At 42.8% G+C, this 126954-nt stretch overlaps 4 protein-coding genes across 6 annotated transcripts; 1 reads left to right on the top strand and 3 right to left on the bottom strand.

Moving 5' to 3' along the window:
- Nucleotides 1-22630: 22630 nt before the first annotated feature.
- On the bottom strand, nucleotides 22631-58147 carry LOC311128096 (rab-like protein 6). Of its 2 annotated transcripts, none has more exons than XM_084160068.1 (16): nucleotides 58007-58147; nucleotides 56176-56649; nucleotides 54996-55130; nucleotides 53121-53168; nucleotides 51167-51219; nucleotides 50028-50119; nucleotides 47692-47832; nucleotides 47128-47233; nucleotides 41476-41579; nucleotides 40714-41165; nucleotides 33792-33927; nucleotides 29534-29737; nucleotides 28332-28593; nucleotides 24061-24199; nucleotides 23845-23903; nucleotides 22631-23771 (listed from the first exon to the last, which is right to left on the bottom strand). In XM_084160068.1, exons 2-16 carry the CDS (start codon nucleotides 56303-56305, stop codon nucleotides 23598-23600), a joined length of 2235 nt encoding a protein of 744 aa, XP_084016194.1. In that variant the 5' UTR covers nucleotides 56306-56649; nucleotides 58007-58147; the 3' UTR covers nucleotides 22631-23597. The 2 variants fall into 2 exon arrangements, with proteins under 2 accessions (XP_084016194.1, XP_084016193.1); XM_084160067.1 differs by having other exon boundaries at nucleotides 51167-51223; nucleotides 53122-53168; nucleotides 58007-58137.
- Nucleotides 58148-58440: 293 nt separating this feature from the next.
- aldh7a1 (aldehyde dehydrogenase 7 family, member A1) lies at nucleotides 58441-65734 on the bottom strand. The gene is made up of 18 exons (XM_084160069.1): nucleotides 65470-65734; nucleotides 64398-64451; nucleotides 63854-63919; nucleotides 63672-63752; nucleotides 63338-63461; nucleotides 62820-62952; nucleotides 62538-62582; nucleotides 62228-62305; nucleotides 61966-62063; nucleotides 61809-61850; nucleotides 61443-61537; nucleotides 60785-60869; nucleotides 60541-60647; nucleotides 60079-60195; nucleotides 59782-59879; nucleotides 59436-59509; nucleotides 59268-59343; nucleotides 58441-58954 (listed from the first exon to the last, which is right to left on the bottom strand). Exons 1-18 carry the CDS (start codon nucleotides 65662-65664, stop codon nucleotides 58900-58902), a joined length of 1623 nt encoding a protein of 540 aa, XP_084016195.1. The 5' UTR covers nucleotides 65665-65734; the 3' UTR covers nucleotides 58441-58899.
- A 13137-nt stretch (nucleotides 65735-78871) lies between these two features.
- phax (phosphorylated adaptor for RNA export) lies at nucleotides 78872-82894 on the top strand. Of its 2 annotated transcripts, XM_084158904.1 has the most exons (6): nucleotides 78872-79030; nucleotides 79144-79258; nucleotides 80739-81376; nucleotides 81552-81672; nucleotides 81909-81992; nucleotides 82149-82894. In XM_084158904.1, the coding sequence occupies exons 1-6, from the start codon at nucleotides 78942-78944 to the stop codon at nucleotides 82440-82442; spliced, it is 1341 nt and encodes a 446-aa protein (XP_084015030.1). In that variant the 5' UTR covers nucleotides 78872-78941; the 3' UTR covers nucleotides 82443-82894. The 2 variants fall into 2 exon arrangements, with proteins under 2 accessions (XP_084015030.1, XP_084015029.1); XM_084158903.1 differs by lacking the exon at nucleotides 78872-79030 and having other exon boundaries at nucleotides 79074-79258.
- A 1805-nt stretch (nucleotides 82895-84699) lies between these two features.
- Nucleotides 84700-86501, bottom strand: LOC311127532 (la-related protein 6-like; the record flags this gene model as incomplete). Its single annotated transcript, XM_084159352.1, has 3 exons — nucleotides 84700-85746; nucleotides 85897-86134; nucleotides 86476-86501. The coding sequence occupies 3 exons, from the start codon at nucleotides 86499-86501 to the stop codon at nucleotides 84700-84702; spliced, it is 1311 nt and encodes a 436-aa protein (XP_084015478.1).
- Nucleotides 86502-126954: the final 40453 nt, after the last annotated feature.

The raw sequence follows: 126954 nt of genomic DNA, 5'->3' as shown, positions 1-126954 counted from the left end.
TGCCTCCTCCATCCCCTCCTGCACCCTCCTGCCCCATCCAGCCCCATCCAGCCTCCTCCAGCCCGAACCAAGTGGCTTCTGGTTTTGACTGTAATCCAATGATGACCAGGACACACAGGTTCCAAGAGAGCCAAGAGAAAGCAGGCTGCTCTCTGGTTGGCACTGATAGGGCCTCTGGGATCAAAGCCAGCCAGGCAGCTGCAGTCTGCAGCTGGAGCTCTGTCCCACGGGCGGACTGGGTGTTTGGCTGCAGCTGCTCCCAGGAACCGGGATGCTCCAGATAGGAGTGAGCTGAGCTGCCCCAAGGGCTACTTACATTAACATGAACTGCATCTCTCTCTCCCTCTCTCTCTCTTTACTTTCTTCCTTACTCTCTATTTTCTCCCAGCCTTTCTCCTTTATTTCACTCTCTCTCTCTCTCTCTCTCTCTCTCTCTCTCGCTCTCGCTCTCGCTCTCGCTCTCTCTCTCTCTCTCTCTCTCTCTCTCCTCTCTCTCTCTCTCTTCTTCTCTCCATCATTCTCCCTCTCTCTCTCTCTCTCTCTCTCTCTCTCTCTCCCTCTTTCTCTCTCTCCCTCTCCCTCTCTCTCTCTCTCTCTCTCTCTTTCTCTCTCTCCCTCTTTCTCTCCATCATTCTCCCTCTCTCTCTTCCTCTCCCTTTCTCTCCCCCCCCTCTCTCTCTCTCTCTTTCTCTCTCTCTCTCTCTCTATCTCTCTCTCTCTCTCCCCCTCCCTCTCTCTCTCCCTCCATTCTCTAATTAAGTACCCAGTGGATATTATCCTAAAACCTTAGAGTTTTGGCTTAATCATAAATTGGACATAGAAGGACTGCACTTGTCTCATGATTAGTAGACAAATGGAGTACTCCCATTGTCACCCCACTTTCCATAAGAGCCATAAAAATGCCATTCTAAATGCCACATGTTGACATTTAGTCTTAGAAAAAAAGGTGCTATCTAGAACCTAAAAGAGTTATTCGGCTGTCCCCATAGGAGAACCCTTTGTAGAACCCTTTTTGGTACTAGGTACCAAACCCTTTCCATAGAAGGTTCTGCATGGAACCCGAAAGGGTTCTACCTAGAACCAAAAAGGTTCTACCTGGATGGGGAACCCTTTTGGAACCCTTTTTTCTAAGAATGTAGGCATCCGCATAGACTTTTGTCACTCCTCCTCCCACATTAGAGGATATTGTGTTATCATAGCGGGATCATCCATTCTCCCACTCCGCCGTCTCCGTGACTCATCACAATCCCTTCTTGCCTCCCTCTGTCTGTGGAGCTGAAAGCAGCTGCCATTACTCACTTAGCCATGGCACTGTTTACCTTTCCATCCCTGTTCTCTTTCTCCCTCCCTCTGCTACGCGTCTGTCGCTGACTCATTAGTGGTGTCTCTCTCTTTCTCTCCCCCTCCTTCCCTCTCCCTCTCCATCCCACTCTCTTACCGCTACATGTTTATCGCTTCCTCATTAGTGGGTGTCTCCTTTCTCTCTCTCATTCTGTTTCTCTCTCCCCCTCTCTCTCCCTATATCTCTCTCTTTCTCTGTCTCTGTCTCTCTCTCCCCCTCTATCTCCCTCTATCTCTCTCTTTCTCTGTCTCTGTCTCTCTCCTCCCTCCCTCTCTCCCTCTATCTCTCTCTTTCTCTGTCTCTGTCTCTCTCTCCCCCTCTCTCTTCCTCTATCTCTCTCTCTTTCTCTGTCCTCTGTTTCTCTCTCCCCCTCTCACTCTCTCTATCTCTCTTCTCTCTCTCTCTCTCTCCCCCTCTCACTCCCTCTATCTCTCTCTCTCATTCTGTCTCTCTCCCCTCTCACAATCTCTATCGCTCTCTTTCTCTGTCTCTGCATCTCTCCCCCCTCTCTCCCTCTATCTCTCTCTTTCTCTGTCTCTGTCTCTCTCTCCCCCTCTCTCCCTCTATCTCTCTCTTTCTCTGTCTCTGTCTCTGTCTCTCTCTCCCCCTCTCTCCCTCTATCTCTCTCTTTCTCTGTCTCTGTCTCTCTCCCCCTCTCACTCCCTCTATCTCTCTTTCTCTATCTCTCTTTCTCTGTCTCTGTCTCTGTCTCTGTCTCTGTCTCTCTCTCTCTCTCTCTCTCTCTCTCTCTCTCTCTCTCCTCTCTCTCTCTCTCTCTCTCTCTCTCTCTCTCTCTCTCTCTCTCTCTCTCTCTCTCTCTCTCTCACTCTATCTCTCTCTTTCCCCTCTCACTCCCTCTCTCTCTCTCTCTCTCTCTCTCTCTCTCCCTCTCACTCCCTCTATCTCTCTCTCATTCTGTCTCTCTCTCCCCCTCTCACACTCTCTATCTCTCTCTTTCTCTGTCTCTGTATATGTCTCCCCCTCACTCTCTCTATCTCTCTCTCTCTCTCATTCTGTCTCTCTCTCCCCCTCTCACTCCCTCTATCTCTCTCTTTCTCTGTCTCTGTCTCTCTCTCCCCCCTCTCACTCTCTCTATCTCTCTCTCTCTCTCTCTCTCTCATTCTGTCTCTCTCTCCCCCTCTCACTCTCTCTATCTCTCTCTTTCTCTGTCTCTGTCTCTGTCTCTCTCTCCCCCCTCTCACTCTCTCTCTCTCTCATTCTGTCTCTCTCTCCCCCTCTCACTCCCTCTATCTCTCTCTTTCTCTGTCTCTGTTTCTCTCTCTCCCCCTCTCACTCCCTCTATCTCTCTCTTTCTCTGTCTCTCTCTCTCTCTCTCTCTCTCTCTCTCTCGCTCTCTCGCTCTCTCTCTCTCTCTTCCTGTTTTACATTCATCGCAATACTCGTTAGGGATGGTTTGAAATTTACAGAATGGGTACCTGGAGGAAAATGGGGAAGGGTCATGCTTTTTAAATTTTAGTCAAGGGGAGGGTTTAGAATGTTTTAAAATCTAGTCCAGGGGAGGGTCATGTAATTTGTAATTGATTACATGTCAATATTTCTCAGTGTTTTAGAATTAGTTGCTTATTAGACTATACACTGAGTGTACAAAACATTAAGAACACCTGCTCTTTCCATGACATAGACTGACCAGGTGAATCCAGGTGAAAGCTATGATCCCTTATTGATGTCACTTGTTAAATCCACTTCAATCAGTGTAGATGAACGGGAGGAGACAGGTTAATGAAGGATTTGTAAGCCTTAGAGACAATTGAGACATGGATTACGTTTGTACCATTACAGTTTTTTTGGATTGCTTACACACTAAAATTAAAAGTAGTACACTATTAGCAAAACCTTACACTCAAGAAGCAAAACATCAGCCCATATTTGCACAACTATAAGCACGTTGTCAACCTTACACTTGTTGCAAAACTCTACACACAGTGATTTGCAAAACACTAAACACACTTAACATACATTACACACAAAAATCTATCATGAAGTCACGTCCTTGCAATACCAAAGCACTGACTGTCAAATTACCACACCGTCCAACCAATTGGTTCAACACAGTCATCAGGTGTGCAAACACTCGTTTGCTTAATTGTAGACACACCAATCAGGTGTATAAGCACTATAAAAAGCAGCAGGTGAGTTCATCGGTCTTCAAGCACAATGGAAAGAGTCAGAGAAAGAGTAAGACGAGGAGGAGGAGGAGGAGGAGGAGGAGGACGACGAGGAGAACGAGGAGGAGGACGAGGAGAACGAGGAGGAGAACGAGGAGAACGAGGAGGACGAGGAGAACGAGGAGGACGAGGAGGAGGACGAGGACGAGGAGGAGGAGGAAGGGGAGGAAGAGGAAGAGGAAGACAAGAAGGTGCTCAAAGAGGACCGAATCTGACAAATGAGATCCGCGCAACACTGGTTGACCACATTGTCAACCACGGCCTGACGCTGAGGGAGGCTGGACTGCGAGTACAGCCAAATCTAAGCCGATATACAGTGGCAAGTGTGATGAGAACATTTCGACTGGAAAATAGGTATTGTAAAAATATCATCATATCAAAAACATCTGCACGGTTTCAGTAACTGCTTACAGTACTATATTCTATGCACTATCAGCACTTCTGTTACCTTTTCCTGTGAAATTACTGTACTATTGTATACTGTTTTTTTTTCTACATAGGATTGAGGGTCAGGGACGACAAGGGGGAAGGCCTCCTATGTTCACAGAACAGCAAGAGAGGGAGATAGTAAACATGGTTTTGGCCAACAATGCTATAACACTCAAGCAGCTCCAAGCTAACATTGTCAATAACCACGCCATTTTCAACGATATCCATCAGGTCTCAACATCAACACTGGCACGCATCCTAAAAAAAAAACATATTCAAATGAAGCAAATTTATCGAGTGCCTTTCGAGCGCAATTCCGAAAGGGTGAAACGACTGCGGCATGATTATGCAGAGGTATGTATTCACTTTAGCAGTGTGATCTTGCATACTGTCTCATAATCTTTTACTGTACTGTAATATGTATACTAGATCTACACTGAACTACACAATTTTGCCTGACACTGTTTTTCAGAGAGTTTTACGAATGGATGGAGAGGAGATCCAGCATGAGTTCATTTACGTAGATGAGGCTGGGTTCAACCTGACGAGAACACGAAGGAGGGGAAGAAACATCATTGGCCACAGGGCTATAGTCAATGTCCCAGGGCAACGTGGGGGTAATATAACACTCTGTGCAGCCATTACACAGAATGGGGTCCTCCACCGCCATGCCCATATGGGCCCTTACAACACAGCACTCATACTTACATTATTGGACCAATTGCACAACATAACAGCAGCAAATCAAATCGATCATATGCAATACATTGTTGTCTGGGACAATGTGTCTTTCCACCGCTCTGCTCTGGTTCAGAACTGGTTTCAGCAACATCCACATTTCACCGTCCTATATCTTCCACCATACTCTCCATTCCTCAACCCTATAGAAGAGTTTTTCTCGGCATGGCGGTGGAAGGTATATGATCTCCGTCTCCAGGCTGAGGTACCCCTCATCCAAGCCATGGAGGAGGCCTGTGACCAGATGGAGGTAGCAGCAATGCAAGGATGGATTCGTCATTCAAGACGTTTCTTTCCAAGGTGTCTTGCTAATGACAACATTGCCTGCGATGTTGATGAAATTCTCTGGCCAGATCCAGCTAGGCGAAGAGACAATGTCTAGTTATTTTTTTATATATTTTTTAAACTTACAATACGTAAAGTGACGTTTGGTTACAGTATTATGAATCTCCATGTCAACATTTTGGGCGTGTTGAGAAATAAATGAGTTTCTTCAGTCTGCAACATTGGTCTTGTGTAGTGTTTGGTGAATTTACATTATATTTGTACTTTGTTGATAGTAGCCTACTCTAATCATTGAAGTAGAAGTGCTAAAAGTGTTTTGGTTTATCACAGCAGAGTGTAACTCGTGCAAACAGAGTATAGTAATGTGAAACGTGTGTGTTTCATATGGTAACAAAGTGTGGTTTTTAAAAAGAAGTGTATAGTTTTTACAAGAGTGTTTAATTTTGCAAAGGATCTGTAGTGTTTTGCTAATTGGGTGTGTGGTTGTGCTAATTGTGTGTAGTGTTTTGAAAACACGGGCCCTGTTTTGAAAATCGTGCTTAAGCAATCAAAAAAAACTGTAAGAGGGTGAATGGGCAAGACCAAAAATGTAACTGCCTTTGAACGGGGTATGACAGTAGATGCCAGGCACACCGGTTTGTGTCAAGAACTGCGACGCTTCTGGGTTTTTCACAATCAACAGTTTCCAGTGTGTATCAAGAATGGTCCACCACCTAAAGGACATCCAGCCAACTTGACACAACTGTGGGAAGCATTGGAGTCAACATGGGACAGCATCCCTGTGGAATGCATTCGATACCTTTTAGAGTCCATGCCCTGATGAATTGAGGCTGTTCTGAGGGCAAGGGGGGGGGGGGGGGTCCTCCAGTACCCCCAACAGTACACCGTTTCGTTATAGCCCTGGACAAGCACACCTGATTCAGCTCATTGAGGGCTTGATGATTAGTTGACAAGTTGAATCAGGTGTGCTTGTCCAGGGTTACAATAAATAAATAAAAATGGTACTGTTGGGGGAACTCGAGGACCAGGGTTGGGAAACACTGGGCTATTTAGAGTGGTCTCAATCAAATGATCCATAGCCTATAGGCTATGAAGTGCATGCTCGGAGAAGCATAGAGCAAAGTTATATTTCTAAGATAGCTGATGGTGTAAGTAAAACTAGGCTGCATTACACACTGCAATGGATATTCATTCCAACCCTGAGCCCTGGCCTGCTCTGCTCTTGCTGATCAAAAACGTTTTTGTGTGCTTCCTAATCAATTGCTGTGCTGTGTAGGCCTATGGTGGCAGTTCAGGAGGAGAGTCAAAAGCTTCTTCCGAATTTTTGTTGTTGATTAGGCCTAGTCCAAAGAATACATGCGGACTAGCCTATAGCCTATGTTCTGTTCACTTTGAGAAGGAGAGGGCGAAGATGAGGAGGTCAACTTTGACAGCTTGCTATTACTATAAATGATTTTATTAAAAACAATATGTTTCTTGCCCATGATGTAGTTATCAGAGTTACTGACCTCACAATAAGCCAGATTCAAGTAATTTACATTGTGGGGCTGAAACTTGAATGAGCAGCCGTGACACAATCAATCGGAAATGGACAGCTCATGGTGCTGAAAGTAGGCAAATTCGAGTAAGCCTAATTCATTTCAACCATCTTCATTTTAACTAGACTTTACTAACAACAATAGGGCTTTGTGTTGGAGCCTATTTCTTCCTATTTAAGAATTAAGAGGTTGGCCTACCTGTTTGACAGACGAAATTAGGCAATTTCTCCACCTACATGCACTCTTTAAATAGCCTACCTCCTTGTCCAAGCTGCCTTGTCAGTGAAGGGCTGTTAAGTTAATACCAAGACTCGAATTGAGGGCGTATGAGAAGCTATGCCATACACCTAACTTTTTTGTTGTTGTTGTTTAATTCAAAAAGCACTTGTTAGCTTAAGATTTTGAAGAAAGTAAAACCGATCCAATTACATAAAGTGATATATAACAGCGCTTTGGTCCGTGATGCTCTATGCTAGAAACAAGCGGTAAAATACCCGGTAAAGACGTGACTCCGATGCATGTGGGGATATCATTGATTTGCTTCTTTGACATTCAGAGGCGGAGCTATAGCCGAGGAGACAAACAAATGACTTTGCTTGGGAAGTAATACAATTCTGTCACTATCAATTGATTAAGCTATTCACTTTCTGTACAATAGAAGATGTTTAAACCCAGACAGCTTTTAGGGAAACACTTGTGACCTTCTCTCGTTGGGTTAAGCCATGGAAAAAGAGAAGCCAGCAGTTAAAGCTTTACATTTTCTGCCTACTATGTCTGGGGTGGAAAGGTAGGCCTAACTTTTTAAAGTACCATGCTCAGATTCCTAATGATGTCTCAGATTTAATTATTTTGAAACAGGGACAGTTTCGTTGCAAACAAGACACACTGATTTGGCATTGGAGAATGATATGATAAGATGAACACAGAGGCCTATCTGTCTGTCTATTCTTAGTCTGTCATTTCAGTAATTTGTGTGGTATTTAAAAATATTCTGCTAATATGTAAAATGACGTAGAATTGCATGACATTTTTATAAAAGCCTATTTTTTCTCAGACCTGGAATGCTTTTACTATAAAGAAGCTCTTTCCACCCCACTCTTGTCCACAGTGGTCTGCGAACCACTGTTGACATGGCACAGTGGTTCAGTGAGGGTTTAGGTAAAATATATTTTACTGAAGGGAGGGCCATCCATTTTCATTTCAGTGAGGTCCGATTTTCTCCATGTAACCCTTATTATAAATAACGTTCACTCCCTTAGTGTGAGCTTTCTCTCCCTCCCCCTATAATGTAAATGTCTATCGCTTACTCGTCAGTGGTCGCTCTCCCTCTCCTAATATATCTCTCTCCTCTCCTGTGGAAGCAAAAGCTGTCAGGCAAGCTGCCTTTGATGGTTCCTTTATTCCCATGCCTAAGATGTAAAGCTGTGAAATGCTAATTTTTTTCAGAGTAATGAGTAGACTTGGCTGCATGCCAAAGTTTCTGTTGATGAAAATAATTACTGTCTGTTGGTGGCTGAATGCGAGATGGGAGATGGTGGGGGGGATAGAAGGGGGGGGGGGGATAAGACTGCAACCTTGTTATATCCCCTGATTATGCAATATGGGGAAGCTTCAGTCTCAAAGCACTGTCAGTAATTGGCGGTGGTTGCACGGGGTATTTTCCCATATCGCACCGTCATGAGTTATTATTGTGTTTGTGTCTGTACCATGACCAGGTAGTGACAGGACCATCTGTTGCCATGCTGTTGAAGAGTCTTCATAGACCACGTCTTAATAGGACCTGACACACTTACACGCGTGTGGATATTAGCATATGTATGACGTAAGCTCAGAAACACACAGAAGTCACCTACAGTAGACTCCTGAATACATAACAGCATCCACAAATAGGCCTACACATTCGCAGATATACAGTACCAGTCAAAGGTTTGGACACACCTACTCATTACAGGGTTTTTCTTTATTTTTACTATTTTCTACATTGTAGAATAATAGTGAAGACATCAAAACTATGAAATAACACATGGAATCATGTAGTAACAAAAAAAGTGTTAAATAAATCAAAATATATTTGAGATTTTAGATTCTTCAAAGCAGCCACCCTTTGCCTTGATGACAGCATTGCACACTCTTGGCATTCTCTCAACCAGCTTCATGAGGTAGTCACCTGGAATGCATTTCCGTTAACAGGTGTGCATTGTTAAAAGTTGATTTGTGGAATTTCTTTCCTTCTTAATGCGTTTGAGCCAATCAGTTGTGTTGTGACAAGGTAGGGGTGGTATACAGAAGATAGCCCTATTTGGTAAAAGACCTAGTCCATATTATGGAAAGAACAGCTCAAATAAGCAAAGAGAAATTACAGTCCATCATTACTTTATGACATGAAGGTCAGTCAATGCGGAAAATCTAAAGAACTTTGAAAGTTTCTTCAAGTGCGGTCGCAAAAACCATCAACCGCTATGATGAAACTGGCTCTCATGAGGACCACCACAGGAATGGAAGACCCAGAGTTACCTTTGCTGCAGAGGATAAGTCATTAGAGTTAACAGCCTCAGAAATTGCAGCCCAAATAAATGCTTCACAGAGTTCAAGTAACAGACATAACTAAACAACAACTATTCAGAGGAGACTGTGTGAATCGGGCCTTCATGGTAGAATTACTGCAAAGAAACCACTACTAAAGGACACCAATAAGAAGAAGAGACTTGCTTGGGCCAAGAAACACGAGCAATGGACATTAGACCGGTGGAAATTTCTTCTTTGGTCTGATGAGTCCAAATTTGAGATTTTTGGTTCCAACCGCCGTGTCTTTGTGAGACGCAGAGTAGGTGAACGGATTATCTCCGCATGTGTGGTTCCCACCGTGAAGCATGGAGGAGGAGGTGTGATGGTGTGGGGGGGCTTTGCTGGTGACACTGTGAGTGATTTATTTAGAATTCAAGGCACACTTAACCAGCATAGCTACCACAGCATTCTGCAGCAATATGCCATCCCATCTGGTTTGCGCTTAGTGGGACTATCATTTCTTTTTCAACAGGACAATGAGCCAGAAGACACCTCCAGTCTGTGTAAGGGCTATTTAACCAAGAAGGAGAGTGATGGAGTGCTACATCAGATGACTTGGCCTCCAAAATCTGACCTGACCATCTCAACCCAATTGAGATGGTTTGGGATGAGTTGGACCGCAGAGTGAAGGAAAAGCAGCCAACAAGTGCTCAGCATATGTGGGAACTCATTCAAGACTGTTGGAAAAGCATTCCAGGTGACTACCTCATGAAGCTGGTTAAGAGAATGCAAAGCTGTCATCAAGGCAAAGGGTGGCTACTTTGAAGAATATAAAATCTAAAATATATTTAGATTTGTTTAACACTTTTTTGGTTACTAAATGATTCCATATGTGTTATTTTATAGTTTTGATGTCTTCACTATTATTCTACAATGTAGAAAATAGTAAAAATAAAGAAAAACCTTGAATGAGTAGGTGTGTCCAAACTTTTGACTGGTAGTGTATGTATTGTTTTCTTCTGCTCTCCAGAAACTTCTGGTTTCAGGTCTAAAATATCTACATTGATTCAGAAAACCAAACAATACATTACACACCGTTGAAGGGACAGTTCAGCAGAATTTGTACATTTTTATTAACTATCCCTTTTAAGATCTATTGCTCTCAAAATGGTACGTTTTCTCTGCAGCCACGGGGTGGGGGGGGCGGGGGCGGGGGGGGGGGGGGGGGGCGCAATGTGATAAAATAGATTTATGTTGCGACAGTCGTTCACCTCAAGACCCAGTGTGTGAAATACACTAGCGCAGGGGTGCATTAGGTTTCATAGAGCACTTGATTTCATAGGCAGCAAAGTGCAGTGAGATGAATATAGTAACTGTCAATGACAAATGACTCGCATTAAAGAGAATGTAACTTTCAAACTTTTTTGCAAGTCAAGTGGAGAGACCAGTTGGTTTGATAATTGGTAGTTCAGATATCTATACATTTACTGTGTCCATGTATTGCTCGTTGAGAAGTTGCTTTGCCTATGAAGGTTTTCAGTTGTTTTTCTGTGAAGCTCATAGTTACTTACTTAGCAACAGGGTTGGGGTCAATTCCATTTAAATTCCAGTCAATTCAGAAAGTAAACCAAATTCCAATTCCAAACCTTCCTCATTGAAATGCATTGAAGAGAATTGGAATTGGAATTTCAATGTACTTCCTGAATTGACTGGAATTGAAATGGAATTGACCTCAACCCTGCTTTGCACCACTTCACAGCAAAACTCCATTATTTTCTGTCAACGTATTGTTGCACTATTATCTCCAGCCAGTGTAGTCAATAGGCTGGACAGTCCATTCTGGATATCTGGATGTGAATGATAGTCTTTGCAGTAGAGGGATGTATGGCAGTGCTAGCAATAACTTTTTAAATACATTTGTCAGTTGTTAGAAGTGTTTTGACTAGCTCACACACCGTCTGCGTTCACACAGGCAGACCAATTCTCATCTTTTTTTCTCACTAATAGATATTTTGACCAATCAGCTCTGAAAAATATCTCATGTGAAAAGATCTGATGTGATTGGTCAAAATACCAGATGTGATTGGTCAAAAGACCAGATGTGATTGGTCAAAATACCAATTAGTGGGAAAAAGATCAGAATCGGGCTGCCTGTGTAAAAACAGCCTAATTAACCTACCACTGATGTAATCCCATCATCACAAGTTAGTGGGTATGTCCCCCTGATAGATCCCTCTTGATTAGAATTGGTATAAGGAAAGCATCTTTTGTACTTCTTAGTGATAATATTTCATTCTCTCTATGTAGTTGTCTTTTTGATCCGACATGTATGGATTGTGCAAGGGCTTGTAAGTAAGCATTTCATGGTATTCGGCGCATGTGACAAATACATTTTGATTTGATTTGATTTGATTTGAAGAGTCTGTTAAAAATGGGTTTCAGCAATTCTGCCGAATCACATGGGACTAACATTGCATTGCAATTCATTTTTATAATTGTATGGCTTTCACGCAAACCTCTGAAATCCATTCTCTGTTATTCTAAGATGATTCGTTGATAAAATCTGCAATGAAGTAAACTAGATTATTTGTATGCTTGTGACAGGCGATATGATGCGAAAAATATATGGTGCATAAAGCCATACAATATAAAATGTCATTGAGAATTATAAAGTCGATTTTCTTATGGTAATGGCAGTCGTTTTCTATATGTCAAATGCAAGACATGGCTTAAAATGTGTTAAAACTCATGAACACTCTGTATACATGACTCCCAGTTTAATCTCTAACTAGTACATTTCTCAGAGTGGATATTTACAGTTTTTCTCAGTCGCTTTGGTGCATTTCTTAGATCAAAAGTGCAATTCTTGATACTACTTGTACAAATTCCAAATCATCTAGTCACTTGTGCACATCATTAAAGCAATTTCTTATTCCTTTGAACAAATTGCAATTGCTTTTGTACATATTGCAATTGATAATGTACAAGTGTCAGCTTTTTTCCACATTTTCAATTGCTCATGTCATGTTGATCAAAATATAGTAGATGGTTCTCTGTTGAATAGTCTTACCCCTCAAAACATCTAGGCATTAGTTCCTTGCATAAGCCATTACATGCAAAATTGTTGAACTATTTGTCATAAACTGTCAAGCATAGTTTTACACATTTCTATTAGACCTTTTGTACAAAAACGTAAATTGCTGAATCGTGCAGGTGAAATTAACCCTCACTCATGAAGGAATGTAAAGTGTTAGTTCAACCAACAATCAACCAGTTGTCTAAATTGCTCAAAGGTGCATCTCATGAAGAATCAATTGGCAAGCATATATAGACAGACCACAACACAGAGTTGCAATTTTCCAATAATGGATGGACCAGGAAACGAACAGGGTCAACAGCCAAGAGGAGGAAGAAGAGGAGCAAGGATGCGTGGTGGAAGGCAAAACAGAGGAAGAGGCAGAAGAGGACATAGGCGCATATCTGATGACATAAGGGCCACTATTGTAGACCATGTTGTCAATCATGGCCTTACAATGGCTGAGGCGGGTCGAAGGGTGCAGCCGAATATTGGGAGATCAACCGTGTCCTCAATAGTACAAACGTTTCGAAGAGAGAACAGGTATGTCCACCAATGTACAGTGCACTGTTACTGTATATAAGCAGTATACTGTATACTTCCTACAATGCTTCATATTACAGTAGTCCACTTGTATTTCACAGCATACAGAAATATACTCTATACAGATACATACTGCACCTTACATGCACCCACCTGTATGTTTTACAGTAAAATGTGTGTTCGCATAGTTTTTGTCTATGTGAAAGTGTGCGATGCATCACTGCATTTTTCCACACATAGGACTGCAAGATTACCTCAAACCGGTGGCAGAGGACGCCTTTTCACACCTCAACAGGAGGAGGCTATTTGCACCATGGTCCGAGCAAACAATGCCATGAGACTCAGGGAAATACAAAGGACCATTATAGAAGACAACGATGTCTTTGAAAACATCCATACGGTTAGCATCTCAACCATCGACAGGGTGCTGCATAGAAACCAGATGAGTATGAAACAGCTGTACCGTGTACCATTCCAAAGGAATGAGGACAGAGTTAAGGAGCTACGGTACCAGTATGTACAGGTAAAACATATATCTATGTAACTACTTTACAGCAACATTTTATAGTGTTACATAGTACAGTAAGCATAAACTGCACACATTTCCATTGCTGTGGAAGGAACATGCAATATATGTACATTTTATGTCACTCTTCCTTACCAAAACAAATTCAACTGTGTGTTCTGGGATATAGCGTATAATGGAGTTGGAATCAAGTGAACCCTCTCACAACTTTGTATACGTGGATGAGGCTGGCTTCAACCTGACCAAATGCAGAAGGCGGGGTCGGAATATCATCGGTCACAGAGCTACTGTGGATTTGCCAGGCCAACGGGGAGGAAATATCACCATGTGTGCTGCTATTTCGGAGCATGGTGTCCTAACCCATATCCCCCTTTTAGGGCCATACAACACCCAGCATCTACTCAACTTTTTAGAGACTCTCTACAGGGCTCTCATCCCTGATGATGAGAGGGGTCTGTTTAGAGAGGATTTGCCAAAGTATGTGGTCATTTGTGATAATGTGAGTTTCCATCGATCAAACATCATAAGGCAATGGTTTGTGACCCACCCGAGGATGCTCATAGAATTCCTCCCACCTTATTCACCATTCCTTAACCCAATTGAGGAGTTCTTTTCAGCATGGAGGTGGAAGGTGTACGATCGTCAGCCACACACACAGATGACCCTGCTGGCTGCAATGGATGCAGCATGTGAGGACACCACAGTAGACGCCTGCAGAGGATGAATAAGGCATTCCAAAATATTATTTCCACGTTGCATTGGAAGGGAAAATATCCGGTGTGATGTGGATGAGAATATGTGGGCTGACAGACAGGAACGTCTGGATGTGTAGAGACAGCACTAGAACAGTGCTGTGGGCAAAGTTGTGCCTTAGGGGTGGTTTCCTGTGTTTCTTTCTAATTTAGTTTTTTTTCCTTTGTGCCCCTTGGGTTGTCCAGTCTCTTTCAATCAATAACCCACATACAGTAATATGTAAATAGTACTGTTGAAATTGATATATGCCATAGAAGTGCAGCCTTGTGCATTTTCAATACAGTAACTGTCATCCAAACTGTAGCCTAAGTTTACATCAGGTAATACTGTCAAAGTACACAGTTCCATTGACAACATGCCTAAACATTTTGACAACCTTGTTCGTGAACAATGACTCAATGACTTATCATTCTGATGACACTGACATGATCATTGGCATGAATATTTACTTTTGAGAGATGTACTAAGGATTTTTAGTGACTGACTAGCTTTAGAAACATATCTATTGTATATTGCAGTTTGTACAAATTGTTCTGAGAAATGCACTTATTATTTTGCACATGTTAGGGATGATGTGAAAAATGCACCAAAGCGACTGAGAAAAACTGTAATGGTTTCATGGTTTTTATCTTCATTGTCATGCAGTGTATGCTGTTTTCACAGTGACAGGATTATACATGGTCAGACCTGACAGAGCCACACATGCAGCAATTAAGAACCTGTCAGTTCATAATGTACTTCTCTGAGAACTCCCTACAAAGCTTTGTCTGTCTCTCATGCTCTCTCTCTCCCTCCCGCTCTTGTATTGCCCTTTCGTTGGCCTGAGTTTTATTTTTAGCACAATTATTTTTTGCACAAGGGAACCAATTATTGGAATGACACTCTGGATACATGACATTGATTTTCATTCAACGCAGAGATACAAAAATGATTCAGTGGAGTGGTCGCTTTTGTTTACGTCACATCTTTGAACACTGTTATTTATATAAGCCCCTATCATAATGTGGACTTCAGGACTTTTGTTTAATTAAAAGAAGGAACCGTCCGCACAGACCTGGGTACTCTTCTTTAATGCTTTCTAGAGGAAGTGAATACCTTATTCTGAGTTCCCTGCTGCACTCCCAGGAGGACGAATACATTACTCCAAAAATAAAAGAATCATTTGCAGTGTGATGGTGCATACCCCTCACAGCAGCATCCATTTATGACACTGCTATGGTCCCATATTCTGCAAGTGCATCCTGACTCCATCCAATTGGCTGTTGAGGTTGGTTGCCCAGGAGACAGACAGTGTCCTGATAGGCAGTTGAGAGAGCCAGCGCTGTCTGATTGTGAGTGATGTTCTCTCTTGGTTAACTCCTTTTCACATCAAGGAAAATGGCAATGTTCCCCTCAGTTGATCAATAATACAATGTTGTTGAAATTCCCTGTATAGCCTACATGGCAATGCTAGAATGGATTATGTACGTGATTTTATCACTCTTTAATTTCTAATTAAAGCATCTTTGTGAATTAATTTGATCAGTATTACTTAGTATACCAAGTATACACCCCTTCAGAAGAACGACTTAGAATTACTTTCAGAAGTGCTAAACATTCCTATATTCTTCTTCCAATAACTACAGTTCTGTCACACCCTGATCTGTTTCACCTGTCTTGTGATTGTCTCCAACCCCCACCAGGTGTCTCCCAATACCTCATGTGTATTTATACCTGCGTTTTCTGTTTGTCTGTTGCCAGTTCGTCTTGTCCCGTCAAGTCCAACCAGCGTGTTCCCGTGTTTCCTGTGCTCTGGTTTTTGCTTTTTCTAGTCTTCCCTGTTCTGACCTTTCTGCCTGTCCTGACCCTGATCCTGCCTGCCGTCCTGTACCTGCCTGACTCTGATTTGCTCTACATGCTCTACAACATTCGGAGAGTACGACCCTGCCTTACACAGGAAGCGGCACAGGTCCTAATCCAGGCACTTGTCATCTCCCGTCTGGATTACTGCAACTCGCTGTTGGCTGGGCTCCCTGCCTGTGCCATTAAACCCCTACAACTCATCCAGAATGCCGCAGCCCGTCTGGTGTTCAACCTTCCCAAGTTCTCTCACGTCACCCCGCTCCTCCGCACACTCCACTGGCTTCCAGTTGAAGCTCGCATCTGTTACAAGACCATGGTGCTTGCCTATGGAGCTGTGAGGGGAACGGCACCTCTGTACCTTCAGGCTCTGATCAGTCCCTACACCCAAACGAGGGCATTGCGTTCATCCACCTCTGGCCTGCTGGCTCCCCTTCCTCTGCGGAAGCATAGTTCCCGCTCAGCCCAGTCAAAACTGTTCGCTGCTCTGGCACCCCAATGGTGGAACAAGCTCCCTCACGACGCCAGGACAGCGGAGTCACTCACCTCCTTCCGGAGACATTTGAAACCCCACCTCTTTAAGGAATACCTGGGATAGGATAAAGTAATCCTTCTACCCCCCCGCCCCTAAAAAAAAAATAAAAAAAAATAAAGAAAAACAAAACAAAACAAAAATTGTAAAGTGGTTATCCCACTGGCTATAGGGTGAATGCACCAATTTGTAAGTCGCTCTGGATAAGAGCGTCTGCTAAATGACGTAAATGTAAATGTAAATGTAAATTTGGATTACGACTCTTTGCCTGCCTTGACCTACCGATTGCCTGCCCCTTATACGGTAATAAACTCAGACTCGTACTATCCGCCTCCTGTGTCTGCATCTGGGTCTTAGCCTGAGCCGTGATAAGTTCGGAGGTCTATGTCACAACATATCTTATCTAGAAATGTGGTTGTTGACCTAAATTTATAGAGCCTGTGCAGCTCTTATGAATGGCCTGTTATAAATCATCCACTAACGTGGTACAGCATTAGTTCAACTGAGACATTAATAAAATAAACGTAGTTGTTTGACCCTGCAAGTTAATAAAATAAACGTAGATGTTTGACCCTGCACTTGATTGCACCACCCTATTCTGTAGTTTAGGATCAGCGACAACATCCTCAGATTCAATTTAACAGGCTTATACGAGGGTATGAAAATATCACTTTATTGTGGTTCAACAGAGATGTAAATGAGAGTATGAAAAGCTAATATCCAAACCAGCACAGTTTGGATCGGGTCAGCGGGACAGTGTATAAAGGGCATTGGAAACCACCATCCTGACAAACAGACAACTCTCAGACACAGATGTTAAGACTAATTGACCTATTGTATCAACAGATATTGGTATTGAACCAAAGTTTTTGACCCAGAAGCAGGCTTTATTTTTTCCTATGTGGAAATGGATGTTGCTATTAGATCACTTTTCTAATAACATTATCACCATTATAATCCCCAGAGGCTGTTTCCCTCACATGAACTCCAGATCACAACCCTCCCCTATCCAACAAGGTCTAAAGAGGGTGCTGTGAATTAATGTATATGTATAATGTATATAATTCAAGGTATATTCTTCAAAGTAGCCACCCTGTACATTGATGACAGCTTTGCACACTCTTGGCATTCTCTCAACCAGCTTCATGAGGAATGCTTTTCCAACAGTCTTGAAGGAGTTCCCACATATGCTGAGCACTTGTTGGCTGCTTTTCCTTCACTCTGCGGTCCAACTCATCCCAAACCATCTCAATTGGGTTAAGGTTGGGTGATTTTGGAGGCCAGGTTATCTGATGCAGCACTCCATCACGCTCCTTCTTGGTCAAATAGCCTTTACACAGCCTGGAGGTGTGTTGGGTCATTGTCCTGTTGAAAAACAAATGATAGTCCCACTAAGCGCAAACCAGATGGGATGGCATATCGCTGCAGAATGCTGTGGTAGCCATGCTGGTTACCACAGACAGTGTCACCAGCAAAGCACCCCCACACCATCACACCTCCTCCATGCTTCACGGTGGGAATCACACATGCGGAGATCAACCATTCACCTACTCTGCGTCTCACAAAGACATGGCGGTTGGAACCAAAAATCTCAAATTTGGACTCATCAGACCAATGGACAGATTTCCACCGGTCTAATGTCCATTGCTCGTGTTTCTTGACCCAAGCAAGTCTCTTCTTATTGGTGTCCTTTAGTAGTGGTTTCTTTGCAGCAATTCAACCATGAAGGCCTGATTCACACAGTCTCCTCTGAACAGTTGATGTTGAGATGTGTTTGTTACTTGAACTCTGTGAAGCATTGATTTTCCGCATTGACTGACCTTCATGTCTTAAAGCAATGATGGACTGTCGTTTCTCTTTGCTTATTTGAGCTGTTCTTGCCATAATATGGACTTGGGTCTTTTACCAAATAGGGCTATCTTCTGTATACCACCCCTACCTTGTCACAACACAACTGATTGGCTCAAACGCATTAAAAAGGAAAGGAATGCCACAAATTAACTTTTTACAAGGCACACATGTTGAATGAATGAATTATTTTTATTTTAGTGTCAAATCGCCAATTGGCAACCCATCCCTATGGGATTAATTGACACAAACATTACAATCATTCACTGTGATAATTCAATGATAATTCTTCTGTTAATTGAAAAGCATTCCAGAGAATGCCAAGCGTGTGAAAAGCTGTCATCAAGGCAAAGGGTGGCTACTTTGAAGAATCTTAAATATAAAATATATTTTGAAATGTTTAACACTTTTTTTGGTTACTACATGATTCCATATGTGTTATTTCATAGTTTTGATGTCTTCACTATTATTCTACAATGTAGAAAATAGTAAAAATAAAGAAAACCCCTGTAATGAGTAGGTGTGTCCAAACTTTTGACTGGTACTGTATATATTTCTATTTGAAAAGATATCCCACTTTACATTTAGGTGTCACAAAAATAATGGACTGTATTTACAACCGTTGTTACATCGTTCTTACAACTGATATACAGTGGGGAAAAAAAGTATTTAGTCAGCCACCAATTGTGCAAGTTGTCCCACTTAAAAAGATGAGAGAGGCCTGTAATTTTCATCATAGGTACACGTCAACTATGACAGACAAATTGAGGAAAAAAATTCCAGAAAATCACACTGTAGGATTTTTTATGAATTTATTTGCAAATTATGGTGGAAAATAAGTATTTGGTCACCTACAAACAAGCAAGATTTCTGGCTCTCACAGACCTGTAACTTCTTCTTTAAGAGGCTCCTCTGTCCTCCACTCGTTACCTGTATTAATGGCACCTGTTTGAACTTGTTATCAGTATAAAAGACACCTGTCCACAACCTCAAACAGTCACACTCCAAACTCCACTATGGCCAAGACCAAAGAGCTGTCAAAGGACACCAGAAACAAAATTGTAGACCTGCACCAGGCTGGGAAGACTGAATCTGCAATAGGTAAGCAGCTTGGTTTGAAGAAATCAACTGTGGGAGCAATTATTAGGAAATGGAAGATACAAGACCACTGATAATCTCCCTCGATCTGGGGCTCCACGCAAGATCTCACCCCGTGGGATCAAAATGATCACAAGAACGGTGAGCAAAAATCCCAGAACCACACGGGGGGACCTAGTGAATGACCTGCAGAGAGCTGGGACCAAAGTAACAAAGCCTACCATCAGTAACACACTACGCCGCCAGGGACTCAAATCCTGCAGTGCCAGACGTGTCCCCCTGCTTAAGCCAGTACATGTCCAGGCCCGTCTGAAGTTTGCTAGAGTGCATTTGGATGATCCAGAAGAGGATTGGGAGAATGTCATATGGTCAGATGAAACCAAAATAGAACTTTTTGGTAAAAACTCAACTCGTCGTGTTTGGAGGACAAAGAATGCTGAGTTGCATCCAAAGAACACCATACCTACTGTGAAGCATGGGGGTGGAAACATCATGCTTTGGGGCTGTTTTTCTGCAAAGGGACCAGGACGACTGATCCGTGTAAAGGAAAGAATGAATGGGGCCATGTATCATGAGATTTTGAGTGAAAACCTCCTTCCATCAGCAAGGGCATTGAAGATGAAACGTGGCTGGGTCTTTCAGCATGACAATGATCCCAAACACACCGCCCGGGCAACGAAGGAGTGGCTTCGTAAGAAGCATTTCAAGGTCCTGGAGTGGCCTAGCCAGTCTCCAGATCTCAACCCCATAGAAAATCTTTGGAGGGAGTTGAAAGTCCGTGTTGCCCAGCGACAGCCCCAAAACATCACTGCTCTAGAGGAGATCTGCATGGAGGAATGGGCCAAAATACCAGCAACAGTGTGTGAAAACCTTGTGAAGACTTACAGAAAACGTTTGACCTGTGTCATTGCCAACAAAGGGTATATAACAAAGTATTGAGAAACTTTTGTTATTGACCAAATACTTATTTTCCACCATAATTTGCAAATAAATTCATTAAAAATCCTACAATGTGATTTTCTGGAAAAAAAAATCTCATTTTGTCTGTCATAGTTGACGTGTACCTATGATGAAAATTACAGGCCTCTCTCATCTTTTTAAGTGGGAGAACATGCACAATTGGTGGCTGACTAAATACTTTTTTTCCCCACTGTACCTGTTTCTGTCTTTCCGTTTGTTTTATCACAAGACTAATGGAACAGACTACATTCTGTAAAATAAAGATTTAGAAAACAACTCTGGTCATTACAAACATGAACTTCAGTGCAAAAAAATGAAAGTATTTTTGCATTTATTAGACAATTTGATCACTTACAGTGTGTAGATTGAAGCATACGAGGAATGTCAAAATAATCTTACTTTTTTCCCCCAGTTACCCACCATCTCTCAATATATTCAGTTGCATACATATAAACAGACCAAAATATAAACAGTTCAACCAAATATACACACAATAACCTCAACAAAGACAATATGCAGGGAGCAAGATGAAGACAATGCACAATGGAGATTACATGTTTAAAATCGAGAGGATTTTATGGAAGATATAACCAAGAGGTAATAGCAATCTCAAGTTTGCTTGTTGCCACCCTTCACTGGCAGTTTGCATGATTTGAATGATTCCTGTTTTAACTTCACCCATAAGACATCACACCACAGAAAAAGCAGTAAACAAAAAGTTGCATTGGTTTGATCTACATAAATCAAAATAAAATTCCTTTACACATCATTGAACAAAAAGCAGAATAATGGAATGAAACAAAATCCACCCCCCAAAGCAGGTCGTAGGACTGGGTTATATTACATAAACACAGAAGTAGATTAACTAGAACAGACACTATCCCTCCATAATGTATGCACTAAAAACACTGTTCTACAAATTCTAATTCTACGGTGGTACAGCCAGGTGTGTTGCTGTTTCTCACAGTGACACGCTCATGCAGAAGGACTATTTGACGAGTTGACATGGCTCGCTTGGGGTGAATCCTAACTTCCACTTAAGCAAAATGTTCACTTAGTCACGCATTAATGTCAACAGGACACCAACTGACATTATTCGGCTCAAGCGGAAGTTAGGATTTGCTCCATAGTGAGCGATAGTGGCTGGGTGCCTTGGCCTAGCCTGACAGGCAGATAGCTGCCTGGGGGGAAACACTGGGGATGACCCATGGTCAACCTCGCCACATTGGGTTTGTGAAGCTGAGTTCCCTGCTGTCAAGCCAGCTGGGGGGGGTTTAGGCTACAGCACCAATGACATCACTCCCTAGGGTGAGGAAGAGGACCAACCCAGAAGAGGGGGATGAGGTGTGAGGGGACCCCGGTGTCCCCAGAGTATACCTCCTTCAACCAGAGAGGACCAAGGATATCCGAGCAGTCAGGGAAAGACAGAGCTATAGGTCTACCTGATTCAACGAACGAACGCTCGCAGAGCAGTCTCCAGGGACAGTTCTATTGATGTAAGTAACAGTTCTATTGATGTAGCAGTTCTATTGTGTAAGTAAGAGTTCTATTGATGTAAGTAAGAGGTCTATTGATGTGAGTAACAGTTCTATTGATGTAAGTAAGAGGTCTATTGATGTGAGTAACAGTTCTATTGATGTAACAGTTCTATTGTGTAAGTAAGAGTTCTATTGATGTAAGTAACAGTTCCATTAATGTACAGTAGGTTCCGATACACAGTCTGGAAATGTTGCATGTTCTCCCTGATGATATACAGTGAGGCAGTGGTCAGGATACCTAACTAGCAGTCAACTGCAGTCACGGTCCATAAATGGCTGGGTGGAATTGGATATGTAGTGTTTCTTTTAAAGACAGTCCAAAATACCAATTTTACACACAACGAAGAGGAGCAAGGTAAACACACACACATACAGAAATATGCAGTACAAATGCATGAATAAATGTTTGTGCATATACCTTTCTATAATGGATATATTAACACGGGATTTGTTCAATGTCCAAAAATATTTTCTTAATATTTCAAAATAAATATGGAATGGTAACAATACATACATTTATATATGTATGATATTAATCTAAATACATTCCTGATATTTTGTCAGTTCTTTCTAAGGGGACTTAAGGTGGAATGAATAGCTTGAGGCCATTTACTTTGTTGTAAACATCCCCTGGATCGTAGTGTAGATAGATAGTAGTGTGTAGTTATGGCTGACTAACACACTTCCACACTCCACTATAGTAAAGTAAACAAGTTCAGTAAGTGCTATGTTCCATTATGAGATATCACTACACACCAAAACCATCCTACATGGTACTCAGCAACATCAAGAAATAGGACCCAAGCAAACTAGTGTAACAGAATGTAAAAGTTACAGGTAACCATGGACATTTTAAAACATGTCTTCAAGAAACACATCAATCGGTTAATGGAAGAACGTTAAATTACATTGGTTATTAGAAAAACTTTAAATGATATTGCACAACTGCCACATAGTAAAAACAACAACACATGCCTTAACAGTACAGCAGCTTGGAAAAATGACATTGTATCTGGGCTTCCCTTGCATTGTGTTTTGCCAGAATGATGGCATCACTCAACAATCAGATCTCTACTACTAAAAGGCATCCATATCGCCACTTTCGGAGTTAAAAGTAAAGCTTTCCAGTGTTAAAGTAAAGCTTTCCTTAAGGCATTGACGTCAAAACAAAACGATCAGTGTAATTTGCTGAATTATTTCAGAGAAACTCCCAAAATGTCTTGTTTGGTAAAGACTCACAAAATCATACTGTACCGAGACATAGTTCGAAAATCTGACACCAGACAAACATAAATAGCATTTATATCGCTGCTGAAGCAATGTTCAACATAATTCATAACAATGAATGCACACACACGTCCCCCGACTCCTGAACACTGGTCAGTGTAAAGGAGAGCGCTCCCATATAGAAATAGCCACAACTCTGTACTAGGGTCAGTTCTAAAGCCTTTTTCCGAAAGCAGGCCCAATGGGAAAAGACAATGGAATAGCAAAGACATTGTAGTGAATGTACTCTATTAGACTGTGGAAACATCATAAAGTAATGGTGGTTGAACATTTGTCCTCTGAGTGTAAACTCAAAACCTGGATATACCAGCTACAGTTTTGCAGTAGTGTTGCTGTATGACGGTAATGTGCAGTAAAAGGGTAAGCAAAACAAACAATGTCAACCACAAATTATCAAAATCAAACCGTAGAGGCACCACAACGCCAGGAAGTGGGAAATAAGAATCACCCAATGAGAATCGCAGTCTTCGATCACTCAGCCAGTCAGTCGACGCATTCTTTCGTCGTCATGGCTACATCCTGACCCTAGAATGCTGAAGCAGAACGTAGTCCTGATTGGAAGCTGGGGGGAGTTCTACATCTCCTCATAGTCTTCGTCTCCGGCGAGGAAAGACTCAAGGTCGTCCACCACACCTCCGGCCTTCTTGGTCGACTTTGACTTATTTTTCTTCTTCTCCTTCTCGTCCCCGCTCCCTGACTCCTCCTTTTTCTTCTGTTTGTGTCGTTTCTTGCTGCTTTTGTCATCCTCCTATAAGGAGCAGACGTGTTCCACAGTTACTATTACCTAAGGGTGACACATCACCTTTCACCTTTCACCTTACCTCTTTACTCTTCTTCTTCTTCTTCTTCTTGTCCTTTGTTGAGGATCTACTTTCTCGGTCTGCAAGACAAGTAAGCAAAATTTAGACAGTTCTGCATTTTTTTTACCGATACATATACCCAAACTGTGAAAGTATGAAACACACAGACACACTAGTCCAGAATAGTGATCATGACTCCAATGATTTTCAATGACTTTGCTTCGGAACCTTGCTCACCATCTTGGTCCTCACTGCTCTCCTTGCTCTTGGGCGCCACCTCCTGGAATCCCAGTCCAAACAGGTCCAGGTTGTCGCTCTTGATGGGGAGGACAGAGGGCTTGACCGGCTCCAGGTACTCCAGTACAACCGAAGGCTCCTTGGTAAAGGGGAGACAGGAAGGGAGGGGAGAGAGAGAAAGAAAGAGAGCGCCAGAGTGAGTGAGTAGGGGACAAAGAGAGATGGAAAGACAGAAAGAAGGGGAGAGATTAAGTAGGAGAAAGAGGTTGGCACAATAGATGGGCCTTTTCTATTTCAGATTCAGTCTAATTCAGCATTTCTAAACCCAGTCAAATATACGGGCCCTGAGGACAAGGTTGAGAAAGGTAAATTCTCCTTCTGTTATTCACTGAGTACGGTTACATGCACACAATAATCTGATTGTTGTGGCTAATCAGATTAATATAATAGTTCGATTAAAACGTTTACATGCTTTGCAAGAAGAACAATTTCTCTAATAATCCTGTTTACATGGACACATCTGAAATCAGGCTACCTGATGGCACGCTGATAAATGTCTAAAGTCGACAATTGAAATAAACGTTCTACCACAGCGACCATGTTATTTGTGGTAAGCATATTTGATTCTGAGTTCAGACATAGTTTGTATGTGAAAACTACTTCTAAGACGCATACATTCAGTTGTTCCGAACTCACTTGACTTGCGCAAAAGAAGAAGGCTCGCTCCTCAATGAGGAGATCAAATACACAGCTGATTAAGGTATTCACATGTCCTTATAATCTAGAAAAAGATTGCTCAGAAAACTAGGTGTTTTAATCGGCGGATGCTTACTTCGATTTTGACCTTTCACCCATTAAAATAAGTAGAGTTAGGTGTTTACTAATCTGCCTTTAGTCGTGGTCAAACGTTTTGAGAATGACACAAGTATTGGTCTTCACAAAGTTTGCTGCTTCAGTGTTTTTAGATATTTTTGTTAGATGTTACTATGGTATACTGAAGTATAATTACAAGCATTCCATAAGTGTCAAAGGCTTTTTATTGACAATTACATTAAGTTTATGAAAAATAGTCAATATTTGCAGTGTCGACCCTTCTTTTTCAAGACCTCTGCAATCCGCCCTGGCATGCTGTCAATTAACTTCTGGGCCACATCCTGACTGATGGCAGCCCATTCTTGCATAATCAATGCTTGGAGTTAGTCAGAATTTGTGGGTTTTTGTTTGTCCACCCGCCTCTTGAGGATCGACCACAAGTTCTCAATGGGATTAAGGTATGGGGAGTTTCCTGGCCATGGACCCAAAATGTTGATGTTTTGTTCCCCGAGCCACTTAGTTATCACTTTTGCCTTATGGCAAGGTGCTCCGTCATGCTGGAAAAGGCATTGTTCGTCACCAAACTGTTCTTGGATGGTTGGGAGAAGTTGCTCTCGGAGGATGTGTTGGTACCATTCTTTATTCATGGCTGTGTTCTTAGGCAAAATTGTGAGTGAGCCCACTCCCTTGGCTGAGAACCAACCCCACACATGAATGGTCTCAGGATGCTTTACTGTTGGCATGACACAGCACTGATGGTAGCGCTCACCTTGTCTTCTCCGGACAAGCTTTTTTCCGGATGCCCCAAACAATCGAAAAGGGGATTCATCAGAGAAAATGACTTTACCCCAGTTCTCAGCAGTCCAATCCCTGTACCTTTGGCAGAATATCAGTATGTCCCTGATGTTTTTCCTGGAGAGAAGTGGCTTCCTCGCTGCCCTTCTTGACACCAGGCCATCCTCCAAAAGTCTTCGCCTCACTGTGCGTGCAGATGCACTCACACATGCCTGCTGCCATTCCTGAGGAAGCTCTGCACTGGTGGTGCCCCGATCCCGCAGCTGAATCAACTTTAGGAGACGGTCCTGGCGCTTGCTGGACTTTCTTGGGCGCCCTGAAGCCTTCTTCACAACAATTGAACCTCTCTCCTTGAAGTTCTTGATGATCCGATAAATGGTTGATTTACAGTGCCTTGCAAAAGTATTCATCCCCCTTGGCATTTTTCCTATTTTGTTGCATTACAACCTATAATTTAAATTGATTTTTATTTGGATTTCATGCAATGGACATACACAAAATAGTCCAAATTGGTGAAGTGAAATGAAAAAAAGTACTTGTTTCAAAAACTTCTAAAAAATAAATAACGGAAAAATGGTGCATGCATATGTATTCACCCCCTTTGCTATGAAGCCCCTAAATAAGATCTGGTGCAACCAATTACCTTCAGAAGTCACATAATTAGTTAAATAAAGTCCACCTGTGTGCAATCTAAGTGTCACATGATCTCAGTATATATACACACCTGTTCTGAAAGGCCCCAGAGTCTGCAACACCACTAAGCAAGGGGGCACCACCAAGCAAGCGGCACCATGAAGACCAAGGAGCTCTCCAAACAGGTCAGGGACAAAGTTGTGGAGAAGTACAGATCAGGGTTGGGTTATAAAAAAATATCCGAAACTTTGAACATGCCACGGAGCACCATTAAATTCATTATAAAAAAATTGAAAGAATATGGCGCCAAGACAGGGCAGCCCACCAAAACTCACGGACCAGGTAAGGAGGGCATTAATAAGAGAGGCAATAAAGAGACCAAAGATAACCCTGAAGGAGCTGCAAAGCTCCACAGCGGAGATTGGAGTATCTGTCCATAGGACCACTTTAAGCCGTACAATCCACAGAGCTGGGCTTTACGGAAGAGTGGCCAGAAAAAAGCCATTGCTTCAAGAAATAAATAAGAAAACACGTTTGGTGTTCGCCAAAAGGCATGTGGGAGACTCCCCAAACATATGGAAGAAGGTACTCTGGTCAGATGAGACTAAAATTGATTTTTTTGGCCATCAAGGAAAACACTATGTCTGGCGCAAACCCAACACCTCTCATCATCCCGAGAACACCATCCCCAGAGTGAAGCATGGTGGTGGCAGCATCATGCTGTGGGGATGTTTTTCCATCGGCAGGGACTGGGAAATTGGTCAGAATTGAAGGAATGATGGATGGCGCTAAATAAAGGGTAATTCTTGAGGGAAACCAGTTTCAGTCTTCCAGAGATTTGAGACTGGGACGGAGGTTCACCTTCCAGCAGGACAATGACCTTAAGCATACTTCTAAAGCAACACTCAAGTGTTTTAAGGGGAAACATTTAAATGTCTTGGAATGGCCTAGTCAAAGCCCAGACCTCAATCCAATTGAGAATCTATGTTATGACTTAAAGATTGCTGTACACCAGCGGAACCAATCCAACTTGAAGGAGCTGGAGCAGTTTTGCCTTGAAGAATGGGCAAAAATCCCAGTGGCTAGATCTGCCAAGCTTATAGAGACATACCCCAAGAGTCTTGCAGCTGTAATTGCTGCAAAAGGTGGCTCTACAAAGTATTGACTTTGGGGTGCCACTTGTTTCACAAGAAAAAATATTTTGAATCTTCAAAGTGGTAAGCATGTTGTGTAAATCAAATGATACAAACCCCCCAAAAATCTATTTTAATTCCAGGTTGTAAGGCAACAAAATAAGAAAAATGCCAAGGGGGGTGAATACTTTCGCAAGCCACTGTAGGTGCAATCTTACTAGCAGCAATATCCTTGCCTGTGAAGCCCTTTTTGTACAAAGCAATGATAACGGCACGTGTTTCCTTGCAGGTAACCATGGTTAACTGAGGAAGAACAATGATTTCAAGCACCACCATCCTTTTAAAGCTTCCAGTCTGTTATTCTAACTCAATCAGCATGACAGAGTGATCTCCAGCCTTGTCCTCGTCAACACTCTCACCTGTGTTAATGAGAGAATCACTGACATAATGTCAGCTGGTCCTTTTGTGGCAGGGCTGAAATGCAGTGGAAATGTTTCTTTGGGATTAAGCTCATTTTCATGGCAGAGGGACTTTGCAATTAATTGCAATTCATCTGATCACTCTTCATAACATTGTGGAGTATATAAAAATTGCCATCATAAAAACAGAGGCAGCAGACTGTGAAAATTAATGTGTTATTCTCAAAACTTTTGACCATGACTGTACTGCTATATTCAGTTTAATATCTAATTATTAGTGTGCATGTAAACGTGCTCACTGTAGCAATACCACAACATCTCTACCTACCACTATCACATATATGAGAAAACAGTCAACGAGAACAGAAGGCCCTGTGTCTGGAAAGTAATGGACACCTTCTTCTACATTTCAAATTGACCCAATAGAAGGGGATGAGAGGACTGAGCAGCAATGTTGAGCAGTCTACTGTAAATGCACCTTCTTTTTCTTGGGCTTCTCAAACTCCTTGTCCTCACAGTCTGGTTCGTCCATGACGAAGGATAGCATCTGATTGGCCACTGGGGCTTCTTGGCCTGAGTGGGAGGATTCATCCCCTCCCTTCTTCTTGCCTGCCCGCATGGACTGCACTGGGGCTGGTGTCGGGTTCAGGAATGAGACAGGCTCAGACGACATCTTTAAGGCGGCTGGTTTCTTGGCTTCTCCGGTCTTGTTTTGAGTCTTCAAAGCATTGGAGGAGGATCTGATCAGAAAGCACAATACAGATCAAAATATTTAAAGATGCATGATAATATCAATAAGTTAACCCTGACCTGTTCACCAGACGTGCTACCTTGCCCTGGACATGCTGTTTCGACACTCTCTCTCCCTCCCTCGCTCTACCGTACCTGCTGTCTCGACCTCTGAATGCTTGGCTATGAAAAATCAACTGACATTTACTCCTGATGTGCTGACCTGTTGCACCCTCTATAACCACTAATTATTATTTGACCCTGCTGGTCATCTATGAACGTTTGAATATCTTGAAGAACAATCTGGCCTTAATGGCCATGTACTCTTATAATCTCCACCCGGCACAGCCAGAAGGGGACTGGCCACCCCTCAGAGCCTGGTTCCTCTCTAGGTTTCTTCAAAGGTTCCTGCCTTTCAAGGGAGTTTTTCCTAACCACAATGCTTCGACATCTTCATTGCTTGCTCTCTACGTTTTGGTGTTCTAGGCTGGGTTTCTGTATAGCACTTTTTGACAACTGCTGATGTAAAAAGGGCTTTATAAATACATTTGATTGATTGAGGTAGGTACCCCTGCTGCGTAGTTATCATTGTTGTTCCAACAGGTTACAATCTCTATCGCCCAATGACTACATCAATCTCTATCACCCAATGACTACATCAATCTCTATCGACCAATGGCTACATCAATCTCTATCGACCAATGGCTACATAAATCTTTATCGCACAATGACAACATCAATCTCTATCGACCAATGACTACGTCAATCTCTATTGCCCAATGACTACATCAATCTCTATCGCCCAATGACTACATCAATCTCTATCGCACAATGACTACATCAATCTCTATCGCACAATGACTACATCAATCTCTATCCACATAGTGTATAATACTAGCATCTTAAGAAAAACCTGAGGTCATGCAATTCCTGTTCTCTTCCCACTCATACCTCCTTCTGTCCGATCCACCGTCCTGGATGACATTAAGTGCCTTCGTCCCCTCGTCCTCTTCATCGCTGGTCAAGGTGATGCCCATGCTGGGGACGGCGGCTGCCTTGGGCACAGACTTGGGCACAGACTGGCACAGCTCATCTGGGGCAAAATCGTCCTGGAACCCTGACACCATGGGGTTCCCCCCTCGGCCCTCACCGTCACTGTAAAACATGGACAGAGAGAGAAGTGGTAAGTTCTGATGTCCTGATGTAAGAATAACCAACACAATCACACAAACCAGTCAAAACCAGGGCCAGGTCGGGTCAGTCATTTTCAGCGGATTGTGGTATCCCGAGTAGCGCAGTGGTCTAAGGCACTGCATCTCAGTGCTTGAGGCGTCACTACAGACCCCCTGGTTCGATTCCAGGCTGTATCACAACCGGCTGTGATTGGGAGTCCCATAGGGCGGCGCACAATTGGCCCAGCGTCGTCCGGGTTTGGCCGGTGTAGGCCGTCATTGTAAATAAGAATTTGTTCTTAACTGACTTGGCTAGTTAAATAAAGGTACAATTTTAAAAAACATGAAACTACGTGTGGAAAAGTTACGCTATTTGAGCAATATGATTGGCCGTTTTATCAAGCACCACAAAACATTTAAATAACTTACATTTAAAAAACAAATCGGTACGCGTTTGAGTAATGATACCCCACTAAGCAACACCTGGTGGAAATGTCCAACCATTTGAAATGTATTTACAAATGCAGGACTTTGAAGCTATTCTTGTTTAGTCTGATGTCGTAACCATAAAAAAAAAAAAAAAAATTATTAATGTTGTTTGTGACACCTGTAGAATTGTCCTTTTGACCTTCAGTTAGAATTGTGTTAACGAATGTAGCATATGAGCTAAATAACATGTAGACCTTTAACATGGTTAACATCGGTAACGTTGCTAATGTGAGTATTTCATCAGCGCTAGGACAGAAGGTTCAACTATAGGCTCCCCACTACTATCGCTTTGGTTCCATTACTTAAATCAACAGTGACTAAATCATGACTTTATTGCATTATCTGTTCATTTCAATTATTATTACATCATCCAGTTCTAGCCTACTGGGATGTCATCGAAAAGTCATTACATTAACGATAACTTATTTCACCATTATCTACACACTTACTTCATTATCTGATGCTACGCTCCATTAAAATCTTCACCAGAGTGATAGTTGAAGAAGGCAGCCCTGAAGACTGATTCAGTGAAAGAGAGTTGGTTTTTTATTAGCAATAAGCTATTGTGTGGCTGTGTGTGTGTGTGTGTGTGTGTGTGTGGGGCTCACATCCACTCTTCACTTCTCCTTTTAAGTTAACCTTCTAAGTTCACCATTTTAAGTTTAAAGTACATCAAAGAACTTCAAGCCTCATTTCCCATTTTCCAAAATGGCAGACGGCCCTTGTAGGACAATTCTCTCCTTCAAATTCAAGCTCAAGTTGATTCCCTTCATTATACAACGCAGGAATCTGACAGATTCTTTATCATTAGCTCTCTTCACATTTCTATAATGTAAGACTGTATTAAGGGGCAATCCGCAGTTTAGATGTACATTAACAAAGCGTTTTTCCCGCCACTGTTTCAGTAATAAGCTGAGGGATGGGGCTAGAGAAATGTAAACACTCTCAAATTCATAGACAGAGCTATGCATCCAAGGACTGACCATGCTATCAAAATCATAGTGTCAACCATGTTTTGAAGCTATACAGTGTTTGTTTACATTTACTTTGTTTACAAACATTGGAGGAAAACAAGCTTATATTTTGGGTTCTGATGGTGTATGAATGTTGAACTAAGGTGATGAGGCATTTATAAGGTAACATTCTTCAAGAATCAATGGGTACATATCATTATTTTATGTAGCAACTGCAGATTGCCCCTTTAAGTCTTATCCAATAAAAGGAAGTGCCTTCTCTCTCCCCATCCCGCTTTCTCTCTCTCTAGCAAATGAGTGATGAATGACCTGGATTCTGAGCAGAGGAGACCTGACGGAATAAAACCCTCACCTCTCAGCCCTCTCTCCTCCCCTCATCCTCCACCCACCAAGCACATTCAAGGAAAATGTCTCAATTTTTCTACATAATTTTCATCATCTGCAGCACCACCCCAACATCAACTTACAGTGGGGAAAAAAAGTATTTAGTCAGCCACCAATTGTGCAAGTTATCCCACTTAAAAAGATGAGAGAGGCCTGTAATTTTCATCATAGGTACACGTCAACTATGACAGACAAAATGAGAAAAAAAAATCCAGAAAATCACATTGTAGGATTTTTAATGAATTTATTTGCAAATTATGGTGGAAAATAAGTATTTGGTCAATAATAAAAGTTTCTCAATACTTTGTTGGCAATGACACAGGTCAAACGTTTTCTGTAAGTCTTCACAAGGTTTTCACACACTGTTGCTGGTATTTTGGCCCATTCCTCCATGCAGATCTCCTCTAGAGCAGTGATGTTTTGGGGCTGTCGCTGGGCAACACGGACTTTCAACTCCCTCCAAAGATTTTCTATGGGGTTGAGATCTGGAGACTGGCTAGGCCACTCCAGGACCTTGAAATGCTTCTTACGAAACCACTCCTCCGTTGCCCGGGCAGTGTGTTTGGGATCATTGTCATGCTGAAAGACCCAGCCACGTTTCATCTTCAATGCCCTTGCTGATGGAAGGAGGTTTTCACTCAAAATCTCACGATACATGGCCCCATTCATTCTTTCCTTTACACAGATCAGTCGTCCTGGTCCCTTTGCAGAAAAACAGCCCCAAAGCATGATGTTTCCACCCCCATGCTTCACAGTAGGTATGGTGTTCTTTGGATGCAACTCAGCATTCTTTGTCCTCCAAACACAACGAGTTGAGTTTTTACAAAAAAGTTATATTTTGGTTTCATCTGACATTCTCCCAATCCTCTTCTGGATCAACCAAATGCACTCTAGCAAACTTCAGACGGGCCTGGACATGTACTGGCTTAAGCAGGGGGACACGTCTGGCACTGCAGGATTTGAGTCCCTGGCGGCGTAGTGTGTTACTGATGGTAGGCTTTGTTACTTTGGTCCCAGCTCTCTGCAGGTCATTCACTAGGTCCCCCTGTGTGGTTCTGGGATTTTTGCTCACCGTTCTTGTGATCATTTTGACCCCACGGGGTGAGATCTTGTGTGGAGCCCCAGATCGAGGGAGATTATCAGTGGTCTTGTATGTCTTCCATTTCCTAATAATTGCTCCCACAGTTGATTTCTTCAAACCAAGCTGCTTACCTATTGCAGATTCAGTCTTCCCAGCCTGGTGCAGGTCTACAATTTTGTTTCTGGTGTCCTTTGACAGCTCTTTGGTCTTGGCCATAGTGGAGTTTGGAGTGTGACTGTTTGAGGTTGTGGACAGGTGTATTTTATACTGATAACCAGTTCAAACAGGTGCCATTAATACAGGTAACGAGTGGAGGACAGAGGAGCCTCTTAAAGAAGAAGTTACAGGTCTGTGAGAGCCAGAAATCTTGCTTGTTTGTAGGTGAGCAAATACTTATTTTCCACCATAATTTGCTAATAAATTCATTAAAAATCCTACAATGTGATTTTCTGGAGAAAAAAAATCTCAATTTGTCTGTCATAGTTGACATGTACCTATGATGAAAATTACAGGCCTCTCTCATCTTTTTAAGCGGGAGAACTTGCACAATTGGTGGCTGACTAAATACTTTTTTTCCCCACTGTATGTGAAAAAGGTGCGTTTCTATGTTTCCAATGTCACCATCAACCAATTAGTAGACAATTACTAATAATTGGTTAAAATCACATGATGCAACCATTATCTTCCTCTATCTTTTCTTTACTACAAAACATAGAAACGCGCAATTTTCACATATGTTGATGTTGGGGTGGTGCTAGAGACGATGAAGTTGACATTGAAATGTCCCTTTTAAATAGAGCTGAAACACAAATACATTCACCTCCACTATATTGAAGAACATATTGACTGTGGGTGTCTGAACTGCACAGCAGCGGTAGATCTTCACTAAACAACGATCATTGGAAACGTGTTCTAGTGCACAGGGAGAGTTATGCATGATCTTGTTCCAGTTGCTCTCCAGGTGGAGGGTTGGCCATCCTATCAAAATAGTCTAAATATTGAAAAAGTCACTATTTCCACACTTACCTGCATACCTATCCAAAGCCACAAGCCTCGGACATAGGTCATAGAAGACAATGGAGATGATTGGGGTGTGAGGACCAACCTACCTGTCACTGTCCATGTTGCCTGCTTTTCGAGCTTTCTCCTTGGCTTTGGCAGCGGCCCCCTCCTCCAGGAAGCTACGGCCCATGCCCACGTCGGGCACAAAGTCATCCACATTCCGCACCTTCTCGCCTGGGCCATCTGAGGAGAGAAGAGTGGGAGAGGAAGGATGATAATGGGTGGTACGGATACCAGAACTGGCTTCAAACAGTATTTGTTTTCTTTCAAAACGCTTGATTGGCATAGTGCTAGTTTGTGATGTGAATGAGAATTCAATGAAAAACCATTTACTTTTACTCTTGCTGCTGTCTCTTTATTTCAAACCTGTCATTTTCAATTACTGCAATAAACAGAAATGGAAATGAAAAAGATCATCCTCTATCCCGAAGGATTTCACGTCGGTTAATGTGTATGACTGTGGATTCAATCACATTATGCCAAAGAGATCACTTTTGAAATGGCTTCCTACTACCTTTGGTCGGCGTGATTCATTAGGAGGCTGGTTGCTATTTTGAGTTTATAGACATTAACCAGGTTTCCATCCAGTGAAGTACACGACAGGCCTGATGGAAACAGCAAATTTGTCTGTAAACTTTCCAAATGTCGACAAAACAAATTACGCTAGACAAGGTGGGATGTTCTTGTGTCAGTAAAATGAAATTGTGCGAGAAATGGAGGTGGAAACGCTTTTATGCGCAAATATTGATATAATAACCATCATGCCAAAATAAACTTAAGAGTCACGCGATGACATGGTGTGTGGTCCTCCCACTACGACTTGGCAAATGATGCAATCTATTATGCTACAGATTAAATACATTATGAACCACAGGGTGGTGAAAGTGCACGGTGATGAGCTTGATGCTCCTTTCCAATAAATATCGAGGGTCTTACTCTGGTGACAAGATGTTCAATGCTTGGATGCCGTTTGACAAAAAAAAATAATATCGCTCTTTTGTCCATAACAATCTCATCATGTAGGTAGGCTAGTGCCGCGTTCACATGCTATCGGAGTTATCTGAAGCTCCTAGTTCCCAGTGGGAATGTCACTTGAATGACCCTCCAAGTCATAATTACAAGTGGGAAACTCAGAGAAAATGTTTTTGCCCGAGTTGTGACGTTTCACCACTGACCTTTTCAACCAAAAGATTTAAACAAATAAATGTTTTATAATTACAACCTTATCAATATGGATAATGTAGCTAGTCTAACCATTTGTCATTGTTAAGCAAGCTAACTAACTTTATTACTAGCAATGTTTGCACACTTATCAAGCTATCTAAAATCGTACTGGTTGAAGAATTGTTCCGACTTCACAATCATGTCAGACTTACCACTTCCTAGGTCCCAGTTTCCTATTTCCCACGAGCACGTGAAGCCAGCATATACCCGCACTGTATCTGCAAGCTGTTGGCTAAAGCGCACATGCCAATACCAGAGTGGGCACATTCGCTATATAAACGCAACAAATGTTACAAAACCATCAGTAGAGTTGAAAATGCAATGGAAACCAATTTAACTTGTATTTTTTATTCGGTACATGGGAATTTAAAAGTTATTTTTATGTGCACTACGTCATGCACAGCCTTTTATCCGCAACAAGTCAATTTGATGGAAACATCTCTGGCGGGAAAATGCGCAGATTGTTTTTATGCAGATTTTAGAATAGTCACCAATTGGATAGAAACCTAGCTAGTGATGGAAACCTAGTTAGTGATGGAAACCTAGCTAGTGATGGAAACCTAGTTAGTGATGGAAAAAACATTAAGAAAACATTTTCCTGAACTGGCAATTCAGCCTGAATGTATGTACAGTGAGGGAAAAAAGTATTTGATCCCCTGCTGATTTTGTACGTTTGCCCACTGACAAAGACATGATCAGTCTATAAGTTTAATGGTAGGCTTATTTGAACAGTGAGAGACAGAATAACAACAAAAAAATCCAGAAAAACGCATGTCAAAAATGTTATAAATTGATTTGCATTTTAATGAGCGAAATAAGTATTTGACCCCTCTGCAAAACATGACTTAGTACTTAGTACTGCAAAACCCTTGTTGGCAATCACAGAGGTCAGACGTTTCTTGTAGTTGGCCACCAGGGTTGCACACATCTCAGGAGGGATTTTGTCCCACTCCTCTTTGCAGATCTTCTCCAAGTCATTAAGGTTTCGAGGCTGACGTTTGGCAACTCAAACCTTCAGCTCCCTCCACATATTTTCTATGGGATTAAGGTCTGGAGACTGGCTAGGCCACTCCAGGACCTTAATGTGCTTCCTCTTGAGCCACTCCTTTGTTGCCTTGGCCGTGTGTTTTGGGTCATTGTCATGCTGGAATACCCATTTACGACCCATTTTCAATGCCCTGGCTGAGGGAAGGAGGTTCTCACCCAAGATTTGACGGTACATGGCCCCGTCCATCGTCCCTTTGATACGGTGAAGTTGTCCTGTCCCCTTAGCAGAAAAACACCCCCAAAGCATAATGTTTCCACCTCCATGTTTGATGTTGGGATGGTGCCAGTCTCCCGAGTGGCGCAGTGGTCTAAGGCACTGCATCGCAGTGCTAGCTGTGCCACTAGAGATCCTGGTTTGAATCCAGGCTCTGTCGTAGCCGGACGTGACCGGGAGACCCATGGGGCGGCGCACAATTGGCCCAGCGTCGTCCAAGGTAGGGGAGGGAATGGCCGGCAGGGATGTAGCTCAGTTGGTAGAGCATGGCGTTTGCAAAGCCAGGGTTGTGGGTTCGATTCCCACGGGGGGCCAGTATGAAAAAAAAATATATATATAATAATCATGTATGCACTCACTAAATGTAAGTCGCTCTGGATAAGAGCGTCTGCTAAATGACGTAAATGTAAAATGTAATGTGTTCTTGGGGTCATAGGCAGCATTCCTCCTCCTCCAAACACGGCGAGTTGAGTTGATGCCAAAGAGCTTGATTTTGGTCTTATCTGACCACAACACTTTCACCCAGTTCTCCTCTAAATCATTCAGATGTTCATTGGCAAACTTCAGACGGGCCTGTATATGTGCTTTCTTGAGCAGGGGGACCTTGCGGGCACTGCAGGATTTCAGTCCTTCCCGGCGTAGTGTGTTACCAGTTGTTTTCTTGGTGACTATGGTCCAAGCTGCCTTGAGATCATTGACAAGATCCTCCTGTGTAGTTCTAGGCTGATTCCTCACCGTTCTCATGATCATTGCAACTCCACGAGGTGAGATCTTGCATAGAGCCCCAGGCCGAGGGAGATTGACAGTTATTTTGTGTTTCTTCCATTTGCGAATAATCGCACCAACTGTTGTCACCTTCTCACCAAGCTGCTTGGCGATGGTCTTGTAGCCCATTCCAGCCTTGTGTAGGTCTACAATCTTGTCCCTGACATCCTTGGAGAGCTCTTTGGTCTTGGCCATGGTGGAGAGTTTGGAATCTGATTGATTGATTGCTTCTGTGGACAGGTGTCTTTTGTACAGGTAACAAACTGAGATTAGGAGCACTCCCTTTAAGAGTGTGCTCCTAATCTCAGCCCGTTACCTGTATAAAAGACACCTGGGAGACAGAAATCTTTCTGATTGAGAGGGGGTTAAATACTTATTTCCCTCATTAAAATGCAAATAAATTTATAACATTTTTTACATGCGTTTTTCTGGATTTTTTTGTTGTTATTCTGTCTCTCACTGTTCAAATAAACCTACCATTAAATATATAGATTGATCATTTCTTTGTCAGTGGGCAAACGTACAAAATCAGCAGGGGATCAAATACTTTAGATTTTCCCATGATGTCAAGCAAAGAGGCACTGAGTTTGAAGGTAGGCCTTGAGATCCATCCACAGGTACACCTCCAATTGACTCAAATGATGTCAATTAGCCTATCAGAAGCTTCTAAAGCCATGACATCATTTTCTGGAATTTTCCAAGCTGTTTAAAGGCACAGTCAACTTAGTGTATGTAAACTTCTGACCCACTGGAATTGTGATTACTTGTGTCATGCACAAAATTACGTGTGTCATGCACAAAGTAGATTTCCTAGCCGACTTGCCAAAATTATAGTTTGTTAACAAGAAATGTGTGGAGTGGTTGAAAAAAGAGTTTTAATGACTCCAACCTAAGTGTAAGTAAACTTCCGACTTCAACTGTACGTCTAAATGCGTCTGACTGACCGTGTGCATATTTTGTATGTGTGTTTAATGTGTGTCTGTGTGCTGCCAACCACAGCTGGAGGGGGGCAGAGCCAACCACAGCAGGAGGGGGGCAGAGCCAACCACAGCTGGAGGGGGGCAGAGCCAACCACAGCAGGAGGGGGGCAGAGGCAACCACAGCTGGAGGGGGGCAGAGCCAACCACAGCAGGAGGGGGGCAGAGGCAACCACAGCTGGAGGGGGGCAGAGCCAACCACAGCAGGAGGGGGGCAGAGGCAACCACAGCTGGAGGGGGGCAGAGCCAACCACAGCAGGAGGGGGGCAGAGGCAACCACAGCAGGAGGGGAGCAGAGCCAACCACAGCAGGAGGGGGGCAGAGGCAACCACAGCTGGAGGGGGGCAGAGCCAACCACAGCAGGAGGGGGGCAGAGGCAACCACAGCTGGAGGGGGGCAGAGCCAACCACAGCAGGAGGGGGGCAGAGGCAACCACAGCTGGAGGGAGGCAGAGCCAACCACAGCAGGAGGGAGGCAGAGCCAACCACAGCAGGAGGAGTGCAGAGGCAACCACAGCAGGAGGGAGGCAGAGGCAACCACAGCAGGAGGAGTGCAGAGGCAACCACAGCAGGAGGAGTGCAGAGCCAACCACAGCAGGAGGGGTGCAGAGCCAACCACAGCAGGAGGGAGGCAGAGCCAACCACAGCAGGAGGGAGGCAGAGGCAACCACAGCAGGAGGGAGGCAGAGGCAACCACAGCAGGAGGGAGGCAGAGGCAACCACAGCAGGAGGAGTGCAGAGCCAACCACAGCAGGAGGAGTGCAGAGCCAACCACAGCAGGAGGGAGGCAGAGGCAACCACAGCAGGAGGGTTGCAGAGGCAACCACAGCAGGAGGGGGGCAGAGGCAACCACAGCAGGAGGGAGGCAGAGCCAACCACAGCAGGAGGAGTGCAGAGCCAACCACAGCAGGAGGGGTGCAGAGCCAACCACAGCAGGAGGAGTGCAGAGGCAACCACAGCAGGAGGAGTGCAGAGCCAACCACAGCAGGAGGAGTGAAGAGCCAACCACAGCAGGAGGGGTGCAGAGCCAACCACAGCAGGAGGAGTGCAGAGGCAACCACAGCAGGAGGGGGGCAGAGGCAACCACAGCAGGAGGAGTGCAGAGGCAACCACAGCAGGAGGGTTGCAGAGGCAACCACAGCAGGAGGAGGGCAGAGGCAACCACAGCAGGAGGGTTGCAGAGGCAACCACAGCAGGAGGACTGCAGAGCCAACCACAGCAGGAGGAGTGCAGAGCCAACCACAGCAGGAGGAGTGCAGAGCCAACCACAGCAGGAGGGTTGCAGAGGCAACCACAGCAGGAGGTTTCCATCACTAGCTAGGTTTCTATCCAATTTCTATATGCACAAAAAGCTTATATCTCTCAAATGTTGTGCACAGATTTGTTTACATCCCTGTTAGTGAGCATTTCTCCTTTACCAAGATAATCCATCCACTTGACAGCTGTGGCATATCAACAAGCTGATTAAACAGCATGATCATTAAACAGGTGCACCTTGTGCTGGGGAAAATAAAAGGCCACTCTAAAATGTGCAGTTTTATCACAACACAATACCACAGATGTCTCAAGTTGAGGCAGTGTGCAATTGGCATGATGACTGCAGGAATTTCCACCAGAGCTGTTGCCAGAGAATGTAATGTTAATTTCTCTACCATAAGCCGCCTCCAACGTCGTTTTAGAGAATTTAGCAGTACGTCCAACCGGCCTCACAACCGCAGACCACATGTAACCACGCCAGCCCAGGACCTCCACATCCGGCTTCTTCACCTGCGGGATCGTCTGAGACCAGCCACCCGGACAACTGATGAAACTGTCAGAAACCGTCTCAGGGAAGCTCATCTGCGTGCTCGTCGTCCTCACCTGGGTCTTGATCTGACTACAGTTCAGCTTCGTAACCGCTTTCAGTGGGCAAATGCTCACCTTCGATGCCTACTGGCATGCTGGAGAAGTGTGCTCTTCACGGATGAATCCCGGTTTCAACTGTACCGGGCAGATGGCAGACAGCATGTATGGTGTCGTCTGGGCGAGCGGTTTGCTGATGTCAACGTTGTGAACAGAGTGCCCCATGGTGGCGGTGGGGTTATGGTATGGGCAGGCATAAGCTTCGGACAACGAACACAATTGCATTTTATCGATGGCAGTTTGAACACACAGAGGTACAATGACGAGATCCTGAGGCCCATTGTCGTGCCATTCATCCACCGCCATCACCTCATGTTTCAGCATGATAATGCACAGCCCCATGTCGCAAGGATCTGTACACAATTCCCAGAAGCTGAAAATGTCCCATGTCCCTTCCATGGTCTGCACACTCACCAGACTTGTCACCCATTGAGCATAGTTGGGATGCTCTGGATCGACGTGTAAGACAGCGTGTTCCAGTTCCCGCCAATATCCAGCAACTTCGCACAGCCATTGAAGAGGACTGGGACAACATTCCACAGGCCACAATCAACAGCCTGATCAACTCTATGTGAAGGAGATGTGTCGCGCTGCATGAGGCAAATGGTGGTCACACCAGATACTGACTGGTTTTCTGATCCACGCCCCTACTTTTTCTTTTAAGGTATCTGTGACCAACAGATGCATATCTATATTCCCAGTCATGTGAAATCCATAGATTAGGGCCTAATGAATTTATTTCAATTGACTGATTTCCTTATATGAACTGTAACTCAGTAAAATCTTTGAAATTGTTGCATGTTGCGTTTATATTTCTGTTCAGTATAGTTCCAACACTCACCAGCGGGAGTCTCAGGGGTGGCTGATCCAAAGAGGCGTGACATGAATCCTCTCTTCTGGGCAGGGGGGTCCTGGGCGACACTGGGTGACTGGGGGGTCGGGACAGGTGTGGCTCCCCCATGGTGGGGCCCCTGGGGGTTTGGGGGCTGCTGTGGGTAACCTGGACCCCTAGGGAGTGCTGTGTTCTGGAGAGGGGGACAGGGGTTAAGGATAGGGTTGGTGTAGGAGGGGGGGCCCTGAACTGGTCTGGGGGTGGGGTTGGAGATAGTTAGGGGCTGGGGTGGGAGAGGGGGTTGCTGGGGGGTGCAGGGGCTGGGGCAGGCCCCAGGGGTGGAGGGCCCGCTCTGGGGGACGATGGGGGACTGGGAGCCTGAGGAGGGGCTCTGGCCGTTGGAAGGACCACCCGGGGAGCTGAAGCCAGCTTTGTTTCTGGCTTCCATCATCTCCAGGAAACTGGGGAGGTCAAAACGGTGGATCTGATCATGAATACTAACACATCATTGAAATAAACATTTTCACGATAAAGTATTTACAAGGAAATACACAGTGATTTGAATGATCATAATCATCTTTAATATGCTCTTATACATATGCAGTAGCTGATCGCGAGAAACAGATGGGTTATTGGTGTCTGTGTGTGTACTGTATGTGCACCTGCGTTTGTCTGTGTGTGCAACGTCTTCTTGCGTGTGTGTGTGTGTGTGTGTGTGTATGTGTGTGTGTGTAAGCCTGCCTGCCTGCATACACGTTAGCAAATACCCACATCCCATAGTTCTGGTCCTCAGTCTCCTGCTGAACATTGAGCTCCTCCAGAGTAGCGTCTATGTCCAGCTGGTTGGTCTCCAGTTGTCTCAGCAGGGTCTCCCTCTGAGAAAGAGATAGAGGCAAGTCTATCAGTCAAGGAAAGCTGTGGACAGTTAATCAATATAAAACAAAACAGCACCAACAATAACCAACCAATCCAAATGAGCGATGCTCAACCATTTACCACAGACACCACAAAACCAATGGTTTAGCAGAGGGGTGGCCAACCCTCCTACCGGGTCTGCTGGTTTTTGATCCAGCCCTGCTAGAACACACCTGAAGAAACTAAATATCTATTTGAATTGCATAAAGGCCTAAAGAAGGTTTATGTGAATGTACTGTAAATTCTGGATTGTGACTTTATTGTCCTCAAAAGCACCAAATAAATTATGCAAATGTCATATAATTATAGTCATTAATTTGGCCCAGGCATTTGATAGAATGCAGCAAGCTGATGCAACATGTCTTCCTCTATTTCTGTGGTTCTGGACGCATCAACTAACTCTTCTGGACGCATCAACTAACTCTTCTGGACACATCAACTAACTCTTCTGGACGCATCAACTAACTCTTCTGGACACATCAACTAACTCTTCTGGACGCATCAACTAGCTCTTCTGGACGCATCAACTAGCTCTTCTGGACACATCAACTAACTCTTCTGGACGCATCAACTAGCTCTTCTGGACGCATCAACTAGCTCTTCTGGACGCATCAACTAGCTCTTCTGGACGCATCAACTAGCTCTTCTGGACGCATCAACTAGCTCTTCTGGACACATCAACTAACTCTTCTGGACACATCAACTAACTCTTCTGGACACATCAACTAGCTCTCCAGTGTTTTCCACTAGCGCCTACTTTATCCACTTAAATTAAAGGTGCACTATGCAGAAATCGCTTCACCATTTCCTGGTTGCTAAAATTCTAATTGTTCACCTAATTTCTGTTTATGTGCCAAAATAAGCAAGTATAGTGTAGAGAATCATAGTACCATCGAAACTGCTGCAAAATATATTTTCCATAACAAACAATATTGTATTTTCAACTGTTTGAAGCTAGTGTACAAAGCCGAAAGTAAGACCAGGAAGCATAGAAATAGCAGACATAGAACAACAGATTTACCGCTTCTTAGACATGCTTTCAAAAAGAATGACAGATCTATAACTCATATTTCTATGTGAATTTGGTTGGGTCGCTTAAAAGTTACATATTGCAGCTTTAACTAGGCTACTTTTCAATTCGCTAGTCAGAAAAAGTCTGCATAGTCCTCTTCTAGCGATCTATTGATAGGACCGGCGCCTGTCAGTCACAAAGCGAGTGATGACAGGGAAACACTGCTGGTTTGACAGTCTGCTGTCTGTCCTGCCTCTCGGTACCTGTGGGCAGCGTGATTTGTGTGCGCTGTGGTTGGTTGCAGTCAATCACGTTGCAGTCAAACCAACCGTGTGAGTGAATTTCAGGGCTCTACAGTGCGACCATTTCACTCGCATAAACGCCTAAAAATAGATGTGTGCGAACTGGAAAACGTAAGAATGAGCACATGTAATTCTGCCATTTTGTTTCATAGCTGGTAGCTAATCACACAAAGAACCATAGAAATAAGAATTATTTATTATTTCTATGCAAAGAACTACGTAGAGTTCCATATATCCCACCTTGCGCGCAGCAACAGTGCCTGGACCGCAGCAACAGTTCCTGGGGTGCTGTGCGCAATGTGAGTGAAGTGCTGAAAGATTCATTTTTAGAAGCACACAAGCATAGAAGTTGGTCTAATTTACCCAAAAGTCTACGAATGTGTGACTTTGTCCTCGTGTTTCTTGGCTATTTACATCGTTTTGTTCACACACTAGATTGTTGTTCACTGTTAGTTTGAGTTTGCTCAACTGCTACTAGCAAAGGGTTGTCAGAGAATCTCATCTCTCAAACAGACATGGGAATCCCACCTCAACCACGGTAAACGCCCGCCGCTTAAAGGGGCAGCTGAACATTTTATTTTATTGAGCATGGAACACCCCAAAAACCTTTAATTTATGAACTTTTAGTAATTTCTTATCGCAAAAACTCTTCCTCAAATACTTACTTTGTGATCCTTGTAAAAATGTTTATCGTAGAGCCCTGAATTTGCACGTCCCATGTAATGTACCTAAGTGGTAACGATGAGTCAAAATCCACTTAAGTCTTATTCTTGTTTTCCTGCACATTCATTTATTTTATTTTGCGTGTTTCATATAGCAGCCACATTTCATTTATTTTATTTTGCGTGTTTCATATAGCAGCCACATTTCATTTATTTTATTTTGCGTGTTTCATAAAGCAGCCACATTTCATTTATTTTATTTTGCGTGTTTCATATAGCAGCCACATTTCATTTATTTTATTTTGCGTGTTTCATATAGCAGCCACATTTCATTAATTTTTCAAGATGATGTGGGCCATGGGCTATTTAAAATACATAACTTGAAGAACAAACATCATTGTGGCAATTCATATCTTGCAGTAAACCTGTAAATAAGACTTTAATCTCAAGAGAAGACAGGTTAAATGTTAAAAAAGGTTTAATATTCATTTACTTAGAAAATAGTCCTGATCATATAAGCCTAGACAATATGCAAAACAACTAACAATACACTGAATTCATCCATTTTCATCCATATAAATTGTAAAGTCATGTCCTTCTACACAATACCACAACTACTTTTTCCAATTTGATAGGTAAATTAATTTTGCTGTGTATTTCGGATGGAATCAAGGCATTAGAATGTACCAGAGACAACCAAAATGTAGGTCGTTCGGCAAATGTTTTCGAACCCAAGGCGACAAGCCCGGTGAGGCCAGGCTGGCTACATTTTCTATTAGGCTGGCTACTCCAGGTACTTGTGGAAAACACGGAAAGGCTTTCATGTCAGCGAAACCTCAAACCACTGTCGTGGGACATGGCATTTATCAGGGATGTGTAGTTTTGTGGGAAATGAAGCAGAGAGGCACTCAAGCTCTTAAGAGTTTCCATCCGGAAGGGTTTCACACAGCAATATCTGAGCTAGGCCTATATCTGTAGTTAGCTATTAAGAAATGAAATCCCTTGAGAGAAAGATAGAAATTTCTAAAACAACATTTGAAGTTTTGATGTATGCAAGAGATCTGTAGATAATGGAACAACATTTTATTTCCGTGCAGTCTGGTTTTCCTGTAACGGTGAGATGTAGCATTGTTCTACGCTAGTTTAGGCAATTACCTGAGTTCTTCAAAAGTCATGAGGCAACCTTTCCCTTCCATCCTCCTATCCCTTCATCCTACGCTCTTCCCTTTTCTCTCTGATTCCCTCATCCTCCACTCCAGTCTCTCTTTTGCTTCCACCTCCCTCTGAACTTACGGAGAAATAGATCCGTGAAGAAGGGAGCGAGAAGCCATACTACCCTGCACTGAAACATTCATGAGATTCAGCCCAGGTGCTCAACCATGCATTTCAGATAGAACAAGACAGGAAGGAAAAGGCTAAAGATGTCAGGTTATCGAGGAAACGTTTGTCCATGTCTATACTAAATTGTGCCTTCCTGTATTATACTTATGCTAATATATTATATTCTACTGAGCCATTTACTTTGTGTTCGTATTGTTTTATTATTTATTACTGTAGTTGCATTGAGAAGGAACCTGCAAGTAAGCATTCGTTTGGACAGTGTATAACACATGTATCCTGTACATACGACTAATACAACTTGAACGTTCCTTTTCAGCCATAATTAAAACGACAGAAGACGAGAGGATACAGGACTCTGTGCCCCATTGTCAATCTCGCCTTGAATAATGTAACACCACTGAATGAACAATGACTCTGTAAATGTTTAACACCAACCGTGGACAAGGCAGCGTTCGTAAGAGTAAAGTTACAGCGTTGAACCTTACAGCAAGCCAGGGTGTGCAGCATATTTATACCCTACTCTCAAGACATCGATGCACAACACCGAAGCAGAGTCTACAATAGCCAAGTCTGATCATCTCTGACACATACTGGGGTGGTAGTTCATCATTCACTTAAAAAGAGTATCGGCTTCTCTTTCCCTGTGTTACTTATTGATGAAGTCAGCATGAATAGAGAGAGGGCTCATGGGTAGAGGGGATGCCATATATGACCAATTGGGCCTCGATGGCGGCCATTTTGTTTTGACTAAACTGCATCTGTAGGAAGCTCGAGGTAGAAGTTGCAGGTCTAAGATTAGACAACCCTTCCCTTCACCTATCCGTAACCATTAAGGTGCTGAATTTTTTTCTTTCTTACATTTTACTCATTTAGCAGACGCTCTTATCCAGAGTGACTTACAGTAGAGAGTGAATACATTTTCATACTTTTTTCCCCCGTGGGAATCGAACCCACAACCCTGGCGTTGCAAGCGCCATGCTCTACCAACTGAGCCAAACGGGACAATCTGACCCTGTATCAGTAATTAGGGGCAACTCGTATATATACAGCTCGAAGGACCAATCTAGGAGAAAAAGGGGGACTTTTCCACATATTCCATAGGAATGTTGAAGCGGCCAATTTGTTTGGACTGACCTGCTGCTGTAAGAAGGGGATGTTGAAGAAGCAGCCATTTTGTTTGGACTGACCTGCAGCTGTAAGAAGGGGATGTTGAAGAAGCAGCCATTTTGTTTGGACTGACCTGAAGCTGTAAGAAGGGGATGTTGAAGAAGCAGCCATTTTGTTTGGACTGACCTGTAGCTGTAAGAAGGGGATGTTGAAGAAGCAGCCATTTTGTTTGGACTGACATGAAGCTGTAACAAGGGGATGTTGAAGAAGTAGCCATTTAGTTTGGACTGACCTGCAGCTGTAAGAAGGGGATGTTGAAGAAGCAGCCATTTTGTTTGGACTGACCTGTAGCTGTAAGAAGGGGATGTTGAAGAAGTAGCCATTTTGTTTGGACTGACCTGTAGCTGTAAGAAGGGGATGTTGAAGAAGCAGCCGTTTTGTTTGGACTGACCTGTAGCTGTAAGAAGGGGATGTTGAAGAAGCAGCCATTTTGTTTGGACTGACCTGTAACTGTAAGAACGGGGTGTTGAAGAAGCAGCCATTTTGTTTGGACTGACCTGAAGCTGTAAGAAGGGGATGTTGAAGAAGCAGTCATTTTGTTTGGACTGACCTGAAGCTGTAAGAAGGGGATGTTGAAGAAGCAGCCATTTTGTTTGGACTGACCTGTAGCTGTAAGAAGGGGATGTTGAAGAAGTAGCCATTTTGTTTGGACTGACCTGTAGCTGTAAGAAGGGGATGTTGAAGAAGCAGCCATTTTGTTTGGACTGACCTGTAACTGTAAGAACGGGGTGTTGAAGAAGCAGCCATTTTGTTTGGACTGACCTGAAGCTGTAAGAAGGGGATGTTGAAGAAGCTGTCATTTTGTTTGGACTGACCTGAAGCTGTAAGAAGGGGATGTTGAAGAAGCAGCCATTTTGTTTGGACTGACCTGGAGCTGTAAGGGGATGTTGAAGAAGCAGCCATTTTGTTTGGACTGACCTGAAGCTGTAACAAGGGGATGTTGAAGAAGCAGCCATTTTGTTTGGACTGACCTGAAGCTGTAAGAAGGGGATGTTGAAGAAGCAGCCATTTTGTTTGGACTGACCTGAAGCTGTAAGAAGGGGATGTTGAAGAAGCGGTGCAGGTACTTGAGGCCAAAGCCGTTCTTCATGGAAGATTCAGCGTAGTGGATGTAAGAAGAACCTGGAGGCCTGAAACACAAAGCAGGTAGAGGACATATCAGGACCAGTGGTGTAGCGGAGGGTAAACACAAGTAACAAAGCTCACACACCTTTTGCAGAAAAATGCATTGAAAGTATAGGGAGCCAGTTTACCCACCAATTTTTTCACCACTACATCGCTGATCAGGACTGTGTTTCATGAAGACTATTGACAAAGACTAACAAAGCTAGAGATTTCAACATGCTTAGTTCAGGAGTTACAGTGCAAAACTCCCTTAAAAGTGGCCCTTCGAGACAGATATTTCTGCATGTGAGTGATGTAGCACCCTGTAGATAGTGGAGGGTAGAGAGTTTTGCACACTTTTACCATTGGAGAAGAAAACACTAGGAAGTGGTACATTCCTGCAAAGCATTGACCATCACAACTCCTTGAGAGTAACAGAATGGGTCAACTGAATGTACCCCGCGGCCGTAGTGGCGCCCCCTACCTGTTGAGTTGACAGAGGAACTCTCGGGTGTCGTCGGGCAGGATGACCCGGTGTTCGCCCATGTCCCTCTGGTTGCCCAGCACACAGATGGGCACGTGGGTGGGCACTTTGGGCAGCTCCCGCACGATGTAGTCAAATGTCCTGTGAAATAGACCCATGACTTGAGCGCAAAATATAAGCTAGAGGGAAGAATGAAAGGGTATTGTAGTAGGTTAATTGTTAATAAATATACAAATTAAGGAGAGATTCAAAAACACTCAGACTTTAGATTTTTTTTAAATGCATAGGAAGAGGGTGATCGTGTCTCAATAACTGACTAACTATAATGTCAATCTTGTGTGGTTCTTCAATATACAAATTATATTAGTAAAGGTGGGATATCTACAGATGCAAAACTGGGAACCTTTTATTTTTCTCATCAAGAGCAAAAAAGTAAATTAGTGAACTGAAATACGATATCTCGTCAAACCACTGACAGCTAGCTGCACAATAACTCCTAAAACAAGCCTTGGTCGAAGTAATTCACAAAGACTCAACTGGAGGTGGGTTATCAAGTTCTGGCTCTTCAAACAGACACTCCTAATAATCGGAGATACTTTTTTTCCAGATCTGTGCACGTCTTTGTGACCTGGGTCAGATAGTCGTACCACTGGCTTTCACACACTGACCTGGGTCAGACAGTCGTACCACTGGCTTTCACACACTGACCTGGGTCAGACAGTCGTACCACTGGCTGTCACACACTGACCTGGGTCAGACAGTCGTATCACTGGCTTTCACACACTGACCTGGGTCAGACAGTCGTACCACTGGCTGTCACACACTGACCTGGGTCAGACAGTCGCACCACTGGCTGTCACACACTGACCTGGGTCAGACAGTCGTACCACTAGCTGTCACACACTGACCTGAGTCAGACAGTCGTACCACTGGCTTTCACACACTGACCTGGGTCAGACAGTCGTACCACTGGCTTTCACACACTGACCTGGGTCAGACAGTCGTACCACTGGCTTTCACACACTGACCTGGGTCAGACAGTCGTACCACTGGCTGTCACACACTGACCTGGGTCAGACAGTCGTACCACTGGCTTTCACACACTGACCTGGGTCAGACAGTCGTACCACTGGCTGTCACACACTGACCTGGGTCAGACAGTCGTACCACTGGCTGTCACACACTGACCTGGGTCAGACAGTCGCACCACTGGCTGTCACACACTGACCTGGGTCAGACAGTCGTACCACTGGCTGTCACACACTGACCTGGGTCAGACAGTCGTACCACTGGCTGTCACACACTGACCTGGGTCAGACAGTTCTACCACTGGCTGTCACACACTGACCTGGGTCAGACAGTCGTACCACTGGCTTTCACACACTGACCTGGGTCAGACAGTCGTACCACTGGCTTTCACACACTGACCTGGGTCAGACAGTCGTACCACTGGCTGTCACACACTGACCTGGGTCAGACAGTCGTACCACTGGCTGTCACACTGACCTGGGTCAGATCGTACCACTGGCTGTCACACTGACCTGGGTCAGACAGTTCTACCACTGGCTGTCACACTGACCTGGGTCAGACAGTTCTACCACTGGCTGTCACATTGACCTGGGTCAGATCGTACCACTGGCTGTCACACTGACCTGGGTCAGACAGTCGTACCACTGGCTGTCACACTGACCTGGGTCAGACAGTCGTACCACTGGCTGTCACACACTGACCTGGGTCAGACAGTCGTACCACTGGCTGTCACACACTGACCTGGGTCAGACAGTCGTACCACTGGCTGTCACACACTGACCTGGGTCAGACAGTCGTACCACTGGCTTTCACACACTGACCTGGGTTAGACAGTCGTACCACTGGCTGTCACACACTGACCTGGGTCAGACAGTCGCACCACTGGCAGTCACACTGACCTGGGTCAGATCGTACCACTGGCTGTCACACTGACCTGGGTCAGACAGTTCTACCACTGGCTGTCACATTGACCTGGGTCAGATTGTACCACTGGCTGTCACACTGACCTGGGTCAGACAGTCGTACCACTGGCTGTCACACTGACCTGGGTCAGACAGTCGTACCACTGGCTGTCACACACTGACCTGGGTCAGACAGTCGTACCACTGGCTGTCACACACTGACCCAGATATAATTGGATTCTTGACTGTCTAGTTGCTCTGTAGCCCAAGTAATTTTACATGATGTGTATTGTGAAGGAGAAACAGAAAGAAAGTCAGACAGGGAGAAAGAGAGGGATCTATAGAAGGTAAAAGCAGAAAGAGGACAGGAGAGAGATAAAGAGAAAGAGAGACAGAGAGGCTCACCATTGTTTGGTGATGTCGAACATCATGATGACTCCATTACAGTTCTTGTACACATCCAGGAACTCTGCATCCAGAGCCATCTCAGTCTCATTCTAGTAACACAACAGAGGAGAAAACCATCCTCCATTAGGCCTTCATTCATTGATATCCAGAGCTATGCATTCGGAAAGTATTCAGACCCCTTGACTTTCTCCACATTTTGTTACGTTACAGCCTTATTCTAAAATGGTTTACATTTGTTTTTTCCCCTCATCAATTTACACACAATACTCCATAATGACAAAGCAAAAACAGGTTTTCAGAAATGTTTGCAAATTTATAAAAAAAATAAAAAATTGAAATATCACAATTACATAAGTATTCAGACCCTTTACTCAGTACTTTGTTGAAGCACCTTTGGCAGCGATTACAGCCTCGAGTCTTCTTGGGTATGATGCTACAAGCTTGGCACACCTATATTTGTGGAGTTTCTCCCAGTCTTCTCAAGCTCTGTCAGGTTGGATGGGGAGCGTTGCTGCACAGCTATTTTCAGGTCTCTCCAGAGATGTTCAATCGGGTCCTGAAGCCAATCTTGCATTGTCTTGGCTGTGTGTTTAGTGTCGTTGTCCTGTTGGAAGGTGAACCTTCGCCACAGTCTGAGGTCCTGAGCGTTCTGGAGCAGGTTTTCATCAAGGATCTTTCTGTACTTTACTCTGTTTATCTTTCCCTCGATCCTGACTAGTCTCCCAGTCCCTGCCACCACCATGCTTCACTGTAGGGATGGTGCCAGGTTTCCTCCAGACGTGACGCTTGGCATTCAGGCCAAAGAGTTCAATCTTGGTTTCATCAGACCAGAGAATGGTCTGAGAGTCCTTCAGGTGCCTTTTGGAAAACTCCAAGCGTTGCGTCGTGCTTAAGAACAGCCCTTAGCCGTGGTATATTGGCCATATACCACACCCCTTTGTGCCTTTTTGCTTAAATATATTATATAAGGTATTAATTAAGTAAAAGGACACAGTTGACATGGCTAGGGAGATAACACTTTAAGGTCTGTTATGAGCGCTCTTCAAGCGGGGATTCTCTTTGGGATGTATTTTAAAAGACAAGGTAAGAAATTAAGGTCATTTGTTATTGATGATTAACAATAATATGGGACTTACCTCCTGGGGTTCATTCTCAGTTTTCAGCATTTCTCCTCGCTTCTTGCCTTTCCCTGCAGTAGTTGGGAAAACAGGAGATTACAATTAGCGAGGCAGAAAAGCAATTAAGGAGAGGCACTTACCGTGGTTTGACACAGAGGACGTATAGCATACCAAAATGCATAAGAGGAAAGACAGCACACACTTCAAGTAGCAGTGGGTAACTGTATGCTAAAATATTTAGGCCTATGTGCAAATCAATTCCATGTGTCTAACATATTGATCATTTATCAATATGGGCATTTGCTCAACCACAACGGCAAGCAAGTTATATTCAAGTAATATTTTCTCCAGATTTATTGTGATGCAGAGAAACTTAAAATAGTTTCTTAATGTTTTTCATTCAGCTGACATTGTGTTTGGCAGAAAGAGGCTGTCCCACCCGAATCATGAAGTCTATTTATAGTGTGTTGTGTTTCTCTATTTGTATGCGGACTTCACAAAATGAATTTCCATGTAAATGGACAATAAAGTATATATAGTATTTATAATCAAGATGAGAGAAAAGCAGGTCATGTTATTTCAAAATGGCACCTAACAAATGCAGCTCTCTGCTGTGTTCACTACCTGTCATTTGAGGAGAAATGTCAAAACAAAGTCATGAATCTACTAACAGCACTATTACAATATAAATACTATCCATCAACAGTCTACATTAAAGGTAAACTCAGCAACATGACATACACAGCGGGTGTCTTCCTGATTACATTTATCAACAACCACATCATTTAAATCTGTCAAGACTTATCTCTTCAATTGGTGCCCTCCGTTGAGACAATAGCGACAGTAATCTTGGCAGATTTGGTTGTTGTTCATTTCTGTAAGCACGAAGTTGCCCTGCTATGTACAGTGATGTTGTCATATCTACTGGTCTAACTTTAATGTTATCACCACTATTCTACCACATAGGCCTTCTAATCCCAACCTTTCAGAGTCACTTCATGGTCCAGTCATCTTCATTTAGGCTACTTATCACCAAACCACTGAAGGTTTTTTTGCTTGTTTTTTACAATAGAACAAAACCCTTGGCCATGGCTACAACGTGGCTACACACAGCACTCCATATATATATAGCCCAGCCTATGTTTCCAGAAAGCACAGCACACCGGACAAGATGTCAAAGTCACTGCAAGGGCTGATTCCTACTTGAGATACACGAGTGCAACTAAATAAACCACACATTGATATCAATAATAGATTGACATAAATGGGAGATTTCCACAAAAGTGGAAGTTTTGTTGTAGATCTCAGGTTAGGATTCAGTCCTAGCTGCACAGGTAGTCTAGACAAGTTCCCAATACCACAGGCTAGGCTACCTCTCACCTAAGCCCTCGAGGGGAGGCTTTTGGCCTACAGGGGCAACAGGAGGTGAAAAATGCATGAGAAAACACAAACATGAATGACAAAAATTTAATCTGGAAATGTTTTTTAGTTAGTTGAAATTACAGATTTAAAAGACGGACAGACACAGACGTAAAACAATATGGCAGTGTTATGGCTTAAATTATGTCAGTGTATTTGTAACAGATTGACTGTCAACTAGCATTCCATGGAATTCAATGCGAACAAAACTACAGATTGTACAGTTTTTTTAAATGAATACCTCATTTTGTTGAACGTGTGTTTTACATTCAACAGGAACACTTTAGTAAGCTTTCTTTAAATAAGCGGTTGGCCAAACGTAAAGACACCTCTGCAGAGAGGCAATGTGGGCAAAGGCTTTTGTTCTAACCAAGCACTGCAGTAACACCAGATCAAGTTAATCTAAAATGAAAACTATAATTAGTAGATTCATTGAATTAGGAGTGTTACTACTTGTCTGGAACAAAAGCCTGCACCCAGTCCGGCCTACTGCAGATGACATTGGTCACTTTTGCTTTACAGCAAATCACATTGAGCAACACTGTAGGCTCACCTTTGTCCACCACGTCCCAAACTTCCACCTTGACAACGTCGTCTGTCGCTAAGAGGGAAAAAACACAATCACCAATCACTAAAATGCCTTTGATAAGAAAACTGTAACAAGTCAGGCAATTCTGAATCAACAGTATGGGAACATTTGACTACAGCTTACAGCATTCCTATGGTGAAAAACTGAAGGTTTGTTCAATCTTTCGATTTTGTTTAAAAGTCACATCTCAGTACATAGGTCTATACTACGATGCTATTCTCTCTGTGGAAGCCCTTTTGAAAGGCTTGGGCAGTTGTTTTCTTCATACAAATACATACAGTTGAAGTCGGACGTTTACATACACCTTAGCCAAATACATTTAAACTAAGTTTTTCACAATTCCTGACATTTAATCCTAGTAATAATTCCATGTCTTAGGTCAGTTAGGATCACCACTTCATTTTAAGAATGTGAAATGTGAGAATAATAGTAGAGAGAATGATTTATTTCAGCTTTTATTTCTTTCATCACATTCCCAGTGGGTCAGAAGTTTACATACACTCAATTAGTATTTGGTGTCATTGCCTTTAAATTGTTTAACTTGGGTCAAACATTTCGGGTAGCCTTCCACAAGCTTCCCACAATAAGTTGGGTGAATTTTGGCCCATTCCTCCTGACAGAGCTGGTATAACTGAGTCAGGTTTGTAGGCCTCCTTGCTCGCACACGCCTTTTCAGGTCTGCCCACACATTTTCTATAGGATTGAGGTCAGGGCATTGTGATGGCCACTCTAATACCTTGACTTTGTTGTCCTTAAGCCATTTTGCCACAACTTTGGAAGTATGCTTGGGGTCATTGTCCATTTGGAAAACCCATTTGCGACCAAGCTTTAACATCCTGACTGATGTCTTGAGATGTTGCTTCAATATATCCACATAATTTTCCTTCCTCATGATGCCATCTATTTTGTGAAGTGCACCAGTCCCTCCTGCAGCAAAGCACCCCCACAGCATGATGCTGCCACCCCCGTGCTTCACGGTTGGGATGGTGTTCTTCGGCTTGCAAGCGTTCCCCTTTTTCCTCCAAACATAACGATGGTCATTATGGCCAAACAGTTCTATTTTTGTTTCATTAGACCAGAGGACATTTCTCCAAAACGTACGATCTTTGTCCCCATGTGCAGTTGCAAACCGTAGTCTGGCTTTTTTTATGGCGGTTTTGGAGCAGTGGCTTCTTCCTTGTTGAGTGGCCTTTCAGGTTATATCGATATAGGACTCGTTTTACTGTGGATATGGATACTTTTGTACCTGTTTCCTCCAGCATCTTCACAAGGTCCTTTGCTGTTGTTCTGGGATTGATTTGCACTTTTCGCACCAAAGTACGTTCGTCTCCTTCCTGAGCGGTTATGACGGCTGCGTGGTCCCATGATGTTTATACTTGCGTACTATTGCTTGTACAGATGAACGTGGTACCTTCAGGCGTTTGAAAATTGCTCCCAAGGATGAACCAGACTTGTGGAGGTCTACAAAAAAATTCTGAGGTCTTGGCTGATTTCTTTTGATTTTCCCATGATGATAGTTTGTTAACAAGAAATGTGTGGAGTGGATGAAAAACAAGTTTCAATGACTCCAACCTAAGTGTATGTAAACTTCCGACTTCTTCAACTGTATTATAGCCAATAGAATTTGATGCCATGTACAAATAACATTATAGTATACGCCATTTAGCAGACACTTTTATTCAAAGCGACTTATAGTCATGCGTGCATACATTTTACATATGGGTGGTCCCAGGAGTCAAACCCACTATCCTGACATTGCAAGCACCATGCTCCACCAACTGAGCTACAGAGTACCACTAGTGTGTGGCTCTCTCACACACACACTCGCCATCTTCTTACTTTTGTAGTTCCAGTGGATGCTAGAGACCTGGATTTCTTGTGTGGGGATGTACTCTTCCAGAAACTTCTTCCCCTGTAGTCGGTGCCATAGGGCACTCTTTCCCGTGTTCCGGTCTCCGCGGATGATGATTTTCACTAAAAGAGACAGAGGGGAAAAGCAGGGAGACATTTTTGTGACATTATTCAAAAGACTCTCATGGAGAGAACGCAACAATAACTGAAATAATGGAAGAGCTCAAACTCTTCCTGAAGAAATTTGGTGAGTTAGGCACGATTTAGGCCTAGGTATTCAGACTGGAGTATGCTAACTGGGACCCTACCACTCCTATTGATTTGAACACACACATTCAAATTATGGGTGGCTAACTCTCCAGGTCCAAAGACTACATTCTAGGTAGGCCTCTTCATAAAATTGAGTTGATTTGTATTTTGGGTGAACTAACCCTTTCATGTGAAACAGCCTGGGTGCCAGTATGTTTCTGCTTTAGTCAGATAAGACAAAGTTGTTGAGTGCAGAAACATTCAGGTACTTAGGTTACGAAAAACATAATATTCCTTCCAAATTAACGGCTGCAGGCATCCTGCAATCCTGCTGCAGGCATGGAACATGTTGTTTTTGACATTTAAAAGACAAGGCCTAAACAAACAATACTTGCTTCGACCCCATTGAAAAATAGACCAGTAGGTAAGGCGATCAGATATCCATGATACATTTTTAATTATCTTATAATAATATGCCATTTAGCAGACGCTTTTATCCAAAGCGACTTAGTCATGTGCGCATACATTTTTACGTATACGTGGTCCCGGGGATCGAACCCACTACCCTGGCGTTACAAGCGCCATGCTCTACCAATTGAGCTACAGAGTAGTCCTACAACACTGTACTAACAGAGTTGTGTGAGCACAGAGTATGAAAAAGTCAAACTGTTTATAAAATGAGCTAACATGACATCATGTCCTATGAGGACATAGCAAGCATGTTTGAAATGGTCTGTTTGAGAGTTTGAAGTGTTTTCTTTTTCTCCAATATATGCACTGGCCACAAATACGAGTGTAGAACGAGTCTACAACATTATTTGGGTATGAGTTAACAGAATATGATAGTTAGATTTTCACTGGACATTTACTTTAAGGCAACATCCCGGGCTTCAGGTCTTCTTGATATTGAATGACTTACTGTTGTACTGTACTCCCTTGGCAAACCTTCTCTGTAGGCTCTGGTTCATTGACTGCAAACCAGCTGGAATGTTTTTGTTTCCTAGCTGGCCAGGCTCGGTGCCCACCAGCTTCTTAAGAGCCGAAAACATCTTGATGGTCCTCTTTTGGAACTCTGGTTTGATACAAGAAGATGTCCTTTAATGTGTGTGTGTGAGAAAAATAGTCAGTATCCTGCAGACACACACCGAAACATCAAGAGATTATTTTATACGTCCGTCAAATCGACAGGTAAACCAGAGTCATGATTTATGGTTTGGGATATCTTCATTTTGCTTTCCAGTTCAGTAAATCGAGGACAGTTTGGAGCACTCCTTCACAAGAAGCACCTGTTCTGTCAAGCAAGGTGATACTTTGTCAAACAGTCTTCAGTGATTGAGGCAGTTGGTTGCACTCTAACAATAATATTCATGGGAATCCATCAAGTAGATATCATCTGCAAATGAGAGACAGAAAGTTGTAATACATTTATGGATTTTTAACTTCACCCACACATTCACACAGGGAGACAAAGCAGTACCGGGTAAGCATGCCATATCAGATGGTCTTATGAACCAATGCCATGTTGTTTATAGACTACCACAGTATGAGTCATAATACCCATAAAACCTAGCGGTCAAACAGGGAAATGGTTCCAATAATTTTTCCACCATTCATTTTTCCCATAGGGGATTTTAGAAACACTTAAAATAAGGGCTGTGTTTCGTGTAGGCTACACTGGCGTGACATTTTGATAACTGTGTAAATGTCTCTAGGACAAAGGACACTTATCAATATATACGCCTGTATATACCCCACAAAAATGAAATGCTAATTAGCTATATTAAAGAACTACAAATGCCATGATCTGAATGAGACTGCCGAATCTTGGCAAAGGTAAGAATCTCTAGATTAACTAATGTTAGCTAAATGTAGTAATAAATAAATTGGCTAAATGTATTTAAATGGACAATTCTGTGAACTGTTAGCAAATGTGTCAGCTAGAGATGACTTGCAGGGATTTGTAGTTTTGCATGATGTCTCCTTTGATGCTAATTAGCATTTTCGAATCTGAGAGTAAATAGGGCAGAATATATTGATAAAAGTCACCTTGTCCAAGAGAGATTCACAAGATTATCAAAACATCACGTCAGGGTAAGCCTACATGAAACATAGCCCTTATTTTAAGTGTTTCTAAAAAAAAAATCCCCTATGGGAAAAACTTTATGCTGGAAAAACGATTTGAACCATTTCCCTGGGTTTATCGGTTTTATGACACCTCCACTGTGGGGATCTATACACGTCCTTGCCTATCCAACTAGGCTACCTGAAGTTGTCAAATAGCTAGAAGTGTTATGAATTCACTAGAGCAGAATTAACTAATCATTTTAAAACAGCTATAACAACTTTTATATTTATTCATGCATTCACTCACACGTTTCATCCATAGGCTATACAGCGTTTATCATTTATTCTGTTTCTCACACGTGTCACGTCAGAGGCTGAGCTGACAGCCAGCTTTATAACGTTGTAAACTAGCTAACGTTAACTAGTTACCTACATTTGCAATGAAACATTCCTCAAACAATCTGACGAGTGCATACTACGACAACCCAAATTACATTCGTGCATGTCCTGGATTTTATAATGGGTCTACTGCAAATCTGCCTGTGTTTACTGCTACGTGTCAAGACTGCCCACGTTCATTGGTATTCAATTCTGCCGAGGCTAACTTGCTAACTAGCAGTCACAACATAGCAATGTTACATCCTTGGCTTCGCGAACTATGCTATATAATTAATTTGTTAAATTACCTGACAGTCAGCCGCCGACCAAACCATCCCAGCCCAATGGTTTATGCAAAAAATCTGGTAATCATTCATTTCAAAGCAATAAGAGCCATTTCCCTAGCTGTCTGTTATCCTTCATCATCCCGACGGCAACTGCAGAGCATCAAGAGGAGTTGGATAAACCTTAATTTCAGGCTCCATGGCGCCCCTAGTGGAGCCAAGATGTGTACACACTACAGTACAAACAGTTGGCAGGCATGTCACGTTTGTATTGCATTATGTAACATATGGACCATATTAGGCTACATGCATGACATTTACACCACTTAATTTATCATGGGAAATAGGAAGTGATACGATTCAACATTTTCACAGGTGCGCCAGACACCAATATATTGCTTGTGAATTTGTTTTGCTGTCTGCAATAAAAATCTAACACTAAAATAATTAATCAAATCTTTCCAAAATAAAGGCATGATTTATTTGTACAAAGTACCTGGTACAGTATTACTGGTACAGTTTTAGAAAGCAGAGTGGAGTACTAAAGTTAAGTGCTACAAACAAAGTGCACAACTAGGGTGGTTAGTTCCATTTGACCGTTTCAGCACACATGTAACATCTTTACAATAGAAAATGGGAGTATTAACTTTCCATTTGCAACTAACCCTTACAGTCACAACAAAATAAACAAATTCTACAACCACATTCCACCACCTTTACCAACCCAAAAGGCACAAATGCATCCGGTTGCCCCACTTGGCCAATTCCAATTAATCTTCTGATTGTAAAAGTTGCTAGGACAGAAGTTTAGCATTTTGGAGAATAAACTATGCAAAGTCCAAATGGTTAGTTAGTGTTTTAGTTTCCCTCATGGATTCATCAAGGTTGACTGGGTCCTGGTTCCTTGTGTGCCCGCTTCACTCAAATTTGATTCCCTGAGCTAGAGGAAGATCCTTGCTGTAGTTGATAGTGCTGAAAGGGGAGAAGAACAGTTAGACAGTTTTCCTATTCTATCAAGTATCCATATTTTCCCAATGCTCAATTAAAATAGTTTATTCTTTCCAGCCCTTTATAAGGAGTCTGATAACGCAAATATACTGAAGGGAGACCCTGGTAAAACCATGGTTCATAGCGCAGTGAATTTGGGGCTTATGCATTACATTATTTACATGGCAGTGTTCCAACTGTGATAGATATAGAGGGTCTGCCATAAAGAGATGTGGAACAAACTGAAATATTCCAGTGGGGTGTGATCTGGCAGAGAGCATTTATTTTATTCACTCACCATGTGGACCTTCTCATGTACTGCTTCCAAGAGTCGCTGCCAGACTCCCGTCCCCCTCCCGTGTGTTTCTCCCCACCTGGAACACACACACACACACACACACACACGTTAGCCTAACGCACACAGGGAAGAAAAGTCTACAGACAGACGGACAGACAGCCAACGTACCGAAAGCTCCTCCAATCTCAGCTCCGCTGGTAGGAATGTTGACGTTCACGATGCCGCAGTCCGATCCTTTAGGTCTAGAGGAAGAAAGCATGTTTACAATGAATAGGCCTACCTCCATTTTCCAAGGTCTACACCACTTAGACACAGACTAGATGTTGTACTGTATACACAGCGTTGTGTGCTGTGGTCCACCTGAGGCTTTTGGGAGTATTCTTGGTGTCCATCAAGTGGATCAAACCTGTTTTCAAGCTAAGACCCAGTCCTCAGCCACAACCCAAATCCCACTAACATTCTGGAACTACTGCGTCGTATCAGAGGGACTTCACACACACCACCCAGCTCTTACCCCAGCCAGCGGAAGACTCTGCCCATGTCCTTGGTGAAGATGCTGCTGGAGAGGCCCTGCTTGACCTCGTTGTTCCAGGCAAACGCCTCCTCCTCAGTCTGAGTGGACAACAGAGATAAGAGTTAGCAGGGATTTGATTTTTCCCCCTGATTAACCAGGAACCAAAATGGGCCAGTAGCCACCTTCTCTGGTTTTCAACATTGCGCAGGGTACAGCTTACCTGGTTGAACCAGACTGAGTGCAGCATTCCATCTGGTTTAACCAGGCTCCTGAGGCAGGAGGTAATGGATGTCCTACCTGGAACTTGAGGACGTAGAGGATGGGGACAAAGGTCTCGGTGTGAACGATGGGCGCATCGTGAGCCAGTCCTGTGATGATGGTGGGCTCCACGTAGTTTCCAGGACGATCCATCACCTGGCGACCAAAACAAAACAATAAAGCCTGCAACTCTGATACTCCCACTGTTCAGGTTTTAATTGACAGCTATTCCATACATTAGCAGATACCGGCTTGTAGTCTTATTTGCACTTTCTACTGGGTTCCAAATTGATCATTTATGCTAGAGAGAAATTGTGAGAGAGATTGTGTAGTGCAAGTGCCATTTTTCAACTTAAGGCGTGTCCTCTTAAAATGGCATATTAACGTTCCTTTAGACTCCATACAGAGTATCAATAGAGACTTCTTCACACATGGTTTGTTCCTAACAGCCCACATCACACAGAGGTGCTCTAATTCCACAGTAGGACCACAGTACAGTACCTTTCCTCCACACACTACAGTGCCACCCTGTTGCTTAGCCTGTTGAATGGCTGCCAGGTACTGGTCCACAGCCTGCTTGGTGTGGAGCGGGCCGTACATAGTGCTCGCTGTAGGGGAAAAGGGGGACATTTATATTAAATCAACATGCAACATGTGATTCACACTTGTATTGCGGTCTCATGTTCAGCCATCTTAGTATTAAAGTTGTACAGAATTGGCTGATCCATTTTACAGAAGGACTTACGGTCCCAGGGGTCTCCAATGCGGACTTGTTTGTAGGCTTTGGCTACCCTCTCCACCACTACGTCATGGATGCTTCCGTGCAGCATCTAAAACAAAGTCATCGGTAACTTAAAGGAAGGAGAAACGGAGTGTAAAATAATTCAAACAGGGCCTTGGATTGTAGGTCTACAATTTTTTTGGCTGATTTCTTTTGATTTTCCCATGATGTCAAGCAAAGAGGCACTGAGTTTGAAGGTAGACCTTGAAATACATCCACAGGTACACCTCCAATTGACTCAAATGATGTCAATTATCCTATCAGAAGCTTCTAAAGCCATGACATCATTTTCTGGAATTTTCCAAGCTGTTTAAAGGCACAGTCAACTTAGTGTATGTAAACTTCTGACCCGCTGGAATTGTGATACAGTGAATTAAAAGTGAAATAATCTGTCTGTAAACAATTGTTGGAAGAATTACTTGTGTCCTGCACAAAGTAGATGTCCTAACCGACTTGCCAAAACTATAGTTTGTTAACAAGACATTTGTGGAGTGGTTGAAAAACAAGTTTTAATGACTCCAACCTAAGTGTATGTAAACTTCCGACTTCAACTGTATATGTGTGTGCCTGCTGCATTGGTCAGATATGAGCATTGTGGTCCTTTATGTTGCTGTCTACTTACCAGCCTCCTGGTGGTGGTGCAGCGTTGTCCAGCAGTTCCCACAGAAGCAAAGACGGCAGAAGGCACCACAAGGCTCAGATCAGCATCCTCAAACACTGAAGACACACATAACCGTTTATACACCATTTAATGTCTTAGGAATTGTATCTAAGTGACTGGTAACTTTATGGACAGACTAGTATTTTCATAGTCGTAATTATCATACTTTTATAGCCTCACAGCTATTTTGTGAGGCAATTCATAAATCTGTCTGCTCATGCATGTACAACTACTGAGTATCATGTCCCAGTATCATGACAATGACCAACAAGCTACAACCTAATCATAATTGGCTATCTATTTAATGTAGTGTCTTCACACCCTTACCTATGATGGCGTTGTTCCCGCCAAGCTCCAGCAAATTACGACCTGTACAAAAAAAACACTTAATGTTATAAAAAAATAAAAGAAAGCAATGCTTCCCAAATGTGGTCATGTTTGGTTGAGAGGTGAAACAAATGTGGACGATGAGGTGCCGACTCACCAAACCTCTCCTGCACCATCATGGCCACCATCTTGCCCACGTGGGTGCTGCCAGTGAATGAGACCAGGTCGACGCGCTCGTCCTTGGACATTGCTGTGCTGTGGGTTCGAAAGGAAATGACTAGTGTAAGAAATATGGTGGACACTCCCTCTTGCCCATGCCTACACCAATCCAATTATTTTTCATTTCTAGGGAGTAGTGTACCAGGAGAATGGACAGAAGTCAGTGAGTGATAAGCGTTTGACTAGGGCAGGAGACTCACCCGATGTCAGCGCCACCGCATGTCATGGAGCAGATAGCACCAGGCAGGTTGTTTTGCTCCAACACGTCGGCCACGATTCTGTTGGAACACGTGTGTACACGCACGACTGAGCACAATCTAACCCAATTCTACACGTTTCTAACCATCTGTGTGTTGATGAAAATTGGTTTGGTGGTTTAATTGAGTCATCCATTTTGGAGTATGAACAATTTACATTTAGTCTACATTTTCTCTTCAACATGACAGTAACTAAAATAAGAGAATTTGCATTAACTCTTCAACCTCCGATAAAGTACGCAAAGACACCTACTTGGTTACAGCTACACTGGTGAGAGGGGTGGTGGGAGCTCCTTTCCTAAAGAGGAAATTCAACACAAAAACATTGCAGAGCTGGAATAGGAGCTGTGTACACTGCCATAATGTGAACCTGATTCCCTTCAAACAGGTTTGAGTCCTTACAGAGAAGCCCGAGTCCCCTTGCAGAAGTTATTTGCGACATTGCCAGTTTCGTTTTGGTAGAGAGACGAAGACTGTTACAAATATCATTTCAGTGACGTAGAACAGTTAACAGCGTGACCCTGTGGGCGCTCACCAGAGGCAGACGTTGCCACAGATGAGGGCGATGGCGTTGTTCCAGCCGTAGACGGCCACAGGGAAGTTGAAGGCTGTGATGATGCCCACCAGACCCACAGGGTTCCACATCTCGATCAGCGCGTGGCCCGGTCCTAAAGAGAAATCGCTTAAACTGAAGACTTTTCTTTTCTAAATGTCTTTAACACCATCATCGCAGGATTCTCCAACATCGGTCCTGGAACACTACTGTGTGCACAGGCTTGTACTCCAGTCCTGGGCCCGTATCCACAAAGCATCTCAGAGTAGGAGTGCAGATCTAGGATTAGTTGAGCTTTTTTTAGATCATAATGAATAAGACTATATGGACAGATGCTAGAGCTGTGGCCCTGTTCTCAAGTTCGTGGTGAGCAACTGATGAGTAGGATCAGGAGTGTTAGAGCAGGAATGGAGTAAAAGCCTGCACACTGTTTTCTAAACCCCACTACCACCCTCCTGCAAATAGACAATATTTAAATGGATTGATAACTGCAGACTTACTTTCAGAGGGGAGAACTGGACCTCCGATCATGCGAGACAGTCCAACAGCGTAGTCACAGACGTCAACGTATTCCTGCACCTCACCGACTCCCTCAACATAGATCTTCCCCATCTCCAGGGACACCTACGAACAGAAAACAGTTTCCTTTTTGAGCACTGTTCGATTTTGAGTACTGCATCCCTTATTAGCATGGTTCTGTCCTCTCCCCTCAAGCACCAACGAGACAAGTTCTAGGATGTTGTGTCAATGTATATGGAGCTACTGTGAAGCTGATCATCGTAGTTATGTAACCCTTTTAATGTGTGATTGCAGCACAGACTACAGCGCTCTTACCAAACTGCCCAGGACTTTGATCTTTTTCCTCAATGCGTCGCCAATCTGACGCACAATCTCTCCTCTTTTAGGGGCCGGAATCTAGATTTAACAAGAAAATTAGATTTTTTTGTGTTGGCGTGTTCAAAGGTGAAATGAAATTAGCAATGAGGACACATTCTTGGTTAAGTCACCATACTTACATCTGCCCACACCTTCCAGGCTTCCCTCGATTTCTGCACAGTTTCTTCATATTCTGCCATGGTTGCCTGATCAAAAGAAGAAGCGGTATCCAGTAACTTCACTACGTTAACGTTTTACATTGGGGTCAGTAAGGCTCCGTCGAGACTTAAAACAAAAAAATAGTTAAAGTAACTGAATCCAGGTCTGTTGATTAATACTGGACTTTTGATCTGTAGGGAAGCATTAGGAATGTAAACCTGGTTTGGCTTGAACAATTAAGTAGCAACTGACGCCTTGAAGACAAGGCCATTCAGAAGCTTTTGGAAAATGAGCTGGTCGGACATTTTTAAACAAATAAGGTTGACGTCTAGGTGAGTAGAATTTAATAGAAAACCACCATTAGGGCCATGCACAATTTCTGTGTTAAATTGCAAAATGGTAGCAGTGGTTTACATCCCAAAATGGTGACAGTGGTTTACATCCCAAAATGGCGACAGTGGTTTACATCCCAAAATGGTGACAGTGGTTTACTCTGATAGAACTGTGAGACCTTATTGACATTACCTGGCGTACTCTGGCGATGGGCTCATTGTTGGCAGGGCAATATGACGTGATGACCTTGAAGAACAAACATCCGTTAGAAAATTACACCCCACCACATGAGCAGGAAATTGATGACTGTATACAGTTCACAGCCTTTGAATTGGATACTTCATTGTTATCTGAAGCCACAGAGAGCAGTGCACTTTTCAGCGCATTGGCAACTACTTATACTTGACATTATATAGCTTACTCTTTATAAGTTAGTCTATAAAGAATACATAAGTGTACAGTAAAATGAAAGGCTGTCGATGGGTTATACCATGATACTCCCTGACAATTGCATTGGGGGTTATTGAGGGAAAATGACTAAGATTGAAGTTAGAGTGATCAACCGAATCAAATTCAACGTCCTATTTACTATCATATCTGGCCAATAGGTGTAACTGTAGGGTAAGACATGTTCATTGTGCGCAAAAAAAAGATAAAGAAAACTGTAGGAAGAAGTTCAAACAGTTAACAGTATACATTTACAGTGACTTCATAACTACCTAATTAAGTCCTGTATGTCTGTCATGTAATAGTTTGACAGCTGTAAATCTGTCGCACGCTTTTAAAAAAAACAACCTGTAGATACCATGTGCTAGCTATGAATGCTAGCAAGCTGGACCGTGTCAAGTAGGTTCACGTATACAGTATCATGAAAGTCGACGACGTGTCTAGATAGCAAAGTAAACCCGTTACCTAGCTACTTTTCTATGCTAACCAAATACAGTGGAGACATATTCGCTGAAGTATAGCAACTGAACTTGGTTGAATTTGCTTACTTACGTTACATTGTATAACCTAGCAAATGTGTCAATGAATTAAACAAGAACGAAGACAAACCTCAAAAGTCAAAGCAACAAACTATTCGGACAAGTTTGCGTAACATTTTGATTTGCCTCAATTGTCAAACTTGGGCTATTAGCTTAACGTGGCAAGCTAAGTGGCCTAGCTAGCTTGCAGACAATGTGTTTTATAACCTTGTCTGGATTTATATTTAGAATCCAGGACCCACATAACGTGTACTAGCTAATCCCCTTGCTTATTTTACCTCTCCTTTGCCTCCCCAGTTCCCGTTGTAAACACCGTCATTATCTTCACTCAGGCCTAATTCTTTCAACCAGGCATATTTGGGCTGGTTTATCAGAAGTGTAGACATGGCTGCAGATTGTTTGTAGCTGATTGTGAGAAGTTTCTTTCGAAGGGCCCAGTGCCGTACAATGGTTAATGTGAAGCAGCGCTGCATGGTTGGATATCGGGTGCAATAAACGGCGTGCTACGCAAGTTCCACTTAGGGCCTCGTGACATTCGCCAGTGATTGGTCCACGCGCAGCACCGCCTTCAGACCGAATTGGTTAGTACTATCTGGGATCCTTGGGACGTTCCTACTCTAAATCTCTACATTTACCCTTACCCTTACCCTTACCCTTACCCTTACCCTTACCCTTACCCTTACCCTTACCCTTACCCTTCTTCTTCTTCTTCTTCTTCAATGAGGTTTAACAGCGGTTGGCATATAACCCTTACCCAGTGATGTAAAGTACTTAAGTAAAAGTATAAGGAATTTTAAATGATTAATACTTTTACTTTTAATAATGAAGTATATTTTAGCCATTACATTTACGTTTTATACTTAAGTATATTTAAATCCAAATACTTTTAGACTTTTACTCAAGTAGTATTTTACTTTCACTTTTACTCAAGTCATTTTCTATTAAGGTATATTTACTTTAATTTTACTAAAGTATGACAATTGTGTACTTTTTCCACCACTTCCCTTACTTCCCTTACCTTAACCCTTACCTTAACCATTTTACATTTCAACTTCAATTGAAATTATTTCCTAAGGCTGAGGTATTTTTATCAGTTATTCCATACCAAGGCTAGATGAGGCTGAATGGCAACAACACCACACACGACTGCAATGCAACTAATTAATCTCATTGGTACATGACTGTTCAGTCTGTTGAAACTTCAGAATTTTCAAATTCAGAAAATTCAACATTCAAAAACAGAATGCATCCCAAAAGGAAACCATATTCCCTATAACTTTTCCCTGTATAATGCTCTACTTTTGACCAGAGCCCTACATCTTGAGCTACTTTACACGTTTGTTAAATCCCTGGGATGAGAAGAAATGTGCAAGTCTGCACTTTGGGAGAAGGATAATGGATATGCAGCCAATGTTAATGGACACACGCCTTTTTGAGTCATTAGTTTAAAAAAAAAATAGTTTAAAAAAGAAAGGGCTAATAACTGACACAAGTTGTTGCAGTAGCAGTGAAGAGGATAATTTGCACAGTGCTGATATTCTCTGATTCTTAAACAAACCTTAAGCTTTAGAAAATGACACAGACAACGACTTCTGAGTATATGTAAAATATCTTTAGTTATGCAATTGCAGGTAGAAGTTAATACAGAGTCACACATGATGTGGATGGCTCCTCATAAATTCTACAAAATGTCTTAAAACAATCTCTGCTTTTTATACAATTACGCCACTCCCCCCTGGGCAGATCAGGAGCCATCTTGCTTTCTTCCTGTGGCTATGTGTATCAGGTCATAGCGCACACACAAGTGATAACGTTAGCTCTGTTACTGCCCATATCTCCACACAGCTGCGCACTTGGAAGATAGTAAAAGACAGGATGAACTGAAAAACTGTGGTCACTCTGAGGCTCTTTGTTTTAACCGTGTGACCAGGTTACTCAGAAGCAACGAGAAACAATACAGGTCTATACAGGTCTATCTGTTCCTGAAGTTTATCTCTATCCCATGTCCTTGACTACACGCCCAGACCAGCTGCAGGGAGCTAGAGGGGAGCCTCGTCATGAAAAGTACAGCATTGGAAGTTAGGAAATGTCTCTACTATTGTTAAGCATATTAATTGTTAACTATTAATATTAAACAAATCAGGCAAATACATGTATTCCCCATTAGTACGTAAGACAGTGGATCCAGAGGTGTATAGGTTAATTGTGGACTTTAAAGTCCACGGCAGATACCAGGACAATGCAGCTAAAACAGAACGGTTTGCTGTTACACGGAGGGATAAAACCTTCAAGATGAAGGGTAAGATGAATTGCATCCCTATTATCCAGGTCCTCTGTAGCTCAACTGGTAGAGCACGGCGCTTGTAACGCCAAGGTAGTGGGTTCGATCCCCGGGACCACCCATACACAAAAAAAAATAAATGTATGCACGCATGACTGTAAGTCGCTTTGGATAAAAGCGTCTGCTAAATGGCATATTATTATTATTATTATCCATGCCCAGTAATATCCATAAACATACACTACCGTTCAAAAGTTTGGGGTCACTTAGAAATGTCCTTGTTTTCGAAAGAAAGGCATTTTTTTTTGTCCATTAAAAATTACATATAATTGATCAGAAATAGAGTGTAGACATTGTTAATGTTGTAAATGGCTATTGTAGCTAGAAACGGCTGATTTTTAATGGAATATCTACATAGGCGTACAGAGGCCCATTATCAGCAACCATCAGTCCTGTGTTCCAATGGCACGTTGTGTTTGCTAATCCAAGTTTAACATTTTAAAAGTCTAATTGATTATTAGAAAACCTTTTTGCAATTATGTTAGCACAGCTGAAAACTGTTGTGCTGATTAAAGAAGCAATAAAACTGGCCTTCTTGAGACTAGTTGAGTATCTGGAGCATCAGCAATTGTCAGTCTATTCTTGTTCTGAGAAATGATGGCTATTCCATGCGAGAAATTGCAAAGAAATGGAAGATCTCGTACAACACTGTGTACTACTCCCATCACAGAACAGCGCAAACTGTCTCTAACCAGAATAGAAAGAGGAGTGGGAGGCCCCGGTGCACAACTGAGCAAGAGGACAAATACATTAGAGTGTCTAGTTTGAGAAACAGATGCCTCACAGGTCCTCAACTGGCAGCTTCATTAAATAGTACCCGCAAAACACCAGTCTCAACATCAACAGTGAAGACGTGACTCCAGGATGCTGACCTTCTAGGCAGAGTTGCAAAGAAAAAGCCATATCTCAGACTGGCCAATAAAAAGAATAGATTAAGATGGGCAAAATAACAGACACTAGACAGAGGAAGATTGGAAAAAAGTGTTATGGACAGACAAATCGAAGTTTGAGGTGTTCGGATCACAAAGAAGAACATTTGTGAGACGCAGACCAAATGAAAAGATGCTGGAGGAGTGCTTGATGCCATCTGTCAAGCATGGTGGAGGCAATGTGATGGTCTGGGGGAGCTTTGGTGGTGATAAAGTGGGAGATTTGTACAGGGTGAAAGGGATCTTGAAGAAGGAAGGCTATCACTCCATTTTTCAACGTCACGCCATACCCTGTGGACCGCGCTTGATTGGAGCCAATTTCCTCCTACAACAGGACAATGACCCAAAGCACAGCTCCAAACTATGCAAAAACTATTTAGGGAAGAAGCAGTCAGCTGGTATTCTGTCTATAATGGAGTGGCCAGCACACTCACCGGATCTCAACCCTATTGAGCTGTTGTGGGAGCAGCTTGACCGTATGGTACGTAAGAAGTGCCCATCAAGCCAATCCAACTTGTGGGAGGTGCTTCAGAAAGCATGGGGTGAAATCTCTTCAGATTACCTCAACAAATTGACAACTAGAATGCCAAAGGTCTGCAAGGCTGTAATTGCTGCAAATGGAGGATTCTTTGACGAAAGCAAAGTTTGAAGGACATAATTATTATTTCAATTAAAAATCATTATTTCTAACCGTGTCAATGACTACATTTCCTATGCATTTTGCTAGATTTCCTATTCAAACTCATTTCATGTATGTTTTCATGGAAAACAAGGACATTTCTAAGTGACCCCAAACTTTTTAACGGTAGTGTACTATGTGTGGAAATCACCCACTGGTGTTCAGTGAACCTATCAAATGTCTAATTTCAATAGATGGAGATCTTCATTAAAAGTGCACCCGGGTCAAAGACTCTCCACACTCTCCACACCTGGTCAGAACACCTGAAGATGCAAATTCTATATTTGTGGATTTCCACAGCTGTTTTTTTTTTTTTTTTACCTAAGAACCCTGGGAGTTGGTGGGAATGGACCTGGTGGAGCCACTTGTACCCAACATTGGTGACTACATCTGCATAATGGTGGATTACTTCACCAGGTGTAGTGAGGCATTCTCTGTGAAGAGGAAGTCTGCAGAAGAGGTGTCAGGGTGCAATGTCACCTGGTTTTATAAATCCAGTGCTCCAATGCGGATCCTTATGGATCAGGGGCGCAAATTCGCCAATGACGTAGGTTTCAGAATATCACATGATTACTGCATGTAGATTAAGATATGATTATGAAAATATTATTATTTGGGGAAAGCACAAGAGATATGGTGATGCAATTATGTAGATGAGTGTTATAGTTATGTTATAATAATGTTATAACTTTTATAACTGTATTTTCTCCTCTGAAAATGCACAGATAAACACGGCATTGTGTGCCAAACTTGGCATCCAAAGGAGCTTTTGCGCGCCATATAACCCTCACACTAACGGGTTGGTGGAGCTCCTGAATGGAACCGTTCAAAGGTAGGTACTAAGACTCGAAACAGTGACGAACTGCTAGATATTTTAAGTATTGAGGTGTACAATCTGGCCTTTACCATGTCTGCAAGCTCTCCAACAATTGTACTTGTATTTTCAGGACCCTCTGCAAATCTTTTGAGTCCATAATGTTTGGGCGGAGGACCAAGAAGCAGATGACAACTGGGTACTCTCTGTCCTTCCTCCACTTTGGGAAAGAGGCGAGGTACCTCACACATTTCAGGAAGTTAGTGATCTTGAACTCCTATTTCAGCTATTTCTGTTAGTGTCTAGTAAACCTTTCTGTGGCCTGTTTAGACTTTTCCTTGCTTTATAGGTGTGTGTCAGGGCCGAAGACATCCTGGCCGAAGACACTCTTTGAAAGGCTGAGGAGGCAGGAGGAGATTAATGTAATTGTTCTCAGAAATGTGGCCAAAGCCCAGGAGAGGACGAGGAAGCGAAAACTAGCAGAAGGGGACCATGTCGTTTTTTAAGGTCGGCGACAAGGTCCTGCGGAGGAAAGGAGGCAAACTGGAGAGGGACAACCTGGGCCCATACATGGTCACAAACATTGAGGGGAAGAGTGTTGACATCAGGAAGGGTAGGGATGGACAGCTCTTCCCCAAGATAAACCTGGACCACCTCCTCCCCCTCCGTCCCACCTGTTTCCTCGGGACCTCCTCCCCCTCCGGCCCTCCTGTCTCCTACTTCTGTGTATATTGTTTGAAAAGGTTATGTAACCAAAAGAGCAGAAGGTGACCTACCTAAACTCTATGCATGGGGGGAGCAGAGGGAAAGCAAAGCCAAAACTAAGTAAGTTAATGTAGTCTTTAACTTTTCTTACTAAGCTATGGATCATTTTCAACTTCATTAGGCAACCGTGGCAAATGCTGTACTTCTGTTTTTAAGCAGTTAATGGAAATGCCAGGCTGCAAAGTCCCTAGGTGGAAAGCCTTCAAGGTCCCACACCCCTATCAGCCGGATTACCGTTCATGTGGAGTGTTTATGTGCAAAGTAGGTGGACATTGGAGACATGACTTTGAGCATTCTCCTGTATAGGTACTGTTCCTGTAATAGTGTGTTTTAGACTGGTCCTTGTTACTGCTACAGTAGGAGTTGAATGCCAAATTTCAGATTTATTTTGTCAGTTTGCCTTCTACGAGGTAAGAAAACGTATTTCTCTACACAAATGGAACACGTGGACCAAATGCTCTGTGAAATAGACCTGCACTTGACGTTCTAACCATTGATAAATGCATTTAAATATGCCTCTATCCACAGAACATCAACACCTGATGGAACAACAGAAACTTTATGGGTAAGATTACTTTAAAACAAGCTATTTCAGTAACACTGTATATTAATCGTCTCCTATAGAGATATGACTCATGTACACGTTTTTTTTCTATGGCCCCTTTTTTCTGATAGCTGCCATCGATGGTTCCACATTGCATGTGTGGATTGGCCTTCAGTGTCCCATTCTCTATGTTTTGTAGGTCAGCGTGAGCCGTGAGTACTTTTTGTTCTGCACCGATTTGTTATTTTACTGTCAGCAATATAATGCATAATTAATTGTTGAAGCCACAATTCTGAATCTGTTTCAGGCAACCCATTGATGAGGCTGCGGACCAGAATGTATCGTTTTTTATGTCAATTGATGAGGCTGCATGGGGAGCAGCATTTTATTTTTATGTGGCTGGGGAAGAACAGCATTTTAACTAAATTTTTTAATTGATGCGGCTGGGGAAGAACAGCATTTTAACTTTCTTTTTTAATTGATGCGGCTGGGGAAGAACAGCATTTTAACTTTCTTTTTTAATTGATGTGGCTGGGGAAGAACAGCATTTTAACTTTATTTTTTAATTGATGCGGCTGGGGAAGAACAGCATTTTAACTTTATTTTTTAATTGATGCGGCTGGGTGTCACGCCCTGACTCAGGGGACTCGTATATGTTGAGTCAGGGTGTGTAGTTTCTATGTTGTGTATTTCTATGTTGTAGTTCTAGCATGTCTAGATCTATGTTGGCCGGTGTGGTTCCCAATCAGAGGCAGCTGTCGCTCGTTGTCTCTGATTGGGGACCATACTTAGGCAGCCTATTGGCACTGTGTAGTTGTGGGATCTTGTTCCGTGTGAGGTATGTTGTTTGTGTACCGTGGACTTCACGTTTCGTTTCGTTTGTTGTTTTGTCGCTTGTTTATTCATTCCAAATAAACATGTATGCATATCACGCTGCGCCTTGGTCTGACCCGTTCATGAACGATCGTGACAGGAGATCCCACCAAACGAGGACCAAGCAGCGTGCCCAGGAAGAGCGAATTGCCATGTCACAGGTGGGCAAATGGTGGTCATGGGAGGAGATATTTGCGGGGAAAGGGCCATGGGCAAAGGTAGATGCCCAGGCAGGAGAGGAGCAACGGCAGCACAGAGGAAGCCGGTCGAGGAAGAAGCCCGAGAGACAGCCCCAATAAAACATTTTGGGGGGGCTAAAGGGGTGGACGGGGAGCGTGAGAGAAGAGCCCCGACCACTGCACCCGGTTGGTTTTCAGTTTGGGTCCCTACGACCTTGGGAAGAGGAGTGTGAACAGTATTATACTGAGGAGTCGGAGGATGACGACGACGACGAGTTTCTGTTCCCTAACTCGTGGGGGCTCCCGGAGGAGTCCTCACGGGAAGAGGAGTGCCGACGACGGAGACCCGAGAGGCAACCCCAAGAACATTTTGGGGAGGGGCACACGGTGTGGACAACGAGGCAGCAGGAGGCCGCGACAGGGTGGATCTGCAGGTTAGGAGAGGAGGCCACCATGTTACGGGGGCTATTGGTTCAGAGGGAGCAGAAGTTATTCGGTCAGAGGGAGGCGCTACAGGAGGCTATAAGGGAGAAGGAAAGTGTAGAGGCACGACGAGAGGAGCTGGTTAGGCAGCAGAAGGAGCGGGGGTTAATAAAGGAACCCAGTCCCGCTGGTGCGCGTCGCCAGCCCGGCCCGGCCGGTTCCTGCTCCTCGCACCAAGCCAGTGGTGCGCGTCGCCAGCCCGGCCTGTTCCTGCCCCTCGCACCAAGCCAGTGGTGCGTGTCGCCAGCCCGGTCCGGCCTGTTCCTGCCCCTCGCACCAAGCCAGTGGTGCGCGTCGCCAGCCCGGCCCGGCCTGTTCCTGCCCCTCGCACCAAGCCAGTGGTGCGCGTCGCCAGCCCGGCCCGGCCTGTTCCTGCCCCTCGCACCAAGCCAGTGGTGCACGTCGCCAGCCCGGCCCGGCCTGTTCCTGCTCCTCGCACCAAGCCAGTGGTGCTCGTCGCCAGCCCGGCCCAGCCTGTTCCTGCCCCTCGCACCAAGCCAGTGGTGCGCGTCGCCAGCCCGGTCCGGCCTGTTCCTGTCCCTCGCACCAAACCAGTGGTGCGCGTCGCCAGCCCGGTCCGGCCTGTTCCTGCTCTTCGCACCAAGCCAGTGGTGTGTGTGTCCAGTCCGGCACGGCCCGTGCCTGTTCCACCGGTGCCTAGTTCAGCACCGGTCAGCTGCTTTACTCCAGAGCCAGAGCAGTCCGCTCCACCGGTGCCCAGTTCAGCTCCGGTCAGCTGCTCCATTCCGGAGCCTGAGCAGTCCGCTCCACCGGGGTCTAGTCCAGATCCGGTCAGCGGCTCCACTCCGGAGCCAGAGCAGTCCGCTCCACCGGTGCCCAGTCCAGCTCCGGTCAGCGGCTCCAGTCCAGACCCAGACGTCAGCCCCTCTCCAGGTTCGGGGTCTCCCACACCAGGGTCCAGACAGGGCTTGGAGTATAGTGGAAGGAAGGAGAGGGGAATTAACGCGCCGAGGTCTAGACCAGACCAGGGGCGCAACAGGGAGGCGAAGAGTGAGAGGTCGTCACGCCCTGAGCCGGATCCGCCTCCGAGGCGGAATGCCCACCCGGCCCCTACCCTGTTATGTTTATGTTGCGCGGTCGGAGTCCGCACCTTTGGGGGGGGGGTACTGTCACGCCCTGACTCAGGGGACTCGTATATGTTGAGTCAGGGTGTGTAGTTTCTATGTTGTGTATTTCTATGTTGTAGTTCTAGTATGTCTAGATCTATGTTGGCCGGTGTGGTTCCCAATCAGAGGCAGCTGTCGCTCGTTGTCTCTGATTGGGGACCATACTTAGGCAGCCTATTGGCACTGTGTAGTTGTTGGATCTTGTTCCGTGTGAGATATGTTGTTTGTGTACCGTGGACTTCACGTTTTGTTTAGTTTGTTGTTTTGTCGCTTGTTTATTCATTCCAAATAAACATGTATGCATATCACGCTGCGCCTTGGTCCGTCTCATTTATCAACGAACGTGATACTGGGGAAGAACAGCATTTTAACTTTATTCTTTAATTGATGCGGCTGGGGAAGAACAGCATTTTAACTTTATTTTTTTATTGATGCGGCTGGGGAAGAACAGCATTTTAACGTTCTTTTTTAATTGATGCGGCTGGGGAAGAACAGCATTTTAACTTTCTTTTTTAATTGATGCGGCTGGGGAAGAACAGCATTGTAACTTTCTTTTTTAATTGATGCGGCTGGGGAAGAACAGCATTTTAACTTTCTTTTTTAATTGATGCGGCTGGGGAAGAACAGCATTTTAACTTTCTTTTTTAATTGATGTGGCTGGGGAAGAACAGCATTTCAACTTTCTTTTTTAATTGATGTGGCTGGGGAAGAACAGCATGATTTTTTTGTTGTTGTAATATACAAGTGTCTTTCCGAGCAGTTAGAGGGGATCTACACTGTCTGAGAAATGTAATTCTGTTTGCTAATGCCCAAGTTTGACCAAAATATTGGAACATACAGTATGCTTTGCTTGTGCATAGGCCTATGTGTGGCTTAAAGCATAACAATAATGTCAAATGTAACTACCAATATGTTTATTTCATTTAAGTATGTATAATTTAATAGTCAGTTTGCATCGATATGCACAGTAAATTTGTTAAGAATCTGTGGCTATCGTATTGGGCTGCTTGTACATTTTACCCCACTGAATTACAGTTTCAATAAATCTGGCACCGAAAGTCTGATTCTTACGAGGTGAAGTTCTCCTGATTCATTGGGGTCTCCTGTAGTTTTGTAAGAATGGTCCTTGGTGGCACAACAGACCAACTGTATCTGAACACATATTTTCTGTATACCCTGAGTATACCAAACATTAGGAACGCCTTCCTAATATTGAGTTGCACCCCCTTCCCCCTTTGCCCTTGTCGGGGCATGGACACAGGGATGCTGGCCCATGTTGACTCCAATGCTTCCCACAGTTGTGTCAAGTTGGCTGGATGTCCTTTGGGTGGTGGACCATTCTTGATACACACGGGAAACTGTTGAGTGTGAAAAACCCAGCATCGTTGCAGTTCTTGACACAAACCGGTGCGTCTGGCACCTACTACCATACCCTGTTCAAAGGCACTTAAATGTTTTGCCCATTCACCCTCTGAATGGCACATACACAATTCATGTCTCATTTTCCTGTCCTGCTAAGCATTCAAAATGTAACAAGTACTTTTGGGTGTCGGGGAAAATGTATGGAGTAAAAAGTACATTATTTTCTTTAGGAATGTAGTGAAGTAAAAGTCAAAGTTGTAAAAGATATAAAATAGTAAAGTAAAGTACAGATACTCCAGAAAACGACTTAAGTAGTACTTTTACTTAAGTACTTTACACTGGTGGCAACATGATGATCCCAATCATTTAGGTTGCCCTCTGGTATGTTCTGTTGTGAACTGTCTGGGACTTGTTGTTGTTTCCCTGTTTACTACTCAAAGATCTTTTACTTATTAAATCATAACTTAGCATAACTAGGCTACACAGAACCACGGCGGACCCATTGTAAAATAAGAGGCTTTTCTTCATATTAAAACGTGTCCCAGTGCAACTTGCCTAGCTCTGCCCACTGGGGTGTGGCTTACAGAGCGCTCTTTGAAATAAGCACTTGTATCGCCATATTCCAACGCAGGATCGAGTTATCTCACCATACCAGGACAAGGAGCGTTTTAGCTATCAGTTTATTCCAAGTAATAATTTAACACTACAATAATCGATAGGACAAGTAGTGTAAATCTAATACAGTCATCAAGGCAGGACTCACTAATTTCATTCATACTGACAAAATAGAAATGCCATATTATCCTGTCAATAGTTGGAGTGGGATGATTGCAGAGCACCCTGCCTCAAACTGTCAGGATGTTCATTTTCTAGCTCACAAACTACATTCCTTTGCTGTGATTTATTTTATTCATTCTTGTCTCTCACTTTTGTCTCACATTATCTATTCAGCTCTCCTGTGTCCTGCTCCCAGAGATCACCAAGCATGGGCTGATTCACTCACCTGTGAGGAGAATCATCCTACAGCAGTTTGAACTAGCCCAGCCGTCACTATTTAGACATTGGGACCACACATGCATTTGCCTGTTGTCTTTTCTTTGTGGATTTTGTCTTGCACAGTCTAGTGCATTTTAAATTTGAAGAACAGATCCTTTCGATACGCCTATGGGGCCTTGGCACACAAATGCTCCTAGAGAGAAGGGGGAATACTGAAGCATGCGTTGATGACAGTTCTACAGTCTCTATCAGAGGCCCAGGCTTTTGCCATAGATGGTAAACATTATAAGATTGTGCCCTCCATGGCACTTGATAAACATTGATTTGTAGGTTACACTATATTTAGATACTTCAAATACTGCCTGAGACACCTTTGCTATTTGTCTCCGTACTCAATAAATGGTGAAACACTATTTGATTTGATGTTAATCATTTAAACCACCTAAATATACTATACTCACATTCACTGAACATTTCATTTTTGAAACTCAAACATTCATTTCCCAACTACTTTTTCTATAATCCTACAGGCTCTTTATCATTATCCATACCTTATAGTCCAATGCATCCAGCATTATGCATGCCCACCATGGTATAGGGCAGCTGCTATTTGAGAACTCATCTGGTTTAGAAATCAAACTGGTTATCTTATCTTATCTTATCGCCGGGACCACCCATACGTAAAAATGTATGCACACATGACTGTAAGTCGCTTTGGATAAAAGCGTCTGCTAAATGGCATATTATTATTATATTATATTGCAGAGCACATTGTACAACTTTTATTTTATTTTATATATATATAGAAGATTGTATTGCACGGTACGCTATACAGTGCCTTAAGAAAGTATTCATACCCCTTGACTTAGTCCACATTTTGTTGTGTTACAGCCTGAATTCAAAATGGATTAAATGGATTTTGTTCTGACCCATCTACACAATACCCCATAATGACAAAGTGAAAACATGTTTTTAGAATCTTTTCCAAATGTATTGAAAATGAAATACAGAAATATCTCATTGACATAAGTATTCACACCCCTGAGTCAATACATGTTAGAATCACCTTTGGCAGTGATTACAGCTGTGAGTCTTTCTGGGTAAATCTCTAAGAGCTTTGTGTGACCTTCCTGGTCCAGTCCAAGTCAACACAGGAAGTAGCAATGGTTGGATAGTTCATTTATTTCCAAAGATGCAATGATGGGACACACAGAATGGATGAATGATCAGTAGTCAACAGGATATAAATATCACTCCCACAGCAATTCTCCATAAATCTGCTGTATAATGTACTAACAAAAATAAATAATCAAAATGTCTATCAAAGTCATTGTGATCGTATAGTGGATTTAACAATTTCTAATAATTCCTAATTTACTATAATAAAAATAAATACATTGTTTCCATGTGTAATCTCATATTTACAACATCACAATAAACTATCATCCATTTTAGTATTCAAAATATATCAAATTAACCTGAAAAATTACTCAATGTCACACTCTTGTGGCGAAGAAATATAAGACACCTAGAATGTACCACATATTTTCCTAAACTAACAAAACCAGGCTAATACGCTGGCTGGTGCTCATGAGTTTATAAAACATATACTTTATACATTTGTCATAAATTACCTGCAATGATGGGACAGACACAGTATTGATGAATGATCAGTAGTCGACGGGATATAAATATCACTCCTAAAGAAGATGCATTTTCGAGTTCACTACCAACTGCAAAGAGGGAATTTTAACTAGCATAAAACCCACATTGAAAAATGAAATTCAGCAAATAACATATAAAGAGTGGTTTATTTAACGCCAAACCAACAACAGTAGTTACTAATAACATAAATTGCTAATGTACGATGTAAACGGTGGATTTTATGATGCAATGTCAACTTCATACATTTCTATCCCAGGACTATTCAATGTTCAACTCACCCACTGCAATTCTACATAAATCTGCTGTGGATGACCCAGAATACCATACCTTTATCACTGAGTGTATTAGACAATGTAAACACACTAATCTACCAGTAGGTGGCATAATACCCATTTTATGCAGGAATTTAACAGTTTAATTACACCATTACATTTGCACACCTGGATTGAACAATATTTGCACATTATTCTTTTAAAATTCTTCAAGTGCTGTCAAATTGGGAGTTGATCATTACTAGAAAGCCATTTTCAAGTCTTGCCATAGATTTTCAAGCCGATTTAAATCAAAACTGTAATAGTTCAGTTTGATTTATTGTCAACATCATTACCGTATTGATTAACTGTGATGGGAGATTCAGATTCAGTAAAGCTTTATTAGCATGAATGACAAAGCCACTAGCGAAGTGCGATTATGACATCAACAATAACAGTACAAAAAATATATTAATAATAATAATAATAAATATAAATAATAATAATAATAATTATTATTATTATTATTATTATTATTATTATTATGATAATAATAGTAATGGTGATTAGAGAAAGGGGATATATTTGAATCGGATTACTAAAGTATATTATATAAGTACTTTGTTACAGTGGAACTGTAAACTGATACAACGTTACATGCATACTAAGAGCAGAGTGGCGCAGCGGAAGCGTGCTGGGCCCATAACCCAGAGGTCGATGGATCGAAACCATCCTCTGCTATATGTTTTTCAGTGTTAATTTGTATGGTTATATACCAGCAAACTGTAGTTATATAAATATAGCTAGCTACAATGATCTATATTTACACGGGTATTGTTCATGTCTTGCTTTTGAATCACAAACTATAACAATTTAAATATAATTTATCAAGAGGAAAAACGTTGTGACGTATGTGTGGGTAACTTTTATTTACTTCCGAGTAGGACTGGAGAAATGGCGGGTGTTTGCAGCGACACAATGGATGATTTGGAGGATGGAGAGATTTCTGGATCAAACTCTGATTCAGAAATGGGATCCACAGTTGATGTTAAACCCCAGGTAAGGAGATAATTCATTTAGACGTTCTTAAACATGAGCAATATGGATTGTTTGATTCTGCAAAGTGGGAATGGAAGCAAACATTAGCTAAAGCTAGCTAACGTTAGCTACGTTCGGGACGCTAGCTTTGCAACGTAGCTACAGCACAAATTGAAGAACAGTCTTTAGTTACAGCTTGCTAGAGGAGCACGTCGTCCACAAAGACTGCTGTAGTTTTTTTTGTTTCAAGTCTTAGTGGTCCTAGTGCAAGTGTGTGCTACATTTAGCTAGCTAGCTAGTTCGCGTTGCTATGGTGTGGACACTGTCAAGCTAATTTCTGACTCTGCTGCACGTCATCTAATCTCGGTTATCTAGAAGTAATTCTCGAAAAATGGTCACTTCACATGAATCTGTCCACAAGAGATTACATGTCAACTAACGTTAATCAGAGGGGCCTACTACTTTGCTATTAAAACCTGTTACATTTTTTGTAAAAATACTTTGCTATTAAAACCTGTTACATTTTTTGTAAAAATGTACATACCCAAAAGTAATTATTTATCACGAGGGCCATAAACAATACCTAGTAATACTTATACTGCCAGAAATATTAAAATCTCACCTTTCTGGTATAAATTGTTATAAATTGCTGAGGTAGTCACTTTTCAGGACACAAAGTACACAGTAAAAATGATACAAATATGAAAATTCATACATTGTTTTCCTATTCCACAAAAGTGGGGGAATAGGGCTTGAAATGATTGAAAAGCTTTCTAAATATAGTAAGACATTTATTTAGAAATGACTTACTATAATATTTCACCTTTCTTATAACTTTAAAATAGATATGATCATACATGGTGACAGTACAAAATTAGCACCATTTCATATAACTAGAGAGCATTTTCTGCCCAGTGTCCTCTGAGCAAAGTGGAGACGCCATTCAGATGCCTGCTGACTCTTTACAACTTCAGCTTTAAGGGATTTCATCCCTCTGTGACGAAGAGAAAGTGGTCTTGTTTAAATTCTACATTTTTTTATTTTTTATGTTGAGTGCTCTAAATCCATCTGAGAACATCACTGTGAGATTAAACTCTAGGGTCTCCTGTTTCATATGCCGTATTGTAAGCAGAGCTGCGAGGTTCACAGGCAGAGGAAATTGATCCTTTGTCTGGATAGGCCAGAAAATGTGACATGTCACTCCTTATGCAAGTGAGGTGTCAGATTTAACATACTGCATCTCAGATGAGAGCGGAGAACGGCATGTGAAACAGGACCACCAAAGCATTCACGGAGTGCACAAAAATGTAGGTCAGAACTGGTCCAGAACCGGTCAAAGTCCCCTAAATAGGGGACTTAACGTTTAAGACGTTTTTGAATGGCCTTGTATAATTTACTTTGTGCACGATTGTTTATTTTAATCACTTGTATAGATTTAAAAGGCTTTGTCATTCTGACATCTGAAAATGATCTGACAGTCTTCTCTTCTCTTACCACCTAGATGCCTGCAGCAGCTCCTACTTTCAGTGGCCAGTCTTTCCAGAGCAGGGCCCTTCCACAGACAGCCCCGTCAGCCACAAGCTACCGCAGCACCATGAGAACCGCAGACTCCAGCGATAGCGAACCAGACTCTGATGAGGACGCAGCGGTGTGGAGGCGGAAGCGGCAGAAGTGCTCCAACGCTCCCCAACCTGCTCCGGTCCCCACTCCCCGCTTCGTAGCCCCCCAGGCTAACCCGGGTGCACCAGGCGGCCGCAAAGTCAACAACATCTGGGGCTCTGTGGTTCAGGAGCAGACCCAGCAGGCAGTGGAAGCTGAGCTGGATTTCCTTGGTGTGGATGGTGCCATTAGCATGGCCAGCAGGCAGGTGGAGACCTACAACTACGTCCTGGCCCGCAAGCTCATGGAGAAGGAGAGGGAGGAACAGGAGCCGGGCGAGGTAGCCATGTTGGACACTCAGCTGGATGAGTACATGAAGCGCGGCGGGCCGGCCGCCGAAGAGAATGGAGGCGGCCATTTTAAGAGGAAGCGATCGGCCAAAGAGAGGCTGGGCCCCAGGGCTGAGATGGACATCAAGGGCCGGTATGAGATCACAGAGGAAGACCCAGACGACAGGGTGATTGAAGAGATAGCCCACAGGTGAGCTGGTTGGTTGGAGTATCTCGGCTATGTAATATTTGGCCATATGAAATGTTTGGCTTGCCATGCGGGCTAAATACAATGTCATTATTTTCTTCTTTCCACAGTGTCAACGATATCACACAGTCGTACAATAACCTCATACTAACTTGCGGATCCCTTTTCTCCCCTCAAGGCTACAAGAGCCCAAAAAGGAATTGATTGAGCGAATAGTGAGAGTCATTGGGAAGAAGAAAGCAATTGAACTGCTTGGAGAGACTGCCACACTTGAGGAGACTGGTGGTGTGTACACTATGGTATGCATCTGTTCTCGTTTCAGTTTATATGAGATAGATATAGCTGAGTTAATTGACAACTCCTGTTATATGATAACCATAATGTCCCAATTCTCGTCGCAATTAATCAACACTTGTGTAACTGCATGCCTTTCTAAACAGATTTGAATTAGAACCCTTATGCTAGACTGGTCTGTAACCACTTGTTAAGTCTGTGTGAAATTATTTGCCAATTTGGTATGTTCACCTCACTGTAGGATGGCAGCAGGCGACGGACTCCTGGAGGGGTGTATCTCAACTTGCTGAAGAACACTCCCAGTATCACTAGTGAGCACCTCAAGGTATGACACTTGAGACTAAAATCAAGTGGCTTTTCATGTACTTCTCTAATCCCGTCCACTGAATCAGTGTAGGCCTATATTTTTTCTGTTCTCCCCATATGCACACACTACATTTTTAATAATGTAATTTCTGTAAACATGTAATTTTTTTAACAGGAAATATTTTACGACGAAATCCAGAAGGACTACAAGGGCAAGAAGTCAGCGCAGAAGCGAAGGCGACACGTTGTCGCCAAGAAGATGAAGCAGGCCATCAACACGCTGAACCTGCAGGAACACGACGATGTCTCCAGAGAAACGTTCGCCAGCGACACCAACGAGGCCTTGGAGTCTCTAGAGGTGGTTGCCGAAGAGGAGGGCCAACAGGAACCGGAGCCAGAGCCAGAACCTGCCATGGGCACTGAGGACACACCCGTAGTCTACAACGCTGCTGACCTGGAGGTCTTTTGATTCAAAATGACAGCCCAGTGTCTGAACTTGTGCACTTCCCAATGAGGACGTCCCACAAGGTTGTGGCATCCACTGTGACAGACGGACGCTGCTCAGACACAAAATGGTGAATGCACTGTAAATTACTGTCCACGACAGCGCTATGTAATACTAGACCTTCATCCTCATGTTAGTCTAACAAATTAAGTTTTCCTCTTTATCTGTCAGTTGAAGACCAAAGTTTGTATCAAGATTTGTTCGCGTTAGCAACGTGCTTACAGAGCAGCTAGTTACTAACCACATATACCACCTGACTGCTAATTTCAACAACAGAAAATGTTTTTCTCCATAAATGGATACCAACCCCTCATATTTGTGTCCTGGAAAGCATAAGATTTAGTTTGGCTTCTTTACTAATGCTCTGTTTGTCCACAATAAAGATGTAAGGTGAAAATATGTCACGTAAGGAATGGCTACTTGCTGTCTACTGTATATGTTTATAGGGGGTTTTGTTTGTGCGCTAGTTGGATTGAACAGGATCTCTGAGTGTTTGTCATGTACAGGGGAACTGCACTAAGACCAATCCTTAGAAGACTTGAGTAAGATCAAATCCGTTTTGAGAATTTTCTTTAAATACAATTTATGTTGGTTCCACCCTTTTTTTTTGGATAGATTTGATCACAAGCCAGTAATGTTGAGTGTTATGAAAAATGCATGCATCTTCAGAGAACCCAAGGTCTGTTTCATTAGTTTGAGACTCTTTCGGTTATGTTGCATTGTGAGATAAAGCACTAAATTACTCCAGTTTCTTAACCCATTGCCTTTTTTTCCCCCCGTCTCTGGATGACATCTAGGAAAAAAATCAGTTTTGTGTTTCAACACATTCCTTATAGAAAATAGGGACAATTGCAAAATATTATTAAACTCTTTCATTGTCCACCCTTTGCTTTAATACAGTATGATGATGTAATCAATTGTATTTAGATTTGTCTAATTTCTTCACATCTGAATGGGAATGAATGGGTAGTGTACACCATTCAGGCTGATATGTGTTATCTTGCCCTGTGGTAGTCATTGATTGGCCAGCAATAGACATGGGATGGGAAATTATGCTATTTTGGTCAACTACTTTTCATACTAATGTGATTTTATGATGGGTGGAAATTAAAGTTCACAGTAATCATGTAAAAGCTCCTCACCCATTCAAGAGACTTCGTCATATATTTTAATCGACACGCCAACAAAAGCAAACAAAAGAGCTCTCATGAGGCATAATTTTCGTCATTGTCAGCCTTTTGAATCAGAAAAGAAGCCCTTTGCTGTAGTGCAGGGACTCTCGACACAGTCCTTGAGGCCTCCGGCAGTTTCCCATGTTTTACATTTACATCATTTAGCAGACGCTCTTATCCAGAGTCACTTACAAATGTTGTCATGGCGACATTCGTGTTATAAATATACAAACAGCTTTTCTCCACTAGAGCACGGTGCAATGTTGACCTGCACTCAGTCAAAACAGCAGCCGTTTTGATCTCAATATCAAATCATTACAGGGTAACAATTAAATATCTTACTGGGATCGTTTTCTATTAAAAATGGTCAAAAATAGCTTCTTAGCAAAGAGCAATTTATCAACAAAGAATTTTGCTAAGACTGTCTGGGAGTGGTCTGAGTGCGGAGGGGAAAACTAGCTGTTATTGGCAGAGAGGTTTGGAACTCTCTTTCTTATTGGTCTATTAACTAATTTACCGCCTGTTGATAGGCAGGCCAAAACTCCATCCCACCAAAACAGGCAGAAATTTCAGGCGGCCTTTTCAAACAGCTCTTACACTAACAGGGCAGCGTCACAGTATTATTCCAACCTCATAGTGTGGAAATGTATATAAAACACAGGAACATCACGTTTTTGACTGCACTGGGCTTTTTAAGAATATAAATAACTGCAGCTGAGTCATAGAATGAGGAAAGATAGGAAGTTAAGGTATAGTCACTGTGTGGGTGGATGTTGAGATGTTAGCCACAGGATTTAACAGCATAACGGTTAGAAGTCCTAGTCCTTATAACATGTTCAGGGGAGATACTCCATTGGAAGTGCATCTTAGTCCAGAACTAGGCATTTTCGGGATACCGTCCCTACATTTTATTTCTAGAATTCACCTTCAAGATGCTTTTTACAGTCTTTACTGCACACAGGTCTATAAGAGACTGTAAAATGATCAAATCTATCAAATTCAATAGATTACTTCCTGAAACGTATAACAAACAACACAAACAGCATTGGTCATGTCTTGAGGGTGTACTGAAGTGTTCTTCCTACGATGGAGCTGGGAAATCCTCTTGTCCCATCTGGCCCGTAGGGGAACCGGATGACCCCAGGGGGCAGGGAATCCCCCATTAGGACCCTCTTAATACCCAGACTACCCTGCATACTGCTGTTGCTGTCATCCAGGGAGGATGCTTGCACCGCAGCCAGTTTACGCCTCTGGAACCAGAGGCTGCTGCTATCGGACGAGTTGTCATAGTTGCGTCGACTGAGATCCGGGCTGGTGTCGGGGCTCCTCCACATCTCGGAGGCCAGGAGCGGGGAGACCCGCGGAGGGGCAGGCAGAGGTGCCCGGAGGACCCTGGGGCTGTGGTAGGGGCTGGAGCGAGGGCTGTCCCAGGGGCTCCTGCATACCTGGCCCGAGGAGAACCGAGGCATGTGTAGCGGAGAGGCCACCTCGGATTCGCCGGACGAACTCCACGCCAAAGAGTCGTTCCCTCGGAACTGGAGCTGCTCCAAGCAGCGGTTGGCGATTGATGCACCTTTACCGGCACCTCTCTCCTCAACACAGCTTCCCAACTTATGGCCTGCTTTCTTCTTTGACGTCCTCCCGATCAGGACGACTCTCACAGAGTCCTCGGACTGGGACAGCTGGTGGTAGGCTCTGCCGGCGCCTTCCAAGTCCTCATACTCTACCAGAACACTTTCCTGGGAGCACAGCTCAGGGTACCTGTAGGCGAACCTCTGGACTTCTGGTGGGAGCTCCTTCCCCGGCCGGAACACCCTCACTGTGCAGATGCTTCCAAAGGGCTCCAGGAGAGTGATGGCAGTTTCCATAGTGCTCGTCTGGGGTGCAGGGACGTCTTCATTTCCACCATTACCACTAGAGGTCAGCGCAGCAGAGATGTTCCACACAAACAGAATTCTGCTGGGCACCTGAACCAAGAGGGACTCCGAGACTGGGTCTTTGCGACGGACCTTGTTGCCCTCCTTGTTGACTTCTAGTTTGGAGGAGTAATTTAGGGCGTAGGCTGTGACTCGCCAGTCTTTGGTTAGATGCTTCATCTAATAGAACATGGATGTAAATGTCAAGTTAATATCTCAATCCCTTGATATAAAAATGTGTTATAACAAAATTGAAGTCAATATATTTAAAACAGGATATTTTTTTCAGTTGCATTAATTGGAAAATTAGGGAAAAGAAAAGTTACTCACCTTTTTAAAAGATGTCAGCAGCTTTATGTTCACATAACCCATCTTGTTTCTTCTTACATGTTTTAAAAGGAATGCATCTTTTGCTAGATTTTCATCAGAAAGATAGTGTTCTATTTGGGTCACCATCTTCTGTGTAAGATCAGCATCTGGAGGTGACCAATCATCCAACTCCATGTCTTTATAATTTTCATTGTAAAAAGGTCGGCAGATAAATCTAAGAGAACAAAAAAAAAAAAGACTTTCAGACCACAATTACCATACTGTATGATAACAGTATTTAAATGCCTAATTTCCTATATTTTGTTAAATTAAAGCCACATTCTGGGATCTGTGTAAATTTGTTTACCAAGACTCAAATAACAACCATAACACCATGGAGTATTGGTTATTCTGGGCAAGACAGTTATACAACGAATAGAATCATAAGGCATAGGCCTATATTCTTGAAGAGTCGATGTCACTCATTGAAATCCCAGATTGTGCATTCAATTTATGCCATTCATTGACCAGACATACATTTTAATTTGTCAACTTGTAGGCAAATTAAAACAACATACATTCATAGATAATATCACTTGCCTGTCTTCACTTATGGGGCTCTCCATTTCTGCTCTCCGTCCCTGGTCCTCCTGAACATTAGACGTTCTTCTTGCTTTCGAAAAGATTCTCTGACGAGATACGTTACATTTCTCCAACTACAATCTACTTGCAGATACAGGTGTTTATGTCCTCCCATGACCATTGCGCGCGAATTTATAGTCTCGAGCCGCACCGGTCAAGTGGAGATGGCGGGGGCTCTCATCACGAAGCAGCTCTCGAGTTTGTGTGGGCTTAAAATAGCCTACACTTTTCATTCAAAATAACTCTTAACAGGATTTCACCAAAAAAGGATATCGCTTCCGTCTGACGTTATTGCAACCATTCAAACCTTTCCAAAGGACGCGCAATTCGGTCATAAAGAAATAAACGGATGTTCTTGAAATAAAATGAACAAGATAAAAGTTATACCAGATAATTTATCTCAGGAAAGCCCATAGATCGGTATAATAACAGCCATGAAATGTAACGGTATGTTATCATTTTCAGTAGCTCCATATGTACCAAAACTATTTGAGCGGTTGGTTCCCCTTTAGATTGCTTCAATTTGGCTACCGGTATTTATGTATTTTTGCTTTCTGGCATCACCTTGATATACACATATAATTAGGCCTATGTAATTATTTGGTTTTTACATCAAAGCAAAAGACAGTAAAGAAAAACATTTCAACTGAATGACAATGCCATAAACATTGTGTTATTACACAAGTAGGCATTTTATTATCATTTTCATACAGACATTATCCTACACCATATATAGTCAGTGGTATCTGGGGTCCTTGGGACGTCCCTACCCTAAACTCTAACCTTAACCTTAACCATAGCCCTTACCTAAACCTAACCTTAACCCTTAACTTCACCATTTAAAATGTCAACTTCAATGGGATAGGGATGTCCCAAGGATCCCAGATAGCACAGACCATATATAAATAACTACATAATGAGCTGATACTTATTATATAAAGCTTTATTAACATAAAATACCATACAGCACTATTAGAACAAGAATGACACCCTAAGCCATTTCTAGTATCCTTGTGTTTTTTGTTATCGCTGTTCTGATTATTTCATTATCATTTATCACTTATGTCACTTTTTCATTGTCTTGAGTTAACCTGTTAACTAAACCCGCTAACTCAACCTTGAGTTAATTCAACTCTTCATGATGCACTTGTCTTTCTTTTAGTGTTGACAAGCAGCTGGAAAACGAGACAGTATCTGATGTCCAGCAGGGGGACTCAAACCTCTGTCCATCTCTCTCTCCATCCATGTGTAGCAAAATGAAATGTAGTCTTAGCTAAGCTTTGGGATGTGACAAGACAACCAATATCACTTCATTATAAATTATGATGTAATCAGTGAGTAGGAATGCTCTCTGCCGGGCTTCTTTGTTCAATGTCATACCTGTGTGATAAGATCATTATGGTGTTAACAGAAACACCAAGTTTACAATATTATTTGTGGGTGGAGATTATTTGTGGGTGGAGATGTAAATTGTGATTAAAATCGATGTTTACATCAACTGCACTGAACAGCAGAGGCTCCCTTTTGATGCAGCCCTCTATCTGTCCATTACATTTACGTCATTTAGCAGACGCTCTTATCCAGAGCGACTTACAAATTGGTGCATTCAACTTATGATAGCCAGTGGGACAACCACTTTTTTTTTATGGGGGGGTGGGGGAGGGGACATAACTATTGCGCTCTCTATACACATGTAAGCCATTATATCCATTAACCCTAACCCTCATTCTAACAGTGCCCCCCAAACCTTAACCCTGAATGAAGGATAACTGTTTGTGCCTGTTCATGAGTTCTGAGGATATTGCCACTCTTTAGGAGTGACGGGTTAACACATACGTAATGGCTTTTCTCTTTTGTGGTTCAGGAAGTTACATAAACTCAGCAAAAAAAGAAATGTCCCTTTTTCAGGACCCTGTCTTTCAAAGATAATTCATGAAAATCCAAATAACTTCACAGATCTTCATTGTAAAGCAGGGGTGTCAAACTCATTTTAGCTCAGGGGCCACATGGAGGAAAATCTATTCCCAAGTGGGCCGGACCGGAAAAATCATGGTATATATAACTTAAAAACAACAACTTCAGATTGTTTTCTTTGTTTTAATACGATCAACATACAACATAAAGCTGGAGCCTGAGGACAGTGTGTCCAAAATAGTACAAGCACAACATCACTATTAATCATAAAACACGTCAAGTTTATTTGAAAATTCTAAAGAAAAAGAACACACAAACACACAATGCCTCAGTGATTAACAGAACTGTTTCACAGATCACAGAACTATATCAGGGTGTCATTTCTCAGGCAGAAATGTAGATAAAAATAATGAAATCCTGTTCCCCAAACAAGTGCAAGAACCACAGAGTCAAGAATAGGTTAAATATACAAATAAAATAAAATCAATTAAAAACAATAGCACATAAACATAAAAACATATAAACATAAAGCTGGAGCCTGAGGACAGTGTCCAAAAGCACAACATCACTATTAATCATAAAACACCTCAAGTTATTTGAACGTTCTGAGGACAAAGAACACACAAACACACAATGCCTCAGTGATTAACAGAACTGTTTCACAGATCACAGAACTATATCAGGGTGTCATTTCTCAGGCAGAAATGTAGATAAAAATAATGAAATCCTGTTCCCCAAACAAGTGCAAGAACCACAGAGTCAAGAATAGGTTAAATATACAAATAAAATAAAATCAATTAAAAACAATAGCACATCAACATAAAAACATATAAACATAAAGCTGGAGCCTGAGGACAGTGTCCAAAAGCACAACATCACTATTAATCATAAAACACCTCAAGTTATTTGAAAGTTCTGAGAACAAAGAACACACAAACACACTATGCCTCAGTGATTCACAGAAGTATATCACAGATCACAGAACTATATCAGGGTGTCATTTCTCAGGCAGAAATGTAGATAAAAATAATGAAATCCTGTTCCCCAAACAAGTGCAAGAACCACAGAGTCAAGAATAGGTTAAATATACAAATAAAATAAAATCAATTAAAAACAATAGCACATCAACATAAAAACATATAAACATAAATCTGAAAGCGTTGCTCAAACTCCCGTAACAGTCCCGTTATTTTATCTTTGAACCGCTTCATGTCTGCCACATGTTGGGTCGCGCACACATTTTTCAGACAGGGGAAGTGAGCTGCATCACCACCGGCAAGTTGCGTCTCCCACAATGACAGCTTCAACTTGAAAGAACGTATGCTGTCATAATACTGCGTGACAACTTTGTTGCGCCCTTGCAGCTGTTTGTTCAAGTTATTCAGGTGCTCTGTAACATCCACCATAAATGCAAGGTCCTGCATCCATTCTGCGGAATGAAAATCTAACACTGGTTTGCCCTTTTCTTCCATGAACTGTTCAATTTCTTCTCGTAAATCAAAGAAACGCCTCAGCACAGCACCTCGGCTTAACCATCTTACCTCAGTGTGGTATGGCAGGCCATAGATGTGGTCTTTCTCTCTGAGAAGGCTGTCAAACTGACGGTGATTCAGGCTTCTGGATCGGATGAAATTAACAGTTTGGATGACCACCTTCATGACGTTATCCATCTTTAATGACTTGCAACACAAAGCCTCCTGGTGCAAAATACAGTGAAAAGTCAAAAAATCACGTCCTCCATTTGCAGATTGCACTTTCTCTCTGAACTTTGTCACAAAGCCTGCTTTTTTCCCGATCATTGAGGGCGCACCATCTGTAGCCAGGCTGACAGCGCGGGACCAGTCCACTCCGACCCTGTCCAGCGCGCCGACGAGTGCGGTAAAAATATCAGCTGCTGTCGTTGTATCTGTCATCGGCACCAACTCCACGAACTCCTCGGTGACGGTCAATGTTTCATCAACTCCGCGGATGAAAATGGCCAGTTGTGCAACATCTGTAATGTCCGTGCTTTCATCAATTGCAACCGAAAACGCAATAAATGACTTTACTTTTTGCTTCAACTGGCTGTCCAAATCCACTGAAAGATCGGAAATCCTGTCTGCAACTGTGTTTCTTGTCAGGCTGATATTTGCAAAAGCCTGCCGCTTTTCAGGGCACACAATCTCTGCTGCCTTCATCATGCATGTTTTTACAAATTCACCCTCACTAAATGGTTTTGAAGCCACTGCGATTTCATTAGCAATGAGGTAGCTAGCTTTCACTGCAGCATCACTGATGTCTCGGCTGTGAGTAAACACAGACTGCTGTTTCTTCAGACCCGCCAACAGTTCATTCACCTTCTCTCATCTCCGCTGTCCTTGAAAGTTGTCATATTTGTCGGCATGAAGACTCACATAGTGGCGACGAAGGTTATATTCTTTCAGCACTGCAACATGCTCTGAACACACCAAACATACAGCTTTCCCATTCAATTCCGTGAATAAATAGGATGACCATTTTTCTTGGAACACTCTGCACTCTGCGTCCACTTTTCTCTTTTTTGACAGAGACATATTGGGGCAATGAGGGTGCCAAAGCACATAATGTTAAAAGTAGAAGCCGTAATAAATATCGCGGGCAAAACAAAGTAGCTCATTGGCTGCACGTGCTTGACCTACTTGCTCTGCCCCGGTATAAACAGTTTGCTTGCTTAACACAATTGCTATTGCGCCATCCAGTGGACGCAATTGGAACAGCAGTTTATTTTATAGAACAATTGCAGCGCATTTTTATACTTTACAAAATTATTATTATTATTATTATTATTTATTTTTTTTAATCATCTCGCGGGCCGGATTAAACCCGTTTGCGGGCCTGATCCGGCCCGCGGGCCGGACGTTTGACACCCCTGCCTTACAACTTACAATGAACACCTTGTGAAACAGCTGTGAAAACCAACCTGGCAATATTTAAGATTTTAATACATAAACTTTTATATTTTTTGGTACAGTTGTGTCCTTAATTTATTTTCACAGATTTTTTGTACACTCATATGGCAATCATAGACTAAAATACTGAATTCTGGTGTGTGGAATATAGAGGAGGTGGTTGCTGTGTGGGTGGGAGGTTCTGCCGGTCACTTGTTCTCAATAGGCAGCCAGTCTCAGAAGGGGGACTTGAAGAGGGAGACTGCAAAGTTCAGGCACTGCTGCTCTCTTTGTTCTGAGTGTTTGCAGTGCTAGTGTTTTTAGTTAATCTGTGTATCTCACATATTATGTGCCCAATATGATAGAGCAAGAAAACTTTCTTATCAGATAATGACAACATGACAGTAACAGTAGCTCTAGATGGTGTAATGAAAAGTTGGAGGGTGGTTGGTAATGGAGGACATCAGGTGGATCCACGTCTGGGTGTTGGGCAGAACTCCTAGGTCCTGGAGAACAGGAGCAGAGTTAAAGGGAACAGGATAGGAGACAGAGACGTAAACAAGCAAACACACAGGTTACACTTTACTGGGAGAACACCTGATGGATTAGTGCAGTGTTATAAATCGGAGATACAGTGGGGAAAAAAAGTATTTAGTCAGCCACCAATTGTGCAAGTTCTCCCACTTAAAAAGATGAGAGAGGCCTGTAATTTTCATCATAGGTACACGTCAACTATGACAGACAAATTGAGAAAAAAAAATCCAGAAAATCACATTGTAGGATTTTTTATGAATTTATTTGCAAATTATGGTGGAAAATAAGTATTTGGTCACCTTCAAAGAAGCAAGATTTCTGGCTCTCACAGACCTGTAACTTCTTCTTTAAGAGGCTCCTCTGTCCTCCACTCGTTACCTGTATTAATGGCACCTGTTTGAACTTGTTAACAGTATAAAAGACACCTGTCCACAACCTCAAACAGTCACACTCCAAACTCCACTATGGCCAAGACCAAAGAGCTGTCAAAGGAGACCAGAAACAAAATTGTAGACCTGCACCAGGCTGGGAAGACTGAATCTGCAATAGGTAAGCAGCTTGGTTTGAAGAAATCAACTGTGGGAGCAATTATTAGGAAATGGAAGACATACAAGACCACTGATAATCTCCCTCGATCTGGGGCTCCACGCAAGATCTCACCCCGTGGGGTCAAAATGATCACAAGAACGGTGAGCAAAAATCCCAGAACCACACGGGGGGACCTAGTGAATGACCTGCAGAGAGCTGGGACCAAAGTAACAAAGCCTACCATCAGTAACACACTACGCCGCCAGGGACTCAAATCCTGCAGTGCAAGACGTGTCCCCCTGCTTAAGCCAGTACATGTCCAGGCCCGTCTGAAGTTTGCTAGAGTGTATTTGGATGATCCAGAAGAGGATTGGGAGAATGTCATATGGTCAGATGAAACCAAAATATAACTTTTTAGTAAAAACTCAACTCGTAGTGTTTGGAGGACAAAGAATGCTGAGTTGCATCCAAAGAACACCATACCTACTGTGAAGCATGGGGGTGGAAACATCATGCTTTGGGGCTGTTTTTCTGCAAAGGGACCAGGACAACTGATCCGTGTAAAGGAAAGAATGAATGGGGTCATGTATCATGAGATTTTGAGTGAAAACCTCCTTCCATCAGCAAGGGCATTGAAGATGAAATGTGGCTGGGTCTTTCAGCATGACAATGATCCCAAACACACCGCCCGGGCAACGAAGGAGTGGCTTCGTAAGAAGCATTTCAAGGTCCTGGAGTGGCCTAGCCAGTCTCCAGATCTCAACCCCATAGAAAATCTTTGGAGGGAGTTGAAAAACTGTGTTGCCCAGCGACAGCCCCAAAACATCACTGCTCTAGAGGAGAGCTGCATGGAGGAATGGGCCAAAATACCAGCAACAATGTGTGAAAACCTTGTGAAGACTTACAGAAAACGTTTGACCTGTGTCATTGCCAACAAAGGGTATATAACAAAGTATTGAGAAACTTTTGTTATTGACCAAATACTTATTTTCCACCATATTTTGCAAATAAATTCATTAAAAATCCTACAATGTGATTTTCTGGATTTTTTTTTCTCATTTTGTCTGTCATAGTTGACGTGTACCTATGATGAAAATTACAGGCCTCTCTCATCTTTTTAAGTGGGAGAACTTGCACAATTGGTGGCTGACTATATACTTTTTTCCCCCACTGTATGTACTTTTCAACACTTTAGGAAAGTATAGCCTACCTCAAGCTGGTCCCCCTCCGACTCAGAGCACAGAGAATCAGACTGATCCGAACTCACTGGTTCTGGTGGATGGGATACCTCCTGGGGGGCTCGGACAATCGATGGTCCTAAAGTCATTTGGAGAGGTAAATTGAAGAGGTACATTTTTATAAGCTCAGCAGAACTACAATTTATTGCTTTCTCAAATGTCAACCAAAGCTTAACATACTTTGTCTATTGTCCTTCACCGAAGTGTAGGGTGTCAGTGCTTTCAGTGGTCGACCGTCCAACTGCTCCAACTGGAGAAGATTATTGGCTTCCACCGAGGTAACCCTAGGAAGACAAAGAGAAAAATATCAGTGTTAGGGAAACTAAAACTAGCTTCAGGTTATTTTGTGTGCAAATGCAAATAGTTATTATCTGAGATTTTTTACATTCACTTTAACAGATGGTGACCCCAGCTAGGAGCGAAAGATCAGCGAGGTTTCCCAGGTCTCGCCTTCCTTTCGTCCTTCTTCCAAACCAGTAATTTGCCCAGTTGTCATAGGACTTGGTCCCCTTCTTGATTCTGCTCCGGTAGCTCTCCTTCTGTTTCTCCTACGCATTTTCCATGCTCAGTCTCACCTTGATTGATAACAGGAATAAATGCAATTACATTTCTTACATATCTCTTGGAGGTCCAGAAAATAAATTAACAGCGGACAATCATTTTTACCTGGTCAAAAACCTCCACATCCTTCTCAGTCCGTGCCCGAAGGTGGTCCTCGAAGGCGTTCTGATCTGGTTCGACAACTTCCACCACATCAGGTGGGGTTTCAGTGATCTGAAAGTACGTTATACAAAAATAACAATAGACAAACAACAACACTAATAAGTCAATCACAAATTTGAAAGACTACAGGATATGCAATAATTGTATATACAATTGCATTGTTTACCTCAGTCAACAGCTGCGGCTCCCGTCCGTACTCGGTGGAGGCCTGGATGCTGCTGTTGTGTGCAAAGAGAATTACCTTCAGGTTGGTTGTTCTCTCACCCTTCCTGGTACCAATCAAGGGACTTGCCCCTGGCAGTCGTGAGGGTCTGTTTGGTCCATTTACCAAACCTGGAGGAGGGGGTAGGAAAGAGATATCTATTGACAATGTAAGATATTGAAATATGTCTTATTATGTAACATTGAAAAACAAAAACAAATTTTAAAAAATAAATAAAACAAACCATTGACGACAGAATATAACCTATAACATCCGTACCTTGTTCCAGCGTTCATGACCTCGGTCACTCAAGATGACCTCAGGAGAACCGTGGGTGTTGAAGATGTCCATCATTGCCTTGGAGGTGCCCTCGCCAGTCTCATCCTTGATGGGTATCATACAAAACTAAAATCTATTTTTGGTCCCAAGCACCCTTTTTAAGGGGTTGCAGAAGGGAATTTAGAGTTAAGCACGTACTCTTCCTTTACTGACCTTAATGGGTATTGCCTCCACCCACTTGGTAAAGTGATCGGTCGCCGTCAGACACCAGCTGTTGCCATTCCTGGATTTCGTGAAGGGTCCGATGAAGTCCACCCCTAACATTTAAAGTGTTAGAGAGAAGATTACTTTATTCTTACCCGTATCTGTGACATACTGTGACACTCTGGCTCTATGGACGTTTATATTGAGCCAGGGTTGTTCATTTTCATGTGTTTGGGTGTATTTCATTTGGTGGTGTTGGGGATGGGTGAGTTTCATATTGTTTGTGTCATGTGGTGATTGGTCGATGACTCCCAATCGGAGGTAACGAGTGTCAGCTGTCGGCTCGTTATCTCTGATTGGGAGCCATATATATTCTGTGTGTTTTCTCCTTTGTGTTGTGGGTTATTGTTTCTTTGTTGCTGTTTGTCGTATTTCAGTATAGAACTTCACGTATCGTCTTTTGTTGTTTTTCGTGGTTGCTTTGATTAATAAAGTCATCATGTTCACTCGCAACGCTGCGCATTGGTCCAATCCTTCAGACGATCGTGACAGAATAACCCACCACAAGAGGACCAAGCGGCGTAACAAGCGGCAACAGGACCTACCTACGCAGGATTTATGGATGCCTCCTAAGGATTTTTGGACATGGGAGGAGATTCGGGCTGGAAAGGGTCCTTGGGCACAACCGGAGGAACATCACCGCCCTCGTGAAGAGCTGGAGGCAGCTGCAGCCGAGAGGAGGTGGTATGAGGAGGAATATCACCGCCCTCGTGAAGAGCTGGAGGCAGCTGCAGCCGAGAGGAGGTGGTATGAAGAGGAAGCGCGGAGTCGAGGCTGGAAGCCCGTGGTTACTCCCCAAAAATTTTTTGGGGGGGGGCACATGGCTTGGGCGCCTGGGCAGCAGGAGGCTGCCACAGGGAGAAAAGGAGAGAAGGCTATCGGATTACGGGAGCCATTGGCGAGTAGAGGGAGGGAAGTTGTTGTGGCACGGCATGAGAGACTGAAGTGTGTTCCCAGTCTGGTCCGGTCCGTTCTTGATCCCCAGTTAAGGCCAGTGGTGGGTGTTCCCGGTACGGTCCGGCCTGTTCCTACTCCACGCACCAGGTCCACGATGTGCGTCGCCAGCCGGCCTGAACTGGCCGTCTGCCCAACGGCGCCTGAACTGCCCGTCTGCCATGAGCCTTCAGAGCCGTCCGCCAGATCGGAGCCGCTAGAGCCTTCCGCCAGACAGGAGCCGCTAGAGCCTTCCGCCAGACAGAATCATACACCTGCTATGGAATCAGCAGGAGCCGACGCAGCCCATACTAGACTGGAAGCTCAGGTTCGGAACCAGAAAGAGCAGCTCCTGCAGATGGGAGCCGCCCTGCTGGAGGTGATGACTGCTATCCGAGGCTGGGGTCCGCCTCCACCGCCAGCCTCCCAGCCAGCACCATCAGCCAGCCATGAGCAGCCAGATCCGTCAGCCAGCCATGAGCAGCCAGATCCGTCAGCCAGCCATGAGCAACCAGATCCGTCAGCCAGCCATGAGCAGCCAGACCCGTCAGCCAGCCATGAGCAGCCAGACCCGTCAGCCAGCCATGAGCAGCCAGATCCGTCAGCCAGCCATGAGCAGCCAGATCCGTCAGCCAGCCATGAGCAGCCAGATCCGTCAGCCAGCCATGAGCAGCCAGATCCGTCAGCCAGCCATGAGCAGCCAGATCCGTCAGCCAGCCATGAGCAGCCAGATCCGTCAGCCAGCCATGAGCAGCCAGATCCGTCAGCCAGCCATGAGCAGCCAGATCCGTCAGCCAGCCATGAGCAGCCAGACCCGTCAGCCAGCCATGAGCAGCCAGATCCGTCAGCCAGCCATGAGCAGCCAGATCCGTCAGCCAGCCATGAGCAGCCAGATCCGTCAGCCAGCCATGAGCAGCCAGATCCGTCAGCCCGCCAGGATCCGCCAGATCCGTCAGCCAGCCAGGATCCGCCAGAGCCGTCCTGCCAGGATCCGCCAGAGCCGTCCAGCCAGGATCCGCCAGAGCTGTCCAGCCAGGATCCGCCAGAACCGTCTAGCCAGGATCCGCCAGAGCCGTCCAGCCAGGATCCGCCAGAGCCGTCCAGCAAGGATCCGCCAGAGCCGTCCAGCCAGGATCAGCCAGAGCCGTCCAGCCAGGATCCGCCAGAGCCGTCCAGCCAGGATCCGCCAGAGCCGTCCAGCCAGGATCCGCCAGAGCCGTCCAGCCTGGATCCGCCAGAGCCGTCCCGCCAGGATCCGCCAGAGCCGTCCCGCCAGGATCCGCCAGAGCCGTCCCGCCAGGATCCGCCAGAGCCAGCCAGCCAGGATCCGCCATCTAGTCAGGTACTGCCCCTTAGCCCGGTGCTGCCCCTTAGTCCGGTGCTGCCCTTTAGCCCGGTGCTGCCCCTGAGTCCGGTGCTGCCCCTGAGTCCGGTGCTGCCCCTGAGTCCGGTGCCGCCCCGTAGTCCGGTACTGCCCCTTAGCCCGGTGCTGCCCCTTAGTCCTGTACTGCCCTTTAGTCCGGTACTGCCCCGTAGTCCGGTGCTGCCCCTTAGTCCGGTGCTGTCCCTTAGCCCGGTGCTGCCCCTTATCCCGGTGCTGCCCCTTAGGCCGATGCTGCCCCTTAGTCCGGGGTTGCCCCTTAGTCCAGGTGGGGTTAGGTGGAGGGTGGTCATTGGGAGGAGGCTACCGAAGCAGGTTGTGACTGTGGTGGGGTGGGGATCACGACCGGGGCCAGAGCCGCCACCATGGACAGACGCCCACCCAGACCCTCCCCTAGTCCTGATGTTGGTGCGCCCGGAGTTCGCACCTTTAGGGGGGGGTACTGTGACACTCTGGCTCTATGGACGTTTATATTGAGCCAGGGTTGTTCATTTTCATGTGTTTGGGTGTATTTCATTTGGTGGTGTTGGGGATGGGTGAGTTTCATATTGTTTGTGTCATGTGGTGATTGGTCGATGACTCCCAATCGGAGGTAACGAGTGTCAGCTGTCGGCTCGTTATCTCTGATTGGGAGCCATATATATTCTGTGTGTTTTCTCCTTTGTGTTGTGGGTTATTGTTTCTTTGTTGCTGTTTGTCGTATTTCAGTATAGAACTTCACGTATCGTCTTTTGTTGTTTTTCGTGGTTGCTTTGATTAATAAAGTCATCATGTTCACTCGCAACGCTGCGCATTGGTCCAATCCTTCAGACGATCGTGACACATACAGTATGCAGATTTTCATATTTGTAAGCATACTGACACACACACACACACACACACATTCTATAATTTTGAACTCTGCTGTGGTCAAATAAAGCAACCATTACAAAAAAACTTATCAGGGCAAAATTTGAATTATGACACTTACCGATCATGTGCCATGGTGAAACAACTTTGATGGGCTTCAACTCCGGCGCCACAGTCTTCACCCTCTCAAACCTCTGGCAGTCTAGACAGGGTACTGACCTTTAAGCAAAAAGTGACAAATTGAAACATTGTGTGCCTTCTGATATGACATTAATTGAAATCATAATAATTTCAGATATAATAGAATGTGATTGATAAACAAAAGGTTATTTCACTTGCCCAGCTGTCCACCTCCTTGACAATTCCCCATCAGAAGAAGCGTAAGTTGATTTTAGCAATCATGTGCTTCACTCCGAAATGGCCAGCATGCATCTCAGTCAGCACGGCCTCCTTCTCCTCCTTAGTAAAAATCACCCTCCTGTGCGGCTGGCCATCCTTCCCCCCTTAGGTACATATGATTGCCTAACAAGTTGGAAGAGAAGAGTTATTGAAATACTCAAGTCTAAGTACATTTGCACTGCTGTCTTTCTCTCTCCATCTGTCTCTCTGTCTGTCTTCCACTCTCATCCCACCTCTCTCTCCCTCTCTCACTTTCATCCTTTCTTTCTCACTTTCTCATAATAATGGCATAATAATGTCTGGAATGGAGTCAATGGAATGGTATCAACCACATGGAAACCACGTGTTTGACACCATTCCATTTACTCCATTCCAGACATTATTATGAGCCATCCTCCCCTCAGCAGCCTCCACTGAAATATATGTATAGCTAGCAACATGTAGATGACCAACTAGCTAGATGGAAAAGGGTTGTTGAATAATGGTTGTACATACAGTACCAGTCAAAAGTTTGGACACACCTACTCAGTCAAGGGTTTGTCTTTATTTTTTACTATTTTGTACATTGTAGAATAATAGTGAAGACATCAAAACTATGAAATAACACATATGGAATCATGTAGTAAGCAAAAAAGTGTTAAACAAAAATATATTTCATATTTGAGATTCTTCAAATAGCCACCCTTTGCCTTGATGACAGCTTTGCACACTCTTGGTATTCTCTTAACCAGCTTCACCTGGAATGCTTTTCCAACAGTCTTGAAGGAGTTCCCACATATGCTGAGCACTTGTTGGCTGCTTTTCCTTCACTCTGCCGTCCAACTCATCCCAAACCATCTCAATTGTCTTGAGGTCGGAGGATTGTGGAGGCCAGGTCATCTGATGCAGCACTCCATCACTCTCCTTCTTTGTAAAATAGCCCTTACACAGCCTGGAGGTGTGTTGGGTCATTGTCCTGTTGAAAAACAAATGATAGTCCCACTAAGCCCAAACCAGATGGGATGGCGTATCGCTGCAGAATGCTGTGGTAGCCATGCTGGTTAGGTGTGCCTTGAATTCTAAATAAATCACTGACAGTGTCACCAGCAAAGCACCCCCACACCATAACACCTCCTCCTCCATGCTTTACGGTGGGGAATAGACATGCGGAGATCATCCATTCACCCACACGCGTCTCACAAAGACACTGCGGTTTGAACCAAAAATCTCAAATTACAAATTTCCACTGGTCTAATGTCCATTGCTCGTGTTTCTTGGCCCAAGCAGGTCTCTTCTTCTTATTGGTGTCCTTTAGTAGTGGTTTCTTTCCAGTAATTCGACCATGAAGGCCTGATTCACACAGTCCCCTCTGAACAGTTGATGTTGAGATGTGTCTGTTACTTGAACTCTGTGAGGCTGGTAACTCTAATGAACTTATCCTCTACAGCAGAGGTAACTCTGGGTCTTCCTTTCCTGTGGCGGTCCTCATGAGAGTCAGTTTCATCACAGCGCTTGATGGTTTTTGCGACTGCACTTGAATAAACTTTTAAAGTTCTTGAAATTTTCCGTATTGACTGACTTGTCTTAAAGTAATGATGGACTGTCGTTTCTCTTTGCTTATTTGAGCTGTTCTTGCCATAATATGGACTTGGTCTTATACCAAATAGGGCTATCTTCTGTATACCCCCCTACCTTATCACAAAACAACTGATTGGCTAAAACGCATTAAGAAGGAAATAAATTCCACAAATTAACTTTTAAGAAGGCACATGTCACGAGAATTTCTATCTCTAATTAATCAAATTTAATGCTCTGAATAATTCCCAGAGGGTGTAAGGCTCTCGTTTAATCATGAATTAAACAAAGGTCCACAACCAGCAAGAATGATCTGTATGTTTAATCATGGAGAGCTCTGCCACCAAAAAACACATATACAGCTTTTATACTTCACACAAAGGCACTTTGCTCCGCCCACCTTTAGGAGGCCTTTAACCAGTTTCTCAGTCCCCTTCATCCTGGAATGTTTGTCTCAGCAGTTTCTAACTCACCCCCTCTGTTAGTGGGTTTATAATGATAACCCTAACACAGTTCACACAGCCATCATCAGTATTGGGGTTAACAATTTTAGTCATAATCATAATTCCTCTATCAGCACACCTGTTAATTTAAATGCATTCCAGATGACTACCTCATGAAGCTGTTTTAACTTAGGACACTGAGAGACAATGTGTCCTTTCTCACGGCAGTAATGACAAACTGGCGGACACGAAAAACCAGTTTTCTGATGATCTTTATCTTTGGGCACTGTAGAAAAGGACTGAAATCTTGCAGTAGGAGGTGAACTCTCTGGATCTTCCTGCATAAGAAATAATTACTGGGTATTTTGTTTGTGAAGGTATTTTTATGTGTCAACACAAACTCATCTGCAAGTACTGCAGCTTTCTCAAGAGTGAGATCCTTGTGCTCATAAATGAAGGTCGCAACCCTTTCATGAAGGCAATTGTTGAACTGCTTGAGAAGTATGAGTGTCTTTAAATCTTCAAGAACCACACCACTGATCAAAAAGACGGCCTCCCGAGTGGCGCAGTGGTCTACGGCACTGCATCGCAGTGCTTGAGGCGTCACTACAGACCTGGGTTCGATCCCAGGCTGTGTCACAGCCGTCTGTGACCGGGAGACCCATGAGGCGGCACACAATTGTCTGGGTTAGGGGAGTGTTTGGCCGGGCTCTAGCGACTCCTTGTGGTGGGCCAGGTGCCTGCAAGCTGACTTCGGTCGCCAGCTGGACGGTGTTTCCTCCGACACATTGGTGAGGCTGGCTTCTGGGATAAGCGAGCAGTGTGTCAAGAAGCAGTGTGGCTTGGCAGGGTCGTGTTTCGGAGGACATATGGCTCTCGACCTTCGCCTCTCCCGAATCCGTAGGGGAGTTGCAGTGATAGGATAAGACTGTAACTACCAATTGGGGAGAAAAAGGGGTAAAAGATCAACAGAAAAAAAGACATGCTTCTTCCATGTGGTCTTGCAAACTCAACATGGCTTTGTAATTCTGTCTTTCGTAATTTACAGAACTGTTGTCTGTATACCTCTGGGACCAACTCGTAAGCCCGAAGGATAGCAGCTTTAACAGTGTCAAAATCTGAACTCTGGTCAAGAGATAAAGCGGCGTACAATTTCTGAGCTTTTCCCGCAAGAACACTTTGGAGGAGCAGTGACCAAGTATCTCGCGGCCATTTTAGGGAGGTGGCAATCCGCTCAAACAGAGTAAAATATACATCCACCTCCATTTAGTTGAAAGGCAGTACAAGCTGGCTGTTCCGACCAAGACCAAACTTTGTTGAGGGTGCAGGATGGCCTGACTGGATTTGGAGTCCATCCAGATCCATATCCCTTAATCGAATGGCATGCACACGTTCTTCTTGTTTGGCTGCATGCTCATCTTGTCTTTCCCTGTGCTCCAACTAATTTATGTTGCTCCAACTTTGCCTTTAGTTCTAGCTCCCTCAATTGCACGTCTATGGGACTTACCCCACTACCTGTAGCTCCTTTTTCATCAACCTCCCTCTCCAAAAGGATTTCCTCCTCCACCAAAGTAGTACTGATCAACTCTTTGACTACTGCTTTTGGATCGCCAGATGCCACCTTGATGTCATAATGCTTTGCAATGACGAGCAGATTCGCCTTCGTACAGTTATCTAGCATCTCCCATGTAGGGTTTTCCACAAATTCTTCCAACTTAAAGTTGATGGCTTTATATTAATATCCCTGTGTGTTTATGCAACTTATAACCCCTTTGGGTGGATGTCAGTGACAAACTCTACCACAAAAGTGTATTTTGAACACTCAAATATCTGGGCACAGCAGAGCTTCAGAGTAGGGGACTAGAGTGACTACCATACTCATGGAAAACAAGATCCCGGATGAGCCCCCATTTTGTTACGTTCCTCAGCTAGAAAACCCAAAATGTGCTATACGTGCTAAAGTCCAACCTCAAAACATAAATGGAAAAACCAAAGCCTGTAACAACATACATTTATTGTCAACGTTTCCAAGACCAATATTGCAACCATAACCGTTCCAGCATGGCCATCTAGTGACTGCTTTTTTCAACTGGTTCTGACATGCATCCTGGCTAATGGGAAGCCTTGGAAAGCCTGTGATTTCTTCAGCAACAGTAACAATTCTTTACTCAATCCCTAGTGAGGCAATCTTATCTGTATCTGTGCAAATTCCATCCCTCGGTATGAAAAAAAAAGCTTTGTCTACTGGTATGAAGATGGAGGAAGGTGGGTTTTTAGACTTCTTATAGGCCTGGAGAGATTAACCTACCTGAGGATAGGACTGGGAAGTGAAGGGGGAATATAACTCTTCAGGGATTTACAATGAAAACATTTAGAAAAAATCATATTAAAGTTGTCAAGTTGAAAAATGAATTAAATAGTTATGAATATTAAAGTTGATCCCATGTAAATATACTTTTGTCACTTAAACATGAAGCCAACTTGTGTAAGACCCATTTCCATTCATCTAGACCAGGGGTGTCAAACGTCCGGCCCACGGGCCGGATCAGGCCCGCAAACGGGTTTAATCCGGCCCGCGAGATGATAAAAAAAAAAAAAAAAAAAGTAATAATAATTTTGTAAAGTATAAAAATGCGCTGCAATTGTTCTATAAAATAAACTGCTGTTCCAATTGCGTCCACTGGATGGCGCAATAGCAATTGTGTTAAGCAAGCAAACTGTTTATACCGGGGCAGAGCAAGTAGGTCAAGCACGTGCAGCCAATGAGCTACTTTGTTTTGCCCGCGATATTTATTACGGCTTCTACTTTTAACATTATGTGCTTTGGCACCCTCATTGCCCCAATATGTCTCTGTCAAAAAAGAGAAAAGTGGACGCAGAGTGCAGAGTGTTCCAAGAAAAATGGTCATCCTATTTATTCACGGAATTGAATGGGAAAGCTGTATGTTTGGTGTGTTCAGAGCATGTTGCAGTGCTGAAAGAATATAACCTTCGTCGCCACTATGTGAGTCTTCATGCCGACAAATATGATAACTTTCAAGGACAGCGGAGATGAGAGAAGGTGAATGAACTGTTGGCGGGTCTGAAGAAACAGCAGTCTGTGTTTACTCACAGCCGAGACATCAGTGATGCTGCAGTGAAAGCTAGCTACCTCATTGCTAATGAAATCGCAGTGGCTTCAAAACCATTTAGTGAGGGTGAATTTGTAAAAACATGCATGATGAAGGCAGCGGAGATTGTGTGCCCTGAAAAGCGGCAGGCTTTTGCAAATATCAGCCTGACAAGAAACACAGTTGCAGACAGGATTTCCGATCTTTCAGTGGATTTGGACAGCCAGTTGAAGCAAAAAGTAAAGTCATGTATTGCGTTTTCGGTTGCAATTGATGAAAGCACGGACATTACAGATGTTGCACAACTGGCCATTTTCATCCGCGGAGTTGATGACACATTGACCGTCACCGAGGAGTTCGTGGAGTTGGTGCCGATGACAGATACAACGACAGCAGCTGATATTTTTACCGCACTCGTCGGCGCGCTGGACAGGGTCGGAGTGGACTGGTCCCGTGCTGTCAGCCTGGCTACAGATGGTGCGCCCTCAATGATCGGGAAAAAAGCAGGCGTTGTGACAAAGTTCAGAGAGAAAGTGCAATCTGCAAATGGAGGACGTGATTTTTTGACTTTTCACTGTATTTTGCACCAGGAGGCTTTGTGTTTCAAGTCATTAAAGATGGATAACGTCATGAAGGTGGTCATCCAAACTGTTAATTTCATCCGATCCAGAAGCCTGAATCACCGTCAGTTTGACAGCCTTCTCAGAGAGAAAGACCACATCTATGGCCTGCCATACCACACTGAGGTAAGATGGTTAAGCCGAGGTGCTGTGCTGAGGCGTTTCTTTGATTTACGAGAAGAAATTGAACAGTTCATGGAAGAAAAGGGCAAACCAGTGTTAGATTTTCATTCCGCAGAATGGATGCAGGACCTTGCATTTATGGTGGATGTTACAGAGCACCTGAATAACTTGAACAAACAGCTGCAAGGGCGCAACAAAGTTGTCACGCAGTATTATGACAGCATACGTCCTTTCAAGTTGAAGCTGTCATTGTGGGAGACGCAACTTGCCGGTGGTGATGCAGCTCACTTCCCCTGTCTGAAAAATGTGTGCGCGACCCAACATGTGGCAGACATGAAGCGGTTCAAAGATAAAATAACGGGACTGTTACGGGAGTTTGAGCAACGCTTTCAGATTTATGTTTATATGTTTTTATGTTGATGTGCTATTGTTTTTAATTGATTTTATTTTATTTGTATATTTAACCTATTCTTGACTCTGTGGTTCTTGCACTTGTTTGGGGAACAGGATTTCATTATTTTTATCTACATTTCTGCCTGAGAAATGACACCCTGATATAGTTCTGTGATCTGTGATATACTTCTGTGAATCACTGAGGCATTGTGTGTTTGTGTGTTCTTTGTCCTCAGAACTTTCAAATAACTTGAGGTGTTTTATGATTAATAGTGATGTTGTGCTTTTGGACACTGTCCTCAGGCTCCAGCTTTATGTTTATATGTTTTTATGTTGATGTGCTATTGTTTTTAATTGATTTTATTTTATTTGTATATTTAACCTATTCTTGACTCTGTGGTTCTTGCACTTGTTTGGGGAACAGGATTTCATTATTTTTATCTACATTTCTGCCTGAGAAATGACACCCTGATATAGTTCTGTGATCTGTGAAACAGTTCTGTTAATCACTGAGGCATTGTGTGTTTGTGTGTTCTTTGTCCTCAGAACGTTCAAATAACTTGAGGTGTTTTATGATTAATAGTGATGTTGTGCTTTTGGACACTGTCCTCAGGCTCCAGCTTTATGTTTATATGTTTTTATGTTTATGTGCTATTGTTTTTAATTGATTTTATTTTATTTGTATATTTAACCTATTCTTGACTCTGTGGTTCTTGCACTTGTTTGGGGAACAGGATTTCATTATTTTTATCTACATTTCTGCCTGAGAAATGACACCCTGATATAGTTCTGTGATCTGTGATATACTTCTGTGAATCACTGAGGCATTGTGTGTTTGTGTGTTCTTTGTCCTCAGAACTTTCAAATAACTTGAGGTGTTTTATGATTAATAGTGATGTTGTGCTTTTGGACACTGTCCTCAGGCTCCAGCTTTATGTTTATATGTTTTTATGTTGATGTGCTATTGTTTTTAATTGATTTTATTTTATTTGTATATTTAACCTATTCTTGACTCTGTGGTTCTTGCACTTGTTTGGGGAACAGGATTTCATTATTTTTATCTACATTTCTGCCTGAGAAATGACACCCTGATATAGTTCTGTGATCTGTGAAACAGTTCTGTTAATCACTGAGGCATTGTGTGTTTGTGTGTTCTTTGTCCTCAGAACTTTCAAATAACTTGAGGTGTTTTATGATTAATAGTGATGTTGTGCTTTTGGACACTGTCCTCAGGCTCCAGCTTTATGTTTATATGTTTTTATGTTGATGTGCTATTGTTTTTAATTGATTTTATTTTATTTGTATATTTAACCTATTCTTGACTCTGTGGTTCTTGCACTTGTTTGGGGAACAGGATTTCATTATTTTTATCTACATTTCTGCCTGAGAAATGACACCCTGATATAGTTCTGTGATCTGTGAATCAGTTCTGTTAATCACTGAGGCATTGTGTGTTTGTGTGTTCTTTTTCTTTAGAATTTTCAAATAAACTTGACGTGTTTTATGATTAATAGTGATGTTGTGCTTGTACTATTTTGGACACACTGTCCTCAGGCTCCAGCTTTATGTTGTATGTTGATCGTATTAAAACAAAGAAAACAATCTGAAGTTGTTGTTTTTAAGTTATATATACCATGATTTTTCCGGTCCGGCCCACTTGGGAATAGATTTTCCTCCATGTGGCCCCTGAGCTAAAATGAGTTTGACACCCCTGATCTAGACCTATTAGCATCCACAGTGTCCATGCCAGATAGAGAGTTTATATCAGATGTTTAACTTGAGGAAAAGGTAAACAATGTGTTTGGGTCCAGGTGCTCTATACAATATACACTCTTCAAACAAAGGGTTCAAAGAGGGTTCTTCGGCTGTCCCCATAGGAAAACACTTTTTGGTTCCAGGTAAAACCCTTTTAGGTTCCATGTAGAACCCTCTGTGGAAAGAGAACCAAAAGGGTTCTACCTTCTTCAAAGGATTCTCTTATGGGGACAGCCGAAGAACCCTTTTAGTTTCTAGATAGCTTGATATGAACTGGCATAGTTATCTAATCTTAGTTATAAGCCACACATGCCTTGTCAGTGACAACATCAACGTAATTCAAAACCAGTCATGGCAATGGGAGGTCAAAGCTTCAACTTACATTTTAGTCGACGCTCTTATCCAGAGCGACTTACATCAGCAATTAGGGTTAAGTGCCTTGCTTAAGGGCACATCGACAGATTTTTCACCTAGTCAGCTCGGGGATTAGAACCAGCGACCTTTCGGTTACTGGCACAACACTCTTACCCACTAAGCTACCTGCCGCCTTACCAAATGTATAGGAAATTAAATAGTGTAATGACGTTATTTTCTGGAATGCGAGATGTAAAATAAACAGGTTACAACCAGGTAAAGACAGCATTTCATGAGGACATCAATACTTCGGTTGTCATCTGATCAGATATTTAGGTTAAATCTAATTTTCTGGTCACTAAAAATAAGTGTAAAACACATCCCTTAATTAACAGTATACAACCTGGTTAAAACAATTTTTTAACATACATGACGCACTAAAATACATCAGCCTAACATCATTGCAAACAGTTTTGGCGGCTGGAATCTGTTTCCATCTTATAGTGACTGCAGTTGGAATGGAGTTGACCCCAACATTCTGTTCTACTATGGTATGCAATTTAAAGGTTTAATGCAGCCGTTTTTTTATCTCAATATTAAATCGTTTCTGGGTAACAATTAAATACCTTACTGTGATTGTTTTTAACTAAAATGGTAAAAAAGAAACAAAAATCGCTTCTTAAAAAATAGCAATTTTCAAGTAAGAATTTAGCTAGGACTGTCTGGGAGTGGTCTGAGTGGGGAGAGAAAAACTGAAAATTAGCTGTTATTGGCAGAGAGCTTTGGAACTCTCTTTATTGGTCTATTAACTAATTTACTGCCTGCTGATGTCACCAGGCAGGCCAAAACTCCATCCCACCAAAACCGGCTGAAATTCAGAAGTAATCTGTCCTCCAGCCCCTCTGAAGAGGACAAACAGTATAATTACAGTCTCTCTGGTCTCCTCCTAACAGTTAGTTCACAGTAAATTACAGCACAGGCGACACAAGCATGCTATAATGGTGGGGTTAGTAGAACACACTGGCTTATCTGCAAATCACCAACTCTAAACTGCAAGCCGACAGAACAGAGGTCTCTGTCCTGCAGCCAGCAAGGACTTTGTCAGACATGCTTAGTTGGCAAGTTGGAGCTTTGATACCGTCAAAGCCATGGTCAGGTTTTAGGAAGTTCAAAATGAATTGTTGTTTCACAGTCATTACATACAGTACATGAGCTTAAATAAGTTACTTTATAAACATAAGAGGCATTGAGCTTACTTACATTTACAGACACAAACTTTGCAAGTAAAAAAGTTATATCGTTTTCATATACACCGAACAAAAATATAAAAGCAACATGCAACAATTTTAAAGATTTTACTGAGTTACAGTTCATATGAAGAAATCAGTCAATTGAAAGAAATTAATTTGGCACTAATATATGGATTGATGCCTGGGAATACATATATGCATCTGTTGGACACAGATTCCTTTTTTTTAAAAGGTAGGTGCGTGGATCAGAAAACCAGTCAGTATCTGGTGTGTCAACATTAGCCTCATGCAGCGTGACACATCTCCTTCGCATGGAGTTGATCAGACTGTTGATTGTGGCCTGTGGAATGTTGTCCCACTCCTTGTCAATGGCTGTGCTAAGTTGCTGGATATTGGCGGGAACTGGAACATGCTGTCGTACACGTCGATCCAGAGCATCCCAAACATGCTCAATGGGTGACATGTCTGGTGAGTATGCAGGCCATGGAAGAACTGGGACATTTTCAGTTTCCAGGAATTGTGTACAGATCCTTGCGACATGGGGCTGTGCATTATCATGCGGAAACATGAGGTGATGGCGGTGGATGAATGGCTGACAATGGGCCTCAGAATCTCATTGTATCTCCGTGCGTTCAAATTGCCATCGATAAAATGCAATTGTGTTAGTTTATGCCTGCCTATACCATAAACCCACCTCCACCACGGGGCACTCTGTCCACAACGTTGATATCAGCAAACCGCTTGCCCACAGGATGCCATACACGCTGTCTGCCATCTGCCCGGTACAGTTGAAACTGCGATTAATCCGTGAAGAGCATGCTTCTCCAGCGTGACAGTGGCCAGTGAAGGTGAGCATTTGCCCTCTGAAGTCGGTTAAGACGCCGAACTGCAGTCAGGTTAAGACCCTGGTGAGGATGATGAGCACGCCGATTAACTTCCCTGAGACATTCAATTTTCTGGCAACAGCTCTGGTGGACATTCCTGCAGTCAGTATGCCAATTGCACGCTCCCTCAAAACTTGAGATATCTGTGGCATTGTGTTGTGTGACAAAACTGCACATTCTAGAGTGGCCTTTTAGTGTCCCCAGCACAAGGTGCACCTGTGTAATGATCATGCTGTTTAATCAGCTTCTTGATATGCCACACCTGTCAGGTGGATGGATTATCTTGGTAAAGGAGAAATGCTCACTAAGAGGGATGTAAACTAATTTCTGCACAACATTTGAGAGAAATAAGCTTGTTGAGCATATGGAAAATTTCTGGGATCTTTAATTTCAGCTCATGAAACATGGGACTAATACTTTACATGTTGCATTTATGTTACAGGAGGAGGTCGCAGTTCCGGAGCGACCCACTAGGTGTCATCCACCGACAACCTTAGGCACCTCCTCACTCACAGTCTGGACTAATCATTATCCTATTGGTGTCACCTGTGTCTACCTGTTCACCTGTGTATTTATGCCCTCACTTCCCTGTGTTCCCTTGCTCTGTTTTCTCTGCTAGTTCTCGAAGCCAAACAGTACTAATCAGTGTCTGATCGCGAGACGTATGTACAGGTACTTGAGAAGTGTTCTCCCTGTTTCATTGTTGTTTTCAGTCGTAGTTAGTATTTCGTATGTTTGCTGTCAGCCTGTTTTTCGAGACCAATTTGCTCCTCTTATTTTGTATCCTGTTTTGGGACCACCAGTAAAGATCCTTGTTTCACCATCTCTGCCGACTGCCTACTGTCTATCCTGCACCGCACCTGGGTCACACCTCAAACCAACCCTTACACATTTATATTTTTGTTCAATATAGTTGCATGCAAACTATAGTTTTGAGAAACTTGCAAAATCACACAATTTAACCTGTTGTGTTCATCGGATGGGATTTGGTTTACACTATGTAATTTTGGCATAGCACCTGGTAATAAGGTATGTTTCGGTTTGAACAGCTAAACACACTAGAAATTCCAGAAATGTTTTTCTGTTGACAAGATCATGAGGGAGTTGAGTTAATTAATACCTTTAAAGGTGATACTTGAGGAATTGAGGGGTGAAGTGTTCAGGACAACATTAGCCTGAGGGCAATGTAAACCTAAAATATGTCACGCCTTCTAACCTCTCCTGTGTTAGCAGCTCATTTTGTTGTCTGAAATAGTTCATGTTGGCTTCTTTCACCTGTAAAGTAGTTTGACCAAATAAGAAAGCTATACTTTGCACTGGTCAAAAAATTTGCAATGTGCAAAACCCTATTGAATTCCCAATTTGTGAGGATTGACTGGTATGTAGCCAACACCTCCCTTCTCCTTGGCCAGGGCCAAGGGGGGCTTGTCTTGGCATAAGAAGAGAACAAACGACAGGATACCTCAGCTTGAGATTAGATATTTGGCATTATCAGGGAGCTTTCAGGGGATGCTCAATGAGATATGCCCTTCTTTGAAGGGAACTGGTCACTCGGACTGGCCTCTGTTTTATCCCACTCTGTTCACAAAGTTGGTGATAAGGCAGAGGACATTTACCAGGAATTCCTACATCTTAATCTGTAATTTCATCATCGCAAAGCTTTTGAAATGTAGGATGCAAGTAATGCTTAAAAGCAAATATTGCACATTCTATGTTATGTCCTCTGTTGGAGCTATAGGCCTCAATCATTCCACAATAATTGAACTTCTCTCATCCAAGAAGGCCCACAGTGCAATTACATAATATATTAATCAGGATCTTTACTTAAATCAATGTTATTAATCAAAAGTATAATCATTACCAATCTACTGTTTGGTCCTCTTGGATCTGAAAACAAATAGAGGTAGGCCTAATTGTCATTAAAGAGGTAGGCCTAATTGTTAGTAAAATGTAAGATGGCGCTGCAGTGGATAGCAGCTGTCTTATGGGACCCTAAACCAATTCTGCTATTTTGTGCCATCATAATGTCTCTGCCATCGATCGAAAACGGCTTCTGGACATCAGAACAGCGATCACTAGCCTCGATTTGGATGAAAATGTCTACTTCAACAAGCAGGCAGCTCTGGATGTTCTGCTTACTCCGGACCAGGCCCTAATCAAGGGACTTGAAAGAGGAAGTGGGGGTGATTGCCCTCTGTTCTATTGGCGAACGTGCAGTCACTGGAGAACAAACTGGATGAGCTCAGTTCGAGACTATCCTATCAAAGGGACCTAAATAACTGTAATATCCTATGTTTCTCAGAGTCGGGGCTGAACGAGGACGTGGATATACAACTCGCTGGTTTATCTATGCACCGTCAAGACCGGACAGCAGACTCGGGTAAGACAAAGGGAGGAGGAGTGTGTCCCTTTGTTAACCACAGCTGGTGTGCGATCTTTAGTTTTTGCTTGCCTGAGTTAGAATACCTCATTATAAGCTGCAGACCATACTATTTACCAAAATAGTTTATCTTTAGTAGCTGTCTAGTTACCACCACAAACCGATGCTGGCACTAAGACCACACTCAATGAGCTGTATAGGGCCGTAAGCAAACAAGAAAATGCACATTCAAATCTAATTTTATTTTTCACATGCGCCGAATACAACAGGTGTAGACCTTACCGTGAAATGCTTACTTACAAGCCCTTAACCAACAATGCAGTTTTAAGAAAAATAAGAGTTAAGAAAATATTTACTAAATAAACTAAAGTAAAACAAAGTAACACAATAAAATAACAATAATGAGGCTATATACAGGGGGTACCGGTACCGAGTCAATGTGCGGGGGTACGTGGGAAATACACATGCGGAGATCATCCGTTCACCCACACCGCGTCTCACAAAGACACGGCGGTTGGAACAAAAAATCGCACATTTGGACTGCAGACCAATGGACACATTTCCACCGGTCTAATGTCCATTGCTTGTGTTTCTTAGCCCAAGCAGGTCTCTTCTTCTTATTGGTGTCCTTTAGTAGTGGTTTCTTTGCAGCAATTCGACCATGACGGCCTGATTCACACAGTCCCCAATGAACAGCTGATGTTGAGATGTGTCTGTGACTTGAACTATGTGAAACATTTATTTGGGCTGCAATTTCTGAGGCTGGTAACTCTAATGAAAATAAATAAATTCCACAAATTAACTTTTAAGAAGGCACACCTGTTAATTGAAATGCATTCCAGGATACTACCTCATAAAGCTGGTTGAGAGAATGCCAAGAGTGTGCAAAGCTGTCAAGGCAAAGGGTGGCTATTTGAAGAATCAACACTTTTTTGGTTTCTACATGATTCCATATGTGTTATTTCATAGTTTTGATGTCTTCACTATTATTCTACAGTGTAAAAAATAATACAAATAAAGAAAAACCCTTGAATGAGTAGGTGTGTCCAAACTTTTGACTGGTAGTGTATGATATTGGGATTACTCCGAATATCACACATGGACACTTCCTATGGCCAGATATGGACTCATTCAATATCCTGAGATATGTGACATCCTATTTTCTCTCTTCATGTTGACAAATACTGACTGTATATATCGCATATCTGGGTTTTCTCAGCACATTCAAGGTATGAAGCTATATTGATTCCAGATATGCTTCTCTTGGTTGAGGTCCATATCCGGATCTTGATATGCTTTTTGATATGCTGAAAATAAGGAACATTTCTGATGAATTTCTGAGTTTTCAGCACATGCTCAATAATTTGACAAATGAAATCCATATTTTTCTTTCATGCACAAATCATTTTTGGATTCCCTCCGGATATCATACATGGTATGGCCGGATTTGACTCATTAGATATCCTGAGATAGGCCTATGTTGACATCTTATTTTCTCTATATAATGACAAGTACAAACAGTAGGCCTACATAGTATATTTTCTCAGCACATACTGTACAATGCACATGCTCTTGACAGGTCCATATCAGGATTATTATATGCATTTTGATATGCTAATTAAAGACCATTTCTAATGCTTATTTGAGTTTTGAGGACATGCTCAATAATTTGACAAATATTTAATCGATATCATTCTTTCAGACACTAGCTATAATTTGTGTATTCCCACTGGATAAACATGGTCAAACCATAAGCTAAAACCACTAGCAACAGGTAGCCTAGCAACAAGAATCACATATTTTCTGCTGTGGACTGCCAACTGTCATTTTTTAATTTGGGCACTAACTAACTTAGCTAGCTAGCTAATTAGAAACTTAGCTAGCTAGTGTAGTATCGCGTCAATGCTGGTAATTATTGCTGTCAAACAAAGAGTCCGCTTAGGCTGTACTTTGATTATAAGTTTTATTTATATCACAAGATGTCAGCATAAGTTTACAGACCCTGCCGGGCTGGAGAACAGTGTCCAAAGATAATGTCTGTTCTAACCCCCTCTGCCTCCAGCCTATACTTATAAAGAATGCAAAAATATGGGTTGCTCCCTCTGCTGTCCAATCACCTGTCTCCCCTGGGGCGTCACCCTACAAATGGCTATTTTTGAACTAAAATAAACATCCCCTCTGGTTCCACTAGAATAGTCATAATCTTAATACACTACATATTCCCCCCTTCGAGACGAACTAAAAGTCTCGAAAACAAAAAGAACAGGATTATGACAAGTAGCAATTTATCTTATTGAGTATCTTTAACAATAAACCAAAACCATTTCCCTCTGGAGTGTAAATACCTTTCTATGAAATATGAACAAATCTTTATGAAGTGTGAATACATTACTATGAAATATGAACAAATCTTTATGGAGTGTGAGAGCGAAAAACTGTCTGGCAGCCTTCTTTCCAAATATCCATCCATCAATCAAGACAGTAAAATTCTCTCACGGTCCCTCTGCCCCAGGCAACCACCTAGGTACTCCAGATCAACTCATAAATCCTTATCAATGCATTTGAAACTATGATGCAATTAAATACACATGTAAGCCCCTGCAAACAAAATACTATCCAAAAAATGTCCACTCTCAGGCTGGTCGACCCATCGGACCCTACAGTGGATCTCTATCCCTGCCTAGTCTCCCTGTCCCTAAGCATTCCCGAAATAAACAAAAACATCTAAGATCCCCACATGTATCCAATAATCATCAAATATCATTCTACAAAAATTAATACCTAAGAATATGACACACATTATGTATTACACATGCAAATATGTCTATATTTCATTGCAGACACTGGAATGTAGTCCACTACACTTCATCTCCTCTGTAGTCTCGACTTCCAATGCATTGTTGATGATGGAATCGGAACCTTTCCACACCTTCCTTGTTCCATCTCCTCCAGTCATTGTCCTTTCATATTGTCCTTGTTTGCGTTTTTCAATCTCTACATATTCCCCCATATGCTTCTGGAAGAAAAGAAAAGACCAAACAGTATCTTTTGCAAAACAACACTTTCAAATTAAACATCAATATCAACTAAGAATATAAAAATTATATATAAATAATGTATGAATCACATTATCCTATTTCCCCCCTTTGATTCATAACATCATACTAAAATCACACTAATATTGAAAAAAATTGAAAAATGATCAAATAATCAAAAATGATATTTATCCATCAATACTCCATCCAGTCCCACTTGTCCATCTTCATCCAGATCAGGAACAGTCAACAACGGCATCTGAGCGTTGTCTCCAGGCATCACAACTCCAACCTATCTCAATATCATAGCTTTCTCAAAGGTCAGTAACAAATTACAAACATCACACACAGTGCTATCAAAACTGCCATTAAAATCTAATCCATCACTGCTCCCACTGGGCCTAACTGATCTTGCAATCAAGTCTTTGCTGACCATCCAGCTCCTTCAGATCTACCAAACGCATCCCTTATATTCTTCAATGCATAGTGATACTATCTGACCTATCTGGAATCAAAGTATAGCTAATATTATCAATATGATCTGCCAAAAATGTTACACCATACCATGGAAAAAGTCCCCCCTTCTCTCTTAGACTTATCCTCCAATGATAGGCTTCAAGACTATGAAATGTCGCCATGTCTCTTTTCACCCTACTTCCAAACCTAGATTCAGATTTATCTGTGTCAGGTGCTACCCCTCTTTTAATGGTAGAAACCTCATATGGAAGCTTCAACGTTGACATGTAACAACATCCTGTCCATCCATAGGGTAAGAATATATATGCTTTATCACCACAAACCCTCCAAATATCTCTAAAATTCCCAATAGTCACATTGTCAGGCAAAAGCTAATCTTTCACCATCAAAGTCCTGCTCTTCTTACTAACTGGAACATAAAAAGTAACATTATATTTGTCATTACTACCCTTAAGGTCATGCTTACCCAAAGTCATCATATAATCATCACAATCTGATTCCCATAAACATACCCCTTCCATCATATGTTTTATTAGAACAAAAACAACTTTTAGCCCTCACTGGTTTCACCTCCAATGCTTCAGGGTTCGCTGTTAACTGATTTTCCCTCCCATCTAACAAATTCACATAAGTTAATTCACTTAACCCAATAACACCTAAACCTAGGCTTAAACAAATGTTTTGACAACGACATTATTTTATCTGTTAATGATTGTTGCTGATACAACAGTCATGACAAAGCATAAGATTGACACGTACTTGATAGAGGTCGAGCGACCGTCTCTAAAATGGAACCCCACGTGTCTGGTGCTGGAATTCTCAACAGACATGAACCCTCAAGATTCCTCACTGATCTTACAGAATGAGCTAGCTGCTGGAACCAAAGATTCCTACCTGCCCATCCATCTTTAATTTTCACAACAGAAGAATCAAACCCATATGCCTTCCATTTAGTTTCTCTCTTCCCTAACGAGCGGTACTGATCAGATACCTCTCCCTGTCTGTCATTAAAATCAAAGAACTCATCCTGTACCTCCATGATAGTATCCTTCACTATTTCAGATGAATCTATATTCTTCTCTACCACTATCTGCTGAGTCACTCTTGCTACATCCTTTTATTTCAGAAAAGTTGTTGTCGGTGTCGGTGTCATACTTCCTAAATTTGTTATTGCCGTCGTACCATTAATCCCTTTCAAAGTTACCATTAAAGTAGTTGATTTAGTTGATGTATTAACACCCTTAACTACTTCTAGTGGGAAAGCTACCGATATCCTCTGTGTATTATTTACTGTTGGAGTGGCTACTGTAATATACTTCTCCTGAACTCCTTTGGTGACTGTGGAAGCTTCAACAGACTTCAAATCTTCCATTATAAGCGTCACTTTACGAATTACATAGCCTTTTAACCAATAATTCTTAACCGGAACAAATGTTAATGCTTGCACTAGATAAGTACACATATATTCTCCCTGATCTTTCTCTGTAACATTACGCAAAATAAGTGAACAATCACTCACAACCCTCTTCCCCTTCATATTGTTGTACAAAATATACTTCCTTTGACTAGGGGCAACAGCTTCTACTTCTGGTCCTGATAACAATACTTCTTCTCCATAATTATCTCTCCATGTGGGAGGAACGTCCCCTCCCCCACTCCATCTCTCACAGCTACAAGGAAGATGAGCTGTATCACCCATCCTAACCCTAATAACAGTCTTTTTTCCCCCTAAAATTGGTGCTGGAGCTATTGGTTCCCTTGTAATCAAATGCGATATATTTATGGCTTTAATAACTATCAATGTTGAAAGAGTTAAATTGCTTCTCACTGTTGTTTTAATATACTGAAGTGTTGATGTCCTTATTGTTACTTCATCTAGTTTCCCCAAAGCTTTGAACTCTTCACTTGTACTTCCATCTATCACCACTAGTGTCACTACATCACTCTCTCTTTCTACTCTAAACCCTCACTTTCAAACTTTTGATTATAAAAAAAATACACCTACAATTACCTTGATCTTCCTGTTGGGAATTGTAACTATAGATACTCAATCACCCTCAATCTTCTCTTATCATTCAGCAATGCATACTTTCTCAATGCATCTGCTCCTAACAGATCTAAACTCCTGCCATATCTATCTTCCCACTAAACTCTAAATTTCCTTCACCACTGTTCTCTCTCTCTTACTACTACCTTTGAAACTTAGCTTACTGTCTTATAGTTCCTTCAACCCTAGTTCTCCTAACTTTTTTAATCTAATCTTTTCTCCTAACTTTTAAAAACCTTTTCCACTGATTTATTCACAAAATCCCTTTACCACCAATTTTTAGAATATGTGATTGGGAAGTCCCCACCTGCTTCTGACTTCTTCACACACAGACTTGGCAAACGACTAAACATCTTTTAGCCTAGTTTGAAATTTCCTTCCCCTCTTGGTGTGGGAATGTAACCAAGAATAACAGTCACCCCTTTTAACTTTATTTTTCAGACAGATTGTCTAATAGGCAGTCTAATAGATTGTCATCCTTCCTATGATATTATCTTTTCAAGCAAATATGATTCCCAAAAACCCTACTTTTTTAAAATCTTCTACCAGACAGCCGTCTAGTGTACATCTTATTGTACAGTTCAATTTACACAATGCATCTCTTCCCAACAATGCAATAGGTATATGTTCTAATATTAGTATGTCTATTTTAATTTCTCTTTGATTTTTTATAGCAGAGCTCAATTGGTTCCTTAAGAGTAATTAGCTGTTTTACTACCTCAAATCCCTATCCTAATTAGTTAATTTTACATAGTGAGATGTTTAACCTCTTTAGGCTCAACACAGATAAAAGCTTTTCCACTATTCACCATCACTTCTCATAGTCCTTTTTATTTTCACTTCAATTGTTGGATATTTTCTTCCTCTCCCTAAATCGGTGCTATCAGCTGACACCCCCCTTCGGATCTTCTAGGCACTCTAGAATCCTTGCTCCTTTAAGGGTTCACCTGGAGAACAGGTGATCTTCACTTGCTCCTTTATCTTCCTCAGAAATGTCCTCTGTTGTTTCCTCCTGGCGCATTGCACTCACAGGTAAAGTAACCAACCTGTCCACAATTATAACACTCTTCTGAAAGTTGCTGGAAGTGTAGCTGAAACCTTCCTCCTCCTTCTAAGCCTTCTCGTCCTCTTCCTCTCCAATTCTGTGTCTGTCCAGAAACTGGCTGTGGATATGAAACAACTGGTACCGCCCTTGGTGGCTGGTACAATTGCATTTGACCTTGTTCAGTTGAAGATGTAGCAGTGATTGTTGATTTGGTTCACTCTGATTCTTCATAACCAAAGCTTGTTTCTTCTCCTTCTTCTTCTCCACCAGTTGTATTTGATTGAGTTTTCTGAGAGTTTCTTGATCCTGTTCTTTCTTGTTGTTGACATATCAGTATTCTTCAAAAGGTTATATTCTAAGTTCTGTCCTCGAAATATCATCTTCCATCATCTTCTTACTTTTCTCTCTTTCCTTGGCCTCAATGTATTCTTCTCCTCCAATTCTTGGGATTCTTTTCTCAGCAGTTTTTCTTCTCTTCTGTATCTTCATCTTTATCTTCCCGAACCTCATTCTTCTCTTAGTTTCCAGACATCTCGGTTTTTTCTTACTTCTGGGCCCGTATCCTTAAAGATTCTGAGAATCCTCTCAGAGAGCTCCTAACTTAACCTAAAAATTCCTTGCCAGGAGTTTTAGCTTAGAAGTGATTCCAGAACATTTTCAGTGAACTCTGAGCCAGGAATGGATGAAAAATCCTATCTTAGTGAGGAGGTGTGGTTGACCCCGTTGCTAGGTATGAGTCATCATTTCAAAAGCCGTGATTGGTTGATCCTACAAGTTTGATGAAAATGAACTTTTGGTGATAATGAGCAAAGGATGTACCCTCAAATCAATAAACATAATTATACACTCTAATCTTATGCAGACTATAATTGTAAATAATATTTCACATTCAAGAAAATATCTGGAAAATGAATAGTAAGCTGTAGGGGTTATAGCCTAACATTAGAATCTAAAATATGTGAAAACTTAAGCTCATTACACCCTGTTCAAATAATGATTTGTGTCTCATTTGCTCATATTAATATCCTAGCTGGCATATTTTGTACTTTCACTTCCATATGGACCCCATTGAAAACAAGATGGCCTATCTCAAGGGGCTGTCCTTAATGAAGTAGAAATTGCAACGTTACAACTCAGTGTGAACTTAACGAGGGTAACACAGCTCAGCTTTTAACAATGTCTGTGATTGCTGGCTGGTCTATTTATGAAGGCTTGTTAACAAATATCCTACAAACACAGAAAATGGAGAAAAAAAGGAATCGCAAGCCGAACTGGACTGAGGAGCAAGGTTTGTTGCTGGCCCAGTTGGTGAACGAACATAAAGGTATGTTACGAGGAAAATTTGGCCCAACTGTCACTAGCCAAGGCAAGAGGCGCGCCTGGGACACAATATCCCAAACAATCAATGCCTCTTTTCCACTGGTGGTGCGGACAGGCGACGATTGTGAGAAAAGGTGGTATGTGCTGCAGTCCAAGGCAAAAGATGAGATTGCAGCACACAAGCGGGAATCCTCACTCACAAGTTCTCAAATGACATGGGGCTACAGCTTGCCTGAAATGTAAATTTGTGAAGTTTGCCCTGTAAGGCAGTCCACTCTGGGCTAGGTTCCCCTGTGGAATGTGAATATCTTCTTCACCACCATCCTCATCGTTGTCTCCATCCTCATCCTCATCGCCATCCTCCAGAGGTTCTGCAATCTGTCTAACCTTGCAAATATTGTGTAATATTGCACAGGCTATGATGAGTTTGCTGACTTTTTCAGGCCTCAGCCGCACCTCTCCGTGGAGAACATGAAAGCGCCTCTTAAGCTGGCCTATGCCACGCTCCACCACCGCTCTTGTTGTCTTGTGGGCCCTACAATAGAATACAGACCTTTAATTATTTGATGGAAATATTGCACTACTTGGATGCTCTAACATATTGCTTGCATTTCATTTCCATGATTTTTGTATTGTTTGGCTTACCTGTTATAGTTTAGTTGGGGCCCTTGGCGTGGCTGGAGGTAAGGTGTAAGGAGCCATGGTTTGCATGGGTAGCCACTGTCCCCTAACAAGTGGCAATTAGCTGGCACATAGCGTCTCTCAAAAAGCTGTCTGATGCCACTCTCGGAGAGCATTCTCGCATCATGTGTGGAGCCTGGCCATTTAGCCACAATGTCCAAAATCTTCCAGGCCGCATTGAACACTATTTGCACATTGATGCTGTGGAAATTCTTCCTGTTAACAAAGACAGCCTCGTCCTCTGATGGCGCAATTATTCTCACATGTGTTCCATCAATTACACCCACAACGCCAGGGAATCCTGCAATGTCCATAAATGCCCTTTTATGTGTGTGTAAAGTGCGGGCATCCAGCGGGAATGAAACAAATTGTGTCACAATATTAGGTTGTGACAAAGCTGTCAGTGTTTGGGTGATGACTCTGCTGACGGAGGATTGGGACAGACCCAAGTCATCACTGCTGCATTGTTGCATTTTCCCTGTTGCCAAATACCTCAGGGTTGTGATTACTTTCTTCTCCGGTGTAATAGCGTTGTGGCGTCGAGTTGGTGAAGTAATTGCATCTCTAAGGAGATCCACCACAAACATGATTCCTGCACGATCCAATCTGTAGCGTCTCAATAATTCCCTGTCATCCAGTGTTTGCAGGACATCTCTCCTGCCTCCTCTGTTGGCCATTTTGTGCAGCTGCTTAGGGTAACTCCTAAGCCACTAAAAGTCCTCTTCCCTGCTCTTAGCAGATCTCGCCTTAGGAGCCCTTTTAAGCGCTAGGACTCTTGAGGAATAGCTTTTATATTAACTGGGATTTTCGTGTCACTTTTAGGGGAAATTCTAAGAAAACGTCATGCCTCTGAGAATTTTCTTAGAATTTGGCCGCTAGGAGCCACTTTTTGCACAAAAATTCTTTAGAGATACGGGCCCTGGAGTTTTGGATTCATTTTTATTGTCGTTTCTGCTTGTCCTCTATCTATTATTCGTTCATCTTCATCTCTGATGCAATAATCACCCTCCTGGATGATCACTGGAAGCTGAGGATAAACATCCCTAAGCTCTACTTCCTTCTCATAAGGTGGGGGTCTTTTTGCTGAATCCGTATGTGAGAAAGTTGTACTAACTTCTGCCATTAGTTTTTCTGTCGCCTTCTCTTCCTTTAGCATTTTCCCTATACCTTTGTTTATCTTATCGCTGGAATATTTTATCAGTTTTTGTTTGAGAATGAAGGACAACTTAAGAACACCCAGCTCTCTGTCTCTTTTCTTTACGTAGTTCCCTTTTTTCCCTTCTTTTGAACTGCTTTATGAATTGACAGAAGCACTTTCATTATGTTGATGACGTCAGGGTTAAGATTCCCTCTACTAGCTATGGTTTGTTCAATGTCAGGCCAACTTTTGTTTCATTTGCCGGATAACCTAGCAATACTTTAGTTAAAGGATTACTATTTTGTACTATATCAACAGGTGTAATTACCTTCATAGTCCTGATATCTTTTTCCCATTGTACCAACTCTTTTATATTCCTTTATTGTGAATTATTTTATTTTAGACTATATAGCCTATGGCTTCCCCCCTTTAATTATTAATATAAACTAAACAACAAAAAAAAGTTTTTTTTATTTTTTATTTTTATCAATCAACAAAAATATGAATATAAAAAAATTATATTAAAAAAATGTATTCAAAAAAATAATTTTTAATTAAAAATTTTTTTTTTTTATCTCTATATCCTATTTTACCAATTTATCAATTAGTGGCTATCTTACCACAACCCATCCGGAAAGTAAATGCAAGTAGTCAACCTCAGAGTAATCCAAAAATAAAGACTTCCAATCCTACAACACTACAATACCCATAAACCCCCTTGCTTTATAAGCACCCAATTATCTTAATTTTACAGAATAATGTCAGTACTCGATTTCCAACAGAACTGTAATCAAACCAACTGATGCACAGAAACTCAAAAAATGCAAATTTTAATGAATCAGTATTTTGCCAAGTCTCTGTGAAATTGTCATAACATCAAATATCCTGTAGGGGAAGATTTTGTAAACAGAACAGCACCAAAACCTTTTGACTCGATCCTCTGTCGCGTCACCCCTTGTCACGTGATGTACACGTCAGCACCTCTCTTTCTTTCTCTCTCTCTCCTCTCGTCCCATCGTTCCTATTTCCTCTCATATGACAAAAGAACAGAGAAACAGAAAAAGAATTTAGCAGTCTATGCAGTCACTGAGTCACTTCAACCATTCAATATTCCTCCGTTCACATTCGCTCTAAGAATTAACTCAGGACCGTCATTTTATTTTATTTATTTTAATCAGTCAACATATATCTAATTTATAAAATCAATAGATCTCAACAAATAGTTTCATTTTCAAACAGCCGACGTAACAACTAGAACATTCCATTCGTTTTCAAATCTCTACGTTCGTCTGTGTCTGTCTCTCCCCGCAGCACAGTCTAACAGAGGAATGACCGATTTACCCAAAATCCCCCGTGTTGTAGTTTTAGTAAAATCCCACGTGTTGTAGTGTAGTGCCGTAAAATCACACGTGTCATAATCTAGTGCAGTAAACTCCCACGTGTTGTAGTGTAGTGCCGTAAAATTAAACGCATGCGCAATACATTCAACGATACGATTTCACCATGGAAGGGAGCCCTCAAGCAGCTCCAGACAACAGAACGTTAGCATTCTGCTATAGCTCCTCTCTTTTACCCCTTATAGTCAAACAATAACACTTAACAGAGCTCACAAAGCATAGAACGTAAATTCTACACACACACAAACATAATTTAAGAGGCTTTATTCCATCGCAATGGCCCTCTAAGGTCACACGTTAGCATGTAGCATGGAGCATATTAGCATTTAGCATTAGCATTAGCATGTATCTAACATGTGGCTTGCAACATGTAACAATGTAACCTGCATTGCCCTTTTTCTTTGTCTTATTTCCTACCGTTTATGATGCCGTGAGTTCAATGGATATCTACAGAGAGGTTCCCCCAAGCAGATACCCCGTCGGATAGAAGATGAGCAGTAACCACAATCAAATAAATTCCACAAACTCGAGTTCCCAGAACCCACCTAATACACATCTAACGCGCAAAAGGATTTTCGGCCCATCCTGGATGGCCCCCCTGGGGTCTTTACAAGATTGCAATGCCCTAATGTATACGTATATCTGCCTTTAATATCTGCCTTTTTATATCTGCCTTTTACTACCATCAATTGCTCTAAAATTTTAGAATAATTATGACAGACCCTTAGTCGACCGCAATAAGACCACATCAGCACACCCAAGTAATTTACACGGTACACCCTCCTTCCAATGCACACTCACAAGCCTCCAACCTAACAAATGCCAAAGTGGTGAGAAAAAACTCACCCTTATCTGGCCATGACTTCAGAACGAGTCAGCTTGGCGGCAATGAATGGAACAAAGGAGAGATGCAGACCGATCCCAGACGAGCCCCCATTTGTAGTATCGCGTCAATGCTGGTAATTATTGCTGTCAAACAAAGAGTCCGCTTAGGCTGTACTTTGATTATAAGTTTTATTTATATCACAAGATGTCAGCATAAGTTTACAGACCCTGCCGGGCTGGAGAACAGTGTCCAAAGATAATGTCTGTTCTAACCCCCTCTGCCTCCAGCCTATACTTATAAAGAATGCAAAAATATGGGTTGCTCCCTCTGCTGTCCAATCACCTGACTCCCCTGGGGCGTCACCCTACAAATGGCTATTTTTGAACTAAAATAAACATCCCCTCTGGTTCCACTAGAATAGTCATAATCTTAATACACTACACTAGCTTGTTCCAGTTAGTTTTCTCATTATGAATGAAGGAGGTAGAGTAGCTACCTTGTGGTAATTTGTGAAATGACAATATCTTTGTGCAATATTGACAATTTTGATTCATGATTTATGCATTGACAGTTTGGAGCAGATCACAGACCAACACTACCACCACATTGGTTCTGGACTGTGAGGGACAGCCGCTTACGACCCAATCAGCAACCATCACGTCCCTCGTCCATAACAAACAGGGCAGACAGGGGTATTGAGGTTGTGAATAAAATACTTTTTTTGCAAAGGTTTGCATCTTTACAGAAAACTTATGTTGTGATTGGAGTTCTGGATTTCCTATTCTGCATTTTGTAAACAGAAATAACAGAGATGTGCTTTGGAAATAGCAACTTGGATTAAATATGACGATGTTTGCCTTTCCGTGCATTCTACTGAATATGGTGCAAATGTATGCTCAGATATGTCACCTTCATGCGAAGAAGCACCATAATTTTCGGTGCCTGAACAGATTTAGCCTTTTTTTGATCAGACATACGAGGATGAATATTACATATCATGTAAGGATATTTATTGAAATTATGCATTTTTTTGAGAAATTCGGATACATAAATGATCAGGTAACTACAGATATGATACATTTCTGAAAATATGTGGATTTGTTCACGCCTAAGTATAAAGGCTTAAATATGTTAGCATGTTGACACATACCCTTTCTGAAGTTAGAATATTCTACAAATATGTAAGCGGGTGCACACGCGTCAGGTGCATGTCTTGAACGTATCTCACCCCAGATATCTCCCTGGACACATACAGTCGCAGGGGTCCGGATTGGATGCATGTAGAAACTGTCCCATTACGGGGAATATCCAAGCTCTGTATATGAAATTAAGGACATGCGTATCTGGAGCATGTCTACTCCTTATATCTAATAAAATGTCAGATATCCGGAAATATAAAGATGTCCCCCGATATTGACCCTTTTCACCCAGGCATTGAGGAGTTTACCACATCAGTCACCGGCTTCATTAATAAGTGCATTGACTACGTCGTCCCCACAGTGACCATACGTACATACCCCAACCAGAAGCCATGGATTACAGGCAACATCCGCACTGAGCTAAAGGCCAGAGCTGCCGCTTTCAAGGAACGGGACACTAATCCGCTTATAAGAAATCCAGCTACGACGTCCGACAAGCCATCAAACAGGCAGAATGTCAATACAGGACTAAGATCGAATCCTACTACGCCGGCTCTGACTCCCGACGGACGTGGCAGGGCTTGCAAACTATCACGGATTACAAAGGGAAACCCAGCCACAAGCTCCCCATCAACGCGAGCCTACCAGACGAGATAAATGCCTTCTATGCTTGCTTCGAGGCAAGCAACACTGAACCATGCATGAGAGCACCAGCTATTCCGGGCAACTGTGGGATCTCGCTCTCCGTAGCTGATGTGAATAAGACCTTTAAACAGGTTGACATTCACAAGGCCGTGGGGCAAGATGGAATACCAGGACTCGTACTCAGAGCATGCGCTGACCAGCTGGCAAGTGTCTTTACTGACATTTTCAACCTATCCCTGACCCGGTCTGTAATACCAACTTGTTTCAAGCAGACCACCATTGTCCCCCTGCCCAAGAACGCCGAGATAACCTGCCCTAAATGACTATCGCCCCATAGCACTCACATCTATAGCCATGAAATGCTTTGAAAGGCTGGTCATGGCTCACATCAACACCATCATCCCAGACACCCTGGACCCACTCCGATTCGCATACTGTCCCATCAGATCCACAGATGACACAATCTCTATTGCACTCCACACTGCCCTCACCCACCTGGACAAAAGGAATACCTATGTAATAATGCTGTTCATTGACTACAGCTCAGAATTCAACACCCCTCCAAGCCCCTCAGTGGGGTGTGCTTAATCCTCTAATGTACTCCCTGTTCATCCACAACTGCGTGGCAGCGCACGACTCCAACACCATCACCAAGTTTGCTGACGATACAACGGTGGTAGGACTGATCACCGACGACGATGAGGCAGCCTACAGAAAACGGAGGGGCGAGCACGCCCCCATCCACATCGATTGGGCTGTAGTGAAGCAGGTCGAAAGCTTCAAGTTCCTCAGTGTCCAAATCACTAAGGAATTCACATGGTCCACGCACCCCCACACAGTTGTGAAGAGGGCACGACAACGCCTCTTCCCCTCAGCACGCTGATAAGATTTGGCATGGGCCCTCAAATCCTCAAAAAGGTCTACAGCTGCACCATTGAGAGCATCTTGACTGGCTGCATCACCGCTTGGTATGGCAACTGCAAGGCACCCGACCGCAAAGCGCTACAGAGGGTGGTGAGTACGGTCCAGTACATCACTGGAGCCGAGCTCCCAGCCATCCAGGACCTCTACACCAGGCGGTGTCAGAGGAAGGCCTAAAAAAAAGTATACGACTCCAGCCACCCAAGCCATAGACTGTTATCTCTGCTACCACACGGGAAGCGGTAGAGTGTACCAAGTCTGGAACCAACAGGACCCTGAACAGCTTCTACCCCCAAGCCATAAGACTGCTAAATAGCTAATCAAATGGCTTACCCGGACTACCTGCATTGACCCTTTTTTGTACTAACTCTCTTGCACTGACTCTATGCACACACTGGGCTCTACCCACACACTCACACATACTTACACTGACACCCCAACACACACACACACACACACAAAAGACATACGCCCACACACACATATCATGCGCACACATGTATACTGACCCCACACTCCCCATATAAGCTACTGCTATTATCTATCCTGTTGCCACTTTACCCCTACCTATATGTACAGTGCTTTCGGAAAGTATTCAGACCCCTTGACTTTTTGCACATTTTGTTAGGTTACAGCCTTACTCTAAAATGGATGAAATATATTTTTTCTCTCATCAACCTACACACAATACCCCATAATGACAAAGCAAAAATAGGTTTTTAGACATTTTTGCTAATTTATCAAAATAAA

This window comes from Coregonus lavaretus (assembly GCF_964263955.1).
Source record: "Coregonus lavaretus genome assembly, chromosome: 4".
Taxonomy (NCBI): Eukaryota; Metazoa; Chordata; class Actinopteri; order Salmoniformes; family Salmonidae; genus Coregonus; species Coregonus lavaretus.
This window is presented reverse-complemented; position numbering and strand designations above follow the sequence as displayed.

Coding starts and splice junctions, on each gene's coding strand:
- LOC311128096 (XM_084160067.1), bottom strand. CDS start 56,305: ATGTTTTCGGCTCTTAAGAAGCTGGTGGGCACCGAGCCTGGCCAGCTA. Junction 53,169..54,995: donor CATCCACTGGAACTACAAAA/GTAAGAAGATGG, acceptor TTTCCCTCTTAG/CGACAGACGACGTTGTCAAG. Junction 51,224..53,121: donor TTTGGGACGTGGTGGACAAA/GGTGAGCCTACA, acceptor TTCCCAACTACT/GCAGGGAAAGGCAAGAAGCG.
- aldh7a1 (XM_084160069.1), bottom strand. CDS start 65,664: ATGCAGCGCTGCTTCACATTAACCATTGTACGGCACTGGGCCCTTCGA. Junction 63,462..63,671: donor TCAAAGTCCTGGGCAGTTTG/GTAAGAGCGCTG, acceptor TTCTGTTCGTAG/GTGTCCCTGGAGATGGGGAA. Junction 62,064..62,227: donor TGCGGTGGCGCTGACATCGG/GTGAGTCTCCTG, acceptor TCGAACCCACAG/CACAGCAATGTCCAAGGACG.
- phax (XM_084158904.1), top strand. CDS start 78,942: ATGTTTTTCAGTGTTAATTTGTATGGTTATATACCAGCAAACTGTAGT. Junction 81,673..81,908: donor CTGGTGGTGTGTACACTATG/GTATGCATCTGT, acceptor ACCTCACTGTAG/GATGGCAGCAGGCGACGGAC. Junction 81,993..82,148: donor TCACTAGTGAGCACCTCAAG/GTATGACACTTG, acceptor TTTTTTTAACAG/GAAATATTTTACGACGAAAT.